We start from the raw sequence: 115,829 nt of genomic DNA on the forward strand, positions 1-115,829 counted from the left end.
TGTCTTCAGCAAAAAAAGCTGGGGGAAGAAGAAGGAAGGGGGGGACATTCAGAGTAATGGCGTTTGTCTTCCCAAGTCACTGTTACATGTGACAGAGCCCTGCTTTCCTGGAGATGGCTGAACACCTGCCTGCCCGTGGGATTAGTCAATGAATGCTTGATTTTGCTTTGCTTGCGTGCACAGCTTTTGCTTTACCTACTAAACTGTCTTTATCTCAGCCCACAAGTTTTCTCACTTTTACCCTTCTGATTCTCTCCTCAGTCCCACTGGGGAGGAGTGAGTAAGCGGCTGGGTGGGGCTGAGATGCCTACCAGTCTAAACCATAAAATCCTGTAACTACACTTTTCAGCTCAATGTTATATTGCCTTTTCATCAGAAAACTATACAAAAAGACCCAGACAAACTAAACAAGAGCAGTAGGAGAAAAGCTGACAAAGTAAAGAAAGCCTTGTGTCTCAGGAAGGAATACATCACTGTGGTTACAACAGTTTAAAAGAATTTCTTTCTAAATGTTGAAAACATTTTAATAATTTTTTTTGTTCAACAAGGTGAAGTGCAAAGTCCTACACCTGAGGAGGAACAACCCCAGGCACCAATATATGCTGGGGACCACCCAGGTGAAAATCAGCTTGGCAGAAAACGACCTCGGTGTCCTGTTGGACGCCAAGTTGAACATGAACCAGCGATGTGCCCTTGCTGCAAAGAAGGTCAACGTTATCATGGGCTGCATTAGGCAAAGTATTGCCAGCAGGTGGAGGGAGGGGATCCTTCCCCTCTATTTGACACTGGTGAGGCCACACCGGGAGTGTTGTGTCCAGTTCTCAGTGCAAGAGAGACATGGACATACTGGAGAGAGACCAACAAAGAGCCATGAAGATGATGAAAGGACTATGAAGAGAGGCTGAGACAGCTGGGACTGTTCAGGCTTCAGAAAAGAAGGCTCAGGGGGATCTTATCCATGTGTATAAACACCTGAAGGGAGGGTTTAAAGAAGACAGAATCAGGCTCTTCAGTGGTGCCCAGTGACAGGACATGAGACAATGGGCACAAACTGAAACACATGAGGTGTCATCTGAACATCAGGAAACAGATTTTTTACTGTGAGGGTGACCAAGCACTGGCACAGCTTGCCCAGGGAGGTTGTGAAGCTTCCATCCGTAGAGATATTCAAAACCCAACTGGACACAGTCCTGGGCAACTGGCTCTAGGTGGCCCTGCTTGAGCAGGGGGGTTGGACCAGATAACTTCCAGAGGTTCGTTCCAACCTCAGCCATTCTATGCTTCTGTGAAAATAAGCAATTATATCAATATTTACAACAGCATGCTCATCTGTAACTTATTTCATCTTTTCTTATTCCATATTTCATAAAGTAGTTGTAAAGGATGAAATGCAGAGACTTATCACACCACACTATCACACAGCCTGCCATGTAGATACTTAAAAACTTTCATTTTTGTTGACCATAAGTCTTTAGTACACTAAGACCAGGATTCATCTTACTTAACTCTATTTCCCTAGGTAACTAAGTATATTAGTCGTCTGGGCTCCTGCTACAGCCAGTACAGTTCATTCCACGCATTAACTGTGGTTAAATGGGCAGTTTTATGCAACAGAATCCCAAACTGCAACCAAAAGGGATGTTTCCACATTCCCCATGCTCCTGCATCCCTCCATGGAGACAGGTAGTGTGCTGGACTCTGATCCTGCTCATTCCACCTGCTGCTAAAAAAGACACAGAAGGAACAATGGGACAAATGGGGCATGAGGAGACACCTCCTTCAGCAGCAGCCTAGAGACATGCTAGCTTAAAGTGGGCCTCTGACCATGACCTCAGTCTACTTCTCTCCACTGGCTGTAGAGGAAGTTTAAAAAAATAGCTCAGACTATGCTGTCTGCTAGACAGAAATTAATCTCTTCCACTGTAAGTAGATGCATTTCATATTAAATCTGATCAACTCAGCTGTGCCCCAGCCAGTGGCAAAACCCTACAATCTTCAGTGGTTCAAAATCAAGCCTTGTGTATCTGCACGCAGTTCCCAGTGATGAAAATATATGCACCAAAGAAAGGCAGAATTTTATTTTTGTTAGTTTGATCAGACACCTTTAGGTCAATTGTTGGTATTTTAAATTTACTGAGAGTATGAATCAAAACTCCTGTTACTGGGATCTACCTAGTGCCATATCCAAATAAATTGAATTTGAATGATAAATCTTCAGAAAGTACCTGTCAAAAAGTTCCACTTAGGCACAGAAAAATATATTCATACATAGCATGATAATAACAAAGAATGTGCTAATTATCAGGAATTATACTAAAACAGAAACACACTGTCTTTGTGATAATGATGTGATTTACGAAAACTCTCCCAGAAGGAATGAGATCAGATTCCAGTTATTTTTAATATGGTCATTTTTCATCTGTCCATTAATTTAATTGCTTCATCATTTACAATTACAATTACATTAAAGATTTGCATATTTAACTCACTGGACATCTGTCTGTTGCTTTCAGTCAAGCTCGGCTGACACAATCATATAAATGTTCCCATATGTCAATGACTTCATTCTAGTAAACACAGAAAAAGGATGAGGATGCCAATTAATATTGCTAAGCTTCTTCCATAATGAATCACCATGGCACAAAAAATCAAATACTATAAGAGAATTACTAGGAATCAGTCATGAGAAACAGCTGCATAGTTCCCCAGACTGGACTAAAGCAACATAGCTAATGTTGGAGCCTCTGGGGCTATGACTCAAAGGAGAAACAGACTGTTTGTGAATATTCAGGCTACTTCTCAGTCTTTGCTTTCGGTGTTACACAGCAATACCCTGCCATCCTACTGCTCCAAGCAATGACCTACTGACTGTCGTATGTCCAGAAATCCTAGAGAAGTGCTAGCTGCAGATGTACAAATATGTTATACATACACAGCCAGTCTAATGCAGGGGACACAGGAAACTATGCATCTCCAGGTTTTGAAAACTTTCTGTAAGTTCATTCCTGTTCAAAGAGCAGGCAAAAAGTGAGCTTAAAACAATCCTACCAGAAACGTTAACACTTACCTTCCAGAAATATAAACATCTGCATTCATGTAAGTGAAGAAAGCTGCAGAAGGTACACAATACTTTTTTGAATATTGAAATCACCAATTCATTACAATAATTGGCCATGTTCTCAACCTATGTAAACCACTATGGAATTTGGTGTCAGCAGCTTACTCTAGCTTTCCTTTTTTGTAACAAATAATGATCATCAGAAACAGAGGCTAGATATGGGATCCATCTTTAGACCTCTATACAGAAACATTACCATTATGGTTAAAAAATAGATACTTCTATGGCATGGTTTATCTGCTCTATCTTTGATGAACACTCCAAGATGAGATGAATCACTTATAGAACCATAGAATCATAGAATGATTTAGGTTGGAAAAAACCTTCAAGATCATCGAGTCCAACCATCAACCATGCCCACTAAACCATGTTCTGAAGTGCCTTGTCTATGTGCTTTTTTAATACCTCCAGAGATGGTGACTCAACCACTTCCCTGGGCAGCCTATTCCAATGCCTGACAACCCTTTCAGTAAAGAAATTTTTCCTAATACCCAACATAAACCTCCCCTGCTGCAACTTGAGGCCATTTCCTCTTGTCCTATCTCCAGCCACCTGACAGAAGAGACCAGCACCCACCTCACTACAAGCCCGTTTCAGATAGTTGTAGAAAGCAATAAGGTCTCCCCTCAGCCTCCTTTTCTCCAGACTAAACAACCCCAGTTCCCTCAGCCGCCCCTCATAAGACTTGTGCTCCAGACCCTTCACCAGCTTGGTTGCCCTTCTCTGGACACGCTCCAGCACCTCCATGTCTTTCCTGCAGTGAGGGGCCCAAAACTGAACACAGGACTCGAGGTGCGGCCTCACCAGTGCTGAGTACCGGGGGACGACCCCTGCCCTGCTCCTGCTGGCCACACTATTTCTGATACAGGCCAGGATGCCATTGGCCTTCTTGGCCACCTTGGCACACTGCCGGCTCCTATTCAGCCAGCTTCCAACCAACACCCCAGGTCCTTTTCCACCGGGCAGCTTTCCAGCCGCTCTTCCCCAAGCCTGTAGCACTGCACAGGGTTGTTGTGACCCAAGTGCAGGACCCGGCACTTGGCCTTGTTGAACCTCATACAGTTGGCCTCGGCCCATCCATCCAGCCTGTCCAGATCTCTCTGTAGAGCCTTCCTACTCTCGAGCAGATCAACAGTCTTTCCAACGTGGTGTTGTCTGCAAACTTGCTGAGGGTGCACTCGATCCCCTCGTCCACATCACTGATAAAGATATTAAACAGAACTGGCCCCAACACCAAGCCCTGGGGACCACCACTTGTGACCTGCCACCAACTGGATTTAACTCCATTCACCACAACCCTTTGGTCTCAGCCAGCCAGCCAGTTTTTCACCCAGCAAAGAGTACACTTGTCTGAGCCATGAGACACGAGCTTCTCAAGGAGTATGCCATGAGAGACAGTGTCAAAGACCTTGCTTAAGTCGAGGTAGATAACATCCACAGCCTTTCCCTCACAGGTTCATTGTTCAGCAGAGTGCACCATTAAGCAGAACTTGCCCCACCACAGTGTTTGAGACATTAACTTCTTCAGTCTCTGACACTAAGCATTGATACACCACCTCCATGCAGACGGTTTTCCTGCCTTCTTGTTTGCTTCTGTCTCAGAGCCAAAGTAGTAACATTAATTCAAGGCCCTTAGAGTGCTAGGACCTGATAGGCAGTTCAGCAGCTACCTAGATAATCTGCAGAAACACTGCCAACAGAAAAATGCCTGCAGGTTGACTGCAGGACAGAGAATTCTTAGTAATAGGCTACCACATATTAATACAAGCCCCTAATTTCAAATGCTTTGCTAAGAATAAAAAGCCCTTTCATTTGCTAAAACTTTCCCCAGAATGAAAAAAAAGAAGAGAGAGAACTCAGGTACTGAAGTGGAAAGCCTGGAAGTGAAAGAAAGAGGGAACAATGCATCGGTCTGTAAGTCTGTAACATTTCCCTCACAACAAGAGAGCAAGCACACTTCCATCGATAGAAAATTAGGCCCCAGTTTTAAACCTATTTAATCTTTATTAATTATTAATTGCACTATTTGTCTAGCAGTGCAAATGTATACTGTCATCCACATGAACATAAAAATATCTGTCCTTATAAGTTAATATTAACTGATTTCTTTTCTCCATTTAATTTAGCTGAGTTATGCCAGCAGACTATCTTAGACATGCAGCTGTGAAGAAGGTGGAAGCAGAGGAAAACCACCAAAAGAAACATTTTCTTCTGAATAGAATCCATATTTGTTACATAAAGTTCTTCATCTCAACAACACCTAGTTCACCATCCAGGTTTTCAGTTAGCAGATTTGTTACAGGCAGTCTGGGAGATACAGGAGTTGGAGAGTTACAAGTACAGACCTAACAGCTCAATGTGCTCCCTGTAAATCAGCGTGGTGAGCATGGGGATCTCCTCTGTCCAAATGACAACCTGCAGATTGAATTCTCTGGTCACTTGCTTCCAGCTGCTACAACATGTGCCTTGTCAATGGCAAGAAGACTAGTTTACAGTTTTACCTTCATTTTTAAATGAATGGTTTGTTCCATTCGAAAAAGACTTTCTTGTGATCGTCCCGTGGCTGTTTTTCCCAGTTTTTCACATTAAGTTTCCTCATCATACGTAATGCATAGAAATACAGAAATGTATGGTCGGCAGCCAAAATAATTTCCCACTCAAACATGAAAACACTAAAACATGAAAAGTCAGTGAGAAAGCCATACAGTGACTCAGAAGGAAGCATGTAAGACACAGATGAATGTGAGTCAGCGACACAGAGGTTATCGACTGCTACCCATCTCTCCAGAGAGATACGTCAAACAATGGGCTCTGAAACCTCCTACTCTCAGACTGGAAATCTAAAATGAAGAACGATGTTTCATTCATAAAGCAATCTGCATGGATTTGAGAAGAAAAGTGTGATGTTAGTTAAAGCAGGCATTAACACATAAAATACTCTAGAAGTGAGGACAGTGTGGGAACCCAAGAACGTAAGAACTGCCCTTCCAGCTACAAAAACAGGTTCATTTGATTCCAGCAGTGGCCACTAACACCTGATTTAAGGAAGAGCAGGAAAATATAAGTATAGAAGGATCTTCTTTTAATAATATTTCCTTCATTCCCCACAATCATCAGTCTAGGGACATGCTGAGCCAGAGTTTGTACCTAGGCCACCATTTCTAACAGTTACACAGACCATCTTTCATCCATTGGACTAATCAAAAATGCCCATTTTTGTTCTTTCTATATGATGAGAAATTGTGCAAAATCATTCTCTTACTCAACCTCTCTACTAAAAAGTATTCAGAAAGCATGAAAATTAATGACTGGAAAGGACTTTTCCTCTTTTCACCATTGACTACAAATGAGTTAGTAAAGTTCAGAAGTTTCCCCCCACATATGGACATATTTTCTTTTTCTTCCTTTTCTCTTTTTGCCATTTTACCATTTTTCCAATTAAGAGGTTCTAAAACTTACAGAGGAGTAGAAGGAGGGAAAAAAAAGAAAAAAAAAAAACAACACAAAGAAAATAGCACAAATCTTAAAATGTTATTCTATTTCATTCTAAGACAAAAAGGAACAAAGGAAAAAGTAGTGGTGAAAAAAGATCCCTAAACCATTTAGTCCACCTCTTGCTGGGTTTGCAAGATAATTCCAGTTGGAAACCCTAGCTAGACTATATTCCAAGCTATGTGGTTTTATCATTTATCTGTCCAAAGTATATCTACTGTATCTGCTATGCAAGCCACATGCTATTTGCACTGTGCTATTTTGGGGAGGGGGTGGAGGGCAGGAAAGGAAAATCTATCAGTAGCAAATCAGACATATAATGAGTGAATGACATAATTTGTTTTTTACTGAAACTTCTCCCATTCTTTCATGCAATTTTGAGCTTTCCATTTAAGTGCTTGGCTAACTTCCTCCACATTTAGAGGTTGCTCTTTTTCTTAAAGTGAGACTGATTGGAAAGAGTGGGTTTTTTTTCTGAAATAACAACTGGAAATACGAAACAATTATTTCTTACTGGGTACATTTTCAGCTGCTTTTTTTTTGGATAATTAGAACAACTCTGAAACAACGAAATAAGAGGCAAAGCTTACTGGGCAATTCGATTTCATTATGTATTTTACGTGCCATCAATCACTTGCAGTAATCATATTTTTTTTACCTTGTATTTCAGTGCAGTCATTTCAGTACTGCTCAGCTGTAAAAAGAGAATACCTTAAGCTAATTAAAAAAGCTCCTTTCTGTGCAACACTTTTGTTACACAGGACTAACTATGTCAGGACTAGGCAGACAACCTATGTGAGGAACAACATGTGAGACTGATCAAAAGGGGCAGAAGGAAAAATTAGCCTGAGGAACCCCAAACAGGGAAAGAAGTGTTAACATTAGCTAAACAACTTTTTCTCATACAGTCACAGGGGCAATTTTTCCTGACTGTAATAATTAATGCTGATAAAATTAATAGAGTACCAAATTAATGAAAGTGTGAGGAAGTCTGGAAATAAAACATGTAATATTCACGAAACAATACAATGAGTAACACTTTTCAAAAAACTTCTGTGAAAAACATCTGCCCAAAAGAGTGCATTAGTTACACATGAGAAAGCTGGTGCCTCTGTGATGCTGGTTTGCTGACATCTGGAGAGAAACCCACAGTCAGTGTGGCAGTGAAGGTGACCTCAGCTACAACACGATTTCTGATTACCAGATCATGTAACCAGTCATTTTCTATCAAATCCTTTGTCACTCACTTCACACACAGACCACCAATGCGCCAATGACCAACTGTTTTCTTTACTCTGTGTTCACTCTCATGCATTATTCATTGTAAGCTATCTAACATTGCTTTGAAGGCAAAACTGTATGTTTCTGGGTAATTTTTCATGGTTATTTGTGGTAACTGAAATTGAATCTGTCTCCTGAGTGTATTGAGCATTATGTGACATTTCAAAGGACAGCTCCCACTGACTTCCATCCAGCTGTGAGTCTGTAGCACTTCTACAAACATAATTGTAAGATCTCAGACTGGGCAGCCATTTGTTGACCATTTATTCACCACCAGAAAATTAGTCTTCCAGTGACATAGCACAGCCATGACAGAGACACAGGATTCTCCAGGGCTGCAGTCATACATATAACTAATAAAACTAACTTTTTTCTTGCAAATATTTACTAAGAGAAACCTTCCTATTTCAGTAGCAAGTTGTAGGTCCAGCAGGTTGCTGCAGGTAAAACTAATTCATGCCTAAAGTAGGTACATTGAGTTTATGGGGCAAGGTTTTGGTACCAGGGGGGCTGCAGGGGTGGCTTCTGTGAGAAGACACCAGAAGCTGCCCCCACGTCAGACAGAGCCAGTTCCAGCCAGCTCCAAGATGGACAGACAGCTGGCCAAAGTTGAGTCAATCAGTGATGCTGGTAGCGCCTCTGTGATAACCTATTTAAGAAAGGGTAGAAAATGCTGCACAGCAGCAGCTGGGAGAGAGGATGGAGAAAATGTGAAGCAACCCTACAGACCCCCAGGTCAGTGAAGAAGGAGGGGGAGGAGGCGCTCCAGGCGCCAGAGCAGAGATTCCCCTGCAGCCCATGGTGAAGACCACAAGGAGGCAGGTTGTTCCCCTGCAGCCCATGGAGGACCACGGTGGAGCAGATCTCCACCTGCAGCCCAGGGAGGAGCCCACACCGGAGCAGGTGGATGTGCCCAGAAGGAAGCTGCAGCCCAGGGAGGAGCCCACACCAGTGCAGGCTCCTGGCAGGAGCTGTGGCCTGTGGAGAGGAGCCCATGCTGGAGCAGGTTTTCTGGTGGGACCTGTGACCCCATGGGGGACCCACACTGGAGCAGTCTGCACCTGAAGGACAGCAGCCCGTGGTAGGGACCCACACTGGAGCAGTTCTTGAAGAACTGCTGCCCATGAGAAAGACCCATGTTGGAGAAGGTCATGAAGGACTATATCCCATGGGTAGGGGCCTCATGCTGGAGCAGGGGAAGGGCATAAGGAGGAAGGAGCGGCAGAGGCAACGTGTAATGAGCTGACCTCAACCCCCATTCCCCATCCCCCTGTGCCGCTCGGGGGGAGGAGGTGAAGAAAATCAGGAGTGGAGTTGATCCTGGGGAGAAGGGAAGGGTGGGGGGAGAGTGTTTTTAGATTTGTTGTTATTTCTCATTATCTTACTCTGTGTAATTGGCAATAAATTAAATTAATTTCACCAAATTGAGTCTGTTTTTCCCGTGGCAGTAACTGATAAGTGATCTTCCTGTCCTTAGTTCAACCTATGAGCTTTTCATTTTATTTTCTCTCCCTGTCCTATTGATGAGGAGGGAGTGATAGAGAGGCTTGCTGGGCACCTCACGGCTAGCAAAGGTCGACCCGCCACAGTAGGACAGGAAGGCATTGGAAGATTAGGGGTATACAGTATGTAAAGTCCCACAGCTAGTGAATAAACCTTTATTTCTTTTCACTTAGCCACAAAAGCGGTGCCTCCTCAGTCTTCCTGTTTGCCCTGTCAGGAGTCTTCCTATAACATCTTGGACTGTGAGTGATATAGCATTGGGACATTATTTGAGTGTTATCTGATATGGGTCAATCAGTACTGAACTAAATCTTCAGCAAAATGTTAAAATAAAACCTGAATCTAAAGGTGTCTCTTCCTTATAAACACAAACCTAGGCACCACATACTCTGACCACTTTTTGTAAGTCTCTGAAATCCAGGAAGGCAACCCTAATACCTGGATAAACTCAAATTGAGGCATTTCTATTTATTCCTTACAATGCATTCTCACTCATTTAAGGTCATGAAATGTTGTATACTTTTTCATATATTATGTAGTAAATGCTGCATTTGAAAGAGGTAGCTGTCTGGAATGATATAAAGCTTAGTTATTGTAGAAGGCATTAGTTTCAGACAAATAGCAAAAGGCAATGCCAGAGACTTCTCCAGCTTACAGCTGGAGAGACTTCAAAAACTGATTTTTTTGTCTAGCAATTCAAAATATTCTTTGCTGAGAAGAGTGAGGTTTTACAATTAACCCTGTTCATAGCATCTGAAGAACTGGATAGTTGCCATCTACATCAGAATAATGCTGGAGTTGCTTAAAAGATGAAGTTATGAAATCAAGAGAAAGGACATCCAGTATTTATAACCATCACCACTAGACAAACTGCATTGGTGGTAAAACTCTTATTTAAAGCAAATAACAATTACACCAATGACACTAATTCAGAAGGATCCCAAAACTGCAATTAAGAGTCACTTCACACATAACTGAAATACAGCACAGTTATACCTGAAAAATTGTTATACTATTCATAAGGCATTTTGTAAAGAAGAACATACAGTTATACAATCTCTGATTCAAATTTCTAATTTAAAACTTTATCATTATGTTTAACTGCCTGAGTAGTATCGTGAACTTAAAACAGGATTATTTACATGACATAAAGTTTAAAACACACCTGCAGGACCAGTACCCAACACTTTGGGCATGACACAAAAATCTGAGGTAGATTAACAGAGAGATGATTAGCAGAACAATGAAGGACAAAGGCTGGAATCAGTTTCAGATTTTGAAGATGACATTTTGGTGTTCCCTTACCACATCTAGGGTGGGATCCAGTGGCCTTAAGAGAGATTTCCAGTGTCATGGACAAACCAAAACATCTGCACTGAGCTAGCAGATATGTCACAGGACTTGCAGGAAAAATGTGGAGCAGCAGCTGATGTCCAGGAATGTACCCCTATCACCAAAAAGGACATTAAATTCATATGCTTAAGAAACTAAATCTTCCTCCAGCTTATATAATCAATTCAGCTTATAGAGTGGTTCAGTTTATCTTAAAAGAGACACCTACAGGTGATCAGCTGAATAACCTTCTAAGACTGTTGGGCTGAATTCAGGCAACTGAATCCCACCCTGTACCCTCTCTTTACTATATCAGCATCTAAGGCACCTCATGTGAATATGGAAACTTCTACTGAGACACAGAAGCTTAGGTGTTTACAGCACGGACATGATTCCCATCTTGGGTTCTTGAAGATACAAATACCTGAATGATACATGCAAATATGTGTAGGAATTTAAAATAGAAATAACATATCCTGTGTAGAGTTCCATAGAGATTACAAATGTACAGACATATAGGAATGGATGGGATGTCCTCAGGTATCAAGTCCACTTTTCCACAGCTGTAGAACAAGTCCTAAGTAAGAAATGTCCATTCCTTGCCCTTACACGCACCAGAAGCTGTGACACACATCCTATGCCCCATATCAAATGTGATACTATTAATACAAAAGACCAGAAGCACCAAAAAATAGCCCTTGACATATCAAGAGCTTAGACAATAATTAAAAGCACCATGGAGTTGAATATGTATGATCTGCAAAGTCAAAAGGTATGTTATTCCCCAGGCAGCAGTTTGTCCTGGACGTAGTAATTAACATTTCTGGCAAAACAAAATGAAGACAAAACAAAAGGGACCTCAGATTGTGGAGAGACCCAGGTTAGTGAAAGGTGCATGCACTATGCTTCTTTTAAGGTCACAGGCCTTGGGCTGGCCAGTCTCTTCAGTTAGCCTATCTGGCTACACACTCTTCCAGGACTAAATGGGTTCTATAGGAAAAAGTCCTTAGAACTATGAGCAGTAGGTGTTAGTATTGATAATACATGTATTTTAATGTATAAACAGAAATTACAAACCAACTTTTCATTACCATATGGAACAAATTGGCTTTGTTCATGTAAGAAATGGCCAAATACTCTTGATTTCAGTATCAGTTCAAAGTTTTGGGTTCATTTATCATTTACAGCATACTGTACAACAATAATAATACATGAGAGAATGAAAATAAAAAGCCAAAATGAAAAGGAAGCAAATTCCCATAGGAAAAGTTTCTGGATTCTCTACACAAAAAGAAGAGGCAGTGACTCTATTCTATCTGGAAAGCAACAAAAAGAAAATGGCTTTGAGTCAATGTTCTTCTTAACAGACACACACTTGAGGCTCATAAAGCTGAAAAGCAGAGGCTGCCAGTAGCTGGAAAGAAACATATATTCTCAAACAAAATTATGACCTGATATATAAGACAAACTTACATCATAAGGATACTTGGCCTTCTCACCAGGTGATTTTTTCCACGCTATGTCAGTTTAGCAAAATTTAATCTGACTTCTTTTCAGAACTACTTCTTCATAAAAATATTATTATTTATACCAAATAGCACTTTAAATTGACTTAACACAGAGGCATATTGAAAATTTTAAAATTTTGAGGCACGCAAAAAGAAGTATAATGTGTTGGCATTCTTTCAGGGCTTGAGAAAAAAATGAAAGGCCTTGCTTTCAGCTATTTAATTGATCAGTTATTAATTTTACTACAGTTAAAACTAGTATTAAATAACTTAATCCAGATTTCTCTTAAGTGCCTAAGTCTCACTGTAGATTAGTCCCAACTGCCATTTTAGGTGTGTTAATTGAAAGTGTAGCCCAGCAAAATCACCATTTGGTATCTGTTCAATCTGGAGGGACAGAAAATGTACAGCTGGCCAAGCTTCTGGTACCAGAGTTCACCTGATGCCTAGAATGCTGCACCTGGGAATTCTCAGAAGAAATGTACTCCTGACAGCTCTGAGAAGCTCAGCACCTATTTCATGCTCAAGCCAGATTAGGTGTTCCTCCAGTCCCAGGCCTGTTACCTTAAGAGATCAATTCATGAGGCATGTTCAGAACATATGGAGTGGATCAATCTCTGTGTAAAGAATGAAGTGTCCCTCTTCCCATCATTAGTGGGTGCACAACGGTTAGTGTGATTACCAAAGACAAGGATGATGAGCATGTAAGTGCCCTCCTTGCTTGGATGATTAAAGATACCATTCCTGATTTCCTAGGGAATCACCTCCCCACAGCTTTAGGAGGTTCAGAAAAATGTGTGTTTGTAGCATAAGACAGGGTTAGGGAAGAGTGGAGAAAATTGGAGCTATTTTTGATAGCTCCATTCAAACTGGGCCATTTTTCATGGCTAAGAAAATGTTATTCAAACCAGATAGGAGAAAAGAGCACGGAAGAAAGTGAGGCAAAACTCCACAGAAAGGACTGATAAAATGTGTATCTAATCTCTGATAATCTTTTGAGAGAAAGGACTGAGGTCTCCTCAGTTTTGTTACAATGGCTCTACCTTCAAAGCAATTTCTGGGCAGTGATTCTACTGCGGAGAAAGGTGGGAAAAGTTACAATTAACAATATTGCTGTTTTCAACAGTTTCAACAATGTAGCATATATGATTTCCCAGTCAGCATGTTGGCATTCATGAAACATCCATAGGTACTTAGCTCTGCCTAATTTGAACACTACAGTATGTTTCCACTAGTAAAATGAACATGCCAAAGCACTTGCCCAGGCCCTCCGGCAAGTTGGCACTGCATGGTGTGCAACCGGGCCAGTAAACTCACCACCTGCCAAAACTGAGTGACCTTGTGCTAGATGCCAGGTAGGTGGCAGAGACCCAGGCACAGAATGTACCTCTCAGAGCTTTGAAGTTACCCCTACACCTCTCTAGCATGTCATATAGGCCACACACCCCCCTCATCTGCCCCACACAGTGGATAACTTCAGACCCACAGATGCTCTCAAGTGGGCAGTTATTGAGCACACTGTGTCTTAGCACGCTGCCTCTGGATGCTCATATTCCCAAAGCTCTTACTGCTTTGAGTTTTTGTTACTTATATCCATACCAGACAGCCTCCCGTGCTTTCTCAGGCTTGCCTTCTTGGTTGGGGCCAACAGAACTGGTAGTCAGCAAAGGCTCCACAACACATGCATCCCACACCTGGTTCTGGGACTCGGCAATGGACCAAAGAAAACTTCTATTGAGGCCCAGACCTCCCTGCCAAGGCCAGTAGCAACAAGGAGGGTCCAAGACTGCTACACATTACCTCCTAAGAGAGGGGAGGTCTAAGGTCTAAAAGACTAACACCCATTGGCAAGACTACATTGTGCTATGGGTGGGATGACCAGTAATGGATGAAGAACCTCCCCACACAGAGGGCCACCTTAGAAACTCTCCATGGAGAATTGGCCCTGGATATCCAGGCTGAGACCATCACAATCCATCAGCCCATCCCAATGGAGAAAAAGATTGTCATTCTTCCCTCTTTAGAGCCTCACTACCCCAACTCTTGCCAAATACTGGGTAACCAAATTAGTTTCAGAAAGCTTCCAACATACAGGAATGTGTATGAGATTGCTAAGGCTATCAGCTACATCACCTGTACATGACTACTATGTAGCAGCAACACTTGACATTTACTTTGGCATTTACTTTGGCATAAGTAATAGGACAAAGATGCACTGAACAAGTAACTCTTCTTAAATTGAGTGTCCTGAAAGACAGTGTCATGGGAAAAGTAAAATGTGAGAGCCAAAAGCCTTAAAGCAACTGAGGTTTCAGAGGGGCAATTTGATCATAGTGAGACACAGGGCGGGCCAGCCAGGCCTGGCAAAAAAACAAAGGAGATGATCCTGGGCTGCCAAGATGCTATAGCAAAAGTTGAATAAAATCTATGATAGCAAATAATCAATTGGTCAGTGACTCTCTTACAAATCACCTCACTGATTTATTTGTCCTCCCTTTCTACTGGAACAGCAAACTGTCTTCCAGAGACAATGCTGTGTCAGGCAGCTGTTTCTCCTTTGTCGGAGCTTGTAGTGAACAAGCTCCACATACAGCATATCAAAGCATACATTTAATCTGGTAGAATTCAAGCTATGAGAAATTTACAGGTCGTTTTACAGTGTTCCTCACAAACATGTTACAGAAAAGGGTCTCTGCCTTTTCTTGTCACAATATATATCACCCTTCACGCTGACAGAGACAGATGAGTTTGTTCTGCACCATCTTACAGTACTGTGAAGAATTTAGAAGAGTCCACATTGTTTTTTCCCAACTTTAGTTCACTAAGACAAATTGAAAATGGAAGGCTGACAAATCCCAACACATAGTCAAAAGGATTTCCTTTGCTACAGACTATTGACAAATGTGCAAACCCATCACATTGCATTCTCCTGCAAATATCAGTATCAGAGCTGCTTGGACACATAACAACAGCTTCCGTTGTGCGAATTTATCAAGTTCTCTAAGGGTGAGATCTCTAAAAGAATAATTAAGCCAAATATCATGGAAAGAATCTTAGTTGTTCTGGATAAATACACAACTGCATACATGAAATTTTAAATTATTGACTTTTTAAAAAACTTAGGGAAGGAGGGAGGATTCACCCTATGAAAAATGTTAAAAAACAAATACTAGCAGCCATGTCAAACCTCTCACACCCAGTTTAACACTCAATCTTTTGGCTCTGCCATGGTCCCTTCAGTTTTTGTTTTTGCAGCTTCACTACTCCAGAGCCCCACATGTCAGATGTCACATGTCACCCTGACCTGGGATTTGTTGACTACTGGTCTGGCAAATTGGCCGCTGGGCTGGTAGAATGGCAGCGAAGCCAGGAGCACGATCCCACTGCATGGCCCAGCAAAGCCGGGAGCATGATCCACTATGTAGCCTCCTAGAGCCATGCACTCTGCACTGTCAGCCCTTCCCTGTGGCACCCCCAGCACACATACCATAGAGCGCACCTACTCCAAATGCAGGCGTGCGTCCCTCCTGTGATGCTACATGCACAGCAAGGAGCTGGTGCTGCTGTCGCTCACCCCCACTTGCAGGCACACATCCATAATACAAGCAGACATCAATCTGACAAATGAATCCTGTGTGTCTGAAGTCTGGTCACTTGAGAGAGATGTTTTAGAGATTTTAGACGCTGATCTCATAGCAAACAATGCCAAAGGAATGAGTGTGACTACCAGTCTCAGGATGAACACTGATTTCTCATCTGTTCAGGTTTCCCTTTCTTGTCACAAGGTGGAGCTAGCTATCTCAGGCTTATAATCAATACAGCACGAAAAAGAACGTCTCCTTTCTTACACCAGAAGCAATACCAAGCTCCCCTGTCTGCCATCCCCTGGCTTTGATATATACTGATGTGGTCAGTGTAATGAACCCTTTGTATAGGTTTGCCATGAGTCTTGTGGCTCCCTTTTGCTTTAGCATGCATGAATTTTATAAAAAGGATACTATTAAAGAGCAGAATAAAATAATGTTAATAAAGTATTGATCATGTGCTAAGTTTTATTCATTCATAACAAGATGAAATAAGTTCTTCTAACCAGCAAGTAAAGAGCAGAAGTCCCTAGTCTGGGAGTCAAGCTGTGAAATGTTATGACAAAGACCTTGCCCATCCTTTGGATTACAAGCCATTACTATTGTAACCCATTCCCTCAAAATGCAGCTGAGGAGGTTACACGACTGGAATTAACCCTTGTTCTACAGAACCAAGAAATGTCCCTTATACCTGTCTCTGATCTTCTTTAAGTAGACACTTAAATAACCAGTGTATAAAATGCAATCACAAAGCTGGAAATAAAGCTTCAACAGCAATTAAATAGAAATTTAGAGTTATATGGATTAAAAAAACATATTGGTTGATTTTTTTTGTCATTGCTAAATCAAGCTATATAATTTTACAATAACCATGGATCTGCCAAATAGGCCTACTTCACCAGCATTAAATACAATCGATTATTTAATATTAACTGAATAATATATATAACATCTTTTAAATCTCTAAAATGTAGAAGCCTCTGACAAAATTTTCACTTCTGGCAACTTCTTAAGAGATATCTTCCTAGCTGATTTTTAACCATCTACCTTAGCAGTACAGCCCTGACCTCTAGTGGGTTGAGTGAAACAGTCACTGCTGTCAGGATAACATGCTAATTTGGTTTCATAAATAATTTTATTTAAAGCTGGAAAATGTAGAAGTTCCAGCAAAGCCATAAAATCAGCCAAGGGCTAGCTGTTTTATTAAACAAATGAAAATTAATTACAGGCCAACGGCGGTACCGTGTTTGCCTTATACCAGCGTCCATCTGACTGATGAGATGTTTATGACATTCAGCAGATGAATGCTCATTCCCATTGGGAGCTCTATATTAAGTAAACTTCATTATTAGTCTCTTAGCTATCTGCATAGTTTGGTTGACTTATCTTATTTTGGTTAACTTACATTTTGCCCAACAGATATCTATTATTGGATTCAGGAAAACAAATAAGTCAGGTTAGGGATAAGTACATTGCAAATTTTTTTATAATCTAAGAATATCTCATTGCTGTGAAGACTTATGAACCCCTATTACATTCAGTGAAAACTTAACACTTCCATGATACACTCCAGACTTCAAAAATTAAGGGTCTTAGGTTTCCTGTTATTTTTGTCCTACAGTGAAAATTAAATCCAGAGCTCTGAAAAGATTGCTGCAATGATTTTCCAATGAAATATGAGAGGCTTCCACATGAAGACTGCAGAAAATACACAAGACACAATATTAAATGTAGCTGTCTTCATCCAGAAGGCCAAAGAAAGACAAAAAGTGATGGGAATGAGGGCTGTCTCTTTCAAATTCCTGACACAGGGTAAATGATGTATGGACGGTCTTAGCAGGAGAGCTGCAGTTACTCTGCTATGCTCCTCCCCATATATCCTACAGTCTCCAGCACAGAAGTGCTAATGAAAGCACTCATACAGTTGCTTCTCTTAGTCACATTATATACCTACATTAATGTAAATAATGTTGTTCTGATTTACCATAAACTAAGCAAAAGGGAATCAAACCAACCTAGACAGACAGAACATAACAAGGGCATCATTACTGGAATAAAATACAATAAAAAAATAAAACAAAGATACCACTTACAAAGAGTCACAAATGTGCTGCACTTTCACATCATCTGTATATGTTCAAAATCCAAAATGCAGATATGTCTTCCAGACTCTGAGTACTGCAAGAGAAGACCAACAAATCTTATGAAGTCTGGAAAACTCAGCCAAAGCAGCTCATCCAAAAATTAATTATGTAGAACTGGTACATTGCTTATTTATTACAGAAGCAGCTCAATAAAAGATGCATTTTTTAATCTTTGAAGAAGAAAACATCCTTTTACTATCATTATTATAGATGAATTAACTCAATATCCACATCAACTTTGTTCATAATAGAAGTACATTTTTTTTTTTTTTTTTTGCCAAATGAAGAACAATTTGACAAAAATTTCTAGGGATTTCTGAGGCTGTTCTAAATTTTGTTATGTTGAGATTCTTGCATTCAGACATCATTGTCTTAGAGGACCCCATTTTATTTTTCCAGTATGGTTTGCCATGGCAACTTCAGTGTTTAGTAAAGCCAAGTGGACTGCTATGATCTGTCATGTTGTACTAACTGGTACTGGACAAATTCTCTCCCCTGAAACACTCAAAATGTAAGAGATGGCTTAAAGGCAATCCTCCCTTTATATGCTAGCATGCTACAGTCCATTACACAAGCTTGGCATCATAGACTCATACTTAAATTTTCAGCTGTATCTGTATTTCCCTAAGTTCTCCTCGAAGTGCCCTCAGTGAATAGTTGAGTGTAAAGCGAGAATCTTTTTCACATAATGATAAGGTTTTTACAAAAATGGGCAGGAAAACGTGACATTGGCTATATCAACTAAGCCTTTGGATAGGAGGTCTTATGAAATGTGTAGCTCTCCTGCAGCTACTCGAGTCACCACTTCTCTGCGGTGAATCCCTCTGGGACTTAAAGGCATTTGGCACACTGGCACAGAGCTGCTCTCAAAGGCAACACCACACGAGCCAGTCGAATCCCTGCTCAGGTGGGCACTGAGCAGTGACAGAATGTGCAGACAACTAAGGGCTGGTGTCATAGTCACCATCTAGACCGTGGCAACAAGAACACGTTAGTGTGTAGGTCTCTCAAAGGGGATGATGATGTTGCTGGGCAGAAAAGGGTTGCCAGCCTGTCCCAAGTGAAATGTAACAAGAGTTCAGAAACACAAGAACTTGCTGCAGATTGCCACTCTGGTGATGAGCCAACACCCCACAACATTGCTCTAGGCATCAGATTAAGCTGAGATGAAATGAGATTCTATTTATGCCTGTATTTTGCCATGTTCAACTCTGCCTAATCATATTAAAATACAGAAAGTTACAGACTTAAGCAGAAATCAAAAAACTATAATTAATCCTTTCAAAACAAAGCCTAGCTAACAATGTAGCACTCTCACATTCCCAGCGTTCTTCAGATCACAGAAAAAAGTGACCAAAAATGGCTTCCATAATGACAATTATGTTCTGATAACTTTTATAGTTACTGGGTAATGTAAAGCAGATGGCATACAACACAGAACTATTATAGAAAAATTCAGGTTGAAAGGCAGTCCAACTGCCTGCTCAAAGGTGGGCTAGCTTCAAAGTTGGATCAAATGCAGCTGCACAACTGCTGTACCATGCATCTGTTAGGTGTCTGGATGAGTCCAGGAAGACCTGCCACCTGCTCCTGGAGCAGATGGTATTCTGGACATCTCTTCTCTGGTGTTCAGGAACAACGTGGGTTCCTACCAAACCATTAAAATAGCTTTTCACATGCTGAAATTAGGTGCCCATCTTGTTTATCCCCACAGCTGAAGAATACTGATCCCATCAGAGGTTTTTATTGTATGTACTGAGAACCTCTGAGAGACTCTAGGCATCATCAGCAATTATGATTTCCAACATTTTGGCTATGCTCTGAGTGTGAGACACAGAAGGGCTGAGAAGAATCCAGTGCTGAAACCAAAACAGTGTCAGCACCAAGAAGATGGAGCACCTGGGTGGTCCTACAGGAAGGACTCCACTCTTTGCCTAGAGCTCCCTGTGCCTACATTTCCTTGAGTTTTCAAGTCACCCCTTGTTAGGACATGCCAGCACCACAAGGTTAACAAAGGCATTGAAGGGTAGTGTTAGGGGTAGTCTTTCGTATAGGACTGGCTGCTGAATCACAGGGTAGCACATTTGCTCATTGCTATAAGCAAATAAACGGTGATTCAGCCAGAAGTGCTATGAAGGCCTGGGAATGACAGGCAACCAGTCGGGTAAGTGCTGTGCCCAGGGACAGTATGTGCAATGTGTAGTGTAGATGTGCCTGGGAGAGCTTGGACGTAGTTGGACTCACAGTATGGATACTGGGAGTGCATCCCAACCAGGAACCCTCCTGCCAGGACACCCATAGAAGCAACCTAACACAGCACTGTAGGCATCTCACGTGAACCCAGCAGTAATTTATTTTAGTTGACCCTCCTGTCCATGCTGAGAGACGATAAATTGAAAATATTTTTTTTCCCCAATTCTTATTCTTTTAGGAATACAAATCCTACTTTAAACTGTTTTCCTAACATGATGAAGTTTCAATCCTTTATCACAAAGATATTTTATCAAGTAATCCTGATGTTTGTTAATCTGTAACAACATATTATTTAACTTTGCTTGCAGACAGATCTGATCATTGTTAAACAAGTGTAGGGTTCGATGTTCGGAAGATCTCGCGATGTCACGGAAAGTTAGAGGGTTAGTCGCAGCCTTGTGATGTACCTGTAACCCCACCTCCCCTTGTTAGTATAAAAGGAATTAACTGCGCAATAAAAGGGGGAAGTTGGCGCTCACACTGCGTGTGTTATCTGTCTCTTTCCCTGGTCCGGGCCGACCAGTGATCTAAGCGTGGCACCTTGATATGTAGCGAATGCTACAAACAAGTATCTGCCAAAAACAATATGGGCATTATTTAACCTCTCTGGAGGGAAAGGTCACGGTAAATTTCTTCTCAAGCTGCCTCCAATCCCTTTGCTGTTTACTATGTAATTCAAAGAAATTTCCAATATGTACTATGCTGTATCTATTTTGTCTGATTATACAGAAAAATGAACATTCCAGCAAAACAAACAAGCAAGCAAGCAAACTCCCTCAAAACAGGCGAGCCATTTTTTCACTTTACAAAGAGCAGGCTTTTAACGCACTTTTAAAATTAGCTTTTATCACTTCAAACTGGTGGTTGTTTGCACAATGATCTGGTGAATCACCTAGCAGCTCTAGCAAGTTACCCAGAAGCAGCTGCTAAACCACTCACAATAATCTATGACAGGGAAAAGAGGCTTAAGTGCTCCTGGCATCATTCTTCAGAATAATTCCTGTATACTTCAACTGGGCATTATGAAAACACAGAGGATTATGGCTGAGTAAAACTTACATTCAGCCACTGCACTTCCACGAAGCAAAGCTTCCCCAGCCAAGCGTCCACCGTGCCTTTCCCGAGTACTCCTCCTCTACCGCCGAACCGCTGTCACACCACCCACCACCCAACCTCTCCTCTCTGCCCTCGCAGAAACCGGTTTCCACAACGCCGGGCGTCACACACCAAAAACCATCAGCTGTCCTTACGGCGTAACCCTGAGACGCAGGGAAACCTATTCAGGCCCCCACAACGCCGTTAAACCTTCGGCTTGCAGAGGTACCCAGGCACTTTACTACCACTGAACCCTACGGACTCCTCGGCTCCGCATCCCATCCCATCCCATCCCGTCCCGCCTCAGCCCCCTCAGCCGCCTCAGCCCCCTCAGCCGCCTCAGCGCCCAACGGCTCCCTCGGGCGCGAGCGGGGCCCGCCCTCCCGTCTTCATAGCGACGCCGCCAGCCGCTTCCCGCCCTCAGCCCGCGCCGCCCCGCCGCCGCGGCGCCTGTCCCCGCCCCTTCCGGGAGCGGCACGGAAGCGGCGGGGCGGAAGCGGCCGCGGTGGGCCGTGGCGGGGGCGGATGAGGCGGGCGGCGGGGCGGCAGGGCCCCCGCGGGAGGTCGGCAGGTAACGGCGCTCGGGCATCGCGGCTCTCCGCCGCCCGCGGCGGGGTCAGGGGGCGGTTGGTCGGGTGGCGGCGGGCCGGGGCCGGGGCCGGGCCGCGGCAGCTGGGGGCTCGGCCTGCGTCCTTCGGCCCGGCCGCGGCGCGGCCTTACGGCCCGGCCCGGCCCGGCCCGGTCCTTTCCGGTGGGGCGGCTCCGTGCGGTCGCTCTCCGCCCTGGCAGGGTAGGCCCGCGGAGGTGCGGTTGGCCCGGCTGTCGGCGGGGCCGGGGCGGATCGCGGGCCGCCCGTCCCCCGCGGGGCTCGCACTCGCGCCTCGCTCGCAGCCGAGCCGGGTGCTCTCGGCGTCCCGCTCCCGGGACCCGGCTGCAGCGGCGGCGGAGGGGCTGCTCGGGAAGCAGCTGGCCCCTCGGGAGGCAGGGACGGGGACACCCCCCCCCCCGGCCCGGGCCATCCCGTGCGGGCTGCTTTTCGCCCACCGCCTCACCGTGGGCCAGAAGGCAGCAGGTCTCAGCCTTGCGGGGAGCTCCGAGTCGTCCTCCGTGGGGGTTTTTTTTGTTGTTTTTCTTCTGTTGGAATCGGTTCCCCGCTGGAACAGCCGAGTAAGGCTCAGGGAGGCGTGAGGGAGCAGGCGTATGTCATCTGAAATCGAGGAAGGTGTTTGCCGAAACCAAGGCTGGTGTGGAATGTCATATTCCTACAACTCAAAGTTATGTGTCGTGGAATTTCTTAAGTGAACGCTTCAAGTGTAGTGAGGCACTGTAACGTTCCGTTGTGAAAGTAAAACTGACTTAAATTTTCACATCTCTTCATTGGGAATGATAGGAAGAACAGGGTTTAAAGATTGGGGGGTTTGAGCTGGTGTTTTCTTCGTACAACTATCTAGCTGAATTTAAAAATGAAATGGCATAGGGACACAGTAGCTGAGGGCAAGGACATCTAAGGAAGGTGCTAGTGCCCTGCAAATTTTATTCAGTTTGCACTTGACAGCCTACTGTGAGTCAGTATTAAACTAATATCCTAAAATAGTGCTAGAAGGCACTGCTAGTGGAGGTGGTGTCTGTGGAGCAATACCTTCATAAAGCAAAACAAAAAACCTAGTAGGGTATGCTGAATATTCTGGCTGCTTGCAATTAAATGTTCTAGCCTTCTGCGCATCTGTGGATGTGATATTTGGGGTGTCTGGGTAGACTGCTGCAACAGAGAAGAGTACTTGGCTATATAATTTCAATTATATGCTTATTGTTACTTTAATATAACTAATGTAAAACGATTGTGCACAGTAGTAGTAGTCGTTAGAATAGGAACCTCTGCACTTACACTGAATGGAACTATTTTGTTTCTACTTTTGGAGGAAAGGATACTATGAAAATGAGATTTAAGTACAATTAACCACTGAAAATGTTGTATTTAAATAAAATGCTTATTTAGTTTCTTAGTAATTTTTTTTCTCCTTGATTTTTTTCAGTACCCCAAGTGTGACCATAAAATATGATTCTTTGCCTGCTGCATGAAACTTCTTAAGTACTTCTTTTGCCATTTGGCCACTGGCTTCAACTACAATGGTAAGTTATGATTCAGATAACGTATTTTTCAGATCCTTTTGCTCTAGTCTGCTAGCTGTTTGGCTGATGAGGAGAATGCCATTAATGTTTTGCATTTTCTTAAAAAAAATAAAAAAAAAATTTGCTTGTCACTCCTGAGTTCTGATATTTCTTTTCAGGGATGTCTTCCTTCGTAGCTTGTGAGTACTTCTAAACACTTAGTCACTGTCCAGTGCATGGTAGGAATTATCATATAAAGCTAGTGGTGTGTTTTCAGTCAGGACTGGTGTTAGGCAGTTGAGTACGTATAAATCCTGCTTCCACGTAGTATTCTTCTATTCACAGGTGATAATATTGCCATGGATTTTTACCTAATGTCAAGCAGTCAGTGGCTGAAATCATACAGTTATCCACTTGACTTGTATAGAAAGCATGAGTATTTGACATTTTCATATAAACACCTAGACACCTGAAAATTTAAGTGTTCTGTAGTGGCAGGTTCTAATGAGTAATAGCACATCATTAAGTGCCTTTTGTGGTTTTTTTTTTCAAGAACAGGTAAGGAATTTTGTATTAGAGACACTGTAGGTGAATGGTAAAAGGCCTGAGGCTTTTTTGCTGTATACTTCTTTGTTGTTACTGTAGTATGTTTTTCTCCCCTGAATTCTATTGTAATGTATGAAATAACTGGTACTGCCATGTATTGGACACAGCTCATGTGCCTTCTGTTCCTTGAGGTTTGAGTAAAGGTATTTGCTTTCATGAACAGCTGATAGGGATGGGTTAAACTGAGGAAACAACACAAATATGTATGTGGGAAGAAGTACCTGTTACAAATGCTTCTAAGCTTTACTGAAGAGTGGAGGATTCTCCAAAACACTTCCGTATTTTTTGAATAGAGTGGCCTATTTAAAAGGTTCTGCCTGTGGGGATTACATGTAAGTTGTTTTTTTAAGTAACAGGTTTTTTTACTGTTATTAGAGCTTGTCACCAATACATTCTTAAGGCCTTTATCCACCTGCCGCTGAAGTGAATGCATTAGTTCTCTTGACTTACCTGGAGTTGAATCAAGCCCTAGGTGTTCTCCTACAGGACTTCAGTTCTTAGTTTTGTGTTCTCCCTCCTCCCTGCCCCAAATCAGTTTCATTGTCTGGTTCATTTAGCAGCTGCACATTATTCCCGCACAAAGTAGGTGTCAGAGCTAAAGTAAGTGCCAGAGAAGGAAAGTTAGGGGCCAAGGGAGACTTTCTCTGTTTTTTTGGCACTGATGCTTGTTTATTCTGGTTGTCAAATACTTGTCAAATTTTAGTCCAAGAACTCATTATTCTTATCGATGAAGCTCTTTGCTCTTCTTGAAATACATGTATATGAACTGCAGGTATACTGAAGTGAAAGAGATTGCAAAGGAGCTAAATCCATTAAAGTAAATGCTATTGAGTATACTATGCTATGGGATATAGAGAAGCTTTTGCAGATCTTGGTGTGTTGTCTTTGGGTTGGGCACACTTCTTAGCCTGCCTTGGAGGAAATCTGGAGCTGAGGCTGTATTTGCTTCTTAGGCACCTAACAGTATGTCATAAGAAACTCTTCTCAAATTGTATTGTGCGCAGAAGTAATAACATTCTGAGCACAAGATCTTCATTTCCATTTTGTAGAAAAATAACTGTACTAATACTTAGGCACCAGCTTCTGAAAGTTAAATGTTTTCCTCCTGGACAACTGTTCAGGAGTACTTTGGCCTAATCTTTCAGTTGAATTAGTAGCCAGCTTAAGAAAGGAAACCAGATTTTCTAGTTGTCATTTCTAATTGTTTTGGTTAGTATTTGTTGCTGCTTTTGTTGGGTGTAATTTCTGTTCCTACTTTTAATTCTAATTGCCTTTTATTGTTCTAAGACTTCATAATTTAGCCAAAACCTTGCAAGTGTAGACACTTGGTAGTGGGATTAATTACTGTTCATGCAGTTACATCAGGTTTCAGCTGCTAAGTTTAATATGTGTGAAAGAATGTTTGAGCCCACCTTCTAACTATAAATTCATATCAGTAGTAATATATGTGGTGTTTTTTATGTATGAGGATGTTTAAACAGTTAATGTAATTTCTAAAAAGCCCTTTGTAATTCTTGCAGCAACAAGCTTTAGAACTGGCATTGGATCGTGCAGAGGTAAGGAGTAGACAAGTTATTTGTTTGCATATAATATTGGTCTCAGTTAAAAAATAACTTGTATTTTTATATTTCTTCCAAAAAGCATGTTATGTAAATATATGTGTGTGTATATAAATAATCACCCATACATGTAACACTGGTTTTGCAAAATTCTCACTAAAATTGCTGTGTCACGTATTTGTCTCTTACCCATTGTACTGAGAACATCAGCAGGTGCAATGACGATAGACTATGCAGGACTTCAGTTTTCCCCTTTTAAACCGGCAAATCTGTGTGCTGTGAAGTAAGCAGAGCTGTACAGAGACAGCTGGTGGAAATACGACAAAATCCTTTTTGTATTTTTAAGGGTAGCCTAGTTAGAACAAAGAGGCAAGTGCCTTCGTGTTCTTTCATGTTGACATCTGATATAATGGTTAACTTGAACCCTTGTGTAGGAAATACGTGTTTCTGTGGGAGAACCTCTTTTCATTGAAATTCTGAACTAAGCTGTTAATCAACATACTTCAACCAAACAATAAAGGTTTGGAAAAACCTTGTTAGAATATAAGCTACATTTAATGTAGGGTGATACCTTTCTTCTTCCTTTTTAATTCAAATATATAATATATATGAATCGTATTTATAATACACAGCTCTGTAGAGAAAACAAGTGTAAATGCAAGAGACAAGGGGAAAATTAAACTTCCTGAAGTTGGTTTTGTTGGAGTACTTGCTTTGTAAATGTTGAGCCAGTATGCATGAATTTGATTGTATCTTAGCATGTTAACTTCAGTATGTTACCATGTTAACTTCAGTAGTGTTAACTAAATACAGTAGTGTGACTGCTACAGTAGTGTTATTTACTACTGTAATTAAAAAACATGAATGTGAAAACAGGACTTTGCATGCAACTCATGCCATAGCCATAAAGTGCTGTGTTTTGCAGCTAGATTGAATTGTGTCCTTGTTGATGACTGTAACATACACCAGATTATGTTTAATATACTTTTGAAACAGTCATATACCATAACTGTTAATTGTTTTCTGTATACATAGAACACTGGTAACGATCTGAAGTTGCATGGTAGCTAGAACTAAATTTCTTTGTAATATATGTTATTTTTTTGGCTTACTTTTCTCTTCTAGTATATCATTGAAAGTGCCCGTCAGAGACCTCCCAAAAGAAAATATTTATCCAGTGGAAGGTAGTAAGAATTTCAGTATTTAGTTTTTAAATAGCATTTCTTTGATTTAATTTTGGTTACATTTTAAGCTTTTTTTTTAATTTCAGAAAATCTGTATTTCAAAAACTCTATGATTTATATATAGAAGAATGTGAAAAAGAGCCTGAGATAAAGGTAAGTAGAAATTGCTGAGAAGCTTTTCATTGCTGTCTAAACAGGCAGGTTCAGAAAATACTTTTTAATTTCACTTAATTCCTTTGTTAAAAAAAGAATAGACTCTGGTTACTGTAGTAGTTACATAAGGCTAAGACTACAGGAGAAATTATGATGACCTTTGTGGACTAAACTGTGTAATTTAATAGCATCAACTTAGTTCAGTTCAAAATAAAAACAAGGTGATGGGAGGGCCAGTGACTACCTGGTAGCCCTAAATCTGTTTTTAAAGGTAATAAAAGTAGAATGCTGGCAGAGGTTTGTAAAGACTGTGCTCTTGAGATGCTTTTCTATATATGAAAAAAGAGAATTTCAAAAGAATGGTCTAGAATGGAGATGTGTATATAACAAGTTTATTAGATAACAGTAATATTAAAATAACTGAGTGATATAATATGAATAGTAAGGCCGAGACTGCCTTGAGTGAGCTGTTCATTCTGACTTCATCCTGTGTCACTGAAGTCAATTGTGGTCAAGTTCAGGGCCAGTGTCAATGCCATGTGCGTTGTTGGCAGTATCGCTGTTTCAGAATCAATTGCTTAGCATGACTGCCATGAGGAAAAAATGCAGAGAATTTTTTTAGAATCTGTGCTGATTTATTTCTCAGATAACTGATGAACTGCTAAGATGTTTTGTGATATTTTTTCATAAAGTTATCAAAGAAGCTCAAGCAGGCTTAGCAACAATAAATCTAAGGTGTAAGAGGGTCAAGCTACTTTGCTAAACTGTGAATATGAAATGGAATGAGAAGAACAAGCTGTGGAATCTGCTGTATTCCTGCTTCCCAGGGAAGTAAAAACAATAAGACGAGAAATGGGAATGAGATATTAGTTACTGAGCACCTGTAATTTTTTGGTGATTCTGATGTAGTTGGTTTTATTTAGCATATGATGCTGATTCAAATCACAAATGTGAGTAAGGTGTTAAGCAAATTACAGGCTTGAAAAGATTAAAGCATCAGTAGTGAATGGGTAACAAAATATTTGAGCAGGGAGAAGATTGGGCTTGCTAGACTGGAATCTGGAAAAAAAAAAAAAAAGGATTTTAATGCAATAGGTATTGCTAAAGTAGAAGGCACTCAGCAAACTTACCCAACTATAACAACATTAAAGTAGTGAAGAGAGTTATCACAGTGGATGAAGTGGATTATTGCTGATCTAGATTTGAGTAAAAACTTAAGTTGTTCTTTATTGAAGGATTGGAAGCTTATTATAGAAAAATTTGTATTTAGAGCCCGTATTCACTGAGCTAAGATGTGGATAGTTAATAGCTCTCTTGGTCTTATGTTATGGATTGTAATTATTGAAAATTAGAAGCTCAAAGATCAAGGTGCAAAGGTTAGAAGATAATGCTATTGTGGAACTTCATACATGAGCATAGGACTGTTTATTTGCCTCTTAATTTGCACAATAAAGCTGAAGAAGGAAATAGTATTTTGACTAGAATTTGGCCAATGACTTGAATGTAGCTTTTAAAGGTTTTAATGTACAGAACTGTCAAAGTTTCTATTCCAGTATTGCACCATTTTGATGGTACAAGTTGTAATTATGTTGTCCACTCAGAAGCAATTTTTAAATAGACAATATTATTTTTCAGTCTTAACTTGCTCCCTGTATCTTAGCTCTTGTAATACTGCATCTTTCCCATGTTCTGGTTTTCTACCCTGCATTTACTTGGTCACTCATATCCTTGTTCTTGGTGTTCATAGGGAATACCAGATTTTCCACAGTAATTCACGAAGTACTAGTTAATTACTTGTCCTCTATTAGTCCAGTCTGCCCAGCTTCATTACTTCTCAGTGTCTCTTCTATTTGTGCATATGCACACTAGAGAGAGAACCAAGTATGCTGAGGTGATGTTCTAGAGCAATTTGTTTCATTTGGACTCTAGGGTGCAGTATTCCTCTACCTAAAAGTTGAAAGAAATAAAAATAAAAATCAAAACAATAATTTTGGAAGCAGTGTTAAACATGAATGTGGAAACAGACCTGGTCCGCGGGCTGGAAGTTCCTTGCTAGGCAGGTAAATCTGAGGAGCTCCACTACAAAAAAAAAAAAAAAAATTAAAAACCACTTATCAGTTGCCTATTCTCAGTTGGTGCCTTCTGACAACTGCACACAGTAGCATCATTGTGCAAGCATGAAAACATGTCAGAGTAATGAAAGTCACTTGAGTTCTGTGTTGGACTAGTGCCAAAGTAATAAAGCACGTAGAAGCACTTTCACAATGAAGTAGCAGATAAGAGGTACCCTGGTAGCTGTGGGGAATGAGTAATTATGATACATGAATAAACCAAATAGTGCCAAATAACAGTGGGGGTTTTTGTTTGTTTTGGTTGGGGTTTTTTGGTCCTTGATAAATCTTTAATGGTGATGCATGATATGCAGGGTTGGATGTATTTGGGAAATTGTATAAAATGTCGTACTGCGTGCATCTTTCTGTTCTTGAAGAAAACATAACTAACTTGCATGTGTAAGCTGAGGAAGCAATTGACTGTAAGAAGGCACTTTAAAGCAAAGCTAACCTCATTAGGGTGAAACAAGCAGACTTTGCTCAGACCACAGTATTCCCTGAAGTTTTATCTCAACAACTTACCTTAGGTGTTGCTTATGAAACTGAAATGTTTTCTGGCCTCCACTACAGAGGCTGCATGGCCCTTGTCTTTGAGCTGCATTAATACTAGTCTCTATTAGAATGGCAGCCTAGAGATTGACACAGCCAATTACATCCTAGTAGAAGTATACTTAGTTATGAGTTGCAGTCTTCTCTCAGGATCTGATTTCAGTTCAGCTAGGTCACAGACATCTTTAGGCTTCAGTTTATTCCTTGTATTTTTGTAATAAAAAGATGATGCTTCCTCAAGTTGTCTTATTGAGTTGCGTTTTATTTTGCAGTCAATATGTACAAAACTCTGCTTTGCTTTTTCTGCTTCCTGAAAGAACAATGCTTAGCATTGATCACGAAGTTGATTTTCAAATAGTTAATAGCTGTGTTGAAGTTGAGACAAAATTGTACCTTCCAAGGTGCATCTTTTATGCATTCGTAAAGTGGTGCTGGGATTAATGAAACGGGTCCAAAGTCAAGGGGAGAGCCTGGGGTGGTTGTTTTGGATTTCCATTTCACAGAGATATACTAAATAGCTACAAAAACTTTTTTTTATGGAGGTGATCTGTTTATTTTAAGTTTTTTGACCAACTTTTCAGTCACAAAGTGGGAAAATCGATCTAAGGTGCTACAGTGAGGGACAAGAAAAGCAGTCACAGTAAAGATAAAATCATAGTTTTCTGTAACACCAGTGCACCATTGGAGGAGTAGGTATTAAAATTAACGTTTCACTCATAGCCAAGGACGGAGGAGTAACAAACAGCATAAAATCACTATTTCAGTCTTGTTAGGCAGGAGGGCTCAGTATTCTTTATTCAGTGGTAGTCGTCAGAAATCACTGGAATTGAAAGGAAGCACCCGTGCCTTCTCTGTGCTGCTGCCCAGCCATCACGCAGTCACTGCGGTGCGTGTTCAGGAGGGGAGAGAGCTGCTTTTCTGGGGGTGAAGTTGGAGAGGGCTAGGAGTTTTAGCTGAGGTAACAGAGCAGTGTAACTGGCCTGGTTGCTTGGTATCTGAACTGTGGCAATATACTGCAATGAACACTTAAGAAATATAATACATCTCGGGCTGCTCTTTGATCTTTAAAACCTTTCCAGCAAGACCAGAGCTAATGCTTAATATCAGCTCCAAGCTAGTACCTCTAGTAGCTAGCTCAAACGAGAAAGCTGATTTTTGTAGTCATAAAAAATCTTCATGCTTAGTGAAATGTTTGTACTTAAAATGCTAATTTACTCCAGTGTCTTGAAGAGGCTTTATATTTTAACATGTGCTTAGAATATGTCTTCAGAAGTTCAGGTCATATGAATGCAGTGTCAAACATGTTCTTATGCCTGTTTGATTGTCCTCTCTGCTTTCCTTTACGTGTCTTCCCCCCTCAACATCCCAACCTCCAAAAAAATGAAACAAGCAAAAAAAACCAAACAACCCCAAGCTGTAACTGGCTATTATTGAACAAAACCTAAAAATTAAAAAATAAAACTAACATGTCATTTGCCAAATAAATTTAAATTAGTGTGATATGATTAACTCAATTTAATTACATTTACAGTTGAATTACCATTATGTATTTTGCCTGTGAGGTGTTTAAGGAGCAGACACCTTCCATAAAATAAATCTCATGGCTATTTCTTGAATGCATAGAAAAATTTTGGGGGAAAAAAGACAAATTATTTATTTAGAAATTCTCTGAGTGGTTACTAGTTAGTATCAATTATTCAGTGGCTGTATTTTGGATCAAATAATGCCCTTAACTGAATGATCCCTTCAGCTCATGACAATAGTAAAGTTGAATTAGAAATGTTAACAGTATTATTAGTAACAACTTCTAGAAGTGGTATTGATTCTGTCCCAGTGATAGGGGAATGGAATTTTTTTTTAATTGCCGCCTTTTTTATTTTTAAATATAGTTATTTTTAAATATAACTTTAGTATAAATAATTAATTTCTTCTTAACATAATCTGATGATCCTTTTTTAAGTCAACTCTTACAGAATTCTCATATTTCTTTCTGTCCTAATGCCATTGCATAACTAAATATAAAAGTATTAATCTGTCCAACACTGGGGGGGAGGGGGGAGGATACAAAAACTTTTCCATCAAAAGATGACAATATCTCAGTTTTTAGGAGAAAAGATGTCAGAGTAGTTGAGTGTTGACTTTGCTCTCAAATGGTATTTACTGTACCTCAGGCTGCTTCATACTGTGTCTAAGTGAAAGCCCCATAGCTATCTCCCCTACTCGGCGATGTGTCTGCAAACTGAAGCAGTGCACGTGCAGTCTCCTGTTTTGGGGGAGATGTTGGGGAAGGTTAACAGGAGCTTTAACTGAAGAAAGTTTCGCATACAGGCTGTATCTCCAGAGTCCTCTGTGAGGAATTGGCTTTCCTGAGCAGTCTCTACCTCTGTTGTTGCCATGATGTGTTTTCCCCCAATCTCCCCTGCTCTGCCAGTTCTTTCCCTGTTAATTCTCCAGGATTTATGTGCTACTTTGTCCTTTTCTTTGTGTCAGTTTCCACGATGTCTAAACTGTAAAAGCCGGTAAGATGTAGTCATCATCATTTGTGATGCATGAGGAAGAGTTAACTTTGGGCAATGGTTCTAAAACTGCATAGCAGGAGATGGAAGAGATTTTCCTCCTTTTTCTCTGCATACCTGTTAAAATGATCTGTTGGATTATATTGCTGTGGGATTTGGGGTTTTGTTTTCAGTCCTTTTCTTGTAGTTCGTTCCTCTATAAGTAATAATTCTGCTTTCTATCTTATCAATATCTCTGGAAAAACAGATTTGTTCAAAAAGAGATAGCCCACTAGAACTTCGTTGTATGTGAAATGAGTAGTTAGGCAGGCTTAGTAGAGCGCTAGGGTTAACTTCCAATGAATGGCTCCACCCAGACCTGGTATTCAGCTATGAAATCTAGCCTCCAACCAGAAGGTGTAAAATTATCTGACGTTTAGAATTCATTGTTTTAAGTTCTAAGGGGGCTTTAAAAATGTTTAGATTTGTAGTATGTTTGTGGGGTCTTTGAAACATACTAATTGATTTTAAAAATCTGTTATATGTGGAAAAGATCGTTCTTACAGTAAAATAAGGGAATAGTCTCTGCAGCTGCTGGATCAGATTTCAGCAAATACAGACAAGGCAATGCAATTAAGAAAACTTCCAAATGCTGTAATTCGATATTTTAATCCTGGAAATAAATAAATATCTGTTTCTGTTAGGAATATTTGAAAGTACTAAATATTTTGTTGTTGTTGTCAAACAATGTGTGGTGTATAAATGATGCTTATAGAAATGACACAAATAGTAATGCACTGTAGATTTACAACGTTGTAGCATAGGGTCATTCTTGTTAACGGTGTTGTCAGGGTTTTTAATTTAAATGAATGGTTTGGTTTTTTTAATCTGTGTGTATAAGTATGTATAATAGTACATAATGTATATACTCTGCTGAATACAGCCCAATTAAATTTAACTGGGCTCATTTAGATATATACTTCAACATTAATCTAAATAGTACTCATATTCTAGCAATTGTTTTTATTTCTACTAATTACTTGATAGTATTATGTTCATGAGCAATGTTTACTTTTAAAGCAGAAGCTGAGGCGAAATGTGAATTTACTTGAGAAGCTGGTTATGCAGGAGACGTTGTCATGTCTGGTAGTGAACCTCTATCCGGGAAATGAGGGTTATTCACTTATGCTCAGGGGAAAAAATGGTTCAGGTAATATTTTTGCTCTTTAATTTTTAACAATACTCAGAATGCTCTATAAATCGTTAGAATGTGTTGTTGCTTACATTTAACTGTTTCACTTCTAATATAATCCCTTGTGGAAAAATCAAAACAAAAAACCAAAACAACTGTACTTGAACTAAATAATTACATAAAGCTGTGAGGTGCTCAGAAATGTCTCTAACAATGCAGCATAAATCAGTAAATGGGAGTCTTTTCGATAGCCGTCCATTCTCCTATTTCCACTTAGCATCCTGAGTTGCTTATCTGTGTTTCTCTTGCTTCAGGTTCCTTCTCTCAAATTGTTTCTTTCACTGCTTCCTAAACCTAGGTCTGACTAAAGGCATCTGTGTTCCAGTTTGCTTGCACCTTCATGCCACTGGTACTATTATGTGCAATAAGACCATACAGTACATTAGCTGGGAGCAAAAATTTTGTCCCATTGAGCTATTAAGGCATGTTGCCTTTTGGCACAATAAAAGCAAAATCCAGCTCTGGGAACAGAAATGGATGTAAAAATTAATACTATGCAAAAAATTTGACTGTGTAGGTTTCCACCGGCCCTGCTTTTTCCTGTGGCAAACTTGTTTTAGATTTCACACGGTTAAAGTTTGAACTTTAAAGGCAAAAGAAAAGCAATGTGTTTTGTTTAAATTCAGATTCTGAGACCATTCGGCTGCCTTATGAGGAAGGAGAGCTGCTTGAATATTTGGATGCAGAGGAACTACCACCTATTTTGGTTGATCTTTTAGAAAAATCTCAGGTTTGAAAGTTTTGTTTTCAAAAAGAACTTATGTTTTGTACCCAGATAGACCTTGATTTTTTGATTGCTTCACATACGTGATTCCAACCACAAGATGTAAAACACTTGTGCATTTGGAACTGTAATATTTAGTGTCCAAATAAATATTTTATTGATACACAGGGGAAAAAAAAATTGGAGAGAAAGGGATAGAAGAGAGATTGTTATGGTTAAGGCTACCAAACAACTTCAGCTCTGCAAAATGTCCTTTGTTTTTTGTCATTATGAAATATTTGGCATGGGAATTTCTTAAAACTACGTTGTTGGCATATGAAAACACTACATTTGAAGCCTGTATTTTAGGTATGTCTAGGTATGCAGTAAAGAACACTGGTCTGATGAAATTAGTGATTAGTTTTATTCATAATATCACTGAATTTTATATGATATATAACAAACTCCTTTTTGGAGGCAGGGGCTGAGGCAGATTGGTAACTATTTGTTTATTTAAAAGTTGGTTCTTTTGTTTCAACTAGGTTAATATTTTTCATTGTGGATGTGTCATAGCAGAAATACGTGACTATAGGCAGTCTGGTAACATGAAATCTCCGACATACCAAAGCAAGCACATTCTTTTGCGTCCTACAATGCAGGTAAGAAGTATTTTAAGTCATTCCTCAGTGTTACAGTAGTTCCTGGACTGGATATGAACTACTACTTAACATATGTTGTTAAGATATCTTATTGTTTAAGTTGAAAGCTAATTACCATTATGTCATCTTCTTCAGACTTTAATTTGTGATGTGCATTCTATAACAAGTGACAACCACAAATGGACACAGGTGGGTTAGCAGTTATTTTAAAACTTTACAGTGATGTGGTAAATGCACAATAAAATAAAATGTATTTAAATTACTGTTTAATAAAATCTGATAAACAAAACTGATTATATATTTTATTAATTCAGACTGACAGTGATGCTCATAGTCATGCATGGTACACTTTCCAGAGAGCTGCTAACTAACTTAATAACATCTACCAACAAGATGCCATAGAAAACAATAGAATTTGCTAAAAGTTTTGTAGAATCAGACCTTAATTTTTGGTAATGCAGAGTGACAGCATTGGAGTTACTCTAACTAGTTTACCTTACTTCATTCATCTTCAACATACAGCCCTAGAACAGCAGTTGGAGTCTAATGACACAGCTGCTCCTCTAACATTGTTTTGCTATTGATACTGTTACAGTAAAGAGAATCCTAAGTAACTATGGTTGTACGTTTGTAGTTAGTTAAGTGCTGAATAGCATGGTTTGCTCAATGTGCTTGCGTTTATTTCAGAGCCACAATCATGCTCAAATCCATTTCAAATTGTAATCGAAAGTCCCAGGTTGATCATATTTATGGCGCTGATTACCAGTCCGTCAGTACAAATCACTGACAGAAAATGGATTTCATCGCCACTAATACTGTGTTTAAAACAAACAAAGAAAATACAAACAAAAAAACAGAACATGCCCCCTACTTCTCAGAAGGATTTCTTTTTCTATTGGAGGACCCACCCAAAGCTCTGTAATTCATAATAACAGTTAGTGATACTTAACTGTTGAATATTTCCTTTTGTTGACTATCCACACACAATTTTTTTCAGTTTTCTTTAAGATAATGTGCACATATGCATAAGTATGTATCAACTTAATTAGTGTAAAACTCTTCATATTTTTACACTTATTAATAGCTGTGTATATTACAGGAGGACAAACTCCTACTTGAGAGCCAACTTATTCTGGCTACAGCAGAGCCTTTGTGTCTTGATCCTTCGATAGCAGTGACCTGTACTACAAACAGACTCCTGTACAACAAGCAGAAGATGAATACTCGCCCCATGAAACGGTAGTTTTCAGTGTGAAGCATGTTGAGACTTTCTTTGAAATTTTATGAAGTGTTTCAAAGAAAAATATAAGTAATGCTTTATGTGAAAATTTTGCTTCTCATATGTAAAATCTACTTAAATATTAGGAATATAAGGAACAGTCAGGAAATTATATCTTACTTTTAAGTGCTCAATTTTTTACTATATTTCAATTAGTAGTAGATACTGTAATATGCTTATTTTTGTATATCAAAAGAATATGTATATAATTCTCTTAATACGTTATATTGCTGTTTTGATTTTGTCTTTTTTGGCATAATTCATATGTAAGCTGAGTCAGATGGTGGCTCAGTAATGTAAAAAATATAAATGGGTATGTTGCATATTGGTCTCTGATTTTTTAAAAGCTAGGTACAAGTTTAACCCTGAATGAGGAAATCAAGGGAATTATTTATATGCTTGTTGTTCAGGGTAAACAGAAGTGTAAGCATATTAGAATCTTAGAAAACTTAAAAGTAATGCGAATGCACTACATACAAAACATTGAAATTGTTTCACTTCTGTGCATGGTGGTTCACTTTTTCCACAAAAGCTTGAGATGATTCATGTTTGTTCTATGAAAAGAGTTGCACTTGCTATGTAGAATGAAAATGTACTAATGGTCTGTCAGAATTACTGAAATATTTAAAATTAATTTGCTTTGAAATACTATGATAATATACAACCAGTGGTAATGTCTAAAAAAACTATAAATAGTGAAATTTATCAAGTTGTCCTTAACATTAGAGCTTGGTGGTCAAAAAACATTCCACTAGAAAAATAGGCAAAGGTGTTAAATGAATGTCCAGAACAGCATTAATGTACCAATGGGTTTGGCATGAGATGAAGAATAGAGGGTAGTTACTGTGTTTAGAACTTCATAGTTATGTAAGCAGTACCCGGATCTTTTGGCAGAACTGGAATCTGTGATATAGAAATATTTTAAGCTTGGCAACTTCTCACTTATTTGATTTGACAATGTACTTCAATTATGCATTTAAAAAATAACCCTATTCTTAGTGCTGAAACACATGAACAGAATACTAGTATTTTTTAACAAAATACAAAATCAAGAGTTTGAGTTGTACAGTGTAATCCAGCATAGCAATTTTAAATTAATATTTCAGATGCTGTTTTTCAGCCTCAGTGTAAGTAGCATTTCCCTGCATATTTTTGTGTTCGTACACAGGCAGTGGGGAATTCCATTTTGATGATTTTACAAGCTTATCTGTCATTTTACCATAGGTGCTTCAAAAGGTACTCGAGGTCGTCTCTGAACAGACAGCAGGAAGTAGCTCACTATTCAACTCCACCTCAGCTCAGACTACTTGACTACTTACAGAAAAGAAAGGAGAGGAAAGGAGCCCAGCAGTATGACCTCAAAATTTCTAAAGCTGGAAATGTAAGTGTTCTGAGACATAGGTGGGTATACTTCTAACTACCTATTTAAAACATTAATACTGCTTTTTCATCTTCCAGTGCGTAGATATGTGGAAACAGAACCCTTGCTACTTGACTGCACCTTCTGAAGTGGATGTAAGTCCAGTCATTACCATTAGAAATTATTAGCAATTGTATTGAACATTGTATTGTATGACTAAAGAGTATCCAGTATCAAAGAATGACCTTTAAAAAATGGGAGTGACTTTAACATTTAAAATTATTTTTCTGTCCTGTAAGGTATAAACACAAGCTAAACCACATTGGAATACATTGCAATTGTAACATGATAGTTTGGATGAGATAAACGGTGCAAACAGACCTTTAGTGTTGTTCATCTGTGGGTTCAGTGAGCGCATATCTATTTTGAAGTTGTCTGATAATATAAAAAATAGAAAAAGAAATGAGGTAAAGAAATTGTTTAAAAATGAGTCACTTCTCAACTTGGTAGAAATTCCTCTTTTTTGACATGTTATGATACTATGGGACATAATATTTTCAGTAGTTTAATTTTTTATACAGAGAATTCTAGTTGGGAATTCTTCCAATAACTCTGTGTGCATTCTTCTCTCAGGGACAGTCACATTCTTGGTTTATGGCACTGCCAAAACACACACTACTAGCACACAGAAGGGACTCAGTAGACTAGACAAGATTGTAGCTTTGGACTTAATAGGGCTGGGAAGAGCGCACATTACACATGAAATGGTGATGCTGTAAGTTTGTACAAACCTTCTCTCTCTTTGCACTTCAACAGTGTTGTACCTGACCTAATTAGAGTCTTTAGGAGTTACTGGTATTGTGAAATTTCTTAATGATTCCACATTGCAGGCAGTGATTTCAATCTGTAGTCTTAAGCCATGTTTCACACTTTTTGTTAAGTTTAACATAGCAAATATGGTGTAACAGAATAAATGTGAAGTTCTGGAGGTTATCCAGTTTACTTTTCCTGAATGCATAACACAAAGAGGGGACAGTATACAAAGTATCAGGCTATCCTTGTCTGTTTGTTGCACTTACTTTTTAAGACTGTCATGTTAGCCACTGTTAAAAAAAAAAAGAAACTGTACTAGATTGACTTTAACTCTGGCCCAATATGATTACTGTTCTTTCTTTTCTGATACCTCCATTTTCTTTAAGGTGGAAAAATATGCCAAAGTGGAAAAGTCTATCAAGCCTGATGACTCTCAACCAACTGTCTGGCCAGCACATGTGAGTAGTTTTGACCTTTGGCCAAACTTCTCTGTCTCTAGTTAAAATGCCTCTTATTTCAACAAAATCAGAGGAATGTAAGAATAAGCTTCCCTCCCCCAATTTAATTAATCTTCCATGTGTTATATAGACACAGAAAGATTACCACAGATACTTGTAATTTCATACAGTGCAGTATGCATGTGATCAGTCTTGTAATTTCCTCAGGTTTTTCAGAAATACAAGGAGAAGCAACTTTAATCTCCCAAGTAACGTGTGCTGTCACTGTATAGTAAAAAATGCATAATAATTTACAGGAAGCAGTGCCCCGCTCAAGAGATTGCTTTCTTAATCAGATACTCAGATTGATGGAAAAGAGCTTCTGTTAAAATAAAAATGTTAAATTTGGAAAGAGATTAAGTAATATTAAATACCTCTTACAGAAAGCTCTTTCTGCAATGTTTAAGTTGAACCTTAAGATTTTTGGAACAAATTACATGATTTAGTAAGAAGTAGTCATTTGATATAATTAGCTATAAATAAATTCATTAACTCTTTGTAATTTTGGAGGCAAGATACTATCTTTATTGACAGCATCTATCATGATGTCTTTGTAGTTCATATTAGCAAAAGTAATATTTTCCCATAGAACTTAATCTTAATCTCTAACATTTTACTTGGAACATTTTTTTTGCATTGTCATAACTTATGTAAAACTGTTTCTATATATGTTTGCCCAGTCTGCCTTTCCATATGTAACATAATTGTTTACGGTTTGCAAAATTTTTGTATTTTTAAGAGATGAGAAACTCTTTTTCCTCTCATCCCTTTAGATAACTTCCTCTCAAATCACTTTCACTTTAGATAATGCACTGCTTGATAGAGAGTATTACTTACCTTTCTTATAGAGTGTTTCTTGCTGTATTGTATAGAACTGGCATATTTTACTAGCTGTTTCTGTTATCACTTGTTTAATACTAATTTGTTTATTTTCTTCTTTTTAGGAAATAAAAGATGATTATGTGTTTGAATGTGAAGTTGGTAATCAGCTTCAAAAAACAAAACTGACCATTTTTCAGTCTCTTGGCAATCCCTTGTACTATGGTAAAATTCAGACACTCAAAGGTGATGAGGAAAATGACAACCTATTAACTCCATCACAGTAAGTTACATGTTCTTTTAAACTGTACTGTGATCTGATAGATGAAGGAAGACAAACATTACTTATCATTTTCAGTCATAAAAATACTCCAGAGCTAGAATTCGGATTTAAGAGCTTTGTGTGAAAAATTCAGCTAATGAACCTAACATTTTTTTAACAAAAAACCCATCCAAAATGTGTTCAAGCAACTGTATCTTAAATATACTTTTATGTTAAATCTGCGTGTTCTTTTACATTAAAGATATATTGGGGGGAAAAAAACAACAAAAAAATGCAACCCACTCAAATTGTGGAGACACCATGAAACATGGTTAGCATTCTTTTTCAGTATTACTCATAATTTTGATTGTTCTCAAAATTTGCCTGATGCTGTGAAAACCTAAGACTTGATTATGTTATGTTTACCCTTATGCAGAGAAATTTAGGCTAAATAAACAATGAAGAAAAACATGACCTCCTCAGAAGCTTCATAATTTTGAATTGTTTTGAATCTGCTGTTGTTGGCTGTGGTTCTACAAAGATTCTCTGTTCTTGGCTCTCTTTGTTGTGTGTACCAGATTCTTTGCATGGAGGAACCTGTGCAGCAGAGTAGATGCAATAAATTTCATTAAGGCAAGAAGCAGTGAGCCTGAGCAAACTTTAGTTCTGTTAATGAAAGCTATTTTTATTGTCTAGTATATAATTCCTATCTTATTTTTTATTAAAATCTTCTTAATACTTAGGATGTTTTATCCCTAGACTGAGCTATATACTGGTTTTTTTCCATCCTGTCATGGTTTAACCCCAGCTGGAAACTAAGCACCACATAGCCACTCTCTCGCTCCCTGCCCCCTGCGGTGGGATCAGGGAGAGAGTCAGAAGGGTAAAAGTGAGAAAACTTATGGGCTGAGATAAAGACAGCTTAATAGGCAAAGCAAAAGCCACACACGCAAGCAAAGCAAACCAAGGAATTCATTCCCCACTACCCACGGGCAGGCAGGTGTTCAGCCATCTCCAGGACAGCAGGGCTCCATCATGCCTAACAGTGACTTGGGAAGACAAACACCATTGCTCCAAACGTCCCCCCCTTCCTTCTTCTTCCCCCAGCTTTATATACTGCACATGACATCATATGGTCTGGAATATCCCTGGGGTCAGTCGGGGTCGGCTGTCCCGGCTGTGTCCCCCCCCAACTCCTTGTGCCCCCCCCAGCCTGCTCACTGGTGGGGTGGGGGGAGAAGCAGAAAAGCCCTTGGGTCTGTGTAGGCACTGCTCAGCAGTAACAAAAACATCCCTGTGTTAGCAACACTGTTTTCAGCACAAATCCAAAACACAGCCCCATGCTTGCTACTGTGGAGAGAATTAACTCTACTCCAGTCAAAACCAGCACACGTACTTAGTACTGATCTTCCTAGAACAGCAGTGCTAGCTTACAGGTGTGTAATAAGGCTGGGAACTAAAAAGATTTATAGGTGTTAGATACCTGGTGTTTTTTGGAAATCACTGCTCTAGTCCATTATTGTTAAGACATTGCCAGTTAAAGTTCATCAAAGTTTGGATACTTCCTCCTTAGAAAAGTATGTCATATGAAGTGAAAGGTGCAGAAGACATTTTTGTTGTTCTGCTGTAAAATAAAACAATGATTTTTTTTTTTTTTGAGCTAGAGAATCAGAGGTCTGTAGTGTTTTCAAAAAAAAAATCACTGAAGTAATAAGTTTGCAAGCCACAGGTATTACACAAAAGAGAAATGCTTATTTAGGAGTTCTGGAAAATCATGAGGGATCAGAATTTGCGTAAGTGAAATGAAACAATGGAAACTAAGTGTTTCTTAAAATATTACAGATAGGGCTGGTTATGACACTTAGGTTTATATTTCAGCGTTAGCATATTGATATGTTGATTTATATGTAACTTTTCTCTTGTACTTTTTACAGTAGCAATTCTGTAGCAGTTACTTCCATTATTTGAAAGTACAAAATGCAAAACTTCCATATTCTGCCTCTTAATTTGTAGGTAATTTACTCTTAAAGGAGACCATATTAGACCATGTGTGTATATTGTATATATAGTTATGAAGTCAAGTTTGTATTTCAAGTACTAAATAATACCCATTGTGTTAAATGGATATGGTATCTCTTGTATTTTCAGCAGGTCTGAAAAAAAGAGCAGCATTGACATTCGTTCAAAGTTTTGTGATTATAAAAACATGTTCTTTTAGTCCAGTTAATGACTGAAAATGTATTATACGTTTTACATTTTAGGTTCCTTATTGGTTCGAAGACTGATGCTGAAAGGTAAATTAATATAGTATGTACAACCATTTGGCTTGATGTCAAATAATGAATTTTGTTCCTTTTAGCCATTATGACTGCTAATGTTATGGATACAGGTGCAGAACAGATGAGGAAAATAAGAGGAATTAATCATCATAACAAGAATTAGGATATAGTGTGCAGTTTCTATATTTAACAAGCAAGGAAGAATAGAGGAAAGCAAGTATGTCAATACAGTTTATCCCACTATCTAAATTTGAAGTGTGTTGTTTCAGTTATTTGCACAATTTTTCTTGATTACACAGGTAGTAATAAAATTCTGAGAGCACTTAGCAGGAATTTCATCTTGACATTTTGTATGGTAAATTGGCAATCACAGAAATTGTTCATTTGAACTTTAAGTGTAATCTAGGACTTAGATATATGCAACTTATTTTTGTGTGTTGCACATTACTTGATTCAGCTTTCTCAGAGAAGCAAGTAACAAAACAGTTTTCCAGTATATTTTAGTTGTAGAGTGATTATGAGTAGCAATTCTGGGATAACTGTAAGTATTTATCCAGATGTTTGTCAATGCACATCACATTAGATAGCTGTGTTTCTGTGAAGGTTTTGTGCCTTTGTAGGAGACTTTGAGTTGATGTACATGCCATAGCTCTTACTCCACTACACCCTCTTCTTATGTGCCTGGCATAGAGATGAGCCCTTGATTTGGTCAAAAATCAGTAATAATGTTCTTTGTTCCAATAGATAACTTTGATCAAGCAAGTCTTTGCTTATATTCTCTCCTGCCTCCTTTGTGCTGATAGAGACTTCTGCTGTTTGTGCTGTAAGCTGAACTGGGGGATTGCTTGGCTGAAAACTAAAACAACAATAATGGAGGGGTCTAGTTTTTAACTGGGATTGATTTCCTGATCATGTTTCTTGCTGGGTTGCACAAATCCTTCTATCAGAATAAGCAGTTGGGTTTCAGGGACTAGGACAAGAAGAAACAGCAGAGGAGGAAGGAGGGCAGGACCACCTCTTTGAGTACGTAGCATTTTAATACTCTGATTTCACTGTAACTTTAAGGCAGTCTAATTGCTGAAAAACGTATACTGCACCCTTTCCTCTGCCATGTATCCTGGGGCCCTTGCTTGTGTCTGCATTAGTCATGTAACAGCATGTTTAATTAGTGCTGCACCAAAATAAAGTGTAGATCAACGCATTTAGGTGTAAGCTAATCGAAATGTTCTAGCAGTTTTTCGTTGAGGATCGGTCTGCTTGAGTTTAAGTGATAACAGGTCTTCAGCTTGATTTTCAAGTCTGCAAGGTCACTTTGTATATTCTGCTCATGTTTGTGAAGTATTCCCTCAACTTAGTTCTCTCAGATTAGTCAACATGTAGTATTTGATTTGGCAGAACAGTATTTTAAAATTGTTTGCCTGATGCTATTGATCCTTTAAATTCCTGGATACATCACTGCTCATTAGTCTTATAGAATAAGACCTGGCTGTCCTGGTGTTCAAAGAGTGATGACTTTTTGCTGTGATGACTGGTTCTTGGGTGTACATTGAGTACGGACAGCTTAGTTCAGCCCTTGCTTTCAGAGTCCTCATCTGACATAGACCTCAAGTTAAAGGAGGGTCGACTGTTCCACAGGGAGCATTAGCAGCGGACACAGCTTTAGAAAAGATTCTGGACCCCTGTGAAGGGAATGGGATTCCCATTGACTGACATCCTAAAGAACTGCAGTTGCTTTTGGGAAGGGAACTGTTCTGTCTACTGTTTTGCACATTCCTCCAAAAGTGTTTATTAAACTTGTTTCTTAAACTGTATTTTGTATTAGAAAAAGACAGTGGTTAAAAGAAAAGTTAAAACAGGAACAAATCTAAGAAGAGACCAGGAACATAAAGTAGAAAGATATATAGAGATATAGATATGTTTTATATATGTGCATCTCTATTTTATATAGATATATACTTATGTATGAAATACATGACTATGTAACGTATACAATTATGTGTTTACACATATGTATCTACTTTAGAAGTTCAAAGTTGTTAATCTCTTTATGTCCTCATTGTTTGTTTCAGAGTGGTGAACCAGTATCAGGAGTTAGTACAAAGTGAAGCTAAATGTCCTGTGAAAATGTTTCATAATTCAGGTGGATCAGTCAATCTTAGTCATCTTTCTCCAGGGAAGGAAATGGAAGTGAGTTTATTGAGCCATACATTTTTTTTATTTGCACTTGATTATTGAATTATTAGAATAATTTTTGCTATCCACATTTAAAAGTAAAATAACCTAAAAATTTCATTCCTAATGAACTTTTAAATGCTTTATTGTCATAATCATTCAATGTGAGTATATTGGAGAAGCTAGAGGAAAGCACTTTTATTTTCATTGTTCAAATGTTGTGTATTTTAGCCATGTCTCTTCCCCCTGCTGTGTATAGTTTAGTTAGCTCCAAGGTTGTTTTGTAGCATTTTCCCCCTGTTCAGACGAACCTTGCACAGAGCAGTACAGTACACAATGCAGCTATGCGTTTTATTTTACAGGTCAGTAAACATAGAAGCAGATGTAGTAGCTGAACTTCTCTTCTTTTACTGTTAGAAATAATTAAAATTATTTTCTCTTGAACTTGAAGAGGAAATTTAAAAAAAAAAAAAAAAAAACAGAAACAAATCCACACCAAAAAAACAACACCGAAAACTTTAATGTGCCTATGTTTGCATGCACATGTCCAGCAGTAATTCCTGCATTGCCAAGTTCTCATGCCTGTTGGCATTGCCTGCTTTCTTGGTCAGATTCAGTACTCAGTGTTGACCTGTATTTAGGCTCCAACTGGCAAATTAATTTTGTATCCATTGGGCTATTTCCTGTGCTACATCTTTCCCCTAAATACCTACTGTTAAACTGCAACAACGTTGTTCTGAAAGAGGTGGTTCTTGGTATCTGCCAGAAGAACAGCATGCAGAGGCCAGCAGTTGCAGAAAGCAATATGCACGTTTCTGTATGTGTGTATACATGTGCAGATAGATGCATGCACATGTGTGTATATATGTATATGCGTGTGTATATATATATATTAAAATTGTAGAATAACTTAAGGTGGGAGGGTACTTCTGGAAGTCATCTTGTCTGGCTGTCCAAGCCCCCACTGAAAGCTGGATGAAAGTTACTCAGGTTACTGTATTTAATGATCTAGTCCCCTTTTGAATGGGGCATTAGTCTTTATTTTCAGAATGATGAAAGCAGATTTTAATAATAGAAGAGAAAGGCAGCCCTCAGAATTTTCTTCAAAAGTTTCTTTTTTTATAAGGAAGCAATTAAAAGCATGTAGAGGGTGTGTCTCTTATTACTGAGAATCAGTGGAAGCTCAGCTCTCCAAAAAGGTTGATTTCTGCATAATCCTGAATGCTCTGATTTGTTAGCCCATGCATATCTGATTTTGGCTCCAGCATTGAAGTATTCCATTCACTATATTGACAGCCTCATTTTCTAGTTTCAGCAGTTTGTGGACTGTATGTTTTAGGTGTTACTTTAATTTATGGGATACCTGCTTTGTAGGTAAAAAGATATAGACTATAACTGTAAATGTGTTTCACTGTTGAGTCTTCTGATGGTGTCAGCTATTGGAATTATGGATTTAGGGTATGTTGTGAGTGGCTGAGAACTACAGTCTTGATTAGCTGAAGTTAATTTGTGTTCAAACAGCCTGATAAGTAGGCTATAAGAACAAACAAGAAGGGAGCACCTTTCCTCTAAAAAGATTAGTGAAGTTCTGATCCCACTGCAGTCAATGGGAAAATGTGTATTGATTTCTGTGCATTCAGGATTTTCCTGAATGTATTTAAATTCCTATTCCCAGAACCAGGAAATCTGATCCTGTTCTTTAAATCCATCTTGGTTGGAAATGGCAGATATATACAGATGGTAAATGAATGAAATTATGTAATTTTTCAAGTAAGACCAAATTGTCCTTTTATTTAAAGTGCATCTGTCACTCTAGCATTTGTGAAAATTACTGAGAAGGATGTCACAATTGTGGAGACAAGTGAAACTCCTTACTTTTTTTTTTTTTTTTTTTTTTTGCTTGGTTTAAATTTTACCAGCATTTGCAAGCTGCTGCTTGATGGTAACCATTTTATCTCAAGACAGTTGGTCATAGGTTATGTTTTTAAAATAAATAAATAAAAATCTGAAATGTTTGAAGATAACTTTGTAACAGTCTTGAAGTCTAATACAAATTAATTGAATTGTCTTTTCTGTCAAATATGTGGAAGCTCACATTATTGCTGTGGTAGTGTTAATTTCTCTTTCCTCCTAGCAGCCAGAAAGTATATCAGGCTCTGTTCAGTCTTCAGTATTGGGGAAAGGTGTAAAACACCGACCTCCTCCAATCAAATTACCTTCAAGTTCAGGAAGTAGCTCCTCAGGTAATTATTTATTGACTCAGGCGTCTCCTTTTTATGTGTTCTGCCTGTTGTAAAATTACATGATATCCCTTTAGTAAAGATTTAATTAAAAAAAAAAAAAAATCAGTATCTTATATGTGAAGAGAGTATTTTTTTTATTTCTGATTATATTGTTCACAAAATTGTATCCTAACAAATATTCAAGTTAACATGTACTCACAGAACAATAATGTATTTTAATTATGTTTTTTCAGGTAATATTTTTAGTCCACAACAGTCAAGTGGCCATCTAAAATCCCCAACTCCTCCTCCTCCTTCCTCTAAGCCTCCTGGTCTTTCTCGGAAACAATCTATGGATCTTAATCAAGTTAGCATGCTCTCTCCAGCTGCCATGTCTCCTGCGAGCTCTTCACAAAGTGAGTCACGACCTAAATTCTCCATTAAATCTTAGGCTTTTGCATAAATGCTTCCCGAGATAAACTTCTTAACCTGTGGAATGATGAAACTTAAGTGTATAGTGTACCCTAAATTGTATAAGTTGTGCAGCTCTAGGCAGGTCTCTTGTTCACTGTATGTATTTTATGTTTATTGTAACTGTGTTCGTTTTTTCTGTATATATGTATGCACCCTCTGTGTATACGTTTTAATAACTTTTATGCAATTAGTATGATCTCCTCATTTCTGAAAGGCTGGTAGATGATGTGATGAGATAAAATTCCAAAGTGTAGATTTTTTTTTTCCTCCAGTGTAAAAACAGTATGTTAGATCAGTTTGCCTTTACATAATTTAAGCATCTGGTTTTTTAAATGTTATAGGAGCTGGTGCAGTTGTATCTCTATGTATGTATATAATCTGATCAGTCCCAAGGTGGTGATACAATAAACGATAAGATGATTTTTTTAAAACACTCCTACACTGTTTTACAAATCATTGCTGATTGCAAGTGTGGTGGTGATGCTGGTGATGATAGCACCATATTCTCAGGTGTTAATGTAAATTTCAATAATAAGTGTCATCCTAGTTTAAGTATTTTCATTAACACTGACAGGATCATTGTAATCATAGCTATAGACCATAAACATTTTTAAAAATATGTATGCGTCTTGAGACATGTCGTGAACAGATTTGTACAAAGAGAAGTCATAGCTGCAGTTTTTCATTTTTTTATGAATAATTGTATACTGCACATTCCAGTATCCTGCACAGTATTATGCTTTTTGCATTAAATAATTTAAATCTGGATAGCTCAAAAGGTGTAACTTTTCTGCCTTCTTGTTTTGCACAAAGAAAAAAAGAAAACTTATAAAAGTTTTCTTCTAACATATTTACTGTGTTTTTATGTTAGTGCTATGAATTGTGTAAATCTGCTGCACACAGTTGTTACTTTAAGGGTCTGGTCACAACAGCTGGACATCCACATTTATTTCCTTTCTTTCTGCAGGACATGAAAGCTAAAAAAAAAAAAAAAACAAAAAAAAACAAAAAAACAAAAAAACAAACAAACAAACAAAAAAAACCAAAGAAACACCTCAAGCTTTTGGGGGTTTCTGTTTTGTTTTTCTATTGATGACTGTGCTTACTGCATCCACAACAAATATAGCTATACATGCTACATTTAAGCAGAAGGAATTACACAGCAACTTTTAAAGATGCAGTATTATCCTCTGGTTCTCAAATATAAAAAAAATATTTTTATTTGATCAAAATCTGGCAAATGGGAGCTTAGCTATCTGAAATTTAGATTAACCTCATCATTATTGAGATAGTATGTGTTCTTTGTTGAATCTGTTGTTTTCCATGATATGTTTTTAACACGATGCTATTGTGCAGGCAGTGCATCTAGACTTTATGTTTAACATTTTAGGGAAAACATTAATTAGGTTAAACTGGTCACTAAGAAATTGTTTTACTTTAAGTATTTCTGAATGGAGTCGTGACTCAATGTGTGATAAATTACGGAAGGACTTAATGGAGGATACAAACCGGTGTATGGCTTAAGGAATTAACCATGGAGAATGGGTTTTCTATGTGATTATACTGCATCCTTAACAAGGACCGTGTGCTGCAGCACTCGTGTTGTGTAGAAATTAACACTTGCAGCCTAAAAAGTGGAACAAATTGTCAGTGCTAAATAAGATTCCATTAACCTTATTATACCAAAAGGACTGGCCTTTTATAACAAACTAGCACTTTTTATTTTTCTCAATGAGCAGGGTCTGGAACTCCTAAACCATCTACTCCTACTCCAACCAACACCCCTTCATCGACCCCACACCCTCCTGATGCTCAGAGCTCAACTCCTATTACCCCTTCTGCCACCCCTACTCCCCAAGATTCAGGCTTCACCCCTCAGCCCACTTTGTTAACCCCATTTGCTCAGCAGCAAATGTCTCTGAGCCAGGCACTGCCTGTAATGACTATTCCTCTTTCCACCATGGTAACATCCATTACTACAGGAACAACCTCCACCCAGGTCATGGCAAACCCTGCAGGACTTAACTTCATCAATGTAGTGGGCTCTGTGTGGTAAGTTTTTTTTGTTGTGATGGTTTCTTAATTTGCCCTGGGTGGGTTGGTCGTTGGGGCGGGGCGGTGGGAGAGTGGGAGTGGTACAGGACTGTCCAGCATCCATTAGGATAGATATTTTTCAGGATCTGCAATACAAAAAGATCATTCACTTTGTAATTATGAAGTCAAGAGCCACTAGAAACTACCTGTATTTCTCAAATATAAGGCACCTGCTATCAGAATATTGGAAAGGTCTATTAAGAAAGACCTTTATTGCTTTCAGCTTTTTGGATGCATACATTTTAATTTCATAAGGCTTAACATCAGTTTAAGTAATTTCTGAGGTTTTGCCCTTTAAGTTTGAAAACATTTTTTGTTAATCAGAGAGGAGGTGGAATATTATATGCAGAACACTCTAAATGAAAAATGGAAAGAGATTTGATATTAAGGTGTCTATGAATGAAAGGTTATATGTAAAATACAAGAAAACAACAAATCTGTTTACTAACAATTTAATCAAACATTGAGGTTAAACATTATTTGATTCTTAAAACTCATTTTGTGGTTTAAAAAAAATAAATGCTGCTGTCAAGAATAGATTGTGTGGTATAACATGAACTGCTTTTCAGGCTAAATGAAATTATGATCAATATAAGATGGTCAGTGTGAGACACATAGTGCGCTTCAATGCAAGTGTCAGACACTTGAGTTACTCATCCAAGGTCTTCAGCAGTTGATCACTATTCATTAATTAGATTTTTTTTTTAATGGTGCAAAAAGAAAACAAAAACCTGTTCCTTAACTTTTTGTTATGGTAGTACAACTGTGTTGAAGACTGTTGATCTTTCAGTATTCCTAGAATAAAAAAACCAAACATTTGTGTTTTATTTTCCATAGATTATACCCAAGAAAAAAAAATGTATATGCTGAGAATGTGGATTTACGTATTTGTTATGCCCTAGGCATAACAATTTTTAAAGCTGCCTTGATGCTTTATCCATAATCCCATTTACAGCAAACAATTGATTTACTCATCATGAGACAGAGGGCAAAAATTTATTTACTTACATTTACTTGTACCACTTGGGTTTGATGTGTTGTCTTTCCTCTTCTACAGTGGAGCACAGACACTGATGAGTGGTTCAAACCCTATGTTGGGGTGCAACACTGGTGCCATAGCCCCTGCAGGTATAAATCTGAGTGGCATTTTACCATCAGGTCTGGTACCAAGTGCGCTGCCTGCTGCAATGCAGTCTGCCTCTCAAGCAGGTTAGTGTGAATAAGTTGAAAAGCCACCCTTCAGATAGGGACAGTGTGAAAACATACTGTGAGAACAATGGACGAAAGTGGCCATTGTGTGAATAGATTGTGTATTGTTGATGGCTGGAGCTCAGGAACAACATGCGTATTTTTGCATTCAAAGTGTAGGCTATGTTTGAGATTGTTTGTTTGGTTTTTTTTTTTTTTTTTGAGGAGCTAGACTGGGGAAACTTAATCTCAACCTAGATTGTTTGGTATGCACAGTAGGAAGTTTGAGAGAAACTCTAAATTCAAATGCAACTTTGATAATGATGACTGCCAGAAAAAAAGGCATGACTGAATGTAGAAAGAGGCCTCACTTTTTAAATGTGCAGGGCATTTTATTCTGTCACTGGTACTGCTTTATTCTAGTAGGACAATTAATTAGTTCCTTATTGCCTTCAAATATATCTATATAAATCTGTGTGCCTCAGTATTCATTAAAGCAGGATTTAAATTCTTAGTTTATTTTTTCTGAACATATAATAAATTAAAAAATACCCTAATGTATGGTTATGGAATCAGAATGATAGAAGAGACTTCAAGATTTCCATCCCTTACACTGAGACAGTCGAATCTATCTAAACCATACTGAACCAATGTTTATCCAAACTGTCTTTAAATACCTTCACTAGAGATTCCCATCTTCCTTGGTAGCTGTTTGGAGTAGTTCATTATCTGTACAAAATGTTTCTTCCTAATTACAATGCATCTCCTTAATTGCAAATTAAATTATTTTTTTTCTCCTATTCCTTGCAGACATGAAAAATAGTTGTTCACCCTTTCTCTTTACCTTCTAAGTATCAAACACGCCGTCATGTCCCACATTTGTCTTCTCTTTCTGATAGGTCGTATTTTTCAAACCTTTCATAATCCTGTCACTCTCTTCTAGACTGTCCAATTTGCTTACATCCTTCTTAAAATGTGATAACCAAAACTGGACACAAGCCTGAGCTTGGCTGATTTACCACTGTGGAGCACAGCAGAATAAATGCATCTCATCTCTTTCACAACATGCCTGTTAACATTTCCCCAAATGAGGTCTGCCTATTTTTTATCTGTATTTTTTGCAACAGCATTACATTAACATAAGAATGGCTTTACTGGTTTAGGCCAAAATCCATCCAGTTTATATTCTGTCCCTGACAGTCGCAGCTAGAGGATACTTAGGAGAGAGTTTAAGATGAGGCAAAAGTGTGAAGTGAAACATCCCTTGTATGCAAGTGTACCTCTTCTGGCAATCTGCAGCTTTGAGACTTTCTCAGCTGAAGACTATCCACGTGGATCTTCATGCTTAATGTCCCATGCTAGACTTCTAGTCTGTAGATTTATCTAATTGGGTTTTGAACCTGTTCGTATTTTTGGAATCTATGGCATCTTTTGACAGTGAGTTTTATAAATGTAAACTGTGTGAAGAGGTTCTTTTCTTTTGTGTGTTCTGTAGTTTGTGATATGGATGATTTGGATATGTTTGTGACCTACTGTAATTTCTCATGTCCTTTCTTGCTGTATAGACACAAAGCTAGTTACTCACAATTTTATACTTGTTCATTTGTCTTTTTTTAGTTCCATGTTGTTGAATTTTGGACCCTTTCTTCAATTCGCTAGGATTGCTTTTAATTCTAATTCTGTCCTTTCAAGCACTGTCAACCTTTACCAGTTCGGTGTCACAGATTTTTACGTGCAATGCTGTCGCCTACATAACAGATGGGAGTAGTGAGCTGAGCTAGGTCTGTGGAAAGCCTCTGGGGGTTCTGTTTGACAGCCACTGTTTTACTGGAGCGTTTGTACCGGTCCTATATCCACCTCAGAGCTTACTACACGTACATCTTCTTTTAGCATAGCTTTGAGGAGTGCCATGTGGAATAATGCCAAAAGCTCTAGAAGTCAGATGTCTTGCCAGAAGCCCTTGGGGGGGGTGGGCAGTTGCTGAGATTTTTGGGTGGGATTGTTTTCTGTTAATGATTGAGAAACTGAGAGCCTGTTACTTCATTGAGCCTTTGGACATTTCTGGATTTACTGTACAAACAGTAAAAATTTTTAAAGCCAAAAGAATCACTGAAGAATAACTGCTGTGATATTCTCCACATTCACCTTTGTGTAAATGCATTAACAGGTTATAGGTTACAGGGTACAGTGTTTAGTAGCGATACAGATTTCTTTCTGTTTAGTCAGCTCTCTTTAACTTTGAATCTGGATAATTATGAACTTACCAACATTATGGAAAATGCAGCATTGTATTAAGTATAAAATTTACACTTGCCATTTTTCCAACTTCCAAATGTTTAGAAATAATCCCAGTGGAAAGGTGTATTAATTGCAGTACACATATATAATTAAGTAAAGACTTCCTACTAATAAAAAGATGTTTTCTTTAACAGGCAGCCCCTTTGGTTTGAAAAATGCATCAAATCTTCGGCCCTTAAATCTTCTACAGGTAATTGATACACTTGGACACAATAATAATGATAATTTCTTATATTTCTTTAGAGACATGTTTAGTGCTGCTTACTGCATTGCCCCCCACATATCTTTGAAGCCACTTGATCAGACAAACCCTTTACTGCAAATTTTAATTGCTTATTTAAAATGCTTGGAATAAGAGAAAAAGCTACTTCCATAAAGAAATCAGGTGGAAATTATATTCCTAGCTCACAACAAAGCAGCTAGTTCTCAGTAACAATCTAAAAATGCGGACATTTGAATTCAAGAGATTAATCCTAAAATACAAACTTCTATTTTCAGGATTTGCTTAAGCTTTTATTGCAAATCATTCTTTAAACTGAAGTTATGATTATTTTAGAAGTACGAAACAGTACAGTAGAATCACTCAGAGGTTACGCATATAACGCTTAAAAGTCGAGCTCAACATGCACAGGTAGGTGCAATAATGTCTTTAAAGAGTTTCTGGTAATGCAAATAGAAGTTCATGTAAGATAGGGAGTTTAGAAGGTCTGTAAATGTTTTCTTTCCACTAAGCATACATACAGATACAAACATGTGCAAAAGTTGCTTATTGTCAGAGCTCCATTTAAAAGCAGAACAGGGAGTGTTTGTGGAACCAGCTGGAGTTCCTGGATCTTGAAGTCAGCTGCAAGTTACAGGTGTGGAATTGCAGCTTCAGTGTTCTACAGATGTTGCACCATGGTTCAAAAAATTAATACCAGTAAAAGATCAGCTGTAGCTTTGCTACTTCCTCCTCCAACTTCTGTACACACTCTAGAAACATGGAAAAGGGCAGGCACAGGAGGCAGTTATGCCAGAGTAGAGCTTTTCTATAAAATTAAATCACACAAATACAACCTTTCAAGCTACCTCTGCCATTCATATAAGCCAAGAATAGTTTGGCTGAAATCAGTGCAATTAAAGCTGGGGTAAGGGAGAGGAATCAAGACTTGTTTCATGTTTTTCTGCATCAGACCTTGCAGTTTGTTGATGGGAAGCATCTATTAAACTTCAGTGGAATATTTTGAAAGTGAAAATAATGTACAGTGCTTTTGAAGACTAGCCTTTACAATTCCAGTATCAGTACAATCTCTACTATTTTAATTAGAATAATAAAAATGTATTTTCCTGTGGAAATACCTTGCTATAATTTAATGCAGGTTTGTTTTCTGAGCACAAGGCTTTTTCACAAACAACAGTAATTGTAAACTGATTCATTTTAAAGGATTTAAGCAAACAAACAAACAAACCTCCAAGGAGGAGGTCATTATCGATGTCATGTTCATCCTTGGACAGTGGGGAAACTCAGCAGTGTGGTTGAAGTGTGCTTTTTGTTTTAATCTTCAACAGCTTCCAGGTGGTTCATGTATTTTTAACCCACTCCAGCAGGAGCAGCAGCTGTCACAGTTTTCTCCACAGCAACAATCTCAGCAGCCTACAACCTGTAGTCCTCAGCAACAGGGAGAACAGGTCTGTGCTAACAGCCCTCAGTCTGGGGTGCGTGGATGAAAGTTTCTCTTATTCTCCCCATCTCCACAAGTAAATGAGCCTTTACCCAACAGATGTGAAGCAGAAGGGGAGGGAAGTCTTCCTGCAAAACCTTCTCAAACTGCGGAGACTGCAGTGGCTTTGTTGCCATGGCTGGAGCCTGGGTTATACTCCTTTATTTATATCCTGTATAGAAGAGCTGTAACAAAACAACTGGCTAACCATTGTCCAACTCGAGCATGAAGAGAGCCAGCCCACTGTACAAGTAGTGTAAAATCAGCTTAGTGTTGTCCTGTTTGTCATAACTAGCAGATACATCAGGTGAACGGAGAAAAAACACAATCCGAATTACTGCATAGTAACTAAAACTTCTTACACTGCTTTTAGTTGCCTTATGATCCTCACTGCTGTAGTTCAGCAGAATTGTTCTCTTTGCACCAGAGAAAGTATCAGTTGGCTTTAAAGCTGTAATCTTAGAACATTTGCTCTACTGCTGCCTGCAATTAGTGTTAAAGGCTTTAATCACTGAAGGAAGTCTAGTCTTGATAGAGACCAATCTGTCCTCAAAACGACAGATTTTGAGTGGTTGGTTCTACCTGTGCCTAAAAATCTTTAGCAGCACAAATGCAGCAATTTGGGAAAACCAGCTGCTCTGCTTTTGTGTTCTTTATCTTTTGTCTTCCCAGACACGCAAGACTTCTGTTTACCAAATAGTCTCTACTGGATACTCAGTTTGTCCTAACAATTTTGCTTGTGCTACTGTAGGCTGTCCATAAATAAGATGCCTCTTTCGAATGTTTTTATGGTGTGTAGTCTCCTGTGTCACAGGCCTTGTTCTGGAATGTGGGACAGTTTAATGGGAAACTTTCAGATTTGTTCTCAGAATCCAAGTGTCAGTTACTAGTTGAATCGCTAAAAAAAGTCATGCACACTTGTACTATTGGGTTTTATTTTCTAGACGTTGAACTTCAAGGGTGTTTACAAAAGGGCTGATGTAAGCCTACTCCTTCTTGTGGCAAAAAGTTCTTCTGGAGGAAATCAATCTCTGCATTGGCTAACTTGCCCTAAGGAACTTCTCTCTTACCACACTTTATAGACCAGGGTCATTAGCTAAAATGAGCTATTAGGAATACTAGATTCCTTAGCTTTCACTAAGGACAAGAACGTATGCGTTCACAGTGCTGTAATCCAAGTGCTTAGTGGAAAAAAACCTAAGCCCAAAAAGACCAAAAATTTTCTGTGCTGCCAACAGAATATACACATTCTTGTCTCATACTTAGGGTTTTCCCCCAAGTGTTGGTTCTATGACTTTTTAAGTCTTCCTTAGTCATCTTCATTGAGATGATGACATCTTTTTAATGTGCTTGGTCAAGTTTACCTAGATCTTAGTGGCATTATTTCATATGGTTATTCTAAAGAAGCATTGCAACTCCTGGAAATACACCAGCTCAAAAGCTGTTCTTTTGCGTTTTTTTGTTTTGGTTTTTTTTTTTCCTGACTGATAAGCCATGCAGTTTGCTTGAATTACATAATAACACTTTCTTTCCCCACCTTATGAATCAATGTATAATTTAAGTTCTAGAAGAGGTCATAATTCAGTACCCTTTGACGTCAGTGGACACTAGATCAGACTCCACGAATTCCACTTCAGTGACTACTGTGAGAACTACTCTGTTCTGAAAATAAGATTTTAAAAGCAGGGTTTGTATTTTTTATGAAATTAAGGAGTGTGTGGCACAATATGAACATGTGAATGTAAGTTTCAGACTTCTCACATTTTGACTGATGCGGACTTTGCACATGGATGGTTTCAGGTGTCACCTGAAGACTGTGGGGTTGGGAGTGGGACAGGAAACTGTCCTAAGATTACAACCATCAGCTGTACTCTCTGCTGACTGCAGGGAAGTTGACAACTACATGGGACTTCTGCTGGGTAACGGGCACAATACCATTTCTGCCAAAACAGAGCTGTTTTGGGGCATTCAACATCTGTTCTTTCCACTTTAGTAGTGACTACATTGTAGCTTGTATCTACGCACACTGGAAGATGTAGAATTAAATGGTTTTAAATGGCACTTCAAAAGTTTGCCTTTACACTGGCTTTATTTACTTATTCATTGATACCAAAGTTTGGTAATAAGGATCAAGCTTTTCATTTTTGCTAGGGGTCTGACCAAGGTCCATCCAATCAAGATCAGGCATTATCTGCCCAACAAGCTGCTGTAATTAACCTGACTGGAGTAGGGAATTTTATGCAACCTCAAGCCACAGGTATGTGCTTGCTGAGCCTCCTTTTGTAGTTATGTGTGTATGTTGATAAATTCACACTGAAATGAAGTTTGGTCTTAAAGTAGTCTTACATTAGATCAAAACAACTTAACTATTTATTATCGGCACATGAATTATACAAGAAACAGTGGACTTCCAAAGTATGCGCTTTTCTGCTTTGTTTGGCAGTTAAGTGTAGTAAATCTGTAATACCATGTGAAAATAAGTCACGCTTGATACAAAAAGCAAACACAGGTAACTTCCATGCCAGACTTCATTGAGGAATGTTTCTTTAACTGTGTGCTTAACATCCACTATGAGAAACCTCTTTGTGTCTCCACAAGCACTTCATAATCTAATTATGTTCTAACGAGGAATATGTATATCTTGTATACTTGATTCTGCACTGTTTCCAATTTGACTCTGAAACTAATTCTGTTGTTCCCCTTTCCTGTGACACTCTATTCCTATGTCTTCCTTCCCTGACCCTGACCAACTCGACCTGACCTCTTTGACCTGCCTGCTTTCCCCTTCTCCTTTCTTAGTGTTGTCTCAGCTTGGCTCTGCCGTGAACAGACCTGGGCAAAGCCTTCCTCAGCAGAGACTCCAGCTCTCTTCTGCCTTACAACAGCAACAACAACAAGCCTTGCAGCAGCAGCAGCAACAGATACAAGTAATCCAGCAACTTCACTCTGACTGTGTTTAAAAAAAAAAAAAAAAAAAAAATTAAAAATACAATTCTCAGCTCCAAAACCAAAAAATCTTGCCCCTTTGACTTTTTTTGTTTTGTTGGGTTTTTTTAACCTAATATCTTTATGGTCTTGCAAATGAAAAAAACATGAATTTGGCAGGCTATATCATGAAAGATTTTAAATCTGTGGTTCTCAGCTTGGAGCACTGAATTTATTTTTATTCACTTAAGCCATCCACCTTCCTGATTTGCTCACATTCAAGGAGTGCTTGTGGCACGTATCTGAATAAGCTCTGCCAGGTGCCAATAGATTTCAAAACAGCCTGAATGTAAGCACCTGCACGTTCAAATGTAGCACTGCTACAGTCAGTACATGGAAGCAACAGCTCTGGCAAAGCATTCCTTTAGCATTCTGTCATTCAGATGCTTTATGAAAATATTGTAATATTTTTTTAGCACACAGTCTCTTCTTTGTGATACATACAGAAAATAAGTACAATGCACGCACTGAGAAGGTATTATGTTAAAAATGTACTGTGTAACCCAAACATTCACTGAAGTTGCTGAGTTACTGCAGTTACTGCAATGGAGAGAAAGGGCAAAGAAACAAAGCTGTCCAAGTACACGTGTACAGTGTTCCATGTGCCCTCAGCAGGCTTCTGTGCCACTGGTGCTGCTTGACTGTACTCACTGCCCCAGTACATGGTGTGTTCCTTTTGTCAGCCTGGTGCCTCCTCATTTTTTTTCTTTTTATCCCCCCCGCCCCCTTCCTCTCATTCTTCCTGACATGAAACACAGCTTTATAGGCAACACTAACAAGGTTTTTCTCCCCCTTCTTCATGGCAGCAGTTGCGATTCTTGCAGCATCAAATGGCTATGGCGGCAGCAGCAGCAGCACAAGCAGCTCACCTGCGTCATCAACAGCATTCAGGCAGCCACTCAAAAAGTAAAAGAAAAAGAGGCACACCAGCCCCTCCAAACTCCTGAGACTTGCCTCCCACCACCTACAAAATTGATTTATTTTTTTTTCAGATTAAAAAGGAGAAAGCTTAACATCAAATCAGTGTTTTATATTACTGGTGGGGAAAATGAACCTTTGACATTACACTGAAATAAATGAACTGGTTCTGGAAGCCAACCCTACAGAACTTAGTGATTTTGTCTGTAAAGCAGCTAGGGTCTGGTTTCCTTAAGTTAAATTTTTTTAACAGAATGTTTTATCTTGTATTTTTTACCACTCAGCAGCATTGTACATAGTATAAGGGTGAAAAACATTTTAGAAAAAATGAGCTTTGTAAATGTAGTATTGGTATTTGTTTATTTAGTATAAAAGGCTTGTGAACACTGTAACAAATACAATTTTTACGAATCCATTTTTGAAAAGATCTCTCCTTTTGTTCACTTGGGCTTTATACTTTTTATTACTTTGTCTATCAGCTTCTTTACTTCTTTGTGTCTTGTAACTGCTCTGGTGATACAGTCCTGAAGCTTGGCTCCTGTAAGAGGACTTCCACCTAAAAATTAAAGGGAACAATTTGATTTTCTACTTAGACTTCAGTTACGTATCTCTAAATGCGTTTTCCAAATGAGAGCATTAAGTAATGTAGCAATTCTTATGACCAACAATTTACTTTCAGCTGGGGAGCTTACAGCTTCCCCAACTCCAGCCTCAGGCAAAGAAAACAGAAACAAAGGAGAGGTGCTGAAAATCCACCCTTTGCTGTATGTAGGTCAAGCTGGGATTTCTTTTTGCACTCAGTCATGCCACATTTTTGAAAATTAATTTCAAGAGCAAGTAACTTAATAAGTACTTAAGCAGACGGTCTGTTACCACAAAGCACCCACATTTTACAAAGAAGGTTAAGAAAAGATTATCATCTCTATAGGTTCCTGTGTAATAAACATGGAAGTACCTGGTTTATGGACAGAACATAGTCTGCCTTCATCGTCAGTTACAATAGTTACTGTTCCAGTTGCTAAGTCTTCTTCTTCAGCAGTTGGATCAACAATGAGTAATGTGCTTGTGAAAGAAAAACATACACAGACATATTAGTATACATTGCTCCATTAACATTACTGCAAAATACACATAACTTACTAACTCATATTGTAGTCTTACAAAATAGTTGCAGGTGGATTTAGTGCTCAGGCTTATCTGTCTTCTTACCAAAATGCAGCAATTTAAAAAAAAAAAAAAAAGGAGGGGGGGGACATTCCACATATTCAAGTGCATATGTCTGTTAAAACACTAGCTGTTAAAAATACAGCTTTATGCCCAAGTTTCATAGATTTGTGACACCCGTGTATTGCAGGAAAATGCCATTAAACTGCCATTTGCAGTATGCAGTCACTTATTTGGTAGTTACGCAAAGACACCGGCATTGTTTTTAGGTGTAGGCTATGCTAATCTCTACCAGACCTCAAGGCAAAACTCATTTCCAATGGTAAATTAACCAAAGGAGTTCTCAGGTTGTTGTCAGAGAACTCACTAACACCACTCAGACTGGGAGTTGTTCAAATATGGATTTACTAGGTTCCTTAAGGCAGCCAAAATAAGCTGTCATAGATCACATGATACATGTCATTAAAAGAGATTAAATAGTGTTATTTTTGAACAATTTAGTAAGTTAGAGCGAACCAATGGAAAAAAAAAGGATCTAAACTACAAGCCAACTTTGCACAAGAAAAACTTGAACTTAAATCGCTGTTCAGCCTTAGTTTCTTTAAAAAATAATAATTAAAAAATCACTACCATTACGAACATTTAGCTAAAGTGCAGGTATGACAGGAAAGACTTCAGCTGAAGCTTTCATGAAGCCTCAGTTTACACAGGTAAACTAAAATTTAGTATTGATGTCATCAAACTCAATTTAGCAGCTGGAGTACACCTATGCTAAGTGATGTTTATGACAAGTTGAGGGGGAAGTCAGTAGCAAGACTATAGGAGCCAATATAAAATAGATGGAAGGGTAACAGGCTTTTTCAATTTGAATTCGTACAATGCATAATTGAAGGTTTTCTGGGTAATTTAAAGCTTCACCAATAGTTTCAGATTGCCATTTAATAGCAAATGCATAATGAAAACCTAAGTCCTTAGCTACACTACTCAAAAATAACTGCTTTATTAATTCTACCCACATCCACTGTGCAGCATCAGCCCTTTGCATGACACCACATGGAGCGTTTGATGCATCAGACTTATGATTTATGTACAGGTTGGCTCCACGGGAGCCAGCTGAGGAGCTGCACAGCGCTCTGCACCAGTGTTCCTCACCCAGCAACCCAGAAGTTTTATTTATTCAAGGAGGGCTCTTGCGCAGAAGAAAAATGTCTCTGGAAGCCATTTAAAGCATATTATTTAGAGGGCTGTGTCAACAGCTGTAGAAAAACTAATAAACCAGAACTACAAAAAAAAACCCAAAACCCGAACCACACAACACAGGCACACACACCCCCTCAATATTTAGTTTTAGGAACTAAAGGGAAACTTAAGTAACTTGTTTGATGCAAGAGTTGGTTTCAGCAAAGGGAAAAAAGCCCAACAGACTGAAAGCTCTCTTCCAAAGGCAATTTTTTTGTGTATTGGTAAGTATGGGTGATTTGTGTGCAAATAATATCCTACTGACAACTGTCTAACCACCGTGCTGTCCAAACCCTCTCAGTCTACATCAAACTTCAGACCCACAAGAACTGGTATTAAAGCAATTAACAGAAGCACTCTAAAGTACTGATAACTTTCTGCTTTGATTCATTTTGGTAATCACTTGGTCAACATTTGAGTTTAGTGTTCCCCCACTCCATCTCATGTTTGAATGAAGGGGCCTAGTAATCATCTCTGCGAATACAGATTAATGTGCCATAAACCCCTGATGTCTCTAAATACACCTAAATCTTAAATCAGATCCATGGCACAGCAAGCAGCATCTTATTTGTCATTTTCTACTTTTCAAATGGATCCCACCGTAAATAACTGCATTTCTTACGAACAGCAGCAGAACACATACTTAACGTGCTTGGACTAATGAAGAGCCAGTAAACAATTTCAGGTGAGGAGTCAAGTTATCAGATGTGATTATTCTGAGTTCTCATAATCAGATTCTTTACCTTCATGAACAATCACTTAAGAGTGCTGGTTATACTTCATCTTGGGTAATTATGTTTTCAGCTATCCAGAGGTTCTGTTGTTCTAACTAACTAGACCATTACTTCTTTCTTCCTGTGTTGACTAAATCCTTGGTATAAGCTACTCAAAAATTACCATCTTTTCTATCTCTTATTTACCTAGGCTTCTGAAACATTAATTGCATTGGTAACATTCTTTTGTCCCAAAGATGCTGCAAAAGCATAAAATACCTATTCCCATACTTTCAAGCATGTTTTTTAGGTTGGGAACCAGTTCTGCTTTAAGTCACAGGAAGAAGTTGGACAGACTTTGTTTTGTTCTGCGTGCTCATTCGTACCACAGAACTACAGGTCAGTTCCACAGGAGAGGCCCCGGGTTTGAGATCGAGTGCAGCAGCACTGCCTGAGACTGCGTGCTCTTCACTAGTGGCAGTGCAGAGGAAGCGCAGAAACATCACTGGTAGCATCCTCTGTCCTCCACTTCTTTTACAGACACAGTTGTTTTCATAAGTACAAAACAGTTACAAACTTACTCATCAAATATAGCAAATGACGTGGCAACCGGATGCTTTCTGATAATCAAAGGATTCTTCTGCTTTAAATTAACTTCTGATAAACCAGTTTCTTCATTTATAGTGACTGATGGCAACTGTACTGAAGAGATGAAAAAACGACAATGGTATAATATTATACATTGCAGCTTTTAGTAGGCCTAGAGATGTCCAAGACTACTGAAATATTTAAGCTGATCTTTCAAGCCACTGAAAATCAGTCAGAAGAGAGTTTTGGCTGTATTACTGGTGTTCTGTACAAAAACATTCTTGAATTTGAGGAAAGTATTTAGCTTAGAACTACCCGTCCAAGGAAGTATTTAATTTTTCTCCTCAAGGTAACGTTCTTCCTTACACAGAACCATTTTCGGCTTCCAAAATGCCATACAATTACAACACTTTAGAGTCATATTTAACAAAAAGTATTTTTTCCACCAAAAGCCTACTGGACATACAAAAAACAGGAATGTGGTCTCATCTCATGAATTTTATATATCCACAGAAACAGTGCAACCTGATCTTCAGATAACTCTTGCTCTGACAACCCATACAGTGTTGGAGACAGGAAAATCAAGAGCAAAGTAGCTATAGGAATTCAAAGGCAAGCAATTCACAGTTAGAAAAGCAGGCACTGCTGTAAGCTTCCCTTACCACCTCCTATGTGCATTTATAACCCACACACCTGTGAATAATCAATCCGTATCTTGCATGCATGAAAACAGTTTTTTCAAACTATAATGCATTAAGCTAGGAATATTCTCTTGTGACAAATACGCAAAGCCCCCCAACAACTTATTCTGCCTACACAAAATACATTAACAAGGTAAGACCCTGATCTAGGCATTGAAGTAATTTACAACCACTGCCGAAAGGTTCAGATCTCTGACACAGAAGAACACATGGCAGAAGAGCTATGAGTCTTATAAGAGAGCAATAATATGCATACAAAAAGATCCCACTCCCCAGGTGTTACACATCTATGGCATCCATACCATCATTGCCACTTCATATTTGCGTTTTAGTAATTCAGCATTCAAATGACAGGAAAAAAGCAATCTTAGGGAATTGTGAACCAGCTACCTATTCATTATAATTCAAAACTAACATATTTCTCCAAGCAACACTAATCAGAGCACGTCTCTTGCTCTAGGGAAGACTTACCATTTTTTAATGCTGCTAACAAAGCAAAGGCACTGGCATCCAAAATGTTTCCATCGTAGTCCAGACATATGATATCACAGTATAACACCCAAGCAAGCTATCAAAAAAGGTTTGGATGTGTGAGATATTTCAGCAGGTAAGCAAATGGCGCAATATCTAAGAAAACGCTCGGCACATGAACAAAGATACTGATTTCTATCATACATTTTTTACATTTCAGATGTAAACTTAAGCTATGAAGACTAAAAAGCAAAAACAACAACAAAACAATGTATAGCCCCAAATACCTTCTTTAACGTCTCAACACTGTGATCTTGTTAGCATGTCCATCTTCAGTTTGAGATACAACTTACCTTGCCGTTTGCAACACACAGATCTTCTTTCGCTATTATCTGTGAACTAAAATAAAATGAGAGAGTAAACCAGGAAATAGAAAACTGTCTTGCAGCGCTGTCTGTGTTTTAAATGCATTAAGATGATTCTTACTTTTCAATCACATCTGCAATGAACTGGCTTGCTGCTTGAGCCTCTTCACCAGGTGGTCCAGAACGGAACCTCGTTGAACAGAGGGATGGCAGTTCTACATTTGGAACTAGGTAGCAAGAATCATTAGTCATAAAACTAAAGAAAGCAGGCAATGGGATATCAAAAGTAGAAATAAGACAATACACAGTCTTAATATCATTTTATGTACCTCAAATGAGAGGCAAGACAAGAATTTTACAACCAAGCCTTCCTACTTCTCCCCCCAAATATAAAGTTACGCATTAGTTTGCATTAAAGAACTTGTATTACCCTGTACTCAGAAACTATATATTCCATGGAGAAGCACATACTCCTAACTACCATTTTCTGTTTGTAATCCTACTATGAATATCATGACACCCCCACATCCCAAAGTCTTCTTTAAGTGTTAAGCATTCTTAAGTAGATCAAGAAACGACAGTGTTTTCATCTCACTCCCTGACTTTACTGGTATGCTATCTGCTTTTCATCAACCATTAAAAACCTGATGCTTTAGACTTGAAGCAAAAACATGCATAAACATTTGTGAAAAAACTCTAAGCATAATCAAGTTCACTGAAAACAACGTATTTTGGAGATGCCTTATAAAAGGGGGATTTAGTCTAAGCTCTCAGTCCCACAGAATTATTTTATTTCAAAAGAAACTCCAAACCGGAGCAAGGATGTACCCCTGAGACTTCTACAGTTCTCCGAGAAATAAACGGGGTTGATTTCACTGTTTTTAAGAGTTAAATTTTTTGCCTACTGGGACTTCAAGACAAAAGTTAATGTGCCTTTGCACAATCTTGCATGCCACAATCTTTTATAGATGAACTACCTTCCCCCTCTTAACATACATACTTCCCTCTGCTGCACGCTTGTTTTCAGCCTGGCCTGGAATCAGCAATAAGAAGGTAGCTTTACATGGAAAACTCACAAGCAGAGCAGGGGGCATTCTGAAATTTCTGAAGCACCACTTCCTACATGTCAATTTGGAAACTGATTTGAAGGAAAGGGATACGATTTTACCCAAAGTCATTCTTTTAAGAAGTCTTCACAACACACTCAATCTGTCCCATCATTACAGCCTTTTAGCTGAAGCAATACAAGATTGGAGTAACATCCGTACAGAAAAGCTTACCAATATATCCCTTGTTAGCAGCATCTACTGCGGGTGCAGCAAGTTCCTAGAGAAAAAAGACAAAAATGAAGAGCTGAATTTTGTACCAAAAGACGTTCCAGCTATTCTATCTACGAATGGTCATTTTCTTCCCAGTTATCATTACAATGAGATTTACAAGAGCCATTTTTAATTGGTCCCTGTCTGTATTTTTCCTATGGGAAAACACAATACAGGGACGTGAATTGTTCCATGGCAGGCCAGCAGTCAAGCTGAGGCTACAAGGCACTTAATAATCCAGCCAACTAATTACCAATGCACTTATTGATCAATATTGAGCAACTCTTCAATTATACAGCTTTTACCTAGAAATAACAAAGACTTTATTTTTGTATGTATCTTTCCCCATACACAATACACACCACAAAAATACATGTTCTCAGACTACATAGGCAGGATTAGACAAAGTATATATTAACTTTCACATCTGAAAGTAACTCAGGTGAAAGACTGTAATTGTGTCTGGCATATTATTGTAAATCCGCAGGAGATTAATTCTAAACACGAATGCCCAAGTTCAGCTAACAGCTAAGTTAAAATAAAAACCAACCATACCGCTTTAACTCCACAAATCACTGTAGTATTTCCTAACTTCACCAGGGCAGAACCATCTGCAGTTGTAATTGAACCTGAAGAGAGAAAGTGCTGTTCAATAAAATCTATTTTTCCATTCAAAGGGCCTTAAGTAACATCCACCTTCAAAAACTGTTTACTTTCCATCATTTTATACTAAACACAAGCTAGCAAAGTCTTGGTGAATCCAGGGTGGGAACAGAATCTCTCCATTAAACAGTCAATCAGACAGAACCACCCAGAACGGTTCAGGCTGGAAGGGACTGCTGGAGGCAGCTTATCTGATCCCCCTGCTCAAGCAGGGCCACCTAGAGCCAGTTGCCCAGGACTGTATCCAAACGGCTTTTGAGCATCTCCCAAGAATGGAGACTCCACAATGTCTCTGGGAAACCTGTTCCAGCGCTTGGTCACCCTCACAGGGAAAAAGTGTTTCCTGATGTTCAGACGAAACCTCCTGCGTTTCAGTTTGTGCCCATTGCCTCGCGTCCTGTCACCAGGAACCACCAAATAGAGCCTGGCTCCATCTTCTTTACACCCTCCCTTGAGGTATTTAAATACATTGATAAGATCCCCCCTCAGCCTTCCCTTCTCCAAGCTGAACAGTCCCAGCTCTCTCAGCCCTTCCTCACAGGAGAGGCGATCCAGTCTCTTCATCACCTTCATGGCCCTTTGTCGGACTCCTTCCAGTATGTCCACTTCTCTCTTGTACTGGGAAGCCCAGAACTGGACCCAGCACTCCAGGTGTGACCTCACCAGTGTTGAATAAAGGAGAAGGATCACCTCTCTTGACTTGCTGGCAATACTTTGCCTAATGCAGCCCAGGATAACATTGGCCTTCTTTGCAGCAGGGGCACTTCTCTGGCTCATGGTCAACCTTGTGTCCACCAGGACCCCCAGGTCCCTCTCTACCAAGCTGCATTCCAGCTGGGCAGCCTCCAGCATATATCAGTTCATGGGGTTGTTCCTCCCCAGGTGCAGGACTTTGTGCTTCTTGTTCAACTTCATGAGGTTTCTGTCGGCCCGTTTCTCCTCATTTCTGAGGTCCCTCTGGATGGCAGCATGACCCTTTGGCATATCAGCCACTCCTCCCAGTTTGCTGTCATCTGTAACCTTTCAGAGGGGACACTCTGCCCCATCATTCCAGATCATTAATGAAGATATTGAGAAGGACTGGACCCAGCTTTGATCTCTGGTGTACTTTTTTAAACCAGAAACCATAGATGGTTACTGTAAGCCCACCTTCTGGCTGACTTACAGCAAGACCTCATGGAAGGCAGCATTGTAAAATGGAAGAGACCTGCAGTGTCAAGTTTGAGCAATAATCAGCAACTATTCCGTGGTGGTACACAAACCTGTATTTTACTTTCAGAAATTACAAGCTGTAAGAAAGGCAGGTAAGGTGCTGCTGCTCACTGCATAAGAAGCATCTTGCCTCTGCTTGAGACAATTGCTCATCAAGCTTAGAATAAAACAGAAGCCAGGAGTCACCACCTCTTTCTAGATGCTAGGGCATCAATTTTGCACTGGTCAGTTGCTATGGTTTAACCCCAGACAGCAACCAAGCACCACGCAGCCGCTCGCTCACTCCCTCCCCACCCAGCGGGATGGGGGAGAGAATTGGAAGTAAAAAGGTAAAACTCAGGGGTTGAGGTGAGAACAGTTTAATAGGACAGAAAGGAAGAAACTAATAATGATAATAGTAACAATAATAAAATTACAATAATAATAATAATAATAAAAAAAAAAAAAAAGAATGGGAATATACAAATAAGCGATGCGCAGCACAACTGCTCACCACTCGCCGACTGATGCCCAGTTAATTCCTGAGCAGCAATCCACAGTTTATATACTGGGCATGACATCACGTGGAATACCCCTTTGGCCAGTTTGGGTCAGCTGTCCTGGCTGTGTCCCCTCCCAACTCCTTGTGCCCCTCCAGCCTTCTTGCTGGCTGGGCATGAGAAGCTGAGAAATGCTTGACTTAGTCTAAACATTACTTTGCAACAACTGAAAAACATCAGTATGTTATCAACATTCTTCTCATACTGAACCCAAACCGTAACACTACTATACCAGCTACTAGGAAGACAATTAACTCGATCCCAGCTGAAACCAAGGACATCAGTATATGCCCAGACACTGCCTTCAGCATCTATAACATATGCTGCTGATCTTAGAAAGAGACAAGCTTCCACGACCACCTAAATTGTGCTGTACATATCAGCCCAGGAGCAGAACTGAGTAACAATGCTCAAATGTATTACTGTACTATGCATTCTCTTTAATGCTTTTTTGAAACCATAAATAAAAATTCCTCCTCTTTCTTGTTTCAGAATGCAAGCACCATGAAAACTGATTAGCAAGTCATTAGTGTCACTAACTACTATAATCTGACACTAATAATATCTTCCCCATTATTATTATTCCAAATAAACACTTGCCTATGTTGACAGTGGTTGCCCGGAATTCACCTAACTCCCTTCCATCAGGTCGACAGTTCTCTTTCTAAAAAAAAAAAAAAAAAAAAAATTACAAAGTTCAAATCAGAAAACATTTTTCATTACACAAGACATCAATATTTATGCTATACGAGTTCATATAAAATAGTATTCTCTTCTTAGCAGAAATATGCAATTACAAAAATGCTAGGGAAAACTCGATCACATTCTAGCAAGTTTTTCATCAGCTGATACGTAGTTTGTGGTTGTAGGTCCGCAAGAAAAAAAAATAAATTTATTATAATTTATTTAGAAAATAAATATAACAATAGATTGATTGTCTCAGTGTAAGTACTACAGGCTAGATTCAGAATATCATCCAAGAATGAATACTCAACGATACTTTAAAATAAGAGCTTCTACCTGTCTGCACTGTTTAATTTTGTAGGCAATTCCCCTCCCCCACCTAGTGGAGCTCTTAAAATTAGAGTGAAGTAGAGAAAAAAAAAAAAAAAATACCGCCCCCCCAATAAAAACCCCAATGTTCAAATACTGTCAGTCAGAAGCTGTACAATACCTGAACCTTAAGTTAGAAATTGCACCAATTCACCATCACGTTAGATCTGAATTATTAGTCATCACAATTTCAGGCTTCTCAAAAGCAAAGACTTTTGGTTCAATTACAAGAACCAAAACTGACTGCAGTAACACTGGACTATTTCTAAGTCAATACTACTTTAGTAATGGATAGACTAATTTAATATACCAAAAAGTCAGCGGTTTTCCTTCACTTCATGCTTCTTACGGTAAGCATGGTTAGCAGCAATATTCTGTTAGTCATTTTTAGTAGCATCTAAGAGCTTGGTCTGACAATTTTGTACTAGACAAACCTGCATCACCATCTTGGTCAAACTTAACTAGCATTCCTTTCGAGGCCAACAGAAGTGTTTATCCATCAAGTTGAACAGGGACACAACCTGCTGCAGCATCAATGCCACAGACAGATGGAAAAACATGTTCTGAAGAGCATGACCATTTTTCCCCTGCTCAGTGAGGTGTTTTCTCCCTTCTAGTTTCAGATTTTCATACAGACAAGTTAGAAAAGCAGAAGCAAGCAAGAAAAATTTGATTACGAGCAATTTATACATGCATATTGTGTTTTACTCACCAAAAATCTTCTGTAATACTCCAATGGTTCCACCGTTCTAAAACAAACAGAAAGAGAAGTTCACATGCAAGCTCCCAAGTAGGGAAGAGAGAGCAAAAAAAGATAAGCAAGCCTGAACCTACAACAACAAATAATTTGAGAATCAAGATGACCGGCAAAATGGTTACAGGAAGATGAGGAAACTCGAAACTGATCTAACAAAAAGATGTTTTCCTATATCCACTTCCAAAATGCTTCTTTCTTACAGAGAACCTGCCTGCACATACACCAAACACAAACTACTAGCTTTCACCTCAACAACCTTGACTACTTGTTTTAATTCAAAAGGAATGTTTATTGAGACAAGGGTGTAGAATCTTTCTGAAGAAATGCAGCACGGGTAATTTTATTAGAGCATCTGAAATATTTGTTAGTTTAAGGACTGTATTCAGATGTATAAAATGGTTTAAAACAATTTTACAGTCTTGAAATGTTAGTTTTTCTTAGAAACTTTAAGAAATTACAAAATCAAGAAATATGCTTCATGCAGTGCTTCAGCTGAGAAATAATTAACACTTATTATTAATTACATATTACTAACAGCATTTGTGTATTAGTATTTTAAGCACAGAACATTAAAGTAAAAAACACGCATAAAAGCGTCACTGATATTTGAACAAAGCCTTCTCAATTTTGTTAAAAGTAAGCACTTCTGGAAAAAAAAGGATAACTGGAAAAGTCAAGTTTTCTAAATGCCAACTAACATAGACAGGTACTGCAACTCACGACGGCAAGCATCAATTAACCCCTGTTGGTTCCCCATAGGTTGGTCCCGTACTACTGGTTTTTAACCCCAACACATGGCCTGTTCTCTTCCAATTCATGCAAGAGCACTTGGTAAACCTTGTTTCCCACATTTAAGCCCTAAACCTGGAAGAAGCAAGGAGACTGGAACAGGTTGCCCAGAGAGGTTGTGGCTGCCCCATCCCTGGCAGCGTTCAAGGCCAGGTTGGACGGGGCTTGGAGCAACCTGGTCTAGTGGAAGGTGTCCCTGCCCACGGCAGGGGGGTGGAACTAGATGATCCTTAAGGTCCCTTCCAACCCAAACCATTCTGTGATTGTACAAGGAGCAGCTATAAACGGGAAGCCACTGAATTCCCCAGTTTTAAGCTCCTCGTAACGCTTCACTAAACTCGTCCTGCCTGTGCCTCTGTCCTTGGAGGGAGAAGGCCGCCCTCGTCCACGTCTAGTGCCGCAGGAACCCGGCACGGTCCCGGCCGGCCGGATCCCCGGGGAGCGCCGGGCCCAGTCCCTCGCCCAGACCAGGTCCCCACGGAGTGGATCCATCGCTCAGGGCCTCGTCCCCCCGCGGGGACGGAGGCACCGCAGCCTCCCTGGCTGACCACCCTTCCCCACGACCCACCTCCCACCCGCCCCCTCCCCAGCACCCATCCGGAGTCGCGTTTCCACCCGTCGCCGCGCCCACCCGCCCCTGCCTTCTCCACACGCCACGAGGCAGCCGAAGGCCTCACCGCTCCCTGCGCTTCGCCATGACTTCGTCAGACTGAACCAACGCAGCCCGCCCTCCTCCATCTCGGGGCTCCGGCCCCCTCAGCACCCCGCCGGACGCCCCTTCGCCCGCCCACCTCTCCCCCCTACCGCGGTACCCCGAGGCCGGAGCCCCCGCTGCCCAACGCCACGGCCCCGGGGCGGCCTGTGCTGAGGAGAAGCTCCGCGGGACGCTCCCCGCTCCCCGCCCGCGGCCGGCGTTACCTCAGCCGCGGGAACCGGCGCCGTCACGAAAACGACGCCGCGCTGGGGCCTCCCCCCCCCCGACCGCACGGCCGCGGCGGCGGGGAAGAGGGCCCCGTCGGGGGAGCGGGGGGGAACGCCCGCCACAGCGGGGCGAGGAGCGAGCGGGGCCTCCAGGGCCGGCAGGCCCGTCGCTTACTTGAAAGCCGTCGCCATGGCGGCACCGCCGCCGTCCCGGATGTGCCGCCGCCTCCCGCCCCGCCCGCCCGGAAGCCTGCGCCGCGGTCGAGACGGCGAAGGCGGCGGCTTCGCTGTGGCGGCGGCCGCTGCCCTCCCTCCATGGCGCTGCCGCTGCCCCTGCCCGAAGCCGCGGCCGCGCTGGCCGCCCTCCTCCTTCTCCTGGTGAGAGCCGCGCCGCGGGAGCGGGAGGGGGGGGTCTGCGGGGCGGTAGCGCGGGGCCGCCCCGTCCCGTCGCTGCCCCGGCTGTGAGGGACGGCGGTGGCGCGGCCCAGGGCCTGCAGCGGGAACCGGGCTTGTGAGGGGAACGCGTCTTCGCGAGGCGGGAGGGGGGTGTTCGTGCGTGAAACGGCCTGGCGGCGAGGTGGAAACGGAGCGTTTCGTCCCCGTCTGGTAAAATATGCGGGCAAGAGCGCGGCAGCCCTGTACGCCTCGGAGCGGCCGAAGCCCCCGGCGAGTTTTGAGAAGTCCCGCACCTGGGAGGGGGAATCGCGCTGCCCGCCAACAGTACCGCCCGTGCGGTGCTCCCAAGTAAAAGGTGCTCCAAAAAAAAACCACCAGGCCCTGCGGAGTTGTTGTAGCCACCCGTAAAAACGGTCAGAACCTCGGTTTTGCAAAGCACGTGTGGCTGTGACAGGTCGCGAGCCGTGCCGCTGGTCTCGGTGGCTCTCCGCGGGTCGGAGGCCGCGCTGGCTTGTGTGGTCGGAAGACTTGGGGAAGGGGCAGTGGGCTCGGACGGAGCTTCGGAGACTTCTCCGCACTTTGCGGTGGAAAACAGCGGCAAGACGATGATGCTGACTTGGTCGGAGGAGGTGAAATGGAGTCATCGAACGGAACAAGGAGGTTTGGGTCCTGTGCGGTTTGGTCAGCGGATGAAGTGCTGCACCGTTGGCCCACCTCGTTTCCGAAATACCAGTCGGTGGCCCCTTATAGCGCATTCAACAGCTAGGTAAACCTTTAATAGAACGCTCAACGATTTTTCTCACTGCTTTTTCTTTTTCATCACAGATCTGCATGATCGCTCATGTAACTGCCAGAAAAATGCCAACCCTTCACCGACATGAAGAAGAGAAATTCTTCGTAAACACTGAAGGCAGGAAAGAACCCGTACCAAGTATACACGATCCCCCTACAAGGGAACTCTCTGTTGTTGTGCCTTCATACAATGAGGAAGACCGGTGTAAGATTTTTCTTGTCTTGAGAAAAAGAAGAAAATCTATCTGTTGTTACTCTAATAATGCGGAGGTCAGTTTATGTTAGCAGTAGATTCTGGCAGGCCAAATTATGTATCTGATTTTGGACACAGTTTCCAGAAAACAGTCCAAGTACATTGAATTTCAAAATTAAGACACTGTGTAACTTGATTTCTGCTGCTAAAAATAGCATGGGGCACTTGTAAGAATCCTCTTTATTTTAATGAAGTCCTGCAAAATGGCTGCTCGTTGCCCCTGTAAATGCTGTAAGGCAAGAAGTAGAAAAAGACTTTTAAAATTGATTTGAGAGCTTCCCACTCTGTAAACAACAGCAGCCGCTTCAGGCAAGCAGAAAAAAAGGATGATCGCACGGGTTTCTGTTTGACTTGGCCATGTATATGGTATATAGAGTATGGCCTTTAGTACCTGATACTAAAAAGTGAAGGCTTTCAGATGCAATAGAAGTATCACGCTCTAAAGCTGTACTTGGGGTTGATGTGGTAGCGTACACTGTCATTCCTTTTCTTGGTGAGTGAAAATACTAAGCTGTTTAGGATTCCATTAAGAGAGCTGTTGACAAATAAAGTGCATCTGGGCACAAGGCAGGTATGGCCCTTTCTCAAGTCCAATGCATTCCTCAGTCCTGGTTTTCATACACCTGTTTTCAGTAAGCAAGGTCTTAGTATGCTTTATGTGATTTTCATTTAGTTGTCTCTCTCTCTGGAGATAGAATAATCACCTGAGATGTGCTCAGGAATGAACGTATACTGCAAAGACAACCATAAGGTTGAATGTCTTTCTAACCTGCAGATAAATCAGCTGCAAAGGTAGTGCCTGTTTGTTGGCTGAAGCATCATGGCCAGCAGCTTTAGTAAGAGGAGGGATGTTACTGACTAGTGTTAGGAAAGTCTTTTGTTGCCTTCTCTGTCAGCTTGCTTAAATCGATAAAGTCAGTACTGGTTTGCAGGGTCAGTCATGGAGAATTATTATTTTTTTTCCTTTAATATTGTGTAGAGAATTACGTATTTTAAAATGGAAAGTTGGTTTTTATCTTCAGAAGAAATGTTTTTATCCCATCTTAACATGTGTGATTTTCTTCAGTGTTCTTTTTTGCATTCAGAAAGGACAGGACTTAGAGTTGCAGGTGCTAAGCTTGTTTACTGAAGGTGGTGGTGTATGAAAGAGACAATTGCTCAACTTTGCTTTGTGGTTGTTTTCAGCTTGCTTGTGTGGGTGCTTTGCTTCTTGTAATCTACTAACTTGACCTCCTCCACCTTTTTTCTAGTGCCCCTTATGATGGATGAAGCTTTGAATTACCTAGAAAAAAGACAGGTATTTTCATTTTGCATTCAAAATTTTATTTTTCTATGTACTACGTATAAAAAGTCAGTGATCTATTCACTTTGTATTTTGGTGTACACTAAAACAGTATTACTTAGCTACTTAGAAGTAATGCTTCTGTCTCTTACCAGTTATTTTTGGATTGAATGCCGGAAGGTATTTTTAAATTAAACAAAATTTTAATATACTACTATATGATGAAATATCACTGTATGCATAATATCTCTCCAAGACAGAGGTTAAGGATTCACCATGTATTTAGCTTTCTAAACTAAATCCTGGTTTGTTCCAACAAGTTTCTTAAGCATGTGATGCTCAGAGAGCTGCAGCACCTCTCCTGTGAAGACAGGCTGAGAGAGTTGGGGTTGTTCAGCTTGGAGGAGAGAAGGCTCCGGGGGCACCTTACAGCAGCCTTCCAGTACCCAAAGGGGGTCCACAAGCAAGCCGGAGAGGGACTTTTTACAAGGGCATGTAGTGACGGGACAAGGGGTAATGGCTTTAAACTGAAAGAGGGTAGATTTAGATTAGATGTAAGGAAGAAGTTCTTCACTGTGAGGGTGGTGAGGCACTGGAACAGGTTGCCTAGGGAAATTGTGGATGCCCTCTGTTTGGAAGTGTTCAAGGCCAGGCTGGATGGGGCTTTGAGCAACCTGGTCTGGTGGAAGGTGTCCCTGCCCATGGCAGGGGGGTGGGAACTAGATGATCTTTAAGGTCCCTTCCAACCCAAACCCTGTTCTATGATTGATTCTATGATTCTGTGGTCTGTCCTTCATTAGGATTTGTTCTCTGAGTAAGAAGACCATCGTGAAGGTTTGCAGATTTTGTTTCATTTGGGTTTTCCTAACAGTGATGTTGTTTTGAGCTTTCATCTTTTACAACTAAATTGATTTTTCGGCTCTAGATGGTAGCTGAGGAAAACTATGACAAGCCAATGTAATGGAACACGCATCAAATATAGCAAAGTTCTTTAATTGTGCTATCTTAACAAATTTACTACATCATATTGGTGTCTGTTGGCAGCCATGAATGAGTTAAAAACTGCTAGGGAGAAAAGAATGCTGATGTTTGAAAGACCTACTACCTACTTAAGAAATGGAATGAAATGCATTATTTCTGTTTTTATTTTCAAGAAACGACATCCTTCATTCACTTATGAAGTAATAGTTGTTGATGATGGTAGTAAAGATCAAACTACAAAGGTAAGAAAAAGAAGTGTCTTGCCAAGTAATCAGAGGTGTGGATTTTTGTACTGTGTTAGTGGTATATAACAATGTTTTGCATTTATATTTTGGTACTCGAAGTAGTTGACAATTACAATTCATGTTTCTGAATACTTTCTGTCATTGTCCTGTATTCGTTGCGGATGTCACATACACGCATGCATACGCATATAATTCTTTTGCAAATACTAGTGTTCTCAATTGGCGGCTGTGGCAGCCATTTTCCTGTAGCTGAGATTCTAAAAATTCTAATCTTAACTTCAAGAAATTTCATACAAAATGTTCTACATGTGCATAGTGATGTGAATATGAACTTGAGGAAGCTAAAAAGCCTTTTAAAATAGCTGATCTGTACTGGGATTGAGAGAACAGCTGATACGTTGTCTAGCTCTTTCCCGTGCCGTTCATGGCATTGTTGATTTAAAAATCCCCATGCCAGTAGCAGTATTTTCAAAATAGTTCTGCATTCTTCTGCTTCAACTTTGATGTATGTCCCTGGAAAGGAAGGCTGGCCAACTTGAGGGTTTTTTTACTACTGCTTGGAAGATGTTTGAGTTGGCTACTAAAATGAATGCTGCTTTTTTCATTTACTTCCCTTAAGCTTGTCCATTAAGGATTGCTCATATATATTTTTTGACTGCTTTGCATTCCTTCTAGTATAATTTCTAATTGAGCACACTATGGCCATGGGCCTCTGCACTTACAAGGACTTGAGACAACCTTTACTAAAAATTAAGAGGAGAAAACTCATGCTTTCTCTTCCCCACAACATGGAACAAAATGTGCACATCCCTGCAGTGTGAATAGGATTTTAGATCACTGTGAATTTTTGGTTAAAACCACAGATAGCAGCTAGACAAGTGAGAAATAGGTAGCAGTAGTAGAAAATTATTTTTCTTTGATTAACTATTGGTGTTGGTATGAAAGGTCTGTAGTAGTATGGTATACATTACGTTAGTATTGAGTTTTTTGGACTTGGGTGAATGGGGTTTAGAATTGCTTGGGGGAATATCCTGTTCTTATTGAACATGACTAGCTTCTTCAGTCTTCTTCTGTTGACTGTGAACTGGTTTTTATTTTCCCAAACAGACTCCGGCAAACGCTGGCAATGTATTTGTGCCGACTGAAGTGGTTATAGCTCTGTGCTATTAATTTTTTTTTTAAAAAAGGGTGAGCAATTGTAAACTTCTACCTTGATTCCTGTTTTTGTTTTATGCTGGTTTTTTGTGTGTCTATCAGGTTGCAATGAAGTACTGCAAGAAATATGGAAGCGACAAAGTGCGAGTGCTTTCTTTGGTAAAAAATCGAGGGAAAGGAGGAGCAGTCAGGATGGTAATTGACACTTTCATCTCCTCTGTCTGAACTACCTGTGCCCAAATATGCAGAAGATAGAGCTGTGCTGGTTGACATTTTGAATTCAGTACAGTAACAAAATGATTATCAGAAAACTGAGTACAGGTTCTATAAATTAAGGCAAAAACTCTCTTCAAAATAAGCTTATTTTAGATCTTGGAAACAGTATTTTCTTACGAGGAAGATCAATAATAATTTTTTTTATATGAGAATTCAAAAGAAGAAAAGTTAGACTTGAATTTCATGTTCGTGTTCGTTCCACTTAGAAATAGGCTTGCATTTAAAAAAAACAACCAACCAAAAAAAAAAATCTTTACAGATTAAAGTGAAGCTTTTGTAGAGAAAATACAGCTAAATTTGCAAACATTGCTTTCTAGGTCATAGTAGTGGTTTTGAAAATGGCTAATGAACAAACACTCTCATCCAGCAAAATTTGTGTTAACTGAAGCCCACTGCTATCACCCGCATTTGATAGTAGAACCAGCACAATTTATGCTTTCGCATATTAATTTTCACATAGATATTATCATAAAATCATTTTGTTCTAAAAATAAAATAGCTGTTACACATTTAGAAGGAACATTTTTTCCTAAGGTGAAGGACACCTTACTTTTATGAAAAAGGATGGTATCACTTAAAAGTTATCAGGGACTGTCTTTATCTGCATTATAGACCCTATCTTTAGTATGTCAATTTAATTTTTCTTATGAAACATGAGTAACCATAGCAATTGGAGAGAACATTAAATTAGAATGTGTGGAACTTTTGTAAGAGATATTATTTTAAAGTTATTCCAAGAGAAGGAGAGTGATTCTCTGTGTGATATATTTTTACACAGCAGAGTGTAGATTGGATGTATATACTACTACTTCTTGACAGGTTTTTCCGAAGTCACACATGCTTGGTTACGACAGTACTTTTGGAAAACCCACTGCTAATTGTTCTTATGTCTGGACCCCTTCAAAAATTGTCAAAGATGTCTGACCAAGAATAGGGCAAAACAAGTTGTGAGACCTGTGCATCACAAATGTTTTGCAGTGATACTGTGACTTGAGACTTATTTCTCAAAACTAATTTATCTCTTGAATTCTCTTGAAACAGTGTTAGGAAAAAAATAGCACTGCATCCTCCTTTCCATAGCTCAAATGACAAAGAAAAGCTACCCAGTGCAGTGGCAGCTCCTAATCACTGCTTCTTTGTGCTCCCCGTGTAGCTGACTGTAGCAGCTTGTCTCTCTGGATTTTGGGGTTGTAAAGCTTTTCATTTGCAAGCTTCTCTGGAGAGGGATTGTTAGCCTTTTGTGTTCATGCATTGTCTGTCACTGTGGGACACTACTCAGTGTGTGAAGTCTCTAGCTGTTACTACAATATAAATTCATAAATTGTTGTTAGTAGCAGAATATTGACTCACCTGTTGTGTTGAATCTTTGAGATACCGCTGTTCTAGTTACTATTAGGTTTTTGGAGTGTCTTGCAGCTAGCTTAAGACAAATACTGATTTCAAAGGTGTTGATTTTTATTGACTATTTTGTTTGCAGGGTGTCTTTAGTTCTCGGGGGAAAAAAATTCTTATGGCTGATGCAGATGGAGCTACAAAATTTGAAGATATTGAAAAAGTAGAAGAAGGTCTAAAAAATCTTCAGCCATGGCCTGTGAGTATGAATTCTCATAGTTTTAGTTTAACACACGTGCATATAGATTGATTTTTATAATTCGCTTCAACTTGAGGTTTTTGAGATCTGGTTGAAGATCCAGGTGTAAGCCTGAAGACCTAGGTGTAAGCTTAGAAGCTGTAAGAATGGGCTGTCAGAAGGTAGCGTCCACAGAGTCCTTACCTCCTTTGCATTCACTGTGCCTATTTCAATGCAGTACATAGTGTTCTATTTACCGTTCTTCCTTTGAATTTGTTCTACTCTATATAAACACCATGTGTTGCCTACTCGGTTAAAAAACAATTTTTTCTGTGTTAACTGTTTCGTATTTTCTTTTTATCTGATGTCATCCTATATACCTTTAAGGATGCATCTGAATTTCACCCTATTTTACAGATATTCTCTTTTGTTAGTGTTGTTAGTTTAATGACAGTATTTGTAAGAACTTTTATTGTAAATAAAAATTCAAAAACCTGTGGGACGAGAGCTCCTCCCTGGATAGTCATTCTCTTTTGGGTGCTTGACTTGAAAGAACTGAGGTTTATTTTCCACTTATATGCAGATGAGTGAGGTACTTGTAGCTAGTTTCCTGAAGTGCCAGAAGTGATGTGCAGGCTTCCAGCGGAACCTGCGAGGGATGCGCCTGCGTGAAGGGTCGCGGTCTGCAAGTGCAGGACCACAAGTGCGGGAGCTGCCGGGCAGCGGTGTTTCCCTGATGCTCTCTGCTACCAGGGCAGCAGCAGCTGCTGGTTCTCCAGCATCAGTCCTGCACTTTCAAATATAGTAGATCTGAGAGATTTCGTGTGAGAAGTAGTGGCATGAGAATAATTTTAAACCTTTTGTTTTGATCACGTCTTTTGATTTAATTTGAGATTTTATTTTTGGCTGATACCATAGCGTGAGAATAATTTTAAACCTTTTGTTTTGATCACATCTTTTGATTTAATTTGAGATTTTATTCTTTGGCTGATACCATGGCATTTTATTTGTTTGAAGGTACATCAGTGCAACAAGTACTTTATTCTGTTCTCCCTTCCATAGTGCAATGTTTAGGGAAAACATACATTATAACATTAAGTACCTAGGAATGCTGAATGCTTATCTGTGCTGTTTAACACATTTTTGGTATGCATATCTCAGAGGAACAGTGTAAGCTAAACCAGACCTGAATAAATTGCAGCAATTTGTATGCGCCATGTGCAAAAGTAAGACCCTTTAGATGATCTGTTAGTTGTAGAAAAGACTGATTTTAGCCTCAGAATCTAGCAGTAGGAAAAGTGCAGCTACAGGAAGCAGAAGCTACACTGCTTTGAAGTTATACAGTTCTCAGCAAAAGATTCCACTGATTCAGAAAGTGTTAGCTTAAATAATATCTCTTTAATTTGTATTCCTGTGCAGAACCAGATGGCTATTTCCTGTGGTTCTAGAGCTCATCTGGAGAAGGACTCAATAGCAAAGGTTTGTTTCCATTTCCTGCTGTGTACTAATACTCAAATACTTCCATTATTTGATTCTTCTGTACAGATTTTACAATTAAATAATCAATATTTGTAAAAGAATGGAAGCTAACAAAAAAGGAAAAGCTTGTCATAAGTGTAGTGTGTGCTCCATCACACGTAAAGGATGTGTTCTAGATTTCAGGCACTTTGAACTGGTGTCAGTTAGTGTTCCAATTTGTGGATTTGATTTTCCTAGTTGAGAACATCTTACAAGAAGAGCTTCTAATCCCTGACAGAATTGGTAGCTAGTAACCAGTACTGGGGCTGGACTGGAAGGCAACCGCTGAGTTCATTTTTATTGATTCCCTTCCAGTGCAAGAGCTTGATCTGCAGATCTTGAAACCTGTTTAAAATAAGTTAGGGATAATTAGCAGCAAACTGTTTGAATAGTATCTGAATTCATGGGAAACTGTAATTTTTCCATATTACTCATAATAAAATTTTTGTTTTGATCACACAGACAGTACTGTTTTGTGTGTGGCTCTTGTGGAATAAACAGTGATGCATAGGAGCACGCTCTTATCTTGCATCTGGTTTTCTGATGTCTTGGCAGGCAGTAGTTGACAAAGCACAGGCATGGAACTTGTATTGCAACAGACGCATTGCTGGACTAATTTTTTCAGCATCATTGGATATGCTCATCATGTTGAATGTTCTCAAGAGTAAGCTTTGTTTATACTGATGTTTAATGCTTGGAATGATTCTAAAATATATACACAACTACTAAAATAGTTACAAAAGTTCAAAAGAAGTTACACTGGTAATGTTCAGTCCCTGGTAGATCTTTTAATCTTTTCTTCTGGTTTATCAGGTAGTGTTGGAGTGGTTCACTGGAAAGACTGCTTGTAAATACTAGTGCGTGTATGCTGGCACCCTCACCAAAAAAACCCAAATCCAAAACCACCATCATTATCAGAAATTAGGATAGATCTTTGGCATGGTACTTGTGTGCTTGTAGTACAGAATATACCATTCGCAGTTATTTGTTAGCCGTGCAGCCAGTGTATCCTGGAAATGTTGCTACTACATGGAGACCATGTAGCTGATAAATTTGAGCCCAGTAAAAATGCTTCATTGTGTGGTCAGGTACTGAATATAGATAAACTTTCTTCAGTGCATTCACATTTCTTTTCATCTTTGAAGGTCTTGGTACATGAAGGGGGGGAATTGGAACAGGACTTTATCTTTTAATGCAAAAGTACATTTTTTAGGATGTGTCCATCCTTGGCTTCCTGTTTCTCCCCATGTGTCTGACTTTTTGATAAAGGAATCACCAACTGGTTAGGTAGTATTGCTCTGTTTGAAATATGTAGACTATTTCATCACCTAGCTGTCCTTAGACTGAAAAGGAAAGACTGCCTTTACAACATTGGAAAGAGACAGTTGTGTAGTGCAATAGGTATAAAAGAAAATTGCAGAACAATCTTTGAGAAGTTGGGATTTCTCTTTGGGCTTAGTGGCATCTAAAACAGTAGAATGAAGCTGTGAAAAGCAGCTGTATGGGATTTATTATTAAGACCAGAATTTCACCCTTGAATTCAGTCTTAAGACATCAAGAATTCTGTTCTGCCTCCAAAATTGTTAATGTACTTTAATGAATCCTTAGTATGACATGAATAAATAGTCCTGGGAGTGATGAACATAACCCAAGAACTCCTCTCTGTGAAGTAAGTGCACAGTTTCACTGGCTGACAGTCATGCAGCCCCTTAGAGCTTCCTTTTTGGGACTAGTAGCCTTGTGTTCTTAGTCACACAGTGGTTCATCTTCACCAAAAGAACCAAAGAATCCACACCAGATCCACCATTAACCTTGACCTAGAGCACTTTTCTGAGAAGTACAAGGTATGAATTTGAATTTCCATGAGCCAAAGGCTATATTACATAATAAGCTGAGCATCTTCTCATTTTTCAAGTGAGGTTTGAAATTATTAGCTTTAAAGGCATGTCTTATCACCCAGAGATGCTACCAGTTAAATTGTTGGTCCCTAAAGGTTTTGCATGGTATTTGGTTTGCAGTCTTCATTTGCAGCTAAATTCAGCTTAAGATCAGCAGTGAGTTCAGAAGCTGTTTGTGGATCAGAGTTCTAGTTGTTCAGCAGCTGTCTTGAATAAAAGACTAGAAGGGCCCTCTGCAAACCCAGAATCCAGCCTCTGGATTCCATGGACAAACTTACCTGTGTGATTATGATGTCAAGAACAAAAGTGTAACCGAAGAGTAGGCTGGGAGAACTTTTACCAGGAACATAAAATACATTTGTATTTTTTTTGTATTGCAAAAGAACAAAAGAGGTGACTCTGTAGCATTGCTGGAAGTATAAAAAGAAATATTTTCTTGCACAGCAGCTGTTACTTTAGTCCTGTTTTCACTTGGTCCATCATATGCTGCAAAAAAGTGCATTCTCTAATTGCATTCCCTTAAGTGCCTTAACATGGTGTGTGCAAGCTCTGGAGATCATGCGGTCTTGAATGAAAGAAGTGGGTGGCAAACAACAAGAGGTGCTCCCATTTGGGTTTTTTAATAATATAAAACTTTTTTTTTTTCCCCTCATTTTTGTGTCAGAGTAGCAGCTGGAACCTGTTTAGTTTTTAGTGTGTATTCTTAAGAATAGCACTCTCTATGCAGTCCTGCTGGCTTATTCTCCATTGTTTGTCCTGGTAACTTTTGAATTTGTTGGACCTGTTCAACTAATTTTTAGGAATACAAGAGGACTAGATAGAGGGGAAAAAAATAACTTGTAAGTGTCCAGTGGAATAGAGCATGTAGCATGCCATACCCCTCCTCCTTCACTCTTCTTTTCCTGGAGGAATTGCCAGAGAACCACGCAGAAGGTACTATGGCTGTCCCACTCATTAATTGAAATCCAGGTGCAGGTTTCTGCACCACTTAATAAGGCATTATGCAGAATGAAAAGCTGCTCTGAATTAGGGAAAGCAGAAAAAAGAACTTGGGCTTCTCGTATCTTAGGCCAGGGTCCTAACCATGTGCTTGACTGGCAAGTCTTTCCTTTTCAGCTGTAATTTTGTTTCACTGTAACAATTGAAAAGTTCTGGTTTTATTCCAGTGCAAAACAAAAACAGTTTACAAACTTTGAAAGCTATCATGAAACAGGATTTTTGTCCCATAAGCCAGCTCTGTTCAAACACTTCACTCATCGCTTAAATGAAACCATCTAACTTCTTGCCTTTTGTCCACAGCGCTCTTACTTTCGAACTCTTCTTATGTATGGGTTCCACTTCCTTGTATGGTTTCTCTGTGTCAAAGAGATCAGGGACACACAGTGCGGATTTAAGCTTTTAACCAGAGAAGCTGCCTTGCGGACCTTCTCAACTCTTCATATAGAACGCTGGTAAATTCTTTATTTTTTGGTGGTTGTTTTTTTTTCTCTAATTGAACATGGTTTTGAAAAAGTAATTTTAATATTGCAGCTACTATGAAACCTGTGATGTCTGTGTATAAGTCGTAGCTGCTCAGTTTAGCCAATTATAATACTACTTGCTTGGCAATTTAGATTTCTTGTTATGCTAAAATATCCTGGTATTTGCTAGGAATTCTATTTTATTATCGAGATATACTTTACAAAATAGTTGAGTATTTAATTTTATTTTTTCTACTCATGATGATAGGGAGAAGGGGAACAGATGGGCTTACTAAGTTTTAATTTTAAAAGAGTATCCAACATAAACTGCAAGAAGGATTTTAAGACTACATTGCTGAGATTTTGGGTGGCAACAATTGACTCCTTGCAAGTCCATTTTACTTTGGCACGTGGTATAGAAAGAGTTGTGTAATACTGCGAAGTAGGACATTTTGGTTTTGCCTTGTCAGAGCAACTGGTAATTGATTAGGGGAGTAAAGAAAAAGAAAATCCAAAGAACTATTCTGTCATCTTTTCACCTCTAAAAGAAATCCCAAACGAACAATTCTTGATTGTGTTGGAATCTACTCCCTATTTCTAAGAGTCCTTTCTCCTTTTACACATACAAGCCATGCAAGCAGAGTAAGAAATTGAGAAAAGCTTTTATAATAATAAGGAAAGTTGAGTTACTAATCCTATTCAAAAATTTTATCAGCATATTTTTATGCATTACAACCTCACAATTCAGTGCTGTTTAACTAAAACATTTTACCTAAAATCCATATCTGACGTTTGTAATTGTTGAAGGCTCAGTGTGAAGGGAAATGCCTAGTCCTAGCTTATTTTCTTGCTAGAATATTTCATGAGAGAACTACCAATAGATCTCATTGACTGTCTCAAGACAGTAGAAAATGATGCATAGTCTTTGAATTACTTTAGAGCTCTCTTTCATTATGATTTAGCTAGAACAGTTCCCTTATGAGAGTGATACGCAGTCATGACTACTGTTACGGGACTGAAACGCTTTTTCCACGCAAATACCATAATTTCTGTAAGTTTCCTACACCGCAATTATTGCTGAAAAGGATGGTGACAGTCCCCAGGCTTAATTAAGTATAATCAAATATTTTCAAACTATTGTCTTCATCCAAGAAAATCTCTCATGGGCTACTGCTTGCTGACAGGCAACAGAATTACTGAACAATGTTCTCATACGAAAATGTGTGTAATCCCGCAGTCCTAGTCAATTCCAATACATCTAGTTTTAGGTTGAGCTTTGGCAGTGATAGTTGAGCTATACTGCTCTTCCAGAATGGGTTTGCAAAGGTAGTGTTTGCGTGCTCAAATCTGATGCGGAACGTGAAGCTTCTGTTCAATTGAATCTGGAATTGTGAGCAGTCAGCGTTCGCAAAATCACTTTCCTTAGCTGAGTGGTTTGCTTATTGCCTTAAAGAAAACTATAGCTGAACCAGAAACATGATTTCTGCTGCTACCTCCAAAACCAAACTTAATCTATAAAGTTCTTTAAATTTCATATACCAGAATTTTCTAAATACATGGTTAAACATGTATGCATGGCTCAGAAGTGCACATCTCAAAATCACCCTATTTAACTTCACTCTCTAAATGAAGGGCTTCAAGAAGTAGTACTGGAATAAATGGATGAGGATAATCAGTTCAATCTGTAAAAATGCAATCTTCAATCTTATTCTGTTGTAAACAGAAGATTTTGAATACAATTGTACTTACTAGGTGGACATATGTAAAATGTTCAGGTTTTTTACTAAAAAAAAATCTTAACAAGCTTTCTCTTGCTACTCAGATTATTTAGCAACAAAGGAATGAAAGAGTAAAAAAATTGTGCTGTACATTGTCATCTGTACCCCATTATTCAGGAACAGAGGCAGTGACAAAGGGATGTTGCTAACTTACTTTATAGTAATTGTATAGCTGGTGTGGAACACACCGGATCTTCAGGTCTTGATGTGTTAATTCGTTGTGCTTATATGTGCTGCTATAAAATTAGCCTTTTATTCTTGCTCTTCTATTTACAGTAATCCATAAACTAATCCCCTAAGTGTTCTCCTGTGTGTGTGAAATTTACTGGTTAGTGATGAAGAATGTTTGTTTTGTTAGTTAAGAAAAGAATAACTCAAGTTCGTCCAATAAACAGCTCTTCAGATACTTCCAAGTCACTGATTTGCCTGAAACAACAACAGAGTTTATTTGGTTTCATTTTCTGCCAAAACAGGCAATATATTATCTACTTTTATCCTCCTCTGTCTTTCAGACAGTCCCTGTACTTCCCTGCCTTTATTTTCACACTTACTAATTTCAATGAAATCTGACAGAAGAGTAGAGATCTCAAGATGGAAAGCTTTGGCAAGTTTTGTGGCAACTGAAAACCTAGCAGAGGAGAGAAATTCAAATTATTGCCACTGCTGAAGGAAAAAATTACAGTATGGGCTCAAAAGTTGCTTATCATCAGCTTCATAGATAGCCATTCAGCATGTGTAACTGGAAGCTAATGTTTCAGTGCACAAAACAGAGTACTACCCCTTTCCCAGTTAATATTTGTAATGCCTGGAAAGAAGACTGGGAGGTGGGGAGGTATAAGCATGTGGGGAAAGTGGGTATATTAAAGGAAATGGTAGTCGTAAGTGGTGTGTCTGCGGTGTGCAGACATTTGGGATAATTGCAGTAGGAAATGATACAGGTACATCAAACATTCATCCCATAGAACCATACATTGGATTCCTTTGTATGTCGTAATGTAAGAAACTGAAATAGCCCAATAATGGAAACTTCTTATTTTAAACAAAACTGGCCCCTGATGTCTTTCCATTGCATAGCATGTGTGTAAAAAGGAAAATAAAAACTGGTTAGACATTATGCCATGGAGGCTTTGTACATGTCATGAAATGAAGATGTAAGAGGAAGAAATAGTAGTCAGTGTTATGTTTCTGCTGACTTTGAACAATGGTGAGTCCCTAACTGGGTTACAGAACAACTTACTCGTACTGAGACCATCAGCAGGGGGTTGCAGAGAAACCACTCTCTTGATATTGGACAAAAGGCTCTGAAATCTGGGTTTATTACCACCTCTGCATCGTGGCATTGGGGCTGTTTGACATCTGAAGAAATTAATTCTTTTTGAATCTTAAAATCCCACTAGTGAAGTGCAGCTCTGTTAGGTATTGAAAGAAGAATTCAGTTCAGCATGGTCAGTGCTCAGATATTCTGGTAATAATGGAGGAGAGTGCTGGGGAATATTTGACAGATAAGCAGCATTTAGTAGGATAGAAGCCATCTGAGAGCCTGCACCCTAGTCCTTGGGTCTGTCGAGGGCTGCCCCACTGCTGAACCAGAGCATGTGGCCAGCTGTTGAAGAGTGTGCACACGATTCAGTTTCTGCAGAAGCCTCATCTGTCCTGCCTGCTCAAGTTTTGTCAGGCTCAGATTTTTTGAGGTACTACAGCATTAAGTGAATTCTTATGTGAGGACATAATAAATATTTAGACTAAACATTAATACATAACATATTTACTCATGATGTTAATATAAAATGGCTATAAAATTGGCTACCTGATTAATTCCTGCCCTGAGCTGTTAAGCTTACTGCTCAGTTAGGATATAAATACACAAACACAATGGACAGGATTTGCTTCATTGCATCTACTTATCATCTAACCTGCCTTCTTAGACAATAGAAGGGACAATTTTAGGGTATGATTCACTTCATCCTAATACAGGCCTCTAAAATACGCCAGATGAAGTGCAGCTGACAAATGCCTGTTTCCTTCCCTCGACTATAAACAAACTCTAGGCAATTTGCGCAGAAAGAGCTATTGCTCCTGTAGATGACTGAAGTTCAGCAGGGTAAATTCGACTCGTAGTGTAGTAATAAGTAGGAAAAAACGTGTCAGGTTGCTGGTGCCTGAACTGCATCAAAAGGATAAACTATTCAGTAAACCCTGAAAGAAAAACTACTGAAGCAATTCTGTATCAAAGACAGCTCATTTTCTGGGCTGTATAGGCAGCACCCGTTGTTTCTGTAGACAAAAAGCCCCGAGAATTCTTCCTTGCGGATAAAGGAATCCCATATTGTCTTTGCATACAAAAGAACACAAGTGCTGAATTAGCACTGGGCAGTAGGAGACTGCCCTGAAGTGCTGGATATTGTCAATACTGCTCCAAAAGGCAGAGCAGTACTTACTCAAGAAATAATACAGGTTTTATTTCTATGTCTCTCAGCAGGCTGAACTCAAAGAGCAAGTGTTAGGAGTACAGTCCCTTTCTTGGCAGCTGAACATTTTACACTCTGGTAATAGATACGTCAATGTAAACAACATAGCTATCCTGCTGCCAGGTTGGAGGGGCTGAAGGATTCCTAAGTTTCCATACTTACATAGCTATGAGAGACACCAGAAATAAATGCATATGGTGTTTTCAGTGTTTCACCAGCACCACCAATAAAATGGAGTCTTGTGTTTCCATATTCACCTTTTGTATGAAAAAGAAGAGAGAAAATCAAGACCTTCCTTTATATGATCTTATGTGCATCTTTGACAGCTTCAACATTATTTTAGTCATAAGGAAATAACCCAATATCAGCTGCATTAAGAATGAAAAACTAATTGCTTAGACCTTTACTTTTTTTTGCTTTCTTCATGCTCTTTCTATTCCAGTTGACATTGAATTGAATAGCACCTCTTTAATGTTAAAAATACTAGAAAACTGAGAAAAAAACTGAGAAAACAGTTTTCTTCTTGCTGTGCTGAATTTGATTTATAGATGCTTATATTTAGGAAATCTTAAAAGCAAACTGAAATATACAAGGAAAAATACTGTTTTATCATTATGATGATAAAGATCATGTAACACTTCTTAAAGAAAGACCAAGATATTTCCCAGAATATTTTGTTAATCTAAGCCTGAAAGTTAGAAGGCATTTGAAAATTAATAGAAACTGGAAACTGTATATTTGATACTAAGAAATCACGCTTACATCCTAAACTAGCTTTTTTTTTGTGAGTATTCTCGTTGACTTTTTTGTTTAGCTGTCCTTTGGAGAGCTGGCTGTGTATATACAAATACAAACCAAACGTTCTTCAAATTTACTTTCTAAATAGCAAAGTTTTGATATTAGTTTGAAATGAGAGCAACCTTTTGAACAGAGAGCATATGCTTTGTGTTTTAGGTTCTGAATCTGATTACACCACTGGCCTATTTTTCTGAAATGGATGCAGCACATTTTTTAAATTAAAAGTTAAAAGAAAATTAAAAGGGATATTTTAAAAACATAATAGAGAAGGTTGGAATAACTCACTTTCAGACTCTAAAAGCATCTACAGTCTTGACCTGAGAAATGTAACTGTTTATGTTAAATTTTAATGCACAGGAGGAAAGCTGGAAAATTAAATGGTCTCACTGGCAGAATTTTCCTACCCTAAATTTGGTCATTAATTTCTTTTGACTACAAAAAAAAAAATCATAAATTTTCTTCCAGTTAGAAAATGTCTTTCCATACCTAGAAGAACTAGACATAGCAGCAGATACTGTCCTAACTGGAATATTGATAAAAAGAGGGGAAATTCAAAACATAATCCAAGTTCTGGTTTGACTGACATACTTTTGTAAAGTGGCAATTTATAATGATATTGCATAACTCAGCAGATCACTGGTTAGATCAAATCGTTGCTATTACTTTTGTCTATAAAAATTGCCTTGTGCGCTGAACAAGCCGTGCTGTTTCACATTTAAAACTTGAAAGGTCAATATAAAAAATTAATGTTTGTTTCTCCAGTTTGTCACTAATCTCTAAATGCGAGTCTCTAGAAAAATTACAGAAAAATGAGCATTCATATTGTTACAGGGATTTTTTTTCCACTCCTTTGGCATTGTAGACGGACACGAGCAGTGGAATGAATTGTTTTTTCCTGGTTGTGTGCACAACAAGTAGAATTGTTTATGAACATCTAATCAAAGCAGAAATATTTTGCTGCTATAACTATGTCTGTTTTGTCTTGTAAAAAATCCTGCTCCTGGCAGACATATGTGGACTTTCAAAAGCCCCAGTACAGCTAGAGCAGTACTGGCAGTCTAACCCTCTTGACATGCTATTTTATTCTTAGACCTCTTTGGCCATTGAAAGTTTTCTCTGTCCATTAAGAGTTTGCTGGAACAACATATCTTGGCTGTAGAAAAGTCCTAAATTCCAGTTAAAACAGTATAACTGAAGGCCTAATTTTGATATTTGAAACACTTCATATTGGACCAGCAAAAAAAAGAGTCCTAGTGCAATTTTAAAATACAGAACAATTAAAATACAGGATAGATATTTTATAAACTGAGGCATTTTAAGCATGCAGTTTAATTCAATTAAACACCTACCAACTTAGTATTCAACTGAATTTTAGCCAGCATCGTCTTAAATTGTAACTTAACCAAAAGTAGTACTTAGCGTAAACACAGCCACATGGAGTTTTTCTCTTTCTGTATTTCACACTTCATGTTTGTGTTAATGAACACATAATGGAGCCACTATTAGAAATAGCTGGGGAAATTGTTTGCACCATCTATTTTTGGGCGTCTAACCTTGGATACTTAGCTTGGAGCCTGAATTCGTTCAGGCTGGAGCCAAACGTAGGTATTCTGAGCTGTGTCCCCCCTCCCCAGAGGCACCTACTTTCACTTGCGGCAGCAGGATCCATTGAAGTACACGATGTGAATAATTCCCTGCTATTTCTAACAGTGGTTCTGTCAGATGTTAACTAGTCACAAATGGCTTCATGTCAAAACACACGTATTGCACTCACCAACTCATCCGCTGGTGTTGCTTTGGTCTCCTCCAGGGTAGGCTCCAGCTAACATACCCGTGCTTAAATCCTGACTATGGAAACTTCTGTACGGCTCTTCTGTACCATCTGGATCTGGTGATCTGCAGTATGGGCGTAGTACTATCGGTGTATTGAATACACTGTGATCTATATTCCCCAATTAACTATTCTAGTATGTGTATGAAGTGTACTGAAAGGTGGTGGGGAACGGGGGATGAAAAAAGGTATCCCAGCAGTATGCTACGGATGTCATTCTCCTTTCAGCTTTGAATAGGGTTTTTTTAATTTCAGGATATGTTCACTGTTACACAGATTGCAACCACATGTAACAATATTGGTGTTCAACCTGATTAATTCCTGTGCTTTTAATCTTTTACTTTGAGCGCTGTAGTTCACCGTACTATTGAATGTTGTTTTACTGTGATGTACATGCTGATATTCCAGGAATCGGTTGTCCGTAGGAATTGTTGCAAATAACTATTAGTTCACTAGGCTAATACGTTATGTAGTAATATTTTTAGAGCAGCTCATATAGTATAATTAATCAATTATTCTGTCTCTTAAGATTTTTAGTCAGTTAAGTAGTATTACAAAATCAGATTTAGTCTTAATACACATGACTCATAAACATTCAAAGGTGAATACATGGGGGGTTTGGCTTACAAATGTAAAATATCAGCAAAAAATTAAATAATACAACTTCAGTAGAAGAGACCATGGCATTATTAATAAAATAATATGCAACCCTCATTTAAAGAAAACAGTGAAATGGCAAGGCTGCTTGGAGCAGATTCAGTTCACTGAAATAAAAAACCCCACATTTATTCCTGTAACTTTTTTGTGACAATTAAAAGGTCTGTGTCCTAATCAAAATCAGATTTACAAAGTGGTTCTATATTCCCTATACGCAATAACTATAGTCTCTGTAGATAACCTCCATTTATGCTGCCTTTGCATGTTTTAACGCTGTCCAGAGTGATGTCACTAGCTCTCCTGTAACATCCACGTGCAGTGCAAGTTCAGGTTGATGTGTGTTTGGTAATGATTTCACCAGCAAGCCAGCGTGCTGTGGTCTGTACTTCAGTGGGAACCTACATGTATGTATCATACCTAAGGGCACATTTCAAAGTGGACTTCTGTTGTTGCATTCATTAATAGTTTTGCAGAAATGCACTGCACTGCTTAAAAGGAGAGAGTGGCTTGAAGTAGAAGGAAATAACATCTGAACTTGGCGAGAAACCTGCTAAAGTATGTCTTTTTGCCTGCTCTTGGATCACCTGTCTGTCCCTTTCTACCCTTTCTGTAGTGTTAAATGGGGTTGCCAATGACCTCAGTTCAAGCAACCCTTGAAGCATGAACAAAAAATGTTATTTTTTTATTGCATACATTTTCTTCTGTGGCAAAAGATTTTATTTTTTTTTCATTTCAAAAGAAAATTGTCTTGGACTTAGCAATGAGAATTTAAGGAGACTCTAAACTTACAAAGTTATTGAGAGAAAACGTGGAATAGTGTTGAATTGTACTTGACTGCCTCACAGCCGTGTTTTCAAGACCTATGTAAGCTGGTTTGGAACATCTGTTCTGTTGACTTCAAACTAGAAACCTTACCAACAGCTTGGCTAAAACATTTCCAATTCCTTAACCTTCAAGGGTTAGTTCCCTGGGAGAAAAACTCGCTGTTTGAATATGTATTGCATCTAGTAGAAATCAGATGTGGATGGCCATTGACAGTTTTTTCCGATACAGACTAGTATTTTTAAAAAGCTTTTTATTGGGGGGGGGCAGGGCAGGGCAGGGGGCAGTTTACCTTAAATTCTTAAATTCTGGGTGTTCTGGAACTTATTTAAGGAATAAGAACACCCCTACTAGTATTTGAAGACTACAAAGAGAGGGGAAGAAAAGACCCAGCAATCAGTAAATCTAAGAAATTTAACCAGGATCTTCATAATCGTGATTTGCATTCACCATTGTCAATAGCAACTACTGGTAGTTTCATATGCTGATTTCTATATGAGCATTACAAGCTGTTGTTGCCAAAACACTTTTCTAATATCAAAAGCCTCAGTGTCTCAGATCCAGAAGGGCCACCGGAGCATGCAGTTGCAAGCATGAAACACAAACAATTTTCTGTGCAGAGAACTGAGAGGATTAAAGTGTATTTGGGACAAACTGGGCAGGGAGGGGCAGCTGACTTAGAGCAGGATCACTTCCCCAACGCATTTTGCTGCACAACCTGCAAACAATTGTGCCAGTAAAAAAGACAGATCTCTCAAGAGGGTTTTTGTGTTGTATATTAACGGTCACTGGCTACAGTACAGCTGTTGTTCGGGTTCTGTTATGCACAGTAACATAAATCATTTCTCACTTCTGCGCTGCTGCATTTAGTCTTGACTTAGAAACCATCAGATCAGTGTAAAGCCGCAGCAGGTAGTTGTCCCCTTGGATGAAACAACTAGAGATGTAGGTTGACACTGCACGTTTGACTGCTTGGTCTTTATAAATGTTTAAATCATGACTGTGGCAGAATGAAAAGTGAGCAGTGGTCTGAACACAGCATGACCTATACCTTCAGAAACCGGACGCAGTGAAGTATTGCTGTGTGTATATTGGCTATGTTCTGAGCCGTTCAGTCGGGGAAATTCATTTCCCTTTCATGTGCATCTGACCTGTAGAGCATTGGTGTCAACTTCATAACTGAACACCAACCTCCTTAAATCAGGCTAGGGATTTAATTAATAGTGCCACCATCTTTCTTCTGGAAATAAATGTGTCTGTATTTGCTATTTCCTGTTCTTCTTCAGGGCGTTTGATGTGGAACTTCTTTATATAGCTCAGCACTTGAGAATACCTATAGCAGAAGTTGCTGTCAACTGGACTGAAATTGAAGGTAGGAAAATTGTTTACATTTCTTGTAAGATTAATTATGTGTCAATCCAGAATAAAATATCTGAGGGTCTTCCCATATTTTACCCAGTTTTGATAACACACCACCTTTCCATACAAATTTTGAATTTCATGTCCTTGCCAGCCTTCTGCTGTGACATGGTACAGAAGAATGGGTGAAGGAGTAGCAAGGGAGAGAAACTGCACTCCCACTGGAGACAAAAGTAGGTAGTTACACTGCTGGGACAAAGCACTACTTCGGCATGTCCTCTTGCTGTAATGCATTAACAAAAATATTGCAATTATAAAACACTGTGCAGGAAGTCTGACCACCATTGTTTATTGATTCCACTCCATTTCATTGTGTCTCGCCTTCCAAAAATCTCAGCCCGCCTATTAAGGCTTCCTCTAGGGCACCCTCTCTTCTTAAGATATGAAGTTCTTTCAGACCCGTAGGGAGGTCTCTGTTACTGGAAAGTATAGCTCCATACATACTTCTTCATAGCAAAGCCAGCTTCCGAGGTACTGCTTGCTTCTGCTCACTTCCTCACATCAAATGCAGTTCTTTTTTTCCCTTTCATGTTTTTTTCCTTTTTTAATCTGAATCTCTTCTCCTCAACACAACCCCTGAACAACAGAAAGTGTAGTGAACTGCAGTGGTGATGAAGGGTGCAAGTAGAGAACATCCTAAGCCAACTTTACTAGAAAAGAAATGTTTTCTTTTAATGCAGTTCCACATATGTATTGCACCTAACACAAATGTTAGCAGAGATGGAACAGGGCTCGGTTTCGTAGTGTGGGTTCCTTACCTTGCCTGAAGATTGGCACGTTCATATTATTGCTGTAAGACGATGTGGTGATCCTCTTCTCCAAAGTTGCTAAGAAATCATTGGCTTAATTACTGGTATTCAGGTTCCTATTTACGTGAAAAAAGCCTTGTCACAGAGAGGACTATGCATCTTGTGACATACGTGGAATTACTGTGTTGCTGGCAAACTAGAATCTCCCACATGTGGTATAATGTAATTACTATAAAGCAATAACTTTCGCAATATAAATTTTTATTAATGTTAAGGTCTGGGTTGTGGGGCTGAATGTGCTGAGAATGCAGAGGTTCACGACTACTTAAATTTGTATCTTGCCAATGCTCATTTTTTCTAACAACATCCTTCTGATTTTCTCTCTTCATTAATCACAGGTTCTAAGTTAGTTCCCTTTTGGAGCTGGCTGCAGATGGGCAGGGATCTTCTTTTTATACGACTGCGATATATGACTGGTGCCTGGCAGCTTGAAACAAGAAAATGTAATTAGGTTATTTACATTTTCCAAATATATTATTATACTTAATGGAACATGAGAACAGTTTCAATCAAGTGAAGTGGTGATGAAAGCTGAGGTAATTCTTCATTGCTCCTATTGTATGTTTAATTTTTGCAGCATGTACGTGTTCTATAAGATTGTCAGCAGGGAATTTGTACAATGTTTTGAAAAGAGAAAGCATTTCCAAAAAGATTTTCTTATCTGGTAATCAAGTTTTACTTTCTTAAATAGTAGCTTTAACATGTCTTATCAATCACTCAAATAAATATATCTGCTTTTGTCTCATCATACATTTGGAATTTCCTTATACATATAAAAAAGAGGCACTCTATACTACATTGTGCAATATTATGTTGTGAATGACCACAGCCATTTTTTTCTGTAGTATCTGGAAATATATGGCCATATTGCAACTTGGAATTATCAATCATGGTTCACGCTGATGCATGTTTAGATTCAATGTTATGGGAAACATTAATGGGTTTTACTGAGTTATAACAGTAATATTCATAAGGCTGTTGTAAGAACTTTCAGTAGTCTCTTGACATTCCAAATGTTTTTGTCTGAAGCTGAAATAGTTTGTCTGAGATCAAACTGCAGATCGTCTCCAGACTGTAAAAGGTCCAAGAGAAAGCACACTTCGTTTTAAAATGTTGTCTTTTATAAATATGTTTTGTTCCTATGTACTAATTAATACTGCATGCTCAAGGCTAGGACACCTTGGCATCTACAAATCTGTAGTGAAAAGGTTATGCAAAGCTAATTCAGAGCATACAAAAATGAGACCTGATGTACATTGGGGGCCTGTGCATTAGCAATGCCAATTTTAAGTTCTCATGCTTCAAATGAGATCAGAGAGGGTTTTGAGTCTTTCTTAGTCATGTCATACTCTGTTACAGTACACGAGTTTCAGTGGTGCTTTCAAAACAGTTGTGGATTGCCAACAAACAAAGCCAATCTTTCTTTTGGAAATGTGTACAAATTTGAATAGTTTTAAAGAATGAATGGTATATGGTTGTACTTTGACATATGATTTCACTGGTGATTTTTCTTATTCCTTCTGCAATATTGAGTTGAGTTTTGCTCCTGTTAGGGTTACCTCAGTTTTCTATTAATTGAAGTGTTGGAATAAATTCTCAAAAAGTATCTTCAGTTTGATTTCACAGGCTTTATTCTCTTGCCTAGTCCACACACATCTCTCTCACTTCTGCAGAATCAATCACATGACTCCTCGTTGCCATTGCTAGAATAAAATACCAGCTTCTCAGTTTTTGTAAAGTGAATTTCCCTCATCAAACCCAGACAATGATAGCTCTGCCTATAATTCATTAAAGTCACCAACCAGTTCTCAAAAGCGGATTCCTAAAATTTTCCTTATGTCTTACCTTAAAATTGAGCTTATTTGAAATTTTAAACAAAATAGTTCACCTTTTTCAAATGATGAGACTTAGGTCATGCATTATTTTCTGCATAAGTAAACTTATGGTGACATCTTCTTTAAAAAAATTCTGCTTTTGGATTGGATGCCAAAGCTTGGAAGGGGGGTGCTAAATTTATGATTTTTTTTTATTATTTATTAATTTGTGCATTGTCTATAAAGTTTTTTTTGAAACTTAGCAGATAAACTCTCCAGTAACTCTCTCCTTATTAAGCAGTCTCCTTTAGCAATTGTGCATATGTCAGTCCAGCAAAATACTTGATATCTTCCACCTCAGAGATGCGGAGGTAAGGCTAGATTTACCATCTTTGATTTTTGTGGGGTTGGATGCTAAAGCTTGGTGGCAGGGAATTCTCTTATGCTTTCAGTGGATTTGAGCCATGGATGAAGGTCACTACGTGTCTTCATAGCCCAGATTCTGCTCTCTGGCTCTGAGGCTGATAGACATGACAGTGGCCACATCCATATGCCTACATCTCCCTTCTCAGATGCCTTTCAAAGCAGGCTGGCTACATCTAAACTGTCTGTTGGAGATAGTCTGTGACCTGCACTGACTGCCACACTATGCCTGAAAATTTTTTGAGAGCAGGGATAGGCAGCTGTGGGACACACGGCACAGTGCAGTTTACTTGTATAGGTATAGCCTGACACATTCTGTTGCAGTGGGGATAAAGGCCGAACTGGGATGAAAAAAACAAAAGGAGTAAACTGGGACAGAAGGAGAATGGGGAGAAACAGAAAAGGAGACTGATCTGGGGCTGAGATTGAAAGCCAGAGAGTGAAATGGAAGATGGGAAGTTCTGAGACTGCATGAGGAATGAGGATGGAACGATGGACTCGGCAACGAGACTGGAACAAGGGCATGGGGGAGGAGACAGATCAGTTAATGATGGAAAAAAGGAAGTGGTGTTAATGAGGGAAGGGGAAGCTGAAGGGGCTCACTAAGCCAAGTCCTCCACAAGAATAGGGTTAGGACAGAAATTGTCTAAAACAGGTTGGGACTGAGGATCTAGTGATATTAAGAATCTGGGCTGAAACCCAGGAGCTCTTTTTCAGTGTTTCTCAGTTATTATTTAACCTCTACAAAATCCTTTGGCAAATCATATCTGATCTTCTTTCTGTGCCAGTCCATAAAGAGAATAACTGGCTACCAGTATCAGTTACTCTTCCAGCCCTGAAATATGCAGTAGATATACAGGCTCCGATTCTGAACCGCATGAAGGAGCAATGGAATCTTTCACAAAGAGATGGGTGATGATACAAACCAAGTTTCAGTGAAAGCTCATTTTTCAGAGTTGGAAAGCCAGGTATGAAGAACATAGGAAACAGAGGTAGCCTTTCTGACTTGTTCCCACACTGTGTATATGTTCTACGAGAGGAGATACTTGCTTATGTAAGGACTACTTTTCCTGAAAGACATATTTTTAGTGCATGGAACTGATTCAGGAAACGGTGGGTTGTATGGCAAAGGCAACTTGGTTGATTGGCCTTCTGTTTAGAAAATGGAAGTTTGGATAGAGTATTAAAGAACAGGATTAAAGAGAGGCACTATATTCTCCTTTATCAGATAAAGTTAAAATAAGACAGGCATATGGTTCTTTTCCTTCTTGCCCAAATGGTCAACACATTCAAAGAGGGTGTTAGAGGTACAGATTCAGTTTGTCTATTGTTTAAACCCACATCCAAGCCCACATCTTAAGGAGAGGTGAAAGAATTCCCAAACCCTTCTGCAAATCACTTCAAAGGGATATTTGGACAGTTCAGTGATGTAGATATGGCACTATCCCTATCTTTCAGCAGATGAGAGTTAAAAAAATTGAGTTCCAAGTCTGCCATAGTGTGTTCTGGGTTGAAGCATTATCGGTTGCTTTTCTGAGAACTGTTTTTCTTTGTGTGGAATGATCTCAGATCTGGAACAGTTACCTGCACTTGTTGAATGAACTGCTTCAAGCTTTCTCTGAAGCAGAGGCAGCAAAGAAGACTTACTTTAGCTGAGAAGGATGGTTGGCTTTGCCTTCTGTCACTCATGTAGTGATCAGAAGTCTTCTGGGTAGCATACTCAGCTCCTTGTATTTGCAGATTATGAAATACAAGACACACAGGCTGTCACAGGAGACCGGGACTCCACCAGGCACATGCTCGAACAGAAGGTTAGACTTAGGCTTGATTTTAGGTTTTTGTTCGCAGTCAGTTATCAGCGTTCCTCTAAATGCTTTTTGGTCGGGTACATGTAAACATCACACTCTTGAAGTAAAGGTGCACCTGCTTTGTGGATCCCAACAAGAAGCAAATAACAGATTAGCAAAAAGTGGCTTTCAGTGTCAAAACTAAAGTGCTTAAGAGCCTGTCCCTAGTGAAATTTAGTGCACCTGAGAAACTCTGGAAGTTTTTGAAGTCCATGGCTTTTACATGTCTTCAGGTCAGGCCACAGCAGAGCGAAGATTTTGAACACTGTCAAATTTCAGTTTGGGGTCTGAGATCTTAAGTCCACTTGTGCCTTGAGCCCTGTATCAATATGTACGTCAACATTAACTTAATCAAATATTTACTGAATGCAGAGAAAAGGAAGCACAATGACAAGTATGCACTGAAAACTATTAAGCAAATATGAAGGATGATCAGGTATTTTGAAAAGCAGCTACACAATGGCTATGAATTATTTAAATAAGAGATAACCACATGGCAGAGACCCCAAATTACAATATTAATTACACAAGCAGCAGTATCTGACATGAAAACATTTTATACTAACCTAAGAGGTTTATAGAAATGTCAGAGGCAGAGTGATGGGAAACACAACTCATTTAGAATTGCCAGAAATCAGATCCTTTAAAAGTTATCATATCTAATAGAAATCTGTAGCTGTCAGAGATCAGAGATGCCCAGTGTTTGTATGAAATACATATCCTAACAGTCATTCACATCCTGATCTTTCCCAAGCTTTTACCTTAAAAGGAAGAGTTAGCTGTTCTTGTTAAATCCATAAATTTGTAGATACTTACTAGTTACTCAGTTTATCTGATTTCCAACTTTATTTAATTTATTACCATTATTTTTCTGTGTAGCTGTCTGAACCAATGGGAATTTTGGAATCATGTATCTCGATTTTCCCATGAAGATCACATCAGGTGACAGAGGTTTTGGACTAGACCCAGTATGTGACTTAAGAAGTTAAGTATCAGGTTCCCAGGTGCCTACGTTTAAGGTTATTGGAATCCAGAATCCTGAGTGAGGCACCTTTTACCTGTGTGAAACACTACACATCCCAGGCCAGCCTGCTGGCTTCAGTCAGAGTTGTCAAACATCAGCCTGTTCAGCATGTGGGAAGATCTCTGCTCATTGCACAGCCGAGAACCCTTTTCTTAGGGTAGGAAGGAGTAGAAGCCTTTCAGAAAAAAGGTCTAAGCTTTCCCTTAGCAGCGCAGGAGCCTGCTTACTAGTCTGCCGATTCAAATCTGTATCTGAGAAATGGGAGACCAAGAGTAGATTCCCACACTGGAGGGAGATCAAACCCGTACGTCCCATGGGGTGTTCTCTAACTACTTTCTATTTAAGCTGTTGCACTGGGCACTGGTGTGCATAAAGCCCAGCAGTGAAACTTAACCACCTCATTTAGCATATCACCCACCTGAGGGTGAGGAAGACCTGGGTTCCAGCCCTTCTCTTTGGGATATTTACTGTCTGTTTACTATATATTTGCTATACTTATCAGGTGGTAGATTTCTTGAGAGCTCTACTCTCCTCTGTGTTCCTTCACACCCAACATATCTCAACTGTTGCAGAGCGATCCCAGGATCAGTGGAAGATTCTCCTAGGTAACATTTCAGAAGCAGCTGTGCTGGTTTAGTTGCACAAAGCTGTGAAGAGGACTGTTCCTGCTCCCCCTGCACCTGCTCTGGTGCTGCTTGGAGTCTCTCTCAAGCCAGTTCAGCTCACTAGAATGGCAGGACGCCATCTTTCACTTGTTTGGGTTTTTTTCCTTTCTTTTCTTCTGAGAGAGTTTTCTGCCATTTTAGTGATTTAAAATGACTCACTGAGTGGTCCAGCAGGCACAGGGTGCAGCAGCAAAAGGAGGACTTCCCCTTTCAACAGCTGTGAACTCACCACAAGCTTAAAGAATGACTTGTCACGTGGAGGCTAGGACACTTTTCTAACGTAGGAAATGTGAATTGAAATTCCTCCTTTTTTAAGCCTAGGCAAGACCTGAGGTCTTGTTGCCCTCCTAAAATGAGACCTTTAATTACGGACCTCCAGCAAGAAAGTCCTGGCTCTGTCTCTTGATGTGTTCCAGAGCCTGCACTTGATTTTATGGAGTGCCACAACACAGAACGGGAAGCTCAGCTGGAACATTTCCCGGTAGTTCCTACTAGGAGAAAGGCTGATTGATTCACATTTGATGCAGTCCTACTTAATTGCAGAGACTGTGTAGAGAACCAAGTTCTTCTGAGCATACGTAGACAATGATCGCAAAGCCTGTCATGCAGACCACTGCTCTGCCTAACTTGTCCTCACTCTTCTCTTTATAGACCTGCAGAGATACAGAAGGTCTCCTCATTTGTATTTCAGTGGAATCTTAAACTTTACTATCTCTTCCTACCCTTGCATTTGCAGGGGTGACCCATGGAGACATAAGTCTTCTAGATTACTCACTGTCCTGCATGACCCAGCCCTCTAAAGACCCATCAAAACAAAGTAATCTCACAGACTTTGCAGAGGAAATAAAAACAAATAGAGAAAATCTACATGGTAGTTCTGCAACATTCTTACCAACATCAATGCCTGCATAGTTAGTGCTTTCATAAAGATAGATTTCAAGTTTTAAAAAATATTTTGATATCTCTGCACAAAAACCTTACCTTTCTGACCACTTTACTAACACTTCATAAGAGACATTTTCAATGGGCTACTTAATATCAAAGAGTTCTCTTTGAAAAACACATGCAAAAAAACCAAGTTACTGAAAAAGGTTCAGCGGTTTACACAAGTTTTCTTCACTGTTACCATTTTTGATCACAACCCAAACCAACAGCAGTGCAAAATCCTCACAAGCCTTTTTTTTAACTCCAGTTTCAGATATGGATTGGAAAAAACAGTAGAAATTCTCTCTTTTTACTCTCAGGCATGTCCTGATGCACAGTATGTTTTCTGACAACTCTAGCAGTTGACTCAATATCCCTAACCGGTTTCAGTGACACTGCAGCATTATCACAAAGCCAGGTAACTCTTAAATGAGTAATAACACAGCTTTAATCAGTTTTAATCTATATAAAGTACTCAGAGATCGCTACTATGAAGTATAAGCAGCCAAACATAGAAGACAGCTCCAGTTCATTCTGCAGAACTGTGTTCAGTAACACATCAATTTACAACTCTCAAAGCTGCTGTGCAGACCCTTCCACCACCACAAATGCAGAGGAGTCCAGGTTAGTTTTTCACCATGGGGAATTAAATTGTTTTAATATGTATAAGCACACAATGTCTCCAAGCCATTGAACAGTCCCAGCCAGTAGTTAACTTGAATTCTCTGCTAATGTTTAAGGCTCTGGAGACCTATCCATAATTATTTATGTACCTGTTGTCCAAGTGTTCCTTGAGTTTACAGTCATAATGCTGACTGCAAACTAAAAATAGTCAAAATGAAGAGACAGGCAAAGACAGAAGGCTGCAATGAAGTTTCTGTATCTCGGTGTTTATTACTCAAAATAACATCTAACCTTATTTATGATCCGTTTATGTTTCTTAGGGATGCAGTGGCATGTCTGTTACAGCTCAAGGGGCATGAATTAAAATAGTGTTCCAGCATTGTTGAAGGCTGCAACCTGCCAGCTGAAACGTAAGTTATTTACCTCTTTGGAATAGGGATTCAGAGGTTAAGAATTGGATGCTACTATGTTGTGCTGATTGCGTTAGCCAACAGCACATAAGGGAGTCTCAAGCACGCTAGCCCAAGGGGTCATCTAGGCTCAGGGGAGAAGCTACAGACAAACCTTTATTTCTTACTAGAAGAAGAGATGGTATTTTTATATGACCAAGCTTAAGTAATAGTTGTGAGATCATAGCTGAGAGGGGTGTGCTAGAATATGATTTCATTTAATAGATCCATCAGAAAAGAAAGAGCTAACTAGCCTCCATTTTCCTGGATATTTTTTCATCCATTTTTCTTTATACTGTTCATCAATCTGTTCAGCTGCCCTAACTGCATAATTAGATATTTCCCTGGTGTAAAAAAAAAAACAAAACCAAACTTTTCCAGTCACACTTGCTGGGCACAGTCTTCCAAGTACCAGTACAATTTTGCAGGTAATAGTGAATCTGTCTGTACATTGTCCTTCTATCTGTCAGATTCTTATACTGAACACACACACACACACGCATGCACAGCCTTAGTATGTGCATGTTAGTGCAAAAGGTAAATCTTTTTTTGCTAAAGCAGTGTTCTCTGTGTCTCCCATTCTGGAGAAGGAGATGAACTCTTGCTGGGTGTGGAATCCACTGGTAATAGCACTCCATACCTGACAAATGTAGGACACCCATTTTACAAGAAAGAAGTCCTTTTAAAAGAACTGTCCAGCCCATTTCAAACCAGCAGCCAGGTCAGCAGTAGATCTTCAATGCACTGTAAATGCATTTGTTAGAAATAATCTGACTTATTTGAGGAAAACAGCAGCAAGCAAGCTGCAGGAGCATGGGGTATGGGTCAGCTGGGCATGTTGGCCAACTGCAAAGTAAGCATTATTACAGCAGTTCACCAGGCCCAGGGGAAGTCCTTCAAACTTCCATGGTGGAAAGCCACACTAGCAGAGAGTTGTCCTCTTCGAACTTCCTGCAGCTCCCAGGTATGACATTAAGGCCTCCTAATTCTCATACCTTTTCTAAGGACACAGTCAACCATCAGTGAGCAGTATTCAGTCATAAGCTTTCTAACAGGCTGTGGGGTGGTTATCCTTTGTCTACATTTACTCTACCACACTTCGCAGCATTCCCATGCAAGCAGCAAATTATATAAATAACTTACTCATACTCACAGTCACTTTCTACATGTACTGTTAGTATTCAAGGAACAGCTGCAGAGCAGACAAACATCCTCCCAAAATGTGGCTTAGCCATAGGTGATCCTTCTTACCTACCTGACCTTCACTCCCTCTCAGGTCCATGCCTTTCCATCAGTCAGGCTCTGCCTTCCTTGGGTTTTTGTGTTCTGCTGTCAAGATCACTTTCCTCCTTTGAACTTTCAGCCATTTGTTGTTTTAGCAGAGTGAACTTCAATATCTAGACTGAATCCAAGCCTTTGTCGCTGGCATGTTCTGTACAATATTCTTTAAGAATGAGGTGACATTAACTTTGGAATTCCCATCTTGTTTTTGCCATGTTCTGATGTTTCATCTGGGGTTATTCTGAAGCTGTATAAAGATCCCATTACAAAACAAAGGGAAATATTGAGTGTCAGCTTTTGGACTGGAGATCAGAAGAGCTGTGTTTGAACCACAGGATGATGAAGAATCATTGAGTTTTGCAAACAGTTTTGGCAAATTCACTTTGCATGGTCTCTGGACAGCAGCCTTCCGCATGTGGGACAAATCTTTAGCTTCCTATCTTTGTAGAGTTTTAGCTAATTATGTCAAGGACAGGCTTCATCCTGTAGCCACATCACAACCTCAGTTGCACAGGCTGTCATAAACCACCCCCCTGCATACTCTCAGTCATCTGCTGTCAAACTAGGAACTAGGTCAAAACCACAAGGAATTTCTAACTCTTTTTGGCTGACTAGGTCTGATGCCATTTAAGGTCTCAACAACAGTACTGCTGATAACTTTTGTATCTTGTTGCCAAAAAACAAAAACCATATCCATGGCCATCTTCCAGTCTTTAAGCCAAGTCATAGGTTTTGGAAATGGTAATCAACTATGTCAGCTCTTCCTTTGGTAGTTTTACAAGTCTGGCTAGGTTCTGCCTGGTTGAAGGTTTCATAATAATGAGAGCTTAAGCACAGATGAGGTTAGAACAACCTTTACTGTTTTTTAATCAAACAATAAAATTCTGGTGTCACAAAAAAGTTTCAGATGTTATGTCTAATTTTACTATTCTTGACAATTTATTTTTTCAATAAAATGCTTCATAAGAACAGGAACAGAAGAAAAACAAACAGTTTTCTGCAGGAGTACTGCAATGGGACCACAAAAAGGACCAATTATTCTCATAAAGGAGACAGCAAGCAATTTCATTCCAGTACTTGCTAGAAAGACAGAAAAAAAGAATAGGTGACTGCACAAGAATATATTAGATTTAAGCAACTTCTGTGTGCTCTCTTCATGTTGTCATGCATTGCCTGAACTTCCATGATACTTCTGAAATTCTTACACCCGCACCTGTATCTGCATATAGTGCAAGTGATCCCATGGCAAAAAAAATCTGGACTTTTTCAGTTCATTTATCAAATGAATTAATTATTGGGAAAGACTGTTTACCAAAATGAATAAATATAGCTGGACAACTTACTAGAGCCATTCATCTTTAAGTGGTAAACAAGTAATAAAGAATGCTATGATTTGTCTGACCCTACAGAAATACTACAGAGTGGAGATGTTACGATTTTGTCTACGTGTGTGATGTTTGTCTTTCACATACTTGCTAGTGCCTTCCTAAGCCTCATGCTAACGAAGGAAGAGCTAACTTCATATCCTGGGCATTGCCTTCTTCAGACAATAGAAGAGGATCATGGTAAAATCCCAAATACAGGCTCACTGCTCAGGTATCCTAGAAATTAATTACACCTGAACACTCATTCAAAGGGGGGAGAATGTGGTCACGTCTTACACTGAGAAGATCCAAGGAAGGAAAATCCAGTGCAAGGCCAACTCCATTCCCTGAAACCATGGATGCTCTGCCTCTGATACTGAAACAGTTTCAGAGAAAGGAGCAAGGGAAGGTTGATCTTGCTGCGTGCACCCTCCCCCATCACAAAGGAATTTCAGGAGCGGCTTGAACAGACCTGCATGTTTAAGGGAATCTATTTTTACATATACTGATTTCTCTGGGTTGTAAAATAATGAAGCATTCTTTCTATTCCTGGCTACTTCTGATTCACTCAGGATTATACAGCATATCAGTCTAGCCCTAATCTGGAAGATGGGCATGATAATTTATTTACCCTCAAAAAACCCCTACTGAATTTTCCAGTGGTAGGGCAAAAGATTTTAATATGTTAGAATGGAAGCTCCTTGCTGTGAACAGCAAACGTTCACAGGGGGTTATGAAGTGATTTTGTTGATTACGTGGGACCCCAATTACCCTGCCTGCAGGCTGCACTAAAAATCCTGGGGTTTTAGCTCCTTCCCTCCTAAGATGTTGTCTATTAATGTAAGCATTATGCATATAACTCTGTAGGTGTGCAGTCAACACCAAGCAATTACATTCCCTGCTTTAAAGAAGTTTCATTATGCACAGTGATTACTTTGGGGAGAATACCATCTTTGCTACTAAGTGCAACTCTAATGCATAATATAGTTGCACAAGTTTGAGCAATGTGCAAGAGCTTTTATTTTTCCATCAAGCAAGATGTTTGGGGAGAACATTTGCAGAGTGGTCATTCACAAAGACACTACTGCGCTCAGTCAGATATTTAAGAATTAGGAAAAGTCAGCAAGCATATAGACTGCTATTCTCTATTATTATAGATAATAATTTACAAGGACCCTGAAAGTTTCTTAGGAAGCTCACATTCCTAGCTCTGCAAAAGGTTCAGTCTTTCCATGTTTCTGCTGCAGACTTGTCAACATTTTGCCCCCAATTTAATCTGCATTTATATTCACTCACAGTTGAATCCCTTACAGTCCTTCTAGATAGGACTGTGTCCTGTATAGATTCATTCCTAATTCTCGAAGAAGAGGATAGATCAAAGTGAGTAATGCACCTAAGATGGCTGTTGCCTTTGTAGACAGGAGGACACTAAAGAACTGCAAAAGAAATTGGCTCACATTTCCCAGGGCTTTGCTTAACACAGCAAAAAAGCTTATAGGAAACATGCACTGGATGTAAAGTCAGTGGCAAACATTATCTTTCATCTGAGAGATAATGTAAATTAAAAAAAAAAAAAAGATGTATTTGTCATTTTGCTAAGATGCAAACCTGCCGTCAAAATGTTATGTGGCAACACACAATTTGTGTTTGATAAGTGCTACTAAGTCAGAGGGAACAGACCTTCATGTAGAAGAAGGGTTTGCAGAAGAGAAGTTTCACACAAACTCACCAAATGCCAGAAGAGAGCCACAACATGGTAGTGCTACCAGCATTTTGTTTTCTATTGTGAGGCATTATACGTGCACATAGTATTTCAAATATAGATGTCATGTAGTAGATGATTGATTACATTAGTGCAAGGCTTCTCAAGTTTTATGATGCCATGGCTTTCTCAACAGCAGGGAACAGTCACTCTTACAGATCTACTACATTTTTGCCAGAAAATAAAAAGCTAATGATTTGATATATGAATGCCACAGAAAGGCACATGATTAATAGCAACCAAGTAATAAAATCGTTGCTGACAAAATATGTCCAATGAAAAGTTTAAATCTTTTCCAATGAAAAGTTTAAATATCCCCTTGGGAAAGGAGTCCTCAGTCTTGTTTCCGGTGCTGCAGAGGCATTTCATTCAATGGCTTGTCGGGCAAGTGTTGTGAAGCAGTTCCCAGCACATCGACAAGAACCAAGACTTCCCTGTCTCAGACACATTCCTCTGTAAAAAAGCAGACTGTGTACCTCTCCACTTAGTCTGTGTCCTCAAGAGCCTTGCACTCTTTGCTGAACAGCAGCCCAATTTCTACAAGAGTTCAGTGACCTCATGCTAGACCTTTCCATAGCTCAGTGGCTATTTCAGAAAGGAGGTACCATGGATTAAATTCCTTCAAGCTAAGGAGGACCCAGAACCCCTCTGCTCCATTTTCCTGCAACCATTATGTCGCTGTGGTAACGCAGTCCCTAATTCCTACCTTCCTCAGAAGGTCTGGTGCTCAGTCTCCTACAAAGAGGTGCAAGTCCCTTGCGAAGGCCTCAGTCAAGTGCCACTTGAAGCACACATTTCAAATGTACCATGTGTTTTCTAGCAGCTGACTCCAAATGGCTTTGCTCCCACATGCATAAAAACAAAACCAGAAATTGCCATGCAGAGGCATATGGAGCTCCCATACCATCAAGAGACAGTCACATCACTAAGCCTACATAAGGTTCCCCTCCTGCCGTAAGGTGTGGTCTTGATCTTCTCGTCTGTCGTCCTCGTCTCTTCCTTCATGTCACTACTGCACAACCACACCTACATCAGTGTGTTGTCCAGCTGAATGCTAACACATTTGAAGCATGCTTCATTTTCAGCTGGACCTTTTACCCATCAATCTCCCCACATGGAGACCCAATTATAAATGCCTGTAGAAGGGAAGGAACAAGAAGGCACAGCCAGGGAAGGTGGGACAGTCCCTAAGGACAGCAGCCCTGCCTTCATCAGCCGTCAGGGAGCTGCACACAGACTGCATCAACCCCACTGTGGGAGAACCCCGTCTTGTCCATTACGAAGAGCCCAACTGCCTACCTTACACTGGGAGAATCACCCTGCTGTGACTCTTAAGCTCAACAACTTCCAACTGAGGGGCTAAGGCAGGCAGGGAGAACTGTTACAACTGCCATCAGAACTTTACCAGAAGGGGATTATACAGCCATGTTGTAGAAATGAGATCCATTCCCCAACTCTTCATGAAGGCATAATTAATTGGGAAACCATTGTTTTGTGGCATAGGACTAAAAGCAACAGAATGATCAGTTACTTCTGCTAGAGAAAACTAGATTGGGAGTATCATGGGAAGAGAAAACAAGCTGAGCAAGGAAATTTTTCCAAAATATGCTCAGTCCATGGTCTCATTTCTTCATCCCCTGAAGAACCACTGTGCAGTAGTTGATTATCATAGTCAGTCATAAGTCTTCACAAGATACACCATACAATACCCCAGTAAATGGCACCAGCCCACTGGAAGTACCAAATAACAGTAAAGAAACCTGAAGGGAGAGGTTTCTTCAGGCAAGGGGAATATGGGCCAGGTGACAGACTCGAGCTTGTGGAGTGGCTGCCCCCACCAGAAAACTCCTGAGACTGTCCATCACATAGTCAGCTGGAACAGAGGCCCCTAAGCCAAGGCAAAGATCCAACCTGACATCTAGAGGTGGTGGGTATTACCACCATACCCTGGCCCCTACCCTCACGCTTTTCATATTCTTAGCATCCTTGACCCAGTGCCACCCCATCTAGGTCCAGCTAACTAGGCTGTAAAGAGGAAAGTAGCATCCAGTTTTCATTCTAAGGCTTTTGATCATTCTGCTTGCTCACATCAGTTGGCCTCCTGGACCTGATACAAGAGGGTACAACAAGCACTAAGTGCCTGCCCCTCATCTTCCCATCCATCTCTCTTCCCAGCAAAGCCCCATGAGGCTGCATCCACCCCATTACCGGTTAGTTGTAGTGCAAGCAGCCCAGATAAGAATTACTCCTGGCTACTCATCGCTTTCAGTAGCCCTCTGCAATGACTGTCACTCTCATTACTGGAGCAAAGCCCACAGCTGCTGCTGCTGCTGCTGCTCTTCCCACGTCAGAATCTCTGAGTCTTTATTTCCCTGAACTGCAGCCTCCCAACCCGCATTCTCCACCACCTGGAGGCTGCTGGGCAAGACAGCAAGTACCTCACCCGTGCTGGTGAAGAAAGTCTTTATTGATTTTATCTAACCCCGCAGGAGAATACAGTAGCCCCATCTGAATACCAACAGTGGCACAGCAGGCCATTGCCCCATTCGCATCAGAAGTGCCACCATTCTAGGTATCTCTCCATTTCCCAGGACTTCCCCACATAACCTTCAAAAACCAAGTAAACCAAAAATCACTCACCCCCAGGAAGCCTTTAAAATCTGCCAGCTAGGACATAAATTCCCATGCCAGTTCCTTAACACCTGCAACCTAGTTCTCTGACACAGCTGGGCTGCTGGTGGTCTAGGTCATTGAAGGACCGAGATGCCTTAATGCAGACTCATGTCAATACAGGCTAATGTACAAGCTGAATTAGACATACAGCCCTTGGTACAGCAAAGGGTAACTGAGTTCTGGCACTGCTGCAGTATATACTAAACAGAATGCATCTTTGCCTGGGACCTGGTATTTTACACAGTGTTGTGATTTGTTATCCACACCAAGTCAGAGATGCCCAGACCACATCATATTTTCTCTCTCATAAGAGCTTAAGAACTCTGGCTTCCCTAAATGTAAATGGAGAGTTTGAGGAAACACAAGCCTTTGATGTGTGTGGGGAGATGTAATGCATTTAGGCAGAATATTTTAATTATGTGAATTACAACAGGACAGCCTGCTCTTTTTCTTTTTTGCATGCTGAGTCATTTCCACTTGGACTCTGCAAACACGGACCCATGCACTGAGTGTTTAAGTATTTGGAATAAACTATTAATGCTGCGCTCTAGCTTTGGCAAGCCTTAAGCAGAAAAAAGAAATTGCTCCTTTTCTTCTTTATTTCCGTGTGCTTGTTAGTGCCTCCTTTGGAAGCGACTGGAGCTAGTTGAACGTCCCAGTTTGAGATACACAGTGCCAAGGGCCAGTATGCTGAAACCAGTTCCCAGGGACTGAGTGCTGAAATGTCTCTGAGGCTTTCAGTTGCCATACAGTCTCATTTGTGTACAAAATATGGAGAGATGAGTCAGAGTACTTTCTTGCCCTTTATGAAGAAAACCTGATACCTTGTGCATAGTTGTGGTATTTCTATACACAGTTTACATACTTGCCACCAACCTAGTTTTATTTTTCTTTTGAGTCTTTTTCATACAGTAATTGTTCTGCTGAAGTCTGTAGCTAAACGAGATGTTTATTCAGCATCTGTGCCTTCTAAATATTTACTAATGAAGATCTTTTTAAAAACTTTTTCCCTCAGCCTGTTCACTAGGCAGCGTAACTTTTTCCATTTCTTTGATCCTGAAGCCCCCCTTATTTTTAATTATTCTTCCCTTGGCAGCTGAACGAAAATGTGGCAATATATACCAAGCCCTTCCCCACCCCTCCAGTTAAGAGAGATACCAGTTGTAGATCAAAGAATCCATCAGAACAAACTGCTTCCTATGCAATAAGCCCTCTGTCTCTGGAATAAGCAAGTTTATCTTCATTGTGCATTCCGATAAGATGTTATTATAGTAGTGACTTTAATTACATTTCTCATTATTACATTAGTGTGCAGTAACATAGGGTTTCACTGAATCTAAATGTGTTAGTTTGTAGAATATGGTGCCTTTAAGTCTTGTGATGGAGGGAAGTAACTGTTCGGAAACCACAAAACAACAAAAAAAAAGGTCCATCTTACAGTTGGGCAGATGTCCCTGTGGAAGGAATGAGGAAATTTTTCTTGAATATGGACTGGAAGGTGGAAAAAGATGAAGAGACATCATAAAAAGTCAACAGTATATACACCACCATACATCCCTGTAATGCAAATGTGGTAAGATTCTAGAAAATAAGTAGCTGCTTTATGACTTAAGGAATAAATACTTTTTTGTCCAAAATTCATATAGTGATATACCTAGAGGTATATTTTAGTGGCACGTCTTTAAATGTTGATCTGTTTTCCTCCATAGGAAAACAGCTTCTTCTCCCCCTATTTCTTTTTTTTATGGTAAGACTAGAAGCTGTAAGACTAATGCGCTATCTCAAAGTATTTTGTCTTAGGCATTGAGTGGGTTAAAAACTGTAGGTATAAAAATATTCTTTAAGATTTGTACGTTTTGGATGTCTAACAAATAGTCACTGAACTGATACAGAGTAAAACAGATTTTCATGTAACTCAGCTTGTCTGATAACTTGATTAAATGTGAGGCCTGGTATTTGGTGCCAGGTGATTCCCAGGGGAGTGAATTTATCACATGCTTAGTCTTGCAATTGTTACTCAATAACTGCTTCTTCATCAATAACTTATTGAAAATGGTGGTAGTTCCCATGAACCGCGGTCAACTTTAAATCAGGGCATAAATTACTGGTTTGGGTTTGTGTGGTGCAGGTTTTTTTGGTAGCAGGGCAGGAGCTGCAGGGCCGGCTCCTGTGAGAAGCTTCTAGAAGCTTCCCCGGCTCCAAGCCGGACCCGCCTCTGGCCCAGGCTGAGCCCATCAGTGACGGTGGTAACACCTGTGGGAGAGCAGATTTAAGAGGGGAAACCTGCAGGGAGTGGGGGATTGGGATGGGAGAGGAGCCCCTCTGCAGGTATGGCGGTCAGGGAAGGAGGAGGGGATGCCCCTGCAGCCCGCGGGGAGGCGGCAGGCTGTCCCCCCCAGCCCGTGGAGGGGAGTGGGGGAGCGGACGTCCCCCAGAATGGCCGCGACTCCTGCGCTGGAGCAGTCTGTGACGGAAGGACTGCACCCTGCCTGGGGAAGGGACCCGCGCTGGAGGAGTCTGTGAGGAACTGCAGCCCGCGGGAAGGACCCACGCTGGAGCAGTTGGTGAAGGGCCGTCTCCCGCGGGAGGGACGGACCCGCCGGCGGAGCAGGGGCCGAGCGCGGAGTCCTCCTCCCCCTGAGGAGGAAGGAGCGGCAGAGACAAGGGGAGAGGAACCGACCCCAGCCCCCGTCCCCTGTTCCCCTGGGAGAGAGAACCGGGAGTGGGGCTGAGGCGGGAGGGCGGGGGGGAAGCTGTTCTCAGGTTGGGTTTTACTTCCTAATAGCCTTGTTTTGATTTGATTGGTAGTAAGTTAAATTGATTTTGTTTCTTCCCCAAGTTGAGTCTGTCTTCTGCCCATGACCGTAAGTGGGGAGCGATCCCTCCCTGTCCTCGTCTCAACCCACAAGCCTGCCTTTATATTTTCTCCTCATCCCACCGTGGCTGGGCGGGGGGAGTGAGCGAGTGGCTGCCTGGTGCTTTGTTGCCAGCTGGGCTTAAACCATGACAGTTACCAAACGCATCTCCCTTAGAAAGGCACAGACCTCCAAACAGACCATTGCTACTGGTCCTACAGAGTACTAATAACTTCATGATCTCCAAGGCAACTACTGTTAACGTATTTGCAAGGAGTGGATTGGAGTGCAATGGTTTTCTTCTTGGAACCCCTAGGCAAAATATTCAGTCAGTCCCCAACTTGTTTAAAAGCAAACACATGGTAAAATGATGCATTGCTTGACCCCTGTTGCTTGAAGCAACTATAAGTTTATGAGGCTCTTTTTACTTCTGCCAGATAGTGAAAATACAGATAAATCTGATCCATATAAATCAAGTTTTTAATTAAAATACAGTGGGTTTTCTAATACAAATGGCATTTTCCTTTCCACTCACTGCATCCTGCTTTAATGCCAACACTGAACAAATAAGCTGTGCTTATCAGTACAATGTTCTTGTCTGTTAGATATCATAGAATCATAGAATGGTTCACCGAGGTCTTTTTCCTTCTCATTATATTTTGAGTGTTAAATAGACTAGTTTATAAAGATGTCTTCCCCTGCCCCCATCCGGAAGGCATATATACTGTCTTTGTTTAAACCATGGGAGTGTTTTAAAATAAAACATTATTAAGGATGTGTTTGCCATCAACATTAATTGTGAACATCTTTTCATGTTTTCATCTGGAGAGAGAAGGCCGAGGACACCATTTAGTGAAGAGAGTTTCAGATGACATTCCGAGATGGGCTTTCTCTGAAAGTAAAACACATCTTTACAGTCTCTGTTTTGAGACATTTGTTAATGAGCTTGCAAGTCCATGAACAAAGGGGAAGAAAAAAAAGTTAATTGGCCTGTTGTGACCATTCTTTTCCTTTTCTACAGCAACACTATGAAGAAACCACATAAGTGTGTGAGGATCCAAATAACCATACCTTTGAAATAAACACAACACGCAAGGGCTTTTTAGGGATTACAGCTGCAGTGTGGCCAGCTTATGAAGATAAAACAGGGTGAGAACTATTAAGAAGTTCACAGGCGACTAATGTAACACTTCCATATGCCCATCCCTTAACATTATAAAGACAAAAGTATTTTGTTTCTATTTTGCACCAAACTTCTGTAGATGGAACTGTTTAAGCTGAGTTTCAAATAGAAGGTGGCCCACAAGAACTGAAATTAGCATGTTAAGATGACCCCACTCTTAATATTTCCAAAACCTGCTGATCTTCATACCTATTCTTCACTGATAACATGGCCAAGTGAAAAATCTCTCTGTGGATTCACTTTTAAATGTACTTTCAGAAAGGGTCAGGAAGCATATCCTGTCAGGTCACTAATTTCTTGTGAAAAGTTCTGCTCACTAAGGGTGGCTTCCCTAGCCCCCAAAATTCAGCATCTAACATGAAAGGAACACGTTAGACTCAGTCTTGACTGGTAGAGAAATCTGTCACTAAATTAAAGAGATTGCTTAAGTGCAAGGTATTGTGACTTGATTGCATTTGTGACGTGTGACCAGAAGATAGCTCAGACAGCTATACATGTTCTTGGTAATTTAAAAAAAAAAAAACAAACAACAACAAAAAAACCCAACAACAATCCAGTCTCACAAAGCTGAAAACAGTTAAAAGCTAAATCAGCTGAAAAGAAAGAAAATAAATAGAAAAGGCAATAATAATTAGGAACTGCTTAAAACATTCTAGGATATGCTTTCAAAACCACAATCCAACTGAGAACGGAGGCTATTCTGGTTAACAGAGAACAGACAGACTCAGAAGGAGTATGAATGCAAATACATTCTATAAAACACAGAAGCCAAAAAATAAATAGAGATTTTAGAAAAAAAAATAATAATGGAAGCAAAAAGAGGAGAAATTCATGGCTAGCAGAATTAACAGTAAGAAAGGAGTTAAGCATCCCAGAAATTCAAGTAATTCAAACAATTATGTATATCAGTACTAGCTGGAAATGATAGGATTGTGAATAATAAAGCAAAGACTTCAAAAAATATCTGGGGGAAAAAAAGTTAAATGATACATTACTTATACTGCAAGGAAATAACATATTTTCTATTTCAATGATAACTGAAGATGATGTTAAAAAGCAAATCCTAACTTAAGACATTTTGAAATCATCAGATCCTGACACCTTGCTCTCAAGAATTTTAAATGTGTGCATTGAGGAGCTCTCTGACTGACACACACTTCTTCATCAGATTTTGGAAGACTAGGAGCGTTAAAGTGGAAGACAGCTAATATTATGCCAGCATTTTTAGAGATATATGGAATAGGTGGTGTAATTAGAGGTCTTTCAGAGCTAAAGTCAATTCCAGGTTAAACAGTGGAACAGTTTACACAGGCCATAGTTGCTAAAGAGTTAAGGGAGGACAATGTAAGTACCACTAATCAACAAAAATATCTGGTGAAGTTAAAACTGAATTAAAAGTTTAGCTGGTAAAGGAAATGGGTTTGATATTACAGACTTTTCAGAGGTATTGAGCTTCACGCTACCTGACATTTTAATTAGGAAATTAATGTAAGCTGTATTGAATTTGTATTATTCTAAATTGATTAAAAACTGACTAGTTCCTAGCTCTGAAAATGTCACCATAAATGGGGAAAATTTTATCAACCTGATGGGGTTTTAATGAGGGCTCAAAGAGATCATTTCTTGACCTCACAGTATTTAACTATGTTTTTAACCATGATGCAGAACAAACTATGAAGTTGTTACAGAGAACTTTGCCAATGACACAAATGATGGCATTGTTGAAAAGGGAAGAGAAAAAAATCAAAAGGGTGATGTAGTTAGATTGTCAGTAGGGCAAGTGAGGACCTCAAGGTCACTCCATCCCTCCCCATTTCCAAGGAAGCAGTTGTGACAGTTTTTTGCCTAATCTGCTCTTCAGGGGGAGAGATTCCCCCACCATTCATAAGGAAGTTATTTGTAAACTTGGTGCAAGAAAACAGTGCATGTTTCTGCACACTCCAGGTAACCCTGAGTTCTGAGTCCACAGTTCAAATTTTTGATGTTGAGAATTTGCAAAGGGCTCAAAGGAAAGCCCAACAACTCTTAAGAAGATTTAATCACCTGATACTTAAGGGCCATTCTCAAGGGTATGAAGGAAAAGGTAGCATAAGCACAGGCTGTAAAGGAACAGACATGTAGTAATAATGAGCTTGTAGACTTATGTAAAGATACCAGATCGAATTGCTAGAAGCTGAAGCTGGAAAAATTCAGAGCAGAGAAAGCCATTTTTCTTTACAGCGAGGATAAGTCTAACCACAGAACAACTTAGCAAGGCTTGTAATGGATTTTCCACCACTAAAGATTGCAAAATCTGTTTTTCCAGAAGATTTGCTCTAGATCAACCATAGCTATTGGCTTTGATGCCAAAGTTCAGGGAAATCCTGGGACTTCTGGCTACGTGTGAAGTCAGAGGACAGTGGTTCATTCTTACTGTTTATTAATCTTTGCATACTGGTTCTTTTCCGTACTGCTGCTTTTCTTCCAAGCAAATCCTCAACAATAAGAAAACTGTTCAGGCTAGTAAGATAAAGAGTGGACTCAGATAAAATGGCCGACAGTTCATCTGATTCTGCCCAACGTTAGGTGTAAAGTTCAGAACGTGAAGTGAAGGCAGGGGATTACAGCGGTTCTTGAACCAATGCCAGCTGAGACTAAGGCACAGAAATATTTCACTCAGGTCAAGCAAACAGCAGGGAAGTGATTTCTTATTACACGTTTCAGCCAGTGCTGCCTAAAAAGAATGGAAGCAGAATCCTTCTAGAGTTTGTCTTCTAAGGTTTACTAAGGCATCAACACTGTTATGCAAAAGGAACAAGAAGCACAAAAGTAGGTTGTCTCTGTCCTCTTCCCTCACCTGGTCTCATAGTTCTGAGGAGGAAGCAATAGACTCTGTCAAACGGAAGATCTTGTATTTCAAACTAATCTTAGCTAGTCTGGGGTCAATCCACATCTCTTGGAATAAAAAGACATCCCAACAGTCATATTGTTCGGAGCATCTCGAAGTCATACCCTCTACAGCAGGAAACAAACTCGGCACAAATAACAAGACAGGTAGCTGGATCTCAATGCATTAAAAACTTTGGGGGATTAAAGTCAAGTCTTTGTAGGTGTATCAAAGAAAGGAAAAAAACAAGGGAGTCTATGGAGTTTGGGTATAATAAGATCATGACAAATTTCACTGGAATTACTTAAAATTTATGTTCTTGTAGCTCAGAGCAGAATTTGCCCCCAAAATCTTTAATCACAAACAATATGACTTCATTCTTGTGCAGCTGCTTCAGCAGGTACTTACATACACACAGTAACAAAAATCTTTAGCTCAGTTACAGTGCTGGGTAGAAAATTATCCTTTCTAATTCTAAAAACTGTAGTAACCTGGCCAGTTCAAATGTTTCCCTGAGTCTTTTTTGGTTGGGAATTGAAAGTTACCAAGAATGGTTTAAGTTCATTTGTCTGTATCACAGTGTGCTCATTCACTTCTTGACATCCCTTTCAAATCTGGATGAAAAGTGCCATGAAACTCAATGATAAATTTTAGATCTTGCTGGTCGTCTGACCCAAAAGGGACAGAATCTACATTCTGGTGGCAGTACATGAAGTCACTCAGCCTGCTCACCTCTGTGTCTCCCAGTATTTCTGAACTACTGCTTTACAGTCTTCTCAGGTGCTCCCTGCTACTTGTCCACTTTATTGCCGATTCCCTTTTTTCCTTCTCTCCCTCTAGGCACACATCTCCAAACCTGCCTGCCTACCTCCTTCTTCTGCCTCTCTGAATTTATAGCTTGACTTTTAGAGTCTGAAGCAAAGAGTAGCGAGATGAGCAATTCTAATGCCTTTGCTGTGAGGGAACAGAGAACCCAGCTGCCCAGCACAGTCTCTGCAATGCCGCATTCACCAACGTGTTGCACAAGATTGCAGCTGCTTTTTCCACCTGTTTTTCTTCTGAGAATTAGCATCTGAAGCCACAAACATGCAGGAATTTGATGTGAGTAGCATGAAACAGGTTT

The 115,829-nt window shown here is 39.6% G+C and overlaps 3 protein-coding genes across 19 annotated transcripts; 2 read left to right on the forward strand and 1 right to left on the reverse strand.

Moving 5' to 3' along the window:
• The first annotated feature begins 21,772 nt into the window (after positions 1 to 21,772).
• SUPT20H (SPT20 homolog, SAGA complex component) lies at positions 21,773 to 58,465 on the forward strand. Of its 16 annotated transcripts, XM_075050542.1 has the most exons (25): positions 21,773 to 21,881; positions 23,344 to 23,440; positions 25,546 to 25,581; positions 26,710 to 26,768; positions 26,855 to 26,921; positions 33,160 to 33,286; positions 33,955 to 34,058; positions 34,574 to 34,690; positions 34,826 to 34,879; positions 35,790 to 35,929; positions 37,194 to 37,350; positions 37,428 to 37,484; positions 38,529 to 38,600; positions 39,584 to 39,741; positions 41,982 to 42,014; positions 44,069 to 44,186; positions 46,306 to 46,414; positions 46,648 to 46,809; positions 48,850 to 48,919; positions 50,019 to 50,170; positions 52,582 to 52,637; positions 53,996 to 54,115; positions 56,299 to 56,404; positions 56,947 to 57,074; positions 57,939 to 58,465. In XM_075050542.1, the coding sequence occupies exons 2-25, from the start codon at positions 23,438 to 23,440 to the stop codon at positions 58,077 to 58,079; spliced, it is 2,346 nt and encodes a 781-aa protein (XP_074906643.1). In that variant the 5' UTR covers positions 21,773 to 21,881; positions 23,344 to 23,437; the 3' UTR covers positions 58,080 to 58,465. The 16 variants fall into 16 exon arrangements, 15 of the variants coding, with proteins under 15 accessions (XP_074906643.1, XP_074906628.1, XP_074906632.1 ...); XM_075050527.1 differs by lacking the exon at positions 56,947 to 57,074 and having other exon boundaries at positions 33,157 to 33,286; positions 48,607 to 48,919; XM_075050531.1 differs by lacking the exon at positions 56,947 to 57,074 and having other exon boundaries at positions 33,157 to 33,286; positions 48,607 to 48,919; positions 57,942 to 58,465.
• On the reverse strand, positions 58,392 to 70,839 carry EXOSC8 (exosome component 8). Its single transcript, XM_075050546.1, has 11 exons — positions 70,720 to 70,839; positions 68,790 to 68,826; positions 67,625 to 67,688; positions 65,166 to 65,239; positions 64,572 to 64,617; positions 63,413 to 63,518; positions 63,280 to 63,325; positions 62,927 to 63,023; positions 61,748 to 61,868; positions 59,006 to 59,112; positions 58,392 to 58,606 (listed from the first exon to the last, which is right to left on the reverse strand). Exons 1-11 carry the CDS (start codon positions 70,734 to 70,736, stop codon positions 58,491 to 58,493), a joined length of 831 nt encoding a protein of 276 aa, XP_074906647.1. The 5' UTR covers positions 70,737 to 70,839; the 3' UTR covers positions 58,392 to 58,490.
• Positions 70,793 to 94,558, forward strand: ALG5 (ALG5 dolichyl-phosphate beta-glucosyltransferase). 2 transcript variants are annotated; one of them, XM_075050544.1, is made up of 10 exons: positions 70,793 to 70,922; positions 71,766 to 71,937; positions 73,236 to 73,282; positions 74,422 to 74,490; positions 75,751 to 75,843; positions 77,402 to 77,515; positions 78,914 to 78,973; positions 82,210 to 82,361; positions 92,011 to 92,096; positions 93,291 to 94,558. In XM_075050544.1, exons 1-10 carry the CDS (start codon positions 70,860 to 70,862, stop codon positions 93,401 to 93,403), a joined length of 969 nt encoding a protein of 322 aa, XP_074906645.1. In that variant the 5' UTR covers positions 70,793 to 70,859; the 3' UTR covers positions 93,404 to 94,558. The 2 variants fall into 2 exon arrangements, with proteins under 2 accessions (XP_074906645.1, XP_074906646.1); XM_075050545.1 differs by lacking the exon at positions 75,751 to 75,843.
• Positions 94,559 to 115,829: the final 21,271 nt, after the last annotated feature.

The sequence above is a fragment of the Buteo buteo genome, chromosome 18, assembly GCF_964188355.1.
Source record: "Buteo buteo chromosome 18, bButBut1.hap1.1, whole genome shotgun sequence".
NCBI lineage: Eukaryota > Metazoa > Chordata > Aves > Accipitriformes > Accipitridae > Buteo > Buteo buteo.

Excerpts from the sequence above, each read along its gene's own strand:
- SUPT20H (XM_075050527.1), top strand. Across the intron at positions 34,691-34,825 it reads TTTTGCGTCCTACAATGCAG|ACTTTAATTTGTGATGTGCA; the intron begins GTAAGAAGTATT and ends CATCTTCTTCAG. Across the intron at positions 37,485-38,528 it reads CTGCACCTTCTGAAGTGGAT|GTGGAAAAATATGCCAAAGT; the intron begins GTAAGTCCAGTC and ends ATTTTCTTTAAG.
- EXOSC8 (XM_075050546.1), bottom strand. Across the intron at positions 63,519-64,571 it reads TGCTAACAAGGGATATATTG|TTCCAAATGTAGAACTGCCA; the intron begins GTAAGCTTTTCT and ends CTTGCTACCTAG. Across the intron at positions 63,326-63,412 it reads ATTGCAGATGTGATTGAAAA|TTCACAGATAATAGCGAAAG; the intron begins GTAAGAATCATC and ends ATTTTATTTTAG.
- ALG5 (XM_075050544.1), top strand. The coding sequence starts at position 70,860 with ATGGCGCTGCCGCTGCCCCTGCCCGAAGCCGCGGCCGCGCTGGCCGCC. Across the intron at positions 70,923-71,765 it reads CCGCCCTCCTCCTTCTCCTG|ATCTGCATGATCGCTCATGT; the intron begins GTGAGAGCCGCG and ends TTTTCATCACAG. Across the intron at positions 74,491-75,750 it reads GTAAAGATCAAACTACAAAG|GTTGCAATGAAGTACTGCAA; the intron begins GTAAGAAAAAGA and ends TGTGTCTATCAG.